General features: G+C 42.9%; 4 protein-coding genes, 2 long non-coding RNA genes and 1 pseudogene across 7 annotated transcripts; 3 read left to right on the top strand and 4 right to left on the bottom strand.

The window, feature by feature from the left end:
* Positions 1-69,718: 69,718 nt before the first annotated feature.
* phtf1 (putative homeodomain transcription factor 1) lies at positions 69,719-80,321 on the bottom strand. Of its 2 annotated transcripts, none has more exons than XM_062458156.1 (17): positions 79,943-80,321; positions 79,258-79,354; positions 79,095-79,151; positions 78,932-79,001; positions 78,291-78,449; positions 76,963-77,143; positions 76,581-76,680; positions 76,214-76,390; positions 75,515-75,772; positions 74,867-74,995; positions 74,005-74,274; positions 73,503-73,634; positions 73,073-73,159; positions 72,345-72,500; positions 71,763-71,858; positions 70,985-71,110; positions 69,719-70,760 (listed from the first exon to the last, which is right to left on the bottom strand). In XM_062458156.1, exons 2-17 carry the CDS (start codon positions 79,285-79,287, stop codon positions 70,740-70,742), a joined length of 2,049 nt encoding a protein of 682 aa, XP_062314140.1. In that variant the 5' UTR covers positions 79,288-79,354; positions 79,943-80,321; the 3' UTR covers positions 69,719-70,739. The 2 variants fall into 2 exon arrangements, with proteins under 2 accessions (XP_062314140.1, XP_062314146.1); XM_062458162.1 differs by lacking the exon at positions 79,943-80,321 and adding an exon at positions 79,660-79,821.
* A 6,088-nt stretch (positions 80,322-86,409) lies between these two features.
* Positions 86,410-87,753, top strand: LOC134024667 (uncharacterized). The gene is made up of 2 exons (XR_009930913.1): positions 86,410-86,545; positions 87,269-87,753. It is a non-coding gene; the product is annotated as an uncharacterized LOC134024667 (long non-coding RNA).
* Positions 87,754-92,160: 4,407 nt separating this feature from the next.
* On the bottom strand, positions 92,161-93,217 carry LOC134024595 (olfactory receptor class A-like protein 1). The gene has a single exon (XM_062467180.1). It carries the CDS (start codon positions 93,109-93,111, stop codon positions 92,161-92,163), a length of 951 nt encoding a protein of 316 aa, XP_062323164.1. The 5' UTR covers positions 93,112-93,217.
* Positions 93,218-98,440: 5,223 nt separating this feature from the next.
* On the bottom strand, positions 98,441-99,520 carry LOC134024532 (olfactory receptor class A-like protein 1). The gene has a single exon (XM_062467050.1). The coding sequence runs from the start codon at positions 99,515-99,517 to the stop codon at positions 98,567-98,569; it is 951 nt and encodes a 316-aa protein (XP_062323034.1). The 5' UTR covers positions 99,518-99,520; the 3' UTR covers positions 98,441-98,566.
* A 3,388-nt stretch (positions 99,521-102,908) lies between these two features.
* LOC134038615 (olfactory receptor class A-like protein 1) lies at positions 102,909-103,936 on the top strand. The gene has a single exon (XM_062484492.1). It carries the CDS (start codon positions 102,909-102,911, stop codon positions 103,854-103,856), a length of 948 nt encoding a protein of 315 aa, XP_062340476.1. The 3' UTR covers positions 103,857-103,936.
* A 1,664-nt stretch (positions 103,937-105,600) lies between these two features.
* LOC134024483 (uncharacterized) lies at positions 105,601-106,738 on the bottom strand. Its single transcript, XR_009930890.1, has 2 exons — positions 106,472-106,738; positions 105,601-105,992 (listed from the first exon to the last, which is right to left on the bottom strand). It is a non-coding gene; the product is annotated as an uncharacterized LOC134024483 (long non-coding RNA).
* Positions 106,739-122,640: 15,902 nt separating this feature from the next.
* On the top strand, positions 122,641-129,632 carry LOC134037683 (piggyBac transposable element-derived protein 4-like; annotated as a pseudogene).
* The last annotated feature ends 14,547 nt before the right edge of the window (positions 129,633-144,179 follow it).

Raw genomic sequence — 144,179 nt, 5'->3', positions numbered from 1 at the left:
AGGGCAAGACAGTCCATGCTGCCCCAGTAAGAGACACAAACATAATAGTGTAATCTTATTGGCTGGTCCAACCCACCATTCTGTAGTCCTATTGTTATGTTGACTGTGTCTCATCTCTCATGTCTCTCTACTGCTACTCCAGAGGCCCAATGGATTCCTCCATCTGCTCTTTGGGGTCATTCTGTCCATCAGACCACCAGGACAGAGCTGGAGCCAGAGATCTGAGAACTTTTTATTAAGAATCAAGGTGCAGTCTCTTTCTCTCTGTCTCACACTCTTTCTTTCTCTCCCCTTTACACACTCTACCTGGACAGTGTTCACTGTGTCTTTGTAGATTTACAGTACTGAATGTTTTGGATGTCTCAATGTGTTCTCAGAGCCAGATGCAGTCATGGATGGACGCCATCTTTGATTTTGAGCACCATCTATATGGCTGTCCTGAGATTATGTCTGGAGAAGTCCTTGGGAACCTAGAAATGCAGGTGGAGTTCCTTTTGTCCTCCTTGGACTAGCAAGGTCTCACATTCTACAGCTCCAGAGCAGAACAGACGAGTCTACAGCCAATACCATCGTGGTCTGCATGAAGAAAACATACGCAGAACACTTGATCTGTGCCTTTTTGTGGATAGTATCTATCAAAGTAAAGAACTCAGATCAGACCGATAGAATCTTTCCAAATAGATGGTGTCTTTTAGGTACCTCAGCGATGTCTATGATTGTTTAATGCCTGCAACAACAGTGTGTATGGAGGACTCAATTGTTCAATGAAAGATGGCAGATTAAACTATATGTGCAAAAGTGTGGACACCAAAACATTGAGTGCTTTGCTTCATTCTTGGAAAGAGGAAAATGGCCAGATATGAAAAAAATCAGTTCCCATTCTCATTGTTTTTCATATCACATTGACAGAGAGTATGTTCTGGAAATCCTCAGTCAAAGTGTCCCCTGAACCTTAAAAAACAAGGATATAGAAACTTGTTGAATACAGTCTTTGATGAAACCCCCAGAACTGTGCAGGTATCATCATCAGATTATTCAGAGATGACAAGCCGTCCTTTTTCAAGGGTTGATGTACATTTTCCAGAAGGGTACAAATATTTTCGGTTTATTATGAAACTATTGCGTGACAAATTACACTATGGTGGGATGCCCCAGTCTGGGTAATTAATGACTGAAAAACTCACTGCCCCCAACATCCCTCTTGTGTTTACTCACTTCTCCATCTTTAGTGGAAGTCACTAAATAAACAGCTTCTAAATGTATATTACACATCTTCCCAGAGCCTGCTGGGATATTATTGCAGAGGCAAATAAAACATGAACTAAACACAGACACGTCAGCTGTTCTTAAAAAAAGGACAATTTATTTATCTTCCAAAAGATTGAGGCAAACATTCCTATTATGTTGCACGTACAAAATCATCTCGCCTGTGCATAGTATCTTTGATGAATATTGGTCTTCAATACAAAAGCAATCGATTTCGCCCCAAGAATGTAGTTCTGTAGATACCACTCGGCAAGTAATTGCAACGCTGAAACAGCAAATAAATAAAGCGCTCTGGTTCCCCTTAAATAAAAAGAAGCATCAATGCAGTTAATAACATCTTGTTAATCCGTGTAGTGTTTCGCTGACATCGCTTTCACATTTTAGCAGATGGAGCACAGTGACCTAGTCTACATACCGTCGCGTAACCTCGATGACGCCTAAAACGTCACACATGGTCACGCCATAACCGTGACGTTTTGCTTTCACTACCGGTAATATGCCACTGCAGAATTCCACCACCACCGCCTATTTTGGATCTAGAACACATTCATTTGTCTTAACCAAACAATCACACAACCCATTTTTTGGGGAAAGGCACCCATTGGCAACTAGTTTGACAGACAAGAAGCCAGAGAAGGAAGACTGGTAAGAGTGATGTTCAGGCGTCTTGGCGCTGGTCTGGCCAGCCAGCGGCTGCTGTGACATGCTAGGGACGAAGGGGACACCGAGGTACGGTAGTCATGACAACCCGAGTAGCATCCATCCCAACAAGAGATAACAGGGACAGCCAGCGTTGTCCAGGACATCCATCAGGGACAGCTAACAGAGTGTCCAGGGAGAGCTAGCAGCATCCAGGGACAGGGAGAAGGGATTTGTCACAGAGGGGCCGAAGCGAGCGGTGGTCCAGGGAGATCTGGTGCTCCGAGGGGCCAGGGAAGCTACGGAGAAGCAGGGGTGGAGGGTCAGTAGGTACGCACACTCTCAGAACAGACAGGCCAAAAGGTCAAAGGTCGGCTGGCCCCGTCTGGACAGGCATCAGGGGCTGGTCCAGTTTTCCAGTGTCCAACACTCAGTGGTTTGGTTTGGCACGTTCCCATCAAGGCTTGATCTTCCACAGCTGGGGGAACGGACGAGAAAGAGAGGAAGCAACACCAGCTCAAAGATTCCCTCTCGAAGAACGCTGTATGGTGAATGTTGACGCGCTCTACAGGGAGGTGCTAGGGCCTGTTTCCTGGGGAGCATTGCAACCTAGTTCTAGACTAACTCCTGCATTGGAGGTTGTACATTCGACATGCTCACTAATTGTAGACCAGTGGGGGGGAGGGAAGGGGGAGGAGCTCACCCTGATATTGAAGCCCAGCAGGTCGCTGACCACGGCGGACAGGGCTGACAGGATGACCACCCGGGTGATGTTGTACACCAGGGGGTTCACCGTCAGACCCAGCAGCCGGAAGGGGATGTCCAACTCCTGGGGGGAGGAGGGGAGTAAGGGGAGCGGGGATTGGGTTAGGGGAGGGGTTAGGAGGGTGGGTTGAGGGAGATGGGAATGGAGGGGGAGAGGGCAGACATGATAAAGCACGGAACGTATTGGAATCACAGACATAAAATACATTTAAGAAAATACAAGCTCTTTGGATCTTAAGTTGAATTCTGACTTGTTTTTGACAAAGTGAAAAAAGTATGTTAAATATTTGTTTATAGATTTGCAAACATTTAAAAAAAGCTTGTTTCACGTTATTATTATGGGTATTGTGTGTAGAATTTTGAGGAAAAAAATACATGTAATCCATTTTGGAATACACCTGTAACGTGGAAAAAGTGAAGCGCCTTGAAAACCTTCCGGATGCACTTTAACTATCACACCTACCATGCATCAGTTAATTGAAAATGACAGTTACAGTAGTTACAGTACTAACTTTGTAACAAATGAGTCAGTCCCTGGTGAAAGATGAAGACCAGTGATACAGGGGATGGGGATACAGTAGCTCAGTGGTAGTGACTGCTACTAGACCATAGGTTGCAGGTTCAAATCCCCCTCTGTACATTGCATGGATAAACCCGTCTGCAAACGGAATACATCTTAATATTTTAACAAGACGATTGCTGAGGGTTACTTACGTTCATGAGTTTAGTTGCGAGCTTCAGAACATTGTTCACTATGTTCAGTTCTTCTTTCTTGTTGGGCTTCTTTTCCATCTTGAGATACATGTTTATCTGGGGGAAGGAGCAGGAAACTAGCTGTGAGTAAGGGAGCGTGTGTGACCGAGTACATGTGTTTACATTTACATTTAGTCATTTAGCAGACGCTCTTATCCAGAGCGACTTACAGTAAGTACAGGGACATTCCCCCGAGGCAAGTAAGGTGAAGTGCCAACATCATTTGGCGCGGCCGGGGAATCGAACCAGCAACCTTCTGATTACTAGCCCGATTCCCTAACCGCTCAGCCACCTGACTCCCAGTTTTTGTTTACTGAGTGTGCATGTGTGAGTGTGTGTGTCTGCATACAGAAGAATGCATCTGTGTGTGTGCATGAGTGACTCAGCGAACGAGTGTTGTGTGGTCACTGTGTGTGTGCACGCGAGTTTGTAAATATGACTGTATGTGTGTGTGTGTGTGTGAGAGAGAGAATGTTTGTAAATATGTGATTGTACATACTTTACGTCGCTGTAGGTGTGTGTAACACTTTTCTTAGCCATATGGGACATTTAATCAATATAAAGATAAACTAGAACCTGGGTTCCCAGCAGCTGAATTGTGAGCTGGCTGAAATATATAAACGCTTACCAATGAAGTGTAAATATGGCAATATCCAGTTACCGGTACTATTATTTTCAAGCCTCCACTAGAGAAACTTTACGATCAGTTTAAATCACCTATGACATTTCTCTAGAAACACATGAATGATGACAAAAGGAAATAATTGAAATACAACAAATATAAATATCAGTCCTCTTAAAGGTAGGCCTACTTCACTACCAAATTTGTAAATGCACCTTTCACTCAAAAATCACTTATGGTACTACCAATCACATCACAATAATATCAGAATATTAAACGTTCTTGTTTTGTTCAAACCATGCACAGAAGAGAACATTACACTATCCTTTCAGTCCTTGCAGAGTGCTCACAGTTCAGTCCCACACGTGTTACCCAAAAGAAAATACCAGAGCACAGGCTTATGTTGGAGCTCGTTCCGTAGGTGCACTTGAAACATGCCATAAATCATAGTAACAAAAATACAATATAAATGTTTACAAAATATTTTTTACATGCTTCACTAACTGTTTCTCTCACAGTGTGACAAGATACATTCAAATTAAAATACTTAAAATTAAAAAATGTTATACATTATTTATGAATGCTCCATAGCCAGGTCAGCTTCACTGAAATATTACTGTCAGCCTGAGGGTGGCACTGTTGTTTGGTGGAAACGCTAAAACAGCCAATACCTAAAGCATCACATCAGTGTCGTGCAGTCTGGGTAGGCAAGGTAGGCACTGCCACACGTAAAAATGTTTATTAAATCATTTTATTTAATAAACTTGTATTTATATTTTTACAGTTTAGTCTTGCGATTTATATATGCAATATGTGTGTTATTCCAATTGTTTAGATGTTACGATGACAAATGTAGCAGTTGCATAATCTTTATACAACAAAAATTGTAGAATAAACAGCCATTCACTGCGGACGACAAGCGAAAAACTGATACTGTATTCTTCCAAATGTACGTAGAAAAGCACAACTCTGCTGTGCCTTTGCACGTAAATATGTTATGCCAGTAATCACCTACGTTACGTATCAAACATGGACCAATTAAAATCGAGATATTACTGGACATTTGCGCAGCTGGCGTCATTACACCAGCTACATTGTAAACGTAATTCCCGCGAAATTCAAGTCAAAATGACAGCAGCGGTGTCTGCCGATATCACAGAGTTGAGGAATTACTCCAAGATCGATTTTATTCAAAAAAGGAGTTAACAGCAAGAGGGAGGTCTACGCCAGACTTAAATGGACTACTGCAGCAAAAGGGACACATTTTTTTCGATCGTTTCAAACTGACTGGTATGGAATAAAAGATTGGCTATGTGGCTGTGCTAATAGTCAGCGGCTGTAGGCTACTGCTTGTACTGTTTACTGCGTTTACTGTTTTTTACATATTAGCCTAACAGTAGTGTGACCAGACGTCCTCTTTTACCCGGACATGTCCTCTTTTTGAGACCTAAAAAAATGCTAAAAAATTCCAAAATTGTCCGGGATTTTGCCTCGTCGGATATGTGTTTCTCTGGGTCTTTCACAAACTACAAGTTTTGGATTTGAGATTCGAGTTTTTCACAAACTCAAATCTGGTCACCCTACCTAACAGTAAATTAGGTAATCTGGCTTTCATAACTCAGTGCCTAGCCTCTTACTGACATCACCGCACGTCAGTGGATCACATGAGGACGCTATCATCTTCATTTACATTTATTCATTTAGCAGACGCTTTTATCTAAAGCGACTTCCAAGAGAGAGCTTTACAAAGTGCATAGGTCACTGATAATAACAACAAGATAGCCCTAAAAACATTGCGGGTAGCCAAAACATGAAGCACATATTGTGAACAACCAAAATAAGTGCCAAAGGGAAGAACCATAAGAGCATGTGGATGTGAGCCCGTCGAGGCAACGCCTCATGGTATGTCGAGGCAAACGCCTCAGTTGGTACGTCGAGCAAAGCCTCAGTTGGTATGTCGATACAGTGCCTCAGTTGGTATGTCGAGGCAACGCCTCAGTTGGTATGTCGATACAGTGCCTCACTTGGTATGTCGAGGCAACGCCTCCGTTTATGTTTATGTTTATTAAGGATCCCCAGTCTACACCGTAGTGGAGACTATTATTCCTGGGATTCAGGCAGAAAACATTACAATATAAATCATAACATGCAGTACAACATGATCAATGTTGGTGAACAAAAACACAAACTTAGAAAACAACATTTACAGTAAAAATAAAATAACAAACAAAAACAGACTTAAAACATCATTGTTGTCTGTCCTAAAATAATAACCTAATCTACTCTAATTTCCTTTCTGATTATTGCTGCCTTAAGTTTCCTTTTGAAATCACATGTATTTCTTGTTAGAGTCAAATATGAGGGGAGCACATTCCAGTATGCAATAGCTCTGTTTATTACCGTTTTCTTAAGTGCATTGGTTCTGGGTAGAGGAAGAGTAAAGTGACCACTTAGTGCCTGTCGAGTATTAAAACTATGTATCTCATTTACATGTGATAGCTGTAGAGACAAACTGACGGGTTTCTGTGAGAAATATACATTATTTAAGAACAGAATAAGACTGCATGCCAGTCTTTCATCCACCCTCATCCATGACAGCCTGGCATGCATATCCTCCACACTACTCCTGACAGAGCAGTCAAGTGTTAGTCTTGCCGCTCTGTTCGGAGCAAGCTGAAGTTTATTAAGTTGTCCTGAGAGAATATTTAGAACCTATTACCATGCATTTAGTTTTTAAAACATTCAACTTCATCTTATTTTCCAAGATCCATTCAGAAACCAGCTTTAACTCTAGTTGAAGCACCTCATTACAGTTTTTCACAATTGTTAACACACAAAAAGCAAAACTTTGGTACAATTTTCACAACCTTGATGGGAACATCACTTTGTGTGCTGCAATGGGTTGAGCAGGCCCGTTGACAGTACTGTACTGTTCAGAAATAAAACTTTTTTTGCCGCATATGTGTGCTGTTTTATGTTTGAAAAAATTAGGCCTACACTGAGACTTTTTACAAAAGTTGAAATGGCTGATTCCCCAGAGTCATTCGTATGGTGTGTTCCATTTCTAGAATTGTGTTTTCAATTTTGCACTACTGTGTGCTGTGAATGCTTGGTAGTGCATTTTGTGAACAGGTAAGAGATTTGATGGCAAAGAGTCATCTTGCAAAGGAGTGTCAGGTTTAGCATTTTGTGTGTGAGGTTTTCAGTTTTGTGTGTGCAGTTTTGAGAAAGCCGTTATTGTTTTGAGAAACGTGTGTTAACAATTGTGAAAAACTGTAATGTGTTACTGTAATTTATTATGTTCCTTTGATATCACATTGGAATACTTGAAAGCGGACTAGTTTAATTTGTAAACAACAACTTGATTTTTTTTTCACACATGATGGACATTATGTCACAATGAGCCTTGCAATTATGATGTCATCTACAACTTGAGCTTTAAGTCAAAGTTTCAGAGTTTTCAGTTAGATCATGAAATAGCAGAGTTAGTTTCTCATTACAGATAGCAATAGTTATTTGATTATTTACATTTGAGATCAAAACAATTTATTGGCTTAATGGGTCAGGCCCAAAGTGACCCAGGGGTCTCTACGAAGAGACCTCAAAAAGAAAAAGTGAAAAAAAAGAGAAGTGGAGAGTCACTTACAAGATTTCTTCACCTATTCTCCCTTCTGACTTGTTGTGTGTCTATGAAAAGAAAGTCTGCCTCCTCAGCGAAGACAAACGATGATACAGATTATGGTAAGTGTTTAAGGAGCCCTTGGACAACTAGTTGCCGGATAACAAACACAATTCACGATACATCGCTAATTCCATTCTTTTTTGTGTTCAAACTATCAGAAAGTTCCCTCTCAGCTGATGGCGATAGACACCGTCTGATGAAGGTAGAGAAAGTCACGAAGAAGGCCAAGTCAAACAAACGTAAACTAAAGCCTCTGAAACAGATCTTTGGGCAGTGGAGAAAGAGCCCTCAGTCCCCCACAGGAAAGGACAAAGACTGTACAGTTGAGCAACAAAACCTACTACATCACATCCTATCTCTGGTTACAGTTTATACCTGTTTGATTTAAATAATTCTCCTAAAGGCCTAAACATTTTGACCTTTTCAGTCGAGGCAAAGATCTTCAGACCAGGGCCAAACTCCAGACCACTCACCAAGATCAAGGTTTAATTCTTCAGAGAATGGCCAATGCAGAAGAACCAGCACTGTAAGACAACACAACCTACTAGATTGTATCTCACCATTAATGGATGCTTTTTCATACCAATTCCTTTATCCCCCATCACAATGGAATCGGGAGGACAGTATGGATCGGTCTCCATGTGTGCATCAGGTTGTCACACAGTAATGTGCACTTTAATCCACTAGGGGGCGGTCTGGTCACTGACTGACCCAAGGGTGGAACTACAGTACATCACTGGCGGGGGGACAACATGATTACTGTTTGCTTGTTTCATGCTGGACTGTCATTAAAAACCTCCTCCACCTACTGTCCTCTTCCTCCTCAGGTCATTGAGGAGGAGCTGCTGCTCCCTCTGTTCAGCCCTCTGTCTGGACCACTGGTCCTTTACAGGCCAGTGTGGCTTCCTGTAAGTCTCCTCTGTTTGGGGTTAGCGGTTTGAGAGGGTGCATAGACGTATCACTAAGAACATGGGCAAATAGCAATAGCTAGTTATGTCATCGTAACACACTGATAATATACTCGACACAAATAACGATTTTCCATACAAGTCCTAAGATTCTCTAACTTTTCTCTCTGCCATGAAGGCTCCTTCACCCATGCCGGTTCTCAAACTGACTCATGCTGGGAAGCTGGTACTGAGCATATTAATATCTCTGGACAATCTGGTAACTATTTCACTCCACATTCCATATTCTTAGTCCATTATTTACTGTCTGGAGATTTAAAAATAATAATAAACTGGCTTAAATCATTAAGTCACCCTCAACCAAGATGATGTACTTGACTTAATATCTTCCCTGCCACAGACTTTCTTCAAGGCCCCTGTTTGGCCCAAACAGTTTCCCAAAGTGTACCTCACCGTAGCTGGGAAAATGACTTTGGAGGCTTTGACCCTTTCCAGAGGACAGGTAATCTTAGTAACATCGAAATAAACTGAATGATAAGCCCAAACTATTAGCATCTACACTTATTTGTATGCCACGGCAGTACAATGAAAACCAAAACAGACAGGATTGAAAGGATTGTTTCAAAGGACAGTGTGTTAAATTGCAAGTTAGGGTGACTGTTTGGCTCTTGTTGTGCAGCCTGTCTTGCCTGAGCCGGAGAAGGACGCCTCTTCCCTGAGTGAGGAGAAATCTAAGAGGTTCCACAAGGAGGAACTCTTTGAGGAGGACCTACCCCTCATGGATACTTGGAACGGCTCAGTTTTCACGAACACCAGGCGCAATACTGGACGACTGCAGGTAATTCAGACAACTCTGTCATGTGGACTTCTCTGATTCTGTATTGACCACTACACACACACACACACACACACACACACACAACGGTAACGTGGTAGTGTGGAAACGCACTTAATGAGTCAGCCCTGTCTGCGAGTTACAAGCTCTAATCTCAACCTTGGAACAAAGGATGTCTTTTCGGTCTGTTGGTATGTTTGGCTTAGCAATTAGGAGACTGAAGTTCAATCCCCAACATGTTGCATTTATATTAAGGGAACCCTCTCTTTACAGACCCTGGAGGAGGTTGAGCAGAAGATCAGTGTAGTCATGGACCAACGGACCCAGCTGTGGTGGAAGAGACAGCTCCACATTGACTTTCTGACCCCTGAGGTGAGAGAATACTGAGGACTGAACAGGCCACCAACCAGAGCATCTGGCTGATCCTACGGTTCCTGGAGGAAACTGAATGTATTCCTGTGTGTCTTTTTCAGGGATTGGTGGCTGTGTCTACCATCAAACAGGAGGTCACAGGGGTGCAGGTCAGTCGAACACCTAATGTTCACAAGCGGACATCAACGCTGCTTCAGTGTTGACAGCTTGACACAGATTTGATATCAGTTAGTAATAAACTGATGAGTTCTGCTTTGTCCTCCCTAGTTACTCGATAGAGAGATGAGTCATGTGACGTCCTACTGCATCAACACAAGAAAGGAGTTCTTGTACTTTGAGGATGGCCAGGTGCACGACACTATCCTTGTCGAAACGTCTTGTTCGGTTGAGAGTCGTCACTGTAACGGTGTACTAAACGTCTAAAGATGTTCTGTGTTTCCTAACCACAGGAGGTGGACGTGAAGACCACTTTCGAGGGCTTCGCCGAGGCAGCAGGTGAGACACGGACGGCGAGCTGGTCTCGCTCCAACACAGAGTCCACCTTCAGTGACCCTCCTCCACCTCGCTCTCCTCACGGCTCTCCTCCTCCCCCGGCTCCTTCTCCCCACTTTGACGACACTCCTCAGGTAAAATGTCTTTCCATTTACATGGGCTTGTACCTCTGCCAGTGACTCCACTGGCCACTGAGTGAAAGGTGCCTTGAGATTGAGACAAATGTTGCTTTTGTGTTGCAGGATATTGAGGAGGACATTGTGGAGGAACCAATTGTGGAGGTGCCCCTGATGCAGTAAGTTCTATAGGAATACTGGATGAAAATAGTCCTGCTACTCTCCTGTGTACAGAATGAAACCTAAAGTGCTTCTTCAGTACATCTCACGATATCAATGAGTATTTCATTTTCTTGATACAGAAGCTATTTTGCCTACAAAGGGACCACAGATTTTGAGGGTAAACTGGCTGCCCTCCGCAATACCTTTAAGGTAACGAGAAACAGTATTTGCCATGAGTCTCTACATTTTACTTCATGTAGATACAGTGTCCCGATGGTTCTCCAATATTTTCCAGGATCTGACCAACACCAACAAGTCCCTTAACTACATCAGCCATGCTGGGCGGATGGTTCTTGGTCTACTGGTTCAGCTCAATAACCAGGTAACTACAGAATTCACAATACCGCGAGAGAAAGAGAGAGGGCAATGAGTCTTAGTGTTTTGTACTCAATAAGAAGTTTGAGGTGTGAGTTTTATTACGTTTCTGTTTTGAGGATGTGAGGGACTTTCAGCAAGCCTATGACCGCCTGGTCTCCTTCCTCAATGAGCCAGGAAACAGACAGGCTATGATGGAGGAAATTAGCCAATCAGGAGTAGGTGTAGCCAGACAGCAGATCAGATTCCAGTCATTCCATAGCAATGAATGAGGTTATGATGTAGGTTTTTGATCTTTTTGTCATTTTGTGTCACACTGTTCTTTAAAATATGTACTTGTTTGATTTCAGATCACCCAAATCAATTTCCTTGATTTGTTCTTTGAAATGATCCTGCTCGGCCTTTTGGAGGGCAAGACAGTCCATGCTGCCCCAGTAAGAGACACAAACATAATAGTGTAATCTTATTGGCTGGTCCAACCCACCATTCTGTAGTCCTATTGTTATGTTGACTGTGTCTCATCTCTCATGTCTCTCTACTGCTACTCCAGAGGCCCAATGGATTCCTCCATCTGCTCTTTGGGGTCATTCTGTCCATCAGACCACCAGGACAGAGCTGGAGCCAGAGATCTGAGAACTTTTTATTAAGAATCAAGGTGCAGTCTCTTTCTCTCTGTCTCACACTCTTTCTTTCTCTCCCCTTTACACACTCTACCTGGACAGTGTTCACTGTGTCTTTGTAGATTTACAGTACTGAATGTTTTGGATGTCTCAATGTGTTCTCAGAGCCAGATGCAGTCATGGATGGACGCCATCTTTGATTTTGAGCACCATCTATATGGCTGTCCTGAGATTATGTCTGGAGAAGTCCTTGGGAACCTAGAAATGCAGGTGGAGTTCCTTTTGTCCTCCTTGGACTAGCAAGGTCTCACATTCTACAGCTCCAGAGCAGAACAGACGAGTCTACAGCCAATACCATCGTGGTCTGCATGAAGAAAACATACGCAGAACACTTGATCTGTGCCTTTTTGTGGATAGTATCTATCAAAGTAAAGAACTCAGATCAGACCGATAGAATCTTTCCAAATAGATGTCTTTTAGGTACCTCAGCGATGTCTATGATTGTTTAATGCCTGCAACAACAGTGTGTATGGAGGACTCAATTGTTCAATGAAAGATGGCAGATTAAACTATATGTGCAAAAGTGTGGACACCAAAACATTGAGTGCTTTGCTTCATTCTTGGAAAGAGGAAAATGGCCAGATATGAAAAAAATCAGTTCCCATTCTCATTGTTTTTCATATCACATTGACAGAGAGTATGTTCTGGAAATCCTCAGTCAAAGTGTCCCCTGAACCTTAAAAAACAAGGATATAGAAACTTGTTGAATACAGTCTTTGATGAAACCCCCAGAACTGTGCAGGTATCATCATCAGATTATTCAGAGATGACAAGCCGTCCTTTTTCAAGGGTTGATGTACATTTTCCAGAAGGGTACAAATATTTTCGGTTTATTATGAAACTATTGCGTGACAAATTACACTATGGTGGGATGCCCCAGTCTGGGTAATTAATGACTGAAAAACTCACTGCCCCCAACATCCCTCTTGTGTTTACTCACTTCTCCATCTTTAGTGGAAGTCACTAAATAAACAGCTTCTAAATGTATATTACACATCTTCCCAGAGCCTGCTGGGATATTATTGCAGAGGCAAATAAAACATGAACTAAACACAGACACGTCAGCTGTTCTTAAAAAAAGGACAATTTATTTATCTTCCAAAAGATTGAGGCAAACATTCCTATTATGTTGCACGTACAAAATCATCTCGCCTGTGCATAGTATCTTTGATGAATATTGGTCTTCAATACAAAAGCAATCGATTTCGCCCCAAGAATGTAGTTCTGTAGATACCACTCGGCAAGTAATTGCAACGCTGAAACAGCAAATAAATAAAGCGCTCTGGTTCCCCTTAAATAAAAAGAAGCATCAATGCAGTTAATAACATCTTGTTAATCCGTGTAGTGTTTCGCTGACATCGCTTTCACATTTTAGCAGATGGAGCACAGTGACCTAGTCTACATACCGTCGCGTAACCTCGATGACGCCTAAAACGTCACACATGGTCACGCCATAACCGTGACGTTTTGCTTTCACTACCGGTAATATGCCACTGCAGAATTCCACCACCACCGCCTATTTTGGATCTAGAACACATTCATTTGTCTTAACCAAACAATCACACAACCCATTTTTTGGGGAAAGGCACCCATTGGCAACTAGTTTGACAGACAAGAAGCCAGAGAAGGAAGACTGGTAAGAGTGATGTTCAGGCGTCTTGGCGCTGGTCTGGCCAGCCAGCGGCTGCTGTGACATGCTAGGGACGAAGGGGACACCGAGGTACGGTAGTCATGACAACCCGAGTAGCATCCATCCCAACAAGAGATAACAGGGACAGCCAGCGTTGTCCAGGACATCCATCAGGGACAGCTAACAGAGTGTCCAGGGAGAGCTAGCAGCATCCAGGGACAGGGAGAAGGGATTTGTCACAGAGGGGCCGAAGCGAGCGGTGGTCCAGGGAGATCTGGTGCTCCGAGGGGCCAGGGAAGCTACGGAGAAGCAGGGGTGGAGGGTCAGTAGGTACGCACACTCTCAGAACAGACAGGCCAAAAGGTCAAAGGTCGGCTGGCCCCGTCTGGACAGGCATCAGGGGCTGGTCCAGTTTTCCAGTGTCCAACACTCAGTGGTTTGGTTTGGCACGTTCCCATCAAGGCTTGATCTTCCACAGCTGGGGGAACGGACGAGAAAGAGAGGAAGCAACACCAGCTCAAAGATTCCCTCTCGAAGAACGCTGTATGGTGAATGTTGACGCGCTCTACAGGGAGGTGCTAGGGCCTGTTTCCTGGGGAGCATTGCAACCTAGTTCTAGACTAACTCCTGCATTGGAGGTTGTACATTCGACATGCTCACTAATTGTAGACCAGTGGGGGGGAGGGAAGGGGGAGGAGCTCACCCTGATATTGAAGCCCAGCAGGTCGCTGACCACGGCGGACAGGGCTGACAGGATGACCACCCGGGTGATGTTGTACACCAGGGGGTTCACCGTCAGACCCAGCAGCCGGAAGGGGATGTCCAACTCCTGGGGGGAGGAGGGGAGTAAGGGGAGCGGGGATTGGGTTAGGGGAGGGGTTAGGAGGGTGGGTTGAGGGAGATGGGAATGGAGGGGGAGAGGGCAGACATGATAAAGCACGGAACGTATTGGAATCACAGACATAAAATACATTTAAGAAAATACAAGCTCTTTGGATCTTAAGTTGAATTCTGACTTGTTTTTGACAAAGTGAAAAAAGTATGTTAAATATTTTTTTATAGATTTGCAAACATTTAAAAAAAGCTTGTTTCACGTTATTATTATGGGTATTGTGTGTAGAATTTTGAGGAAAAAAATACATGTAATCCATTTTGGAATACACCTGTAACGTGGAAAAAGTGAAGCGCCTTGAAAACCTTCCGGATGCACTTTAACTATCACACCTACCATGCATCAGTTAATTGAAAATGACAGTTACAGTAGTTACAGTACTAACTTTGTAACAAATGAGTCAGTCCCTGGTGAAAGATGAAGACCAGTGATACAGGGGATGGGGATACAGTAGCTCAGTGGTAGTGACTGCTACTAGACCATAGGTTGCAGGTTCAAATCCCCCTCTGTACATTGCATGGATAAACCCGTCTGCAAACGGAATACATCTTAATATTTTAACAAGACGATTGCTGAGGGTTACTTACGTTCATGAGTTTAGTTGCGAGCTTCAGAACATTGTTCACTATGTTCAGTTCTTCTTTCTTGTTGGGCTTCTTTTCCATCTTGAGATACATGTTTATCTGGGGGAAGGAGCAGGAAACTAGCTGTGAGTAAGGGAGCGTGTGTGACCGAGTACATGTGTTTACATTTACATTTAGTCATTTAGCAGACGCTCTTATCCAGAGCGACTTACAGTAAGTACAGGGACATTCCCCCGAGGCAAGTAAGGTGAAGTGCCAACATCATTTGGCGCGGCCGGGGAATCGAACCAGCAACCTTCTGATTACTAGCCCGATTCCCTAACCGCTCAGCCACCTGACTCCCAGTTTTTGTTTACTGAGTGTGCATGTGTGAGTGTGTGTGTCTGCATACAGAAGAATGCATCTGTGTGTGTGCATGAGTGACTCAGCGAACGAGTGTTGTGTGGTCACTGTGTGTGTGCACGCGAGTTTGTAAATATGACTGTATGTGTGTGTATGTGTGTGTGTGTGAGAGAGAGAATGTTTGTAAATATGTGATTGTACATACTTTACGTCGCTGTAGGTGTGTGTAACACTTTTCTTAGCCATATGGGACATTTAATCAATATAAAGATAAACTAGAACCTGGGTTCCCAGCAGCTGAATTGTGAGCTGGCTGAAATATATAAACGCTTACCAATGAAGTGTAAATATGGCAATATCCAGTTACCGGTACTATTATTTTCAAGCCTCCACTAGAGAAACTTTACGATCAGTTTAAATCACCTATGACATTTCTCTAGAAACACATGAATGATGACAAAAGGAAATAATTGAAATACAACGAATATAAATATCAGTCCTCTTAAAGGTAGGCCTACTTCACTACCAAATTTGTAAATGCACCTTTCACTCAAAAATCACTTATGGTACTACCAATCACATCACAATAATATCAGAATATTAAACGTTCTTGTTTTGTTCAAACCATGCACAGAAGAGAACATTACACTATCCTTTCAGTCCTTGCAGAGTGCTCACAGTTCAGTCCCACACGTGTTACCCAAAAGAAAATACCAGAGCACAGGCTTATGTTGGAGCTCGTTCCGTAGGTGCACTTGAAACATGCCATAAATCATAGTAACAAAAATACAATATAAATGTTTACAAAATATTTTTTACATGCTTCACTAACTGTTTCTCTCACAGTGTGACAAGATACATTCAAATTAAAATACTTAAAATTAAAAAATGTTATACATTATTTATGAATGCTCCATAGCCAGGTCAGCTTCACTGAAATATTACTGTCAGCCTGAGGGTGGCACTGTTGTTTGGTGGAAACGCTAAAACAGCCAATACCTAAAGCATCACATCAGTGTCGTGCAGTCTGGGTAGGCAAGGTAGGCACTGCCAAACGTAAAAATGTTTATTAAATCATTTTATTTAATAAACTTGTATTTATATTTTTACAGTTTAGTCTTGCGATTTATATATGCAATATGTGTGTTATTCCAATTGTTTAGATGTTACGATGACAAATGTAGCAGTTGCATAATCTTTATACAACAAAAATTGTAGAATAAACAGCCATTCACTGCGGACGACAAGCGAAAAACTGATACTGTATTCTTCCAAATGTACGTAGAAAAGCACAACTCTGCTGTGCCTTTGCACGTAAATATGTTATGCCAGTAATCACCTACGTTACGTATCAAACATGGACCAATTAAAATCGAGATATTACTGGACATTTGCGCAGCTGGCGTCATTACACCAGCTACATTGTAAACGTAATTCCCGCGAAATTCAAGTCAAAATGACAGCAGCGGTGTCTGCCGATATCACAGAGTTGAGGAATTACTCCAAGATCGATTTTATTCAAAAAAGGAGTTAACAGCAAGAGGGAGGTCTACGCCAGACTTAAATGGACTACTGCAGCAAAAGGGACACATTTTTTTCGATCGTTTCAAACTGACTGGTATGGAATAAAAGATTGGCTATGTGGCTGTGCTAATAGTCAGCGGCTGTAGGCTACTGCTTGTACTGTTTACTGCGTTTACTGTTTTTTACATATTAGCCTAACAGTAGTGTGACCAGACGTCCTCTTTTACCCGGACATGTCCTCTTTTTGAGACCTAAAAAAATGCTAAAAAATTCCAAAATTGTCCGGGATTTTGCCTCGTCGGATATGTGTTTCTCTGGGTCTTTCACAAACTACAAGTTTTGGATTTGAGATTCGAGTTTTTCACAAACTCAAATCTGGTCACCCTACCTAACAGTAAATTAGGTAATCTGGCTTTCATAACTCAGTGCCTAGCCTCTTACTGACATCACCGCACGTCAGTGGATCACATGAGGACGCTATCATCTTCATTTACATTTATTCATTTAGCAGACGCTTTTATCTAAAGCGACTTCCAAGAGAGAGCTTTACAAAGTGCATAGGTCACTGATAATAACAACAAGATAGCCCTAAAAACATTGCGGGTAGCCAAAACATGAAGCACATATTGTGAACAACCAAAATAAGTGCCAAAGGGAAGAACCATAAGAGCATGTGGATGTGAGCCCGTCGAGGCAACGCCTCATGGTATGTCGAGGCAAACGCCTCAGTTGGTACGTCGAGCAAAGCCTCAGTTGGTATGTCGATACAGTGCCTCAGTTGGTATGTCGAGGCAACGCCTCAGTTGGTATGTCGATACAGTGCCTCACTTGGTATGTCGAGGCAACGCCTCCGTTTATGTTTATGTTTATTAAGGATCCCCAGTCTACACCGTAGTGGAGACTATTATTCCTGGGATTCAGGCAGAAAACATTACAATATAAATCATAACATGCAGTACAACATGATCAATGTTGGTGAACAAAAACACAAACTTAGAAAACAACATTTACAGTAAAAATAAAATAACAAACAAAAACAGACTTAAAACATCATTGTTGTCTGTCCTAAAATAATAACCTAATCTACTCTAATTTCCTTTCTGATTATTGCTGCCTTAAGTTTCCTTTTGAAATCACATGTATTTCTTGTTAGAGTCAAATATGAGGGGAGCACATTCCAGTATGCAATAGCTCTGTTTATTACCGTTTTCTTAAGTGCATTGGTTCTGGGTAGAGGAAGAGTAAAGTGACCACTTAGTGCCTGTCGAGTATTAAAACTATGTATCTCATTTACATGTGATAGCTGTAGAGACAAACTGACGGGTTTCTGTGAGAAATATACATTATTTAAGAACAGAATAAGACTGCATGCCAGTCTTTCATCCACCCTCATCCATGACAGCCTGGCATGCATATCCTCCACACTACTCCTGACAGAGCAGTCAAGTGTTAGTCTTGCCGCTCTGTTCGGAGCAAGCTGAAGTTTATTAAGTTGTCCTGAGAGAATATTTAGAACCTATTACCATGCATTTAGTTTTTAAAACATTCAACTTCATCTTATTTTCCAAGATCCATTCAGAAACCAGCTTTAACTCTAGTTGAAGCACCTCATTACAGTTTTTCACAATTGTTAACACACAAAAAGCAAAACTTTGGTACAATTTTCACAACCTTGATGGGAACATCACTTTGTGTGCTGCAATGGGTTGAGCAGGCCCGTTGACAGTACTGTACTGTTCAGAAATAAAACTTTTTTTGCCGCATATGTGTGCTGTTTTATGTTTGAAAAAATTAGGCCTACACTGAGACTTTTTACAAAAGTTGAAATGGCTGATTCCCCAGAGTCATTCGTATGGTGTGTTCCATTTCTAGAATTGTGTTTTCAATTTTGCACTACTGTGTGCTGTGAATGCTTGGTAGTGCATTTTGTGAACAGGTAAGAGATTTGATGGCAAAGAGTCATCTTGCAAAGGAGTGTCAGGTTTAGCATTTTGTGTGTGAGGTTTTCAGTTTTGTGTGTGCAGTTTTGAGAAAGCCGTTATTGTTTTGAGAAACGTGTGTTAACAATTGTGAAAAACTGTAATGTGTTACTGTAATTTATTATGTTCCTTTGATATCACATTGGAATTCTTGAAAGCGGACTAGTTTAATTTGTAAACAACAACTTGATTTTTTTTTCACACATGATGGACATTATGTCACAATGAGCCTTGCAATTATGATGTCATCTACAACTTGAGCTTTAAGTCGAAGTTTCAGAGTTTTCAGTTAGATCATGAAATAGCAGAGTTAGTTTCTCATTACAGATAGCAATAGTTATTTGATTATTTACATTTGAGATCAAAACAATTTATTGGCTTAATGGGTCAGGCCCAAAGTGACCCAGGGGTCTCTACGAAGAGACCTCAAAAAGAAAAAGTGAAAAAAAAGAGAAGTGGAGAGTCACTTACAAGATTTCTTCACCTATTCTCCCTTCTGACTTGTTGTGTGTCTATGAAAAGAAAGTCTGCCTCCTCAGCGAAGACAAACGATGATACAGATTATGGTAAGTGTTTAAGGAGCCCTTGGACAACTAGTTGCCGGATAACAAACACAATTCACGATACATCGCTAATTCCATTCTTTTTTGTGTTCAAACTATCAGAAAGTTCCCTCTCAGCTGATGGCGATAGACACCGTCTGATGAAGGTAGAGAAAGTCACGAAGAAGGCCAAGTCAAACAAACGTAAACTAAAGCCTCTGAAACAGATCTTTGGGCAGTGGAGAAAGAGCCCTCAGTCCCCCACAGGAAAGGACAAAGACTGTACAGTTGAGCAACAAAACCTACTACATCACATCCTATCTCTGGTTACAGTTTATACCTGTTTGATTTAAATAATTCCCCCAAAGGCCTAAACATTTTGACCTTTTCAGTCGAGGCAAAGATCTTCAGACCAGGGCCAAACTCCAGACCACTCACCAAGATCAAGGTTTAATTCTTCAGAGAATGGCCAATGCAGAAGAACCAGCACTGTAAGACAACACAACCTACTAGATTGTATCTCACCATTAATGGATGCTTGTTCATACCAATTCCTTTATCCCCCATCACAATGGAATCGGGAGGACAGTATGGATCGGTCTCCATGTGTGCATCAGGTTGTCACACAGTAATGTGCACTTTAATCCACTAGGGGGCGGTCTGGTCACTGACTGACCCAAGGGTGGAACTACAGTACATCACTGGCGGGGGGACAACATGATTACTGTTTGCTTGTTTCATGCTGGACTGTCATTAAAAACCTCCTCCACCTACTGTCCTCTTCCTCCTCAGGTCATTGAGGAGGAGCTGCTGCTCCCTCTGTTCAGCCCTCTGTCTGGACCACTGGTCCTTTACAGGCCAGTGTGGCTTCCTGTAAGTCTCCTCTGTTTGGGGTTAGCGGTTTGAGAGGGTGCATAGACGTATCACTAAGAACATGGGCAAATAGCAATAGCTAGTTATGTCATCGTAACACACTGATAATATACTCGACACAAATAACGATTTTCCATACAAGTCCTAAGATTCTCTAACTTTTCTCTCTGCCATGAAGGCTCCTTCACCCATGCCGGTTCTCAAACTGACTCATGCTGGGAAGCTGGTACTGAGCATATTAATATCTCTGGACAATCTGGTAACTATTTCACTCCACATTCCATATTCTTAGTCCATTATTTACTGTCTGGAGATTTAAAAATAATAATAAACTGGCTTAAATCATTAAGTCACCCTCAACCAAGATGATGTACTTGACTTAATATCTTCCCTGCCACAGACTTTCTTCAAGGCCCCTGTTTGGCCCAAACAGTTTCCCAAAGTGTACCTCACCGTAGCTGGGAAAATGACTTTGGAGGCTTTGACCCTTTCCAGAGGACAGGTAATCTTAGTAACATCGAAATAAACTGAATGATAAGCCCAAACTATTAGCATCTACACTTATTTGTATGCCACGGCAGTACAATGAAAACCAAAACAGACAGGATTGAAAGGATTGTTTCAAAGGACAGTGTGTTAAATTGCAAGTTAGGGTGACTGTTTGGCTCTTGTTGTGCAGCCTGTCTTGCCTGAGCCGGAGAAGGACGCCTCTTCCCTGAGTGAGGAGAAATCTAAGAGGTTCCACAAGGAGGAACTCTTTGAGGAGGACCTACCCCTCATGGATACTTGGAACGGCTCAGTTTTCACGAACACCAGGCGCAATACTGGACGACTGCAGGTAATTCAGACAACTCTGTCATGTGGACTTCTCTGATTCTGTATTGACCACTACACACACACACACACACACACACACACACACACACACAACGGTAACGTGGTAGTGTGGAAACGCACTTAATGAGTCAGCCCTGTCTGCGAGTTACAAGCTCTAATCTCAACCTTGGAACAAAGGATGTCTTTTCGGTCTGTTGGTATGTTTGGCTTAGCAATTAGGAGACTGAAGTTCAATCCCCAACATGTTGCATTTATATTAAGGGAACCCTCTCTTTACAGACCCTGGAGGAGGTTGAGCAGAAGATCAGTGTAGTCATGGACCAACGGACCCAGCTGTGGTGGAAGAGACAGCTCCACATTGACTTTCTGACCCCTGAGGTGAGAGAATACTGAGGACTGAACAGGCCACCAACCAGAGCATCTGGCTGATCCTACGGTTCCTGGAGGAAACTGAATGTATTCCTGTGTGTCTTTTTCAGGGATTGGTGGCTGTGTCTACCATCAAACAGGAGGTCACAGGGGTGCAGGTCAGTCGAACACCTAATGTTCACAAGCGGACATCAACGCTGCTTCAGTGTTGACAGCTTGACACAGATTTGATATCAGTTAGTAATAAACTGATGAGTTCTGCTTTGTCCTCCCTAGTTACTCGATAGAGAGATGAGTCATGTGACGTCCTACTGCATCAACACAAGAAAGGAGTTCTTGTACTTTGAGGATGGCCAGGTGCACGACACTATCCTTGTCGAAACGTCTTGTTCGGTTGAGAGTCGTCACTGTAACGGTGTACTAAACGTCTAAAGATGTTCTGTGTTTCCTAACCACAGGAGGTGGACGTGAAGACCACTTTCGAGGGCTTCGCCGAGGCAGCAGGTGAGACACGGACGGCGAGCTGGTCTCGCTCCAACACAGAGTCCACCTTCAGTGACCCTCCTCCACCTCGCTCTCCTCACGGCTCTCCTCCTCCCCCGGCTCCTTCTCCCCACTTTGACGACACTCCTCAGGTAAAATGTCTTTCCATTTACATGGGCTTGTACCTCTGCCAGTGACTCCACTGGCCACTGAGTGAAAGGTGCCTTGAGATTGAGACAAATGTTGCTTTTGTGTTGCAGGATATTGAGGAGGACATTGTGGAGGAACCAATTGTGGAGGTGCCCCTGATGCAGTAAGTTCTATAGGAATACTGGATGAAAATAGTCCTGCTACTCTCCTGTGTACAGAATGAAACCTAAAGTGCTTCTTCAGTACATCTCACGATATCAATGAGTATTTCATTTTCTTGATACAGAAGCTATTTTGCCTACAAAGGGACCACAGATTTTGAGGGTAAACTGGCTGCCCTCCGCAATACCTTTAAGGTAACGAGAAACAGTATTTGCCATGAGTCTCTACATTTTACTTCATGTAGATACAGTGTCCCGATGGTTCTCCAATATTTTCCAGGATCTGACCAACACCAACAAGTCCCTTAACTACATCAGCCATGCTGGGCGGATGGTTCTTGGTCTACTGGTTCAGCTCAATAACCAGGTAACTACAGAATTCACAATACCGCGAGAGAAAGAGAGAGGGCAATGAGTCTTAGTGTTTTGTACTCAATAAGAAGTTTGAGGTGTGAGTTTTATTACGTTTCTGTTTTGAGGATGTGAGGGACTTTCAGCAAGCCTATGACCGCCTGGTCTCCTTCATCAATGAGCCAGGAAACAGACAGGCTATGATGGAGGAAATTAGCCAATCAGGAGTAGGTGTAGCCAGACAGCAGATCAGATTCCAGTCATTCCATAGCAATGAATGAGGTTATGATGTAGGTTTTTGATCTTTGTGTCATTTTGTGTCACACTGTTCTTTAAAATATGTACTTGTTTGATTTCAGATCACCCAAATCAATTTCCTTGATTTGTTCTTTGAAATGATCCTGCTCGGCCTTTTGGAGGGCAAGACAGTCCATGCTGCCCCAGTAAGAGACACAAACATAATAGTGTAATCTTATTGGCTGGTCCAACCCACCATTCTGTAGTCCTATTGTTATGTTGACTGTGTCTCATCTCTCATGTCTCTCTACTGCTACTCCAGAGGCCCAATGGATTCCTCCATCTGCTCTTTGGGGTCATTCTGTCCATCAGACCACCAGGACAGAGCTGGAGCCAGAGATCTGAGAACTTTTTATTAAGAATCAAGGTGCAGTCTCTTTCTCTCTGTCTCACACTCTTTCTTTCTCTCCCCTTTACACACTCTACCTGGACAGTGTTCACTGTGTCTTTGTAGATTTACAGTACTGAATGTTTTGGATGTCTCAATGTGTTCTCAGAGCCAGATGCAGTCATGGATGGACGCCATCTTTGATTTTGAGCACCATCTATATGGCTGTCCTGAGATTATGTCTGGAGAAGTCCTTGGGAACCTAGAAATGCAGGTGGAGTTCCTTTTGTCCTCCTTGGACTAGCAAGGTCTCACATTCTACAGCTCCAGAGCAGAACAGACGAGTCTACAGCCAATACCATCGTGGTCTGCATGAAGAAAACATACGCAGAACACTTGATCTGTGCCTTTTTGTGGATAGTATCTATCAAAGTAAAGAACTCAGATCAGACCGATAGAATCTTTCCAAATAGATGTCTTTTAGGTACCTCAGCGATGTCTATGATTGTTTAATGCCTGCAACAACAGTGTGTATGGAGGACTCAATTGTTCAATGAAAGATGGCAGATTAAACTATATGTGCAAAAGTGTGGACACCAAAACATTGAGTGCTTTGCTTCATTCTTGGAAAGAGGAAAATGGCCAGATATGAAAAAAATCAGTTCCCATTCTCATTGTTTTTCATATCACATTGACAGAGAGTATGTTCTGGAAATCCTCAGTCAAAGTGTCCCCTGAACCTTAAAAAACAAGGATATAGAAACTTGTTGAATACAGTCTTTGATGAAACCCCCAGAACTGTGCAGGTATCATCATCAGATTATTCAGAGATGACAAGCCGTCCTTTTTCAAGGGTTGATGTACATTTTCCAGAAGGGTACAAATATTTTCGGTTTATTATGAAACTATTGCGTGACAAATTACACTATGGTGGGATGCCCCAGTCTGGGTAATTAATGACTGAAAAACTCACTGCCCCCAACATCCCTCTTGTGTTTACTCACTTCTCCATCTTTAGTGGAAGTCACTAAATAAACAGCTTCTAAATGTATATTACACATCTTCCCAGAGCCTGCTGGGATATTATTGCAGAGGCAAATAAAACATGAACTAAACACAGACACGTCAGCTGTTCTTAAAAAAAGGACAATTTATTTATCTTCCAAAAGATTGAGGCAAACATTCCTATTATGTTGCACGTACAAAATCATCTCGCCTGTGCATAGTATCTTTGATGAATATTGGTCTTCAATACAAAAGCAATCGATTTCGCCCCAAGAATGTAGTTCTGTAGATACCACTCGGCAAGTAATTGCAACGCTGAAACAGCAAATAAATAAAGCGCTCTGGTTCCCCTTAAATAAAAAGAAGCATCAATGCAGTTAATAACATCTTGTTAATCCGTGTAGTGTTTCGCTGACATCGCTTTCACATTTTAGCAGATGGAGCACAGTGACCTAGTCTACATACCGTCGCGTAACCTCGATGACGCCTAAAACGTCACACATGGTCACGCCATAACCGTGACGTTTTGCTTTCACTACCGGTAATATGCCACTGCAGAATTCCACCACCACCGCCTATTTTGGATCTAGAACACATTCATTTGTCTTAACCAAACAATCACACAACCCATTTTTTGGGGAAAGGCACCCATTGGCAACTAGTTTGACAGACAAGAAGCCAGAGAAGGAAGACTGGTAAGAGTGATGTTCAGGCGTCTTGGCGCTGGTCTGGCCAGCCAGCGGCTGCTGTGACATGCTAGGGACGAAGGGGACACCGAGGTACGGTAGTCATGACAACCCGAGTAGCATCCATCCCAACAAGAGATAACAGGGACAGCCAGCGTTGTCCAGGACATCCATCAGGGACAGCTAACAGAGTGTCCAGGGAGAGCTAGCAGCATCCAGGGACAGGGAGAAGGGATTTGTCACAGAGGGGCCGAAGCGAGCGGTGGTCCAGGGAGATCTGGTGCTCCGAGGGGCCAGGGAAGCTACGGAGAAGCAGGGGTGGAGGGTCAGTAGGTACGCACACTCTCAGAACAGACAGGCCAAAAGGTCAAAGGTCGGCTGGCCCCGTCTGGACAGGCATCAGGGGCTGGTCCAGTTTTCCAGTGTCCAACACTCAGTGGTTTGGTTTGGCACGTTCCCATCAAGGCTTGATCTTCCACAGCTGGGGGAACGGACGAGAAAGAGAGGAAGCAACACCAGCTCAAAGATTCCCTCTCGAAGAACGCTGTATGGTGAATGTTGACGCGCTCTACAGGGAGGTGCTAGGGCCTGTTTCCTGGGGAGCATTGCAACCTAGTTCTAGACTAACTCCTGCATTGGAGGTTGTACATTCGACATGCTCACTAATTGTAGACCAGTGGGGGGGAGGGAAGGGGGAGGAGCTCACCCTGATATTGAAGCCCAGCAGGTCGCTGACCACGGCGGACAGGGCTGACAGGATGACCACCCGGGTGATGTTGTACACCAGGGGGTTCACCGTCAGACCCAGCAGCCGGAAGGGGATGTCCAACTCCTGGGGGGAGGAGGGGAGTAAGGGGAGCGGGGATTGGGTTAGGGGAGGGGTTAGGAGGGTGGGTTGAGGGAGATGGGAATGGAGGGGGAGAGGGCAGACATGATAAAGCACGGAACGTATTGGAATCACAGACATAAAATACATTTAAGAAAATACAAGCTCTTTGGATCTTAAGTTGAATTCTGACTTGTTTTTGACAAAGTGAAAAAAGTATGTTAAATATTTGTTTATAGATTTGCAAACATTTAAAAAAAGCTTGTTTCACGTTATTATTATGGGTATTGTGTGTAGAATTTTGAGGAAAAAAATACATGTAATCCATTTTGGAATACACCTGTAACGTGGAAAAAGTGAAGCGCCTTGAAAACCTTCCGGATGCACTTTAACTATCACACCTACCATGCATCAGTTAATTGAAAATGACAGTTACAGTAGTTACAGTACTAACTTTGTAACAAATGAGTCAGTCCCTGGTGAAAGATGAAGACCAGTGATACAGGGGATGGGGATACAGTAGCTCAGTGGTAGTGACTGCTACTAGACCATAGGTTGCAGGTTCAAATCCCCCTCTGTACATTGCATGGATAAACCCGTCTGCAAACGGAATACATCTTAATATTTTAACAAGACGATTGCTGAGGGTTACTTACGTTCATGAGTTTAGTTGCGAGCTTCAGAACATTGTTCACTATGTTCAGTTCTTCTTTCTTGTTGGGCTTCTTTTCCATCTTGAGATACATGTTTATCTGGGGGAAGGAGCAGGAAACTAGCTGTGAGTAAGGGAGCGTGTGTGACCGAGTACATGTGTTTACATTTACATTTAGTCATTTAGCAGACGCTCTTATCCAGAGCGACTTACAGTAAGTACAGGGACATTCCCCCGAGGCAAGTAAGGTGAAGTGCCAACATCATTTGGCGCGGCCGGGGAATCGAACCAGCAACCTTCTGATTACTAGCCCGATTCCCTAACCGCTCAGCCACCTGACTCCCAGTTTTTGTTTACTGAGTGTGCATGTGTGAGTGTGTGTGTCTGCATACAGAAGAATGCATCTGTGTGTGTGCATGAGTGACTCAGCGAACGAGTGTTGTGTGGTCACTGTGTGTGTGCACGCGAGTTTGTAAATATGACTGTATGTGTGTGTATGTGTGTGTGTGTGAGAGAGAGAATGTTTGTAAATATGTGATTGTACATACTTTACGTCGCTGTAGGTGTGTGTAACACTTTTCTTAGCCATATGGGACATTTAATCAATATAAAGATAAACTAGAACCTGGGTTCCCAGCAGCTGAATTGTGAGCTGGCTGAAATATATAAACGCTTACCAATGAAGTGTAAATATGGCAATATCCAGTTACCGGTACTATTATTTTCAAGCCTCCACTAGAGAAACTTTACGATCAGTTTAAATCACCTATGACATTTCTCTAGAAACACATGAATGATGACAAAAGGAAATAATTGAAATACAACGAATATAAATATCAGTCCTCTTAAAGGTAGGCCTACTTCACTACCAAATTTGTAAATGCACCTTTCACTCAAAAATCACTTATGGTACTACCAATCACATCACAATAATATCAGAATATTAAACGTTCTTGTTTTGTTCAAACCATGCACAGAAGAGAACATTACACTATCCTTTCAGTCCTTGCAGAGTGCTCACAGTTCAGTCCCACACGTGTTACCCAAAAGAAAATACCAGAGCACAGGCTTATGTTGGAGCTCGTTCCGTAGGTGCACTTGAAACATGCCATAAATCATAGTAACAAAAATACAATATAAATGTTTACAAAATATTTTTTACATGCTTCACTAACTGTTTCTCTCACAGTGTGACAAGATACATTCAAATTAAAATACTTAAAATTAAAAAATGTTATACATTATTTATGAATGCTCCATAGCCAGGTCAGCTTCACTGAAATATTACTGTCAGCCTGAGGGTGGCACTGTTGTTTGGTGGAAACGCTAAAACAGCCAATACCTAAAGCATCACATCAGTGTCGTGCAGTCTGGGTAGGCAAGGTAGGCACTGCCAAACGTAAAAATGTTTATTAAATCATTTTATTTAATAAACTTGTATTTATATTTTTACAGTTTAGTCTTGCGATTTATATATGCAATATGTGTGTTATTCCAATTGTTTAGATGTTACGATGACAAATGTAGCAGTTGCATAATCTTTATACAACAAAAATTGTAGAATAAACAGCCATTCACTGCGGACGACAAGCGAAAAACTGATACTGTATTCTTCCAAATGTACGTAGAAAAGCACAACTCTGCTGTGCCTTTGCACGTAAATATGTTATGCCAGTAATCACCTACGTTACGTATCAAACATGGACCAATTAAAATCGAGATATTACTGGACATTTGCGCAGCTGGCGTCATTACACCAGCTACATTGTAAACGTAATTCCCGCGAAATTCAAGTCAAAATGACAGCAGCGGTGTCTGCCGATATCACAGAGTTGAGGAATTACTCCAAGATCGATTTTATTCAAAAAAGGAGTTAACAGCAAGAGGGAGGTCTACGCCAGACTTAAATGGACTACTGCAGCAAAAGGGACACATTTTTTTCGATCGTTTCAAACTGACTGGTATGGAATAAAAGATTGGCTATGTGGCTGTGCTAATAGTCAGCGGCTGTAGGCTACTGCTTGTACTGTTTACTGCGTTTACTGTTTTTTACATATTAGCCTAACAGTAGTGTGACCAGACGTCCTCTTTTACCCGGACATGTCCTCTTTTTGAGACCTAAAAAAATGCTAAAAAATTCCAAAATTGTCCGGGATTTTGCCTCGTCGGATATGTGTTTCTCTGGGTCTTTCACAAACTACAAGTTTTGGATTTGAGATTCGAGTTTTTCACAAACTCAAATCTGGTCACCCTACCTAACAGTAAATTAGGTAATCTGGCTTTCATAACTCAGTGCCTAGCCTCTTACTGACATCACCGCACGTCAGTGGATCACATGAGGACGCTATCATCTTCATTTACATTTATTCATTTAGCAGACGCTTTTATCTAAAGCGACTTCCAAGAGAGAGCTTTACAAAGTGCATAGGTCACTGATAATAACAACAAGATAGCCCTAAAAACATTGCGGGTAGCCAAAACATGAAGCACATATTGTGAACAACCAAAATAAGTGCCAAAGGGAAGAACCATAAGAGCATGTGGATGTGAGCCCGTCGAGGCAACGCCTCATGGTATGTCGAGGCAAACGCCTCAGTTGGTACTTCGAGCAAAGCCTCAGTTGGTATGTCGATACAGTGCCTCAGTTGGTATGTCGAGGCAACGCCTCAGTTGGTATGTCGATACAGTGCCTCACTTGGTATGTCGAGGCAACGCCTCCGTTTATGTTTATGTTTATTAAGGATCCCCAGTCTACACCGTAGTGGAGACTATTATTCCTGGGATTCAGGCAGAAAACATTACAATATAAATCATAACATGCAGTACAACATGATCAATGTTGGTGAACAAAAACACAAACTTAGAAAACAACATTTACAGTAAAAATAAAATAACAAACAAAAACAGACTTAAAACATCATTGTTGTCTGTCCTAAAATAATAACCTAATCTACTCTAATTTCCTTTCTGATTATTGCTGCCTTAAGTTTCCTTTTGAAATCACATGTATTTCTTGTTAGAGTCAAATATGAGGGGAGCACATTCCAGTATGCAATAGCTCTGTTTATTACCGTTTTCTTAAGTGCATTGGTTCTGGGTAGAGGAAGAGTAAAGTGACCACTTAGTGCCTGTCGAGTATTAAAACTATGTATCTCATTTACATGTGATAGCTGTAGAGACAAACTGACGGGTTTCTGTGAGAAATATACATTATTTAAGAACAGAATAAGACTGCATGCCAGTCTTTCATCCACCCTCATCCATGACAGCCTGGCATGCATATCCTCCACACTACTCCTGACAGAGCAGTCAAGTGTTAGTCTTGCCGCTCTGTTCGGAGCAAGCTGAAGTTTATTAAGTTGTCCTGAGAGAATATTTAGAACCTATTACCATGCATTTAGTTTTTAAAACATTCAACTTCATCTTATTTTCCAAGATCCATTCAGAAACCAGCTTTAACTCTAGTTGAAGCACCTCATTACAGTTTTTCACAATTGTTAACACACAAAAAGCAAAACTTTGGTACAATTTTCACAACCTTGATGGGAACATCACTTTGTGTGCTGCAATGGGTTGAGCAGGCCCGTTGACAGTACTGTACTGTTCAGAAATAAAACTTTTTTTGCCGCATATGTGTGCTGTTTTATGTTTGAAAAAATTAGGCCTACACTGAGACTTTTTACAAAAGTTGAAATGGCTGATTCCCCAGAGTCATTCGTATGGTGTGTTCCATTTCTAGAATTGTGTTTTCAATTTTGCACTACTGTGTGCTGTGAATGCTTGGTAGTGCATTTTGTGAACAGGTAAGAGATTTGATGGCAAAGAGTCATCTTGCAAAGGAGTGTCAGGTTTAGCATTTTGTGTGTGAGGTTTTCAGTTTTGTGTGTGCAGTTTTGAGAAAGCCGTTATTGTTTTGAGAAACGTGTGTTAACAATTGTGAAAAACTGTAATGTGTTACTGTAATTTATTATGTTCCTTTGATATCACATTGGAATACTTGAAAGCGGACTAGTTTAATTTGTAAACAACAACTTGATTTTTTTTTCACACATGATGGACATTATGTCACAATGAGCCTTGCAATTATGATGTCATCTACAACTTGAGCTTTAAGTCGAAGTTTCAGAGTTTTCAGTTAGATCATGAAATAGCAGAGTTAGTTTCTCATTACAGATAGCAATAGTTATTTGATTATTTACATTTGAGATCAAAACAATTTATTGGCTTAATGGGTCAGGCCCAAAGTGACCCAGGGGTCTCTACGAAGAGACCTCAAAAAGAAAAAGTTAAAAAAAAGAGAAGTGGAGAGTCACTTACAAGATTTCTTCACCTATTCTCCCTTCTGACTTGTTGTGTGTCTATGAAAAGAAAGTCTGCCTCCTCAGCGAAGACAAACGATGATACAGATTATGGTAAGTGTTTAAGGAGCCCTTGGACAACTAGTTGCCGGATAACAAACACAATTCACGATACATCGCTAATTCCATTCTTTTTTGTGTTCAAACTATCAGAAAGTTCCCTCTCAGCTGATGGCGATAGACACCGTCTGATGAAGGTAGAGAAAGTCACGAAGAAGGCCAAGTCAAACAAACGTAAACTAAAGCCTCTGAAACAGATCTTTGGGCAGTGGAGAAAGAGCCCTCAGTCCCCCACAGGAAAGGACAAAGACTGTACAGTTGAGCAACAAAACCTACTACATCACATCCTATCTCTGGTTACAGTTTATACCTGTTTGATTTAAATAATTCCCCCAAAGGCCTAAACATTTTGACCTTTTCAGTCGAGGCAAAGATCTTCAGACCAGGGCCAAACTCCAGACCACTCACCAAGATCAAGGTTTAATTCTTCAGAGAATGGCCAATGCAGAAGAACCAGCACTGTAAGACAACACAACCTACTAGATTGTATCTCACCATTAATGGATGCTTTTTCATACCAATTCCTTTATCCCCCATCACAATGGAATCGGGAGGACAGTATGGATCGGTCTCCATGTGTGCATCAGGTTGTCACACAGTAATGTGCACTTTAATCCACTAGGGGGCGGTCTGGTCACTGACTGACCCAAGGGTGGAACTACAGTACATCACTGGCGGGGGGACAACATGATTACTGTTTGCTTGTTTCATGCTGGACTGTCATTAAAAACCTCCTCCACCTACTGTCCTCTTCCTCCTCAGGTCATTGAGGAGGAGCTGCTGCTCCCTCTGTTCAGCCCTCTGTCTGGACCACTGGTCCTTTACAGGCCAGTGTGGCTTCCTGTAAGTCTCCTCTGTTTGGGGTTAGCGGTTTGAGAGGGTGCATAGACGTATCACTAAGAACATGGGCAAATAGCAATAGCTAGTTATGTCATCGTAACACACTGATAATATACTCGACACAAATAACGATTTTCCATACAAGTCCTAAGATTCTCTAACTTTTCTCTCTGCCATGAAGGCTCCTTCACCCATGCCGGTTCTCAAACTGACTCATGCTGGGAAGCTGGTACTGAGCATATTAATATCTCTGGACAATCTGGTAACTATTTCACTCCACATTCCATATTCTTAGTCCATTATTTACTGTCTGGAGATTTAAAAATAATAATAAACTGGCTTAAATCATTAAGTCACCCTCAACCAAGATGATGTACTTGACTTAATATCTTCCCTGCCACAGACTTTCTTCAAGGCCCCTGTTTGGCCCAAACAGTTTCCCAAAGTGTACCTCACCGTAGCTGGGAAAATGACTTTGGAGGCTTTGACCCTTTCCAGAGGACAGGTAATCTTAGTAACATCGAAATAAACTGAATGATAAGCCCAAACTATTAGCATCTACACTTATTTGTATGCCACGGCAGTACAATGAAAACCAAAACAGACAGGATTGAAAGGATTGTTTCAAAGGACAGTGTGTTAAATTGCAAGTTAGGGTGACTGTTTGGCTCTTGTTGTGCAGCCTGTCTTGCCTGAGCCGGAGAAGGACGCCTCTTCCCTGAGTGAGGAGAAATCTAAGAGGTTCCACAAGGAGGAACTCTTTGAGGAGGACCTACCCCTCATGGATACTTGGAACGGCTCAGTTTTCACGAACACCAGGCGCAATACTGGACGACTGCAGGTAATTCAGACAACTCTGTCATGTGGACTTCTCTGATTCTGTATTGACCACTACACACACACACACACACACACACACACACACACACAACGGTAACGTGGTAGTGTGGAAACGCACTTAATGAGTCAGCCCTGTCTGCGAGTTACAAGCTCTAATCTCAACCTTGGAACAAAGGATGTCTTTTCGGTCTGTTGGTATGTTTGGCTTAGCAATTAGGAGACTGAAGTTCAATCCCCAACATGTTGCATTTATATTAAGGGAACCCTCTCTTTACAGACCCTGGAGGAGGTTGAGCAGAAGATCAGTGTAGTCATGGACCAACGGACCCAGCTGTGGTGGAAGAGACAGCTCCACATTGACTTTCTGACCCCTGAGGTGAGAGAATACTGAGGACTGAACAGGCCACCAACCAGAGCATCTGGCTGATCCTACGGTTCCTGGAGGAAACTGAATGTATTCCTGTGTGTCTTTTTCAGGGATTGGTGGCTGTGTCTACCATCAAACAGGAGGTCACAGGGGTGCAGGTCAGTCGAACACCTAATGTTCACAAGCGGACATCAACGCTGCTTCAGTGTTGACAGCTTGACACAGATTTGATATCAGTTAGTAATAAACTGATGAGTTCTGCTTTGTCCTCCCTAGTTACTCGATAGAGAGATGAGTCATGTGACGTCCTACTGCATCAACACAAGAAAGGAGTTCTTGTACTTTGAGGATGGCCAGGTGCACGACACTATCCTTGTCGAAACGTCTTGTTCGGTTGAGAGTCGTCACTGTTTAACGGTGTACTAAACGTCTAAAGATGTTCTGTGTTTCCTAACCACAGGAGGTGGACGTGAAGACCACTTTCGAGGGCTTCGCCGAGGCAGCAGGTGAGACACGGACGGCGAGCTGGTCTCGCTCCAACACAGAGTCCACCTTCAGTGACCCTCCTCCACCTCGCTCTCCTCACGGCTCTCCTCCTCCCCCGGCTCCTTCTCCCCACTTTGACGACACTCCTCAGGTAAAATGTCTTTCCATTTACATGGGCTTGTACCTCTGCCAGTGACTCCACTGGCCACTGAGTGAAAGGTGCCTTGAGATTGAGACAAATGTTGCTTTTGTGTTGCAGGATATTGAGGAGGACATTGTGGAGGAACCAATTGTGGAGGTGCCCCTGATGCAGTAAGTTCTATAGGAATACTGGATGAAAATAGTCCTGCTACTCTCCTGTGTACAGAATGAAACCTAAAGTGCTTCTTCAGTACATCTCACGATATCAATGAGTATTTCATTTTCTTGATACAGAAGCTATTTTGCCTACAAAGGGACCACAGATTTTGAGGGTAAACTGGCTGCCCTCCGCAATACCTTTAAGGTAACGAGAAACAGTATTTGCCATGAGTCTCTACATTTTACTTCATGTAGATACAGTGTCCCGATGGTTCTCCAATATTTTCCAGGATCTGACCAACACCAACAAGTCCCTTAACTACATCAGCCATGCTGGGCGGATGGTTCTTGGTCTACTGGTTCAGCTCAATAACCAGGTAACTACAGAATTCACAATACCGCGAGAGAAAGAGAGAGGGCAATGAGTCTTAGTGTTTTGTACTCAATAAGAAGTTTGAGGTGTGAGTTTTATTACGTTTCTGTTTTGAGGATGTGAGGGACTTTCAGCAAGCCTATGACCGCCTGGTCTCCTTCATCAATGAGCCAGGAAACAGACAGGCTATGATGGAGGAAATTAGCCAATCAGGAGTAGGTGTAGCCAGACAGCAGATCAGATTCCAGTCATTCCATAGCAATGAATGAGGTTATGATGTAGGTTTTTGATCTTTTTGTCATTTTGTGTCACACTGTTCTTTAAAATATGTACTTGTTTGATTTCAGATCACCCAAATCAATTTCCTTGATTTGTTCTTTGAAATGATCCTGCTCGGCCTTTTGGAGGGCAAGACAGTCCATGCTGCCCCAGTAAGAGACACAAACATAATAGTGTAATCTTATTGGCTGGTCCAACCCACCATTCTGTAGTCCTATTGTTATGTTGACTGTGTCTCATCTCTCATGTCTCTCTACTGCTACTCCAGAGGCCCAATGGATTCCTCCATCTGCTCTTTGGGGTCATTCTGTCCATCAGACCACCAGGACAGAGCTGGAGCCAGAGATCTGAGAACTTTTTATTAAGAATCAAGGTGCAGTCTCTTTCTCTCTGTCTCACACTCTTTCTTTCTCTCCCCTTTACACACTCTACCTGGACAGTGTTCACTGTGTCTTTGTAGATTTACAGTACTGAATGTTTTGGATGTCTCAATGTGTTCTCAGAGCCAGATGCAGTCATGGATGGACGCCATCTTTGATTTTGAGCACCATCTATATGGCTGTCCTGAGATTATGTCTGGAGAAGTCCTTGGGAACCTAGAAATGCAGGTGGAGTTCCTTTTGTCCTCCTTGGACTAGCAAGGTCTCACATTCTACAGCTCCAGAGCAGAACAGACGAGTCTACAGCCAATACCATCGTGGTCTGCATGAAGAAAACATACGCAGAACACTTGATCTGTGCCTTTTTGTGGATAGTATCTATCAAAGTAAAGAACTCAGATCAGACCGATAGAATCTTTCCAAATAGATGTCTTTTAGGTACCTCAGCGATGTCTATGATTGTTTAATGCCTGCAACAACAGTGTGTATGGAGGACTCAATTGTTCAATGAAAGATGGCAGATTAAACTATATGTGCAAAAGTGTGGACACCAAAACATTGAGTGCTTTGCTTCATTCTTGGAAAGAGGAAAATGGCCAGATATGAAAAAAATCAGTTCCCATTCTCATTGTTTTTCATATCACATTGACAGAGAGTATGTTCTGGAAATCCTCAGTCAAAGTGTCCCCTGAACCTTAAAAAACAAGGATATAGAAACTTGTTGAATACAGTCTTTGATGAAACCCCCAGAACTGTGCAGGTATCATCATCAGATTATTCAGAGATGACAAGCCGTCCTTTTTCAAGGGTTGATGTACATTTTCCAGAAGGGTACAAATATTTTCGGTTTATTATGAAACTATTGCGTGACAAATTACACTATGGTGGGATGCCCCAGTCTGGGTAATTAATGACTGAAAAACTCACTGCCCCCAACATCCCTCTTGTGTTTACTCACTTCTCCATCTTTAGTGGAAGTCACTAAATAAACAGCTTCTAAATGTATATTACACATCTTCCCAGAGCCTGCTGGGATATTATTGCAGAGGCAAATAAAACATGAACTAAACACAGACACGTCAGCTGTTCTTAAAAAAGGACAATTTATTTATCTTCCAAAAGATTGAGGCAAACATTCCTATTATGTTGCACGTACAAAATCATCTCGCCTGTGCATAGTATCTTTGATGAATATTGGTCTTCAATACAAAAGCAATCGATTTCGCCCCAAGAATGTAGTTCTGTAGATACCACTCGGCAAGTAATTGCAACGCTGAAACAGCAAATAAATAAAGCGCTCTGGTTCCCCTTAAATAAAAAGAAGCATCAATGCAGTTAATAACATCTTGTTAATCCGTGTAGTGTTTCGCTGACATCGCTTTCACATTTTAGCAGATGGAGCACAGTGACCTAGTCTACATACCGTCGCGTAACCTCGATGACGCCTAAAACGTCACACATGGTCACGCCATAACCGTGACGTTTTGCTTTCACTACCGGTAATATGCCACTGCAGAATTCCACCACCACCGCCTATTTTGGATCTAGAACACATTCATTTGTCTTAACCAAACAATCACACAACCCATTTTTTGGGGAAAGGCACCCATTGGCAACTAGTTTGACAGACAAGAAGCCAGAGAAGGAAGACTGGTAAGAGTGATGTTCAGGCGTCTTGGCGCTGGTCTGGCCAGCCAGCGGCTGCTGTGACATGCTAGGGACGAAGGGGACACCGAGGTACGGTAGTCATGACAACCCGAGTAGCATCCATCCCAACAAGAGATAACAGGGACAGCCAGCGTTGTCCAGGACATCCATCAGGGACAGCTAACAGAGTGTCCAGGGAGAGCTAGCAGCATCCAGGGACAGGGAGAAGGGATTTGTCACAGAGGGGCCGAAGCGAGCGGTGGTCCAGGGAGATCTGGTGCTCCGAGGGGCCAGGGAAGCTACGGAGAAGCAGGGGTGGAGGGTCAGTAGGTACGCACACTCTCAGAACAGACAGGCCAAAAGGTCAAAGGTCGGCTGGCCCCGTCTGGACAGGCATCAGGGGCTGGTCCAGTTTTCCAGTGTCCAACACTCAGTGGTTTGGTTTGGCACGTTCCCATCAAGGCTTGATCTTCCACAGCTGGGGGAACGGACGAGAAAGAGAGGAAGCAACACCAGCTCAAAGATTCCCTCTCGAAGAACGCTGTATGGTGAATGTTGACGCGCTCTACAGGGAGGTGCTAGGGCCTGTTTCCTGGGGAGCATTGCAACCTAGTTCTAGACTAACTCCTGCATTGGAGGTTGTACATTCGACATGCTCACTAATTGTAGACCAGTGGGGGGGAGGGAAGGGGGAGGAGCTCACCCTGATATTGAAGCCCAGCAGGTCGCTGACCACGGCGGACAGGGCTGACAGGATGACCACCCGGGTGATGTTGTACACCAGGGGGTTCACCGTCAGACCCAGCAGCCGGAAGGGGATGTCCAACTCCTGGGGGGAGGAGGGGAGTAAGGGGAGCGGGGATTGGGTTAGGGGAGGGGTTAGGAGGGTGGGTTGAGGGAGATGGGAATGGAGGGGGAGAGGGCAGACATGATAAAGCACGGAACGTATTGGAATCACAGACATAAAATACATTTAAGAAAATACAAGCTCTTTGGATCTTAAGTTGAATTCTGACTTGTTTTTGACAAAGTGAAAAAAGTATGTTAAATATTTGTTTATAGATTTGCAAACATTTAAAAAAAGCTTGTTTCACGTTATTATTATGGGTATTGTGTGTAGAATTTTGAGGAAAAAAATACATGTAATCCATTTTGGAATACACCTGTAACGTGGAAAAAGTGAAGCGCCTTGAAAACCTTCCGGATGCACTTTAACTATCACACCTACCATGCATCAGTTAATTGAAAATGACAGTTACAGTAGTTACAGTACTAACTTTGTAACAAATGAGTCAGTCCCTGGTGAAAGATGAAGACCAGTGATACAGGGGATGGGGATACAGTAGCTCAGTGGTAGTGACTGCTACTAGACCATAGGTTGCAGGTTCAAATCCCCCTCTGTACATTGCATGGATAAACCCGTCTGCAAACGGAATACATCTTAATATTTTAACAAGACGATTGCTGAGGGTTACTTACGTTCATGAGTTTAGTTGCGAGCTTCAGAACATTGTTCACTATGTTCAGTTCTTCTTTCTTGTTGGGCTTCTTTTCCATCTTGAGATACATGTTTATCTGGGGGAAGGAGCAGGAAACTAGCTGTGAGTAAGGGAGCGTGTGTGACCGAGTACATGTGTTTACATTTACATTTAGTCATTTAGCAGACGCTCTTATCCAGAGCGACTTACAGTAAGTACAGGGACATTCCCCCGAGGCAAGTAAGGTGAAGTGCCAACATCATTTGGCGCGGCCGGGGAATCGAACCAGCAACCTTCTGATTACTAGCCCGATTCCCTAACCGCTCAGCCACCTGACTCCCAGTTTTTGTTTACTGAGTGTGCATGTGTGAGTGTGTGTGTCTGCATACAGAAGAATGCATCTGTGTGTGTGCATGAGTGACTCAGCGAACGAGTGTTGTGTGGTCACTGTGTGTGTGCACGCGAGTTTGTAAATATGACTGTATGTGTGTGTATGTGTGTGTGTGTGAGAGAGAGAATGTTTGTAAATATGTGATTGTACATACTTTACGTCGCTGTAGGTGTGTGTAACACTTTTCTTAGCCATATGGGACATTTAATCAATATAAAGATAAACTAGAACCTGGGTTCCCAGCAGCTGAATTGTGAGCTGGCTGAAATATATAAACGCTTACCAATGAAGTGTAAATATGGCAATATCCAGTTACCGGTACTATTATTTTCAAGCCTCCACTAGAGAAACTTTACGATCAGTTTAAATCACCTATGACATTTCTCTAGAAACACATGAATGATGACAAAAGGAAATAATTGAAATACAACGAATATAAATATCAGTCCTCTTAAAGGTAGGCCTACTTCACTACCAAATTTGTAAATGCACCTTTCACTCAAAAATCACTTATGGTACTACCAATCACATCACAATAATATCAGAATATTAAACGTTCTTGTTTTGTTCAAACCATGCACAGAAGAGAACATTACACTATCCTTTCAGTCCTTGCAGAGTGCTCACAGTTCAGTCCCACACGTGTTACCCAAAAGAAAATACCAGAGCACAGGCTTATGTTGGAGCTCGTTCCGTAGGTGCACTTGAAACATGCCATAAATCATAGTAACAAAAATACAATATAAATGTTTACAAAATATTTTTTACATGCTTCACTAACTGTTTCTCTCACAGTGTGACAAGATACATTCAAATTAAAATACTTAAAATTAAAAAATGTTATACATTATTTATGAATGCTCCATAGCCAGGTCAGCTTCACTGAAATATTACTGTCAGCCTGAGGGTGGCACTGTTGTTTGGTGGAAACGCTAAAACAGCCAATACCTAAAGCATCACATCAGTGTCGTGCAGTCTGGGTAGGCAAGGTAGGCACTGCCAAACGTAAAAATGTTTATTAAATCATTTTATTTAATAAACTTGTATTTATATTTTTACAGTTTAGTCTTGCGATTTATATATGCAATATGTGTGTTATTCCAATTGTTTAGATGTTACGATGACAAATGTAGCAGTTGCATAATCTTTATACAACAAAAATTGTAGAATAAACAGCCATTCACTGCGGACGACAAGCGAAAAACTGATACTGTATTCTTCCAAATGTACGTAGAAAAGCACAACTCTGCTGTGCCTTTGCACGTAAATATGTTATGCCAGTAATCACCTACGTTACGTATCAAACATGGACCAATTAAAATCGAGATATTACTGGACATTTGCGCAGCTGGCGTCATTACACCAGCTACATTGTAAACGTAATTCCCGCGAAATTCAAGTCAAAATGACAGCAGCGGTGTCTGCCGATATCACAGAGTTGAGGAATTACTCCAAGATCGATTTTATTCAAAAAAGGAGTTAACAGCAAGAGGGAGGTCTACGCCAGACTTAAATGGACTACTGCAGCAAAAGGGACACATTTTTTTCGATCGTTTCAAACTGACTGGTATGGAATAAAAGATTGGCTATGTGGCTGTGCTAATAGTCAGCGGCTGTAGGCTACTGCTTGTACTGTTTACTGCGTTTACTGTTTTTTACATATTAGCCTAACAGTAGTGTGACCAGACGTCCTCTTTTACCCGGACATGTCCTCTTTTTGAGACCTAAAAAAATGCTAAAAAATTCCAAAATTGTCCGGGATTTTGCCTCGTCGGATATGTGTTTCTCTGGGTCTTTCACAAACTACAAGTTTTGGATTTGAGATTCGAGTTTTTCACAAACTCAAATCTGGTCACCCTACCTAACAGTAAATTAGGTAATCTGGCTTTCATAACTCAGTGCCTAGCCTCTTACTGACATCACCGCACGTCAGTGGATCACATGAGGACGCTATCATCTTCATTTACATGTATTCATTTAGCAGACGCTTTTATCTAAAGCGACTTCCAAGAGAGAGCTTTACAAAGTGCATAGGTCACTGATAATAACAACAAGATAGCCCTAAAAACATTGCGGGTAGCCAAAACATGAAGCACATATTGTGAACAACCAAAATAAGTGCCAAAGGGAAGAACCATAAGAGCATGTGGATGTGAGCCCGTCGAGGCAACGCCTCATGGTATGTCGAGGCAAACGCCTCAGTTGGTACTTCGAGCAAAGCCTCAGTTGGTATGTCGATACAGTGCCTCAGTTGGTATGTCGAGGCAACGCCTCAGTTGGTATGTCGATACAGTGCCTCACTTGGTATGTCGAGGCAACGCCTCCGTTTATGTTTATGTTTATTAAGGATCCCCAGTCTACACCGTAGTGGAGACTATTATTCCTGGGATTCAGGCAGAAAACATTACAATATAAATCATAACATGCAGTACAACATGATCAATGTTGGTGAACAAAAACACAAACTTAGAAAACAACATTTACAGTAAAAATAAAATAACAAACAAAAACAGACTTAAAACATCATTGTTGTCTGTCCTAAAATAATAACCTAATCTACTCTAATTTCCTTTCTGATTATTGCTGCCTTAAGTTTCCTTTTGAAATCACATGTTTTTCTTGTTAGAGTCAAATATGAGGGGAGCACATTCCAGTATGCAATAGCTCTGTTTATTACCGTTTTCTTAAGTGCATTGGTTCTGGGTAGAGGAAGAGTAAAGTGACCACTTAGTGCCTGTCGAGTATTAAAACTATGTATCTCATTTACATGTGATAGCTGTAGAGACAAACTGACGGGTTTCTGTGAGAAATATACATTATTTAAGAACAGAATAAGACTGCATGCCAGTCTTTCATCCACCCTCATCCATGACAGCCTGGCATGCATATCCTCCACACTACTCCTGACAGAGCAGTCAAGTGTTAGTCTTGCCGCTCTGTTCGGAGCAAGCTGAAGTTTATTAAGTTGTCCTGAGAGAATATTTAGAACCTATTACCATGCATTTAGTTTTTAAAACATTCAACTTCATCTTATTTTCCAAGATCCATTCAGAAACCAGCTTTAACTCTAGTTGAAGCACCTCATTACAGTTTTTCACAATTGTTAACACACAAAAAGCAAAACTTTGGTACAATTTTCACAACCTTGATGGGAACATCACTTTGTGTGCTGCAATGGGTTGAGCAGGCCCGTTGACAGTACTGTACTGTTCAGAAATAAAACTTTTTTTGCCGCATATGTGTGCTGTTTTATGTTTGAAAAAATTAGGCCTACACTGAGACTTTTTACAAAAGTTGAAATGGCTGATTCCCCAGAGTCATTCGTATGGTGTGTTCCATTTCTAGAATTGTGTTTTCAATTTTGCACTACTGTGTGCTGTGAATGCTTGGTAGTGCATTTTGTGAACAGGTAAGAGATTTGATGGCAAAGAGTCATCTTGCAAAGGAGTGTCAGGTTTAGCATTTTGTGTGTGAGGTTTTCAGTTTTGTGTGTGCAGTTTTGAGAAAGCCGTTATTGTTTTGAGAAACGTGTGTTAACAATTGTGAAAAACTGTAATGTGTTACTGTAATTTATTATGTTCCTTTGATATCACATTGGAATACTTGAAAGCGGACTAGTTTAATTTGTAAACAACAACTTGATTTTTTTTTCACACATGATGGACATTATGTCACAATGAGCCTTGCAATTATGATGTCATCTACAACTTGAGCTTTAAGTCGAAGTTTCAGAGTTTTCAGTTAGATCATGAAATAGCAGAGTTAGTTTCTCATTACAGATAGCAATAGTTATTTGATTATTTACATTTGAGATCAAAACAATTTATTGGCTTAATGGGTCAGGCCCAAAGTGACCCAGGGGTCTCTACGAAGAGACCTCAAAAAGAAAAAGTTAAAAAAAAGAGAAGTGGAGAGTCACTTACAAGATTTCTTCACCTATTCTCCCTTCTGACTTGTTGTGTGTCTATGAAAAGAAAGTCTGCCTCCTCAGCGAAGACAAACGATGATACAGATTATGGTAAGTGTTTAAGGAGCCCTTGGACAACTAGTTGCCGGATAACAAACACAATTCACGATACATCGCTAATTCCATTCTTTTTTGTGTTCAAACTATCAGAAAGTTCCCTCTCAGCTGATGGCGATAGACACCGTCTGATGAAGGTAGAGAAAGTCACGAAGAAGGCCAAGTCAAACAAACGTAAACTAAAGCCTCTGAAACAGATCTTTGGGCAGTGGAGAAAGAGCCCTCAGTCCCCCACAGGAAAGGACAAAGACTGTACAGTTGAGCAACAAAACCTACTACATCACATCCTATCTCTGGTTACAGTTTATACCTGTTTGATTTAAATAATTCCCCCAAAGGCCTAAACATTTTGACCTTTTCAGTCGAGGCAAAGATCTTCAGACCAGGGCCAAACTCCAGACCACTCACCAAGATCAAGGTTTAATTCTTCAGAGAATGGCCAATGCAGAAGAACCAGCACTGTAAGACAACACAACCTACTAGATTGTATCTCACCATTAATGGATGCTTTTTCATACCAATTCCTTTATCCCCCATCACAATGGAATCGGGAGGACAGTATGGATCGGTCTCCATGTGTGCATCAGGTTGTCACACAGTAATGTGCACTTTAATCCACTAGGGGGCGGTCTGGTCACTGACTGACCCAAGGGTGGAACTACAGTACATCACTGGCGGGGGGACAACATGATTACTGTTTGCTTGTTTCATGCTGGACTGTCATTAAAAACCTCCTCCACCTACTGTCCTCTTCCTCCTCAGGTCATTGAGGAGGAGCTGCTGCTCCCTCTGTTCAGCCCTCTGTCTGGACCACTGGTCCTTTACAGGCCAGTGTGGCTTCCTGTAAGTCTCCTCTGTTTGGGGTTAGCGGTTTGAGAGGGTGCATAGACGTATCACTAAGAACATGGGCAAATAGCAATAGCTAGTTATGTCATCGTAACACACTGATAATATACTCGACACAAATAACGATTTTCCATACAAGTCCTAAGATTCTCTAACTTTTCTCTCTGCCATGAAGGCTCCTTCACCCATGCCGGTTCTCAAACTGACTCATGCTGGGAAGCTGGTACTGAGCATATTAATATCTCTGGACAATCTGGTAACTATTTCACTCCACATTCCATATTCTTAGTCCATTATTTACTGTCTGGAGATTTAAAAATAATAATAAACTGGCTTAAATCATTAAGTCACCCTCAACCAAGATGATGTACTTGACTTAATATCTTCCCTGCCACAGACTTTCTTCAAGGCCCCTGTTTGGCCCAAACAGTTTCCCAAAGTGTACCTCACCGTAGCTGGGAAAATGACTTTGGAGGCTTTGACCCTTTCCAGAGGACAGGTAATCTTAGTAACATCGAAATAAACTGAATGATAAGCCCAAACTATTAGCATCTACACTTATTTGTATGCCACGGCAGTACAATGAAAACCAAAACAGACAGGATTGAAAGGATTGTTTCAAAGGACAGTGTGTTAAATTGCAAGTTAGGGTGACTGTTTGGCTCTTGTTGTGCAGCCTGTCTTGCCTGAGCCGGAGAAGGACGCCTCTTCCCTGAGTGAGGAGAAATCTAAGAGGTTCCACAAGGAGGAACTCTTTGAGGAGGACCTACCCCTCATGGATACTTGGAACGGCTCAGTTTTCACGAACACCAGGCGCAATACTGGACGACTGCAGGTAATTCAGACAACTCTGTCATGTGGACTTCTCTGATTCTGTATTGACCACTACACACACACACACACACACACACACACACAACGGTAACGTGGTAGTGTGGAAACGCACTTAATGAGTCAGCCCTGTCTGCGAGTTACAAGCTCTAATCTCAACCTTGGAACAAAGGATGTCTTTTCGGTCTGTTGGTATGTTTGGCTTAGCAATTAGGAGACTGAAGTTCAATCCCCAACATGTTGCATTTATATTAAGGGAACCCTCTCTTTACAGACCCTGGAGGAGGTTGAGCAGAAGATCAGTGTAGTCATGGACCAACGGACCCAGCTGTGGTGGAAGAGACAGCTCCACATTGACTTTCTGACCCCTGAGGTGAGAGAATACTGAGGACTGAACAGGCCACCAACCAGAGCATCTGGCTGATCCTACGGTTCCTGGAGGAAACTGAATGTATTCCTGTGTGTCTTTTTCAGGGATTGGTGGCTGTGTCTACCATCAAACAGGAGGTCACAGGGGTGCAGGTCAGTCGAACACCTAATGTTCACAAGCGGACATCAACGCTGCTTCAGTGTTGACAGCTTGACACAGATTTGATATCAGTTAGTAATAAACTGATGAGTTCTGCTTTGTCCTCCCTAGTTACTCGATAGAGAGATGAGTCATGTGACGTCCTACTGCATCAACACAAGAAAGGAGTTCTTGTACTTTGAGGATGGCCAGGTGCACGACACTATCCTTGTCGAAACGTCTTGTTCGGTTGAGAGTCGTCACTGTTTAACGGTGTACTAAACGTCTAAAGATGTTCTGTGTTTCCTAACCACAGGAGGTGGACGTGAAGACCACTTTCGAGGGCTTCGCCGAGGCAGCAGGTGAGACACGGACGGCGAGCTGGTCTCGCTCCAACACAGAGTCCACCTTCAGTGACCCTCCTCCACCTCGCTCTCCTCACGGCTCTCCTCCTCCCCCGGCTCCTTCTCCCCACTTTGACGACACTCCTCAGGTAAAATGTCTTTCCATTTACATGGGCTTGTACCTCTGCCAGTGACTCCACTGGCCACTGAGTGAAAGGTGCCTTGAGATTGAGACAAATGTTGCTTTTGTGTTGCAGGATATTGAGGAGGACATTGTGGAGGAACCAATTGTGGAGGTGCCCCTGATGCAGTAAGTTCTATAGGAATACTGGATGAAAATAGTCCTGCTACTCTCCTGTGTACAGAATGAAACCTAAAGTGCTTCTTCAGTACATCTCACGATATCAATGAGTATTTCATTTTCTTGATACAGAAGCTATTTTGCCTACAAAGGGACCACAGATTTTGAGGGTAAACTGGCTGCCCTCCGCAATACCTTTAAGGTAACGAGAAACAGTATTTGCCATGAGTCTCTACATTTTACTTCATGTAGATACAGTGTCCCGATGGTTCTCCAATATTTTCCAGGATCTGACCAACACCAACAAGTCCCTTAACTACATCAGCCATGCTGGGCGGATGGTTCTTGGTCTACTGGTTCAGCTCAATAACCAGGTAACTACAGAATTCACAATACCGCGAGAGAAAGAGAGAGGGCAATGAGTCTTAGTGTTTTGTACTCAATAAGAAGTTTGAGGTGTGAGTTTTATTACGTTTCTGTTTTGAGGATGTGAGGGACTTTCAGCAAGCCTATGACCGCCTGGTCTCCTTCCTCAATGAGCCAGGAAACAGACAGGCTATGATGGAGGAAATTAGCCAATCAGGAGTAGGTGTAGCCAGACAGCAGATCAGATTCCAGTCATTCCATAGCAATGAATGAGGTTATGATGTAGGTTTTTGATCTTTTTGTCATTTTGTGTCACACTGTTCTTTAAAATATGTACTTGTTTGATTTCAGATCACCCAAATCAATTTCCTTGATTTGTTCTTTGAAATGATCCTGCTCGGCCTTTTGGAGGGCAAGACAGTCCATGCTGCCCCAGTAAGAGACACAAACATAATAGTGTAATCTTATTGGCTGGTCCAACCCACCATTCTGTAGTCCTATTGTTATGTTGACTGTGTCTCATCTCTCATGTCTCTCTACTGCTACTCCAGAGGCCCAATGGATTCCTCCATCTGCTCTTTGGGGTCATTCTGTCCATCAGACCACCAGGACAGAGCTGGAGCCAGAGATCTGAGAACTTTTTATTAAGAATCAAGGTGCAGTCTCTTTCTCTCTGTCTCACACTCTTTCTTTCTCTCCCCTTTACACACTCTACCTGGACAGTGTTCACTGTGTCTTTGTAGATTTACAGTACTGAATGTTTTGGATGTCTCAATGTGTTCTCAGAGCCAGATGCAGTCATGGATGGACGCCATCTTTGATTTTGAGCACCATCTATATGGCTGTCCTGAGATTATGTCTGGAGAAGTCCTTGGGAACCTAGAAATGCAGGTGGAGTTCCTTTTGTCCTCCTTGGACTAGCAAGGTCTCACATTCTACAGCTCCAGAGCAGAACAGACGAGTCTACAGCCAATACCATCGTGGTCTGCATGAAGAAAACATACGCAGAACACTTGATCTGTGCCTTTTTGTGGATAGTATCTATCAAAGTAAAGAACTCAGATCAGACCGATAGAATCTTTCCAAATAGATGTCTTTTAGGTACCTCAGCGATGTCTATGATTGTTTAATGCCTGCAACAACAGTGTGTATGGAGGACTCAATTGTTCAATGAAAGATGGCAGATTAAACTATATGTGCAAAAGTGTGGACACCAAAACATTGAGTGCTTTGCTTCATTCTTGGAAAGAGGAAAATGGCCAGATATGAAAAAAATCAGTTCCCATTCTCATTGTTTTTCATATCACATTGACAGAGAGTATGTTCTGGAAATCCTCAGTCAAAGTGTCCCCTGAACCTTAAAAAACAAGGATATAGAAACTTGTTGAATACAGTCTTTGATGAAACCCCCAGAACTGTGCAGGTATCATCATCAGATTATTCAGAGATGACAAGCCGTCCTTTTTCAAGGGTTGATGTACATTTTCCAGAAGGGTACAAATATTTTCGGTTTATTATGAAACTATTGCGTGACAAATTACACTATGGTGGGATGCCCCAGTCTGGGTAATTAATGACTGAAAAACTCACTGCCCCCAACATCCCTCTTGTGTTTACTCACTTCTCCATCTTTAGTGGAAGTCACTAAATAAACAGCTTCTAAATGTATATTACACATCTTCCCAGAGCCTGCTGGGATATTATTGCAGAGGCAAATAAAACATGAACTAAACACAGACACGTCAGCTGTTCTTAAAAAAAGGACAATTTATTTATCTTCCAAAAGATTGAGGCAAACATTCCTATTATGTTGCACGTACAAAATCATCTCGCCTGTGCATAGTATCTTTGATGAATATTGGTCTTCAATACAAAAGCAATCGATTTCGCCCCAAGAATGTAGTTCTGTAGATACCACTCGGCAAGTAATTGCAATGCTGAAACAGCAAATAAATAAAGCGCTCTGGTTCCCCTTAAATAAAAAGAAGCATCAATGCAGTTAATAACATCTTGTTAATCCGTGTAGTGTTTCGCTGACATCGCTTTCACATTTTAGCAGATGGAGCACAGTGACCTAGTCTACATACCGTCGCGTAACCTCGATGACGCCTAAAACGTCACACATGGTCACGCCATAACCGTGACGTTTTGCTTTCACTACCGGTAATATGCCACTGCAGAATTCCACCACCACCGCCTATTTTGGATCTAGAACACATTCATTTGTCTTAACCAAACAATCACACAACCCATTTTTTGGGGAAAGGCACCCATTGGCAACTAGTTTGACAGACAAGAAGCCAGAGAAGGAAGACTGGTAAGAGTGATGTTCAGGCGTCTTGGCGCTGGTCTGGCCAGCCAGCGGCTGCTGTGACATGCTAGGGACGAAGGGGACACCGAGGTACGGTAGTCATGACAACCCGAGTAGCATCCATCCCAACAAGAGATAACAGGGACAGCCAGCGTTGTCCAGGACATCCATCAGGGACAGCTAACAGAGTGTCCAGGGAGAGCTAGCAGCATCCAGGGACAGGGAGAAGGGATTTGTCACAGAGGGGCCGAAGCGAGCGGTGGTCCAGGGAGATCTGGTGCTCCGAGGGGCCAGGGAAGCTACGGAGAAGCAGGGGTGGAGGGTCAGTAGGTACGCACACTCTCAGAACAGACAGGCCAAAAGGTCAAAGGTCGGCTGGCCCCGTCTGGACAGGCATCAGGGGCTGGTCCAGTTTTCCAGTGTCCAACACTCAGTGGTTTGGTTTGGCACGTTCCCATCAAGGCTTGATCTTCCACAGCTGGGGGAACGGACGAGAAAGAGAGGAAGCAACACCAGCTCAAAGATTCCCTCTCGAAGAACGCTGTATGGTGAATGTTGACGCGCTCTACAGGGAGGTGCTAGGGCCTGTTTCCTGGGGAGCATTGCAACCTAGTTCTAGACTAACTCCTGCATTGGAGGTTGTACATTCGACATGCTCACTAATTGTAGACCAGTGGGGGGGAGGGAAGGGGGAGGAGCTCACCCTGATATTGAAGCCCAGCAGGTCGCTGACCACGGCGGACAGGGCTGACAGGATGACCACCCGGGTGATGTTGTACACCAGGGGGTTCACCGTCAGACCCAGCAGCCGGAAGGGGATGTCCAACTCCTGGGGGGAGGAGGGGAGTAAGGGGAGCGGGGATTGGGTTAGGGGAGGGGTTAGGAGGGTGGGTTGAGGGAGATGGGAATGGAGGGGGAGAGGGCAGACATGATAAAGCACGGAACGTATTGGAATCACAGACATAAAATACATTTAAGAAAATACAAGCTCTTTGGATCTTAAGTTGAATTCTGACTTGTTTTTGACAAAGTGAAAAAAGTATGTTAAATATTTGTTTATAGATTTGCAAACATTTAAAAAAAGCTTGTTTCACGTTATTATTATGGGTATTGTGTGTAGAATTTTGAGGAAAAAAATACATGTAATCCATTTTGGAATACACCTGTAACGTGGAAAAAGTGAAGCGCCTTGAAAACCTTCCGGATGCACTTTAACTATCACACCTACCATGCATCAGTTAATTGAAAATGACAGTTACAGTAGTTACAGTACTAACTTTGTAACAAATGAGTCAGTCCCTGGTGAAAGATGAAGACCAGTGATACAGGGGATGGGGATACAGTAGCTCAGTGGTAGTGACTGCTACTAGACCATAGGTTGCAGGTTCAAATCCCCCTCTGTACATTGCATGGATAAACCCGTCTGCAAACGGAATACATCTTAATATTTTAACAAGACGATTGCTGAGGGTTACTTACGTTCATGAGTTTAGTTGCGAGCTTCAGAACATTGTTCACTATGTTCAGTTCTTCTTTCTTGTTGGGCTTCTTTTCCATCTTGAGATACATGTTTATCTGGGGGAAGGAGCAGGAAACTAGCTGTGAGTAAGGGAGCGTGTGTGACCGAGTACATGTGTTTACATTTACATTTAGTCATTTAGCAGACGCTCTTATCCAGAGCGACTTACAGTAAGTACAGGGACATTCCCCCGAGGCAAGTAAGGTGAAGTGCCAACATCATTTGGCGCGGCCGGGGAATCGAACCAGCAACCTTCTGATTACTAGCCCGATTCCCTAACCGCTCAGCCACCTGACTCCCAGTTTTTGTTTACTGAGTGTGCATGTGTGAGTGTGTGTGTCTGCATACAGAAGAATGCATCTGTGTGTGTGCATGAGTGACTCAGCGAACGAGTGTTGTGTGGTCACTGTGTGTGTGCACGCGAGTTTGTAAATATGACTGTATGTGTGTGTATGTGTGTGAGAGAGAGAATGTTTGTAAATATGTGATTGTACATACTTTACGTCGCTGTAGGTCTGTGTAACACTTTTCTTAGCCATATGGGACATTTAATCAATATAAAGATAAACTAGAACCTGGGTTCCCAGCAGCTGAATTGTGAGCTGGCTGAAATATATAAACGCTTACCAATGAAGTGTAAATATGGCAATATCCAGTTACCGGTACTATTATTTTCAAGCCTCCACTAGAGAAACTTTACGATCAGTTTAAATCACCTATGACATTTCTCTAGAAACACATGAATGATGACAAAAGGAAATAATTGAAATACAACGAATATAAATATCAGTCCTCTTAAAGGTAGGCCTACTTCACTACCAAATTTGTAAATGCACCTTTCACTCAAAAATCACTTATGGTACTACCAATCACATCACAATAATATCAGAATATTAAACGTTCTTGTTTTGTTCAAACCATGCACAGAAGAGAACATTACACTATCCTTTCAGTCCTTGCAGAGTGCTCACAGTTCAGTCCCACACGTGTTACCCAAAAGAAAATACCAGAGCACAGGCTTATGTTGGAGCTCGTTCCGTAGGTGCACTTGAAACATGCCATAAATCATAGTAACAAAAATACAATATAAATGTTTACAAAATATTTTTTACATGCTTCACTAACTGTTTCTCTCACAGTGTGACAAGATACATTCAAATTAAAATACTTAAAATTAAAAAATGTTATACATTATTTATGAATGCTCCATAGCCAGGTCAGCTTCACTGAAATATTACTGTCAGCCTGAGGGTGGCACTGTTGTTTGGTGGAAACGCTAAAACAGCCAATACCTAAAGCATCACATCAGTGTCGTGCAGTCTGGGTAGGCAAGGTAGGCACTGCCAAACGTAAAAATGTTTATTAAATCATTTTATTTAATAAACTTGTATTTATATTTTTACAGTTTAGTCTTGCGATTTATATATGCAATATGTGTGTTATTCCAATTGTTTAGATGTTACGATGACAAATGTAGCAGTTGCATAATCTTTATACAACAAAAATTGTAGAATAAACAGCCATTCACTGCGGACGACAAGCGAAAAACTGATACTGTATTCTTCCAAATGTACGTAGAAAAGCACAACTCTGCTGTGCCTTTGCACGTAAATATGTTATGCCAGTAATCATCAAACATGGACCAATTAAAATCGAGATATTACTGGACATTTGCGCAGCTGGCGTCATTACACCAGCTACATTGTAAACGTAATTCCCGCGAAATTCAAGTCAAAATGACAGCAGCGGTGTCTGCCGATATCACAGAGTTGAGGAATTACTCCAAGATCGATTTTATTCAAAAAAGGAGTTAACAGCAAGAGGGAGGTCTACGCCAGACTTAAATGGACTACTGCAGCAAAAGGGACACATTTTTTTCGATCGTTTCAAACTGACTGGTATGGAATAAAAGATTGGCTATGTGGCTGTGCTAATAGTCAGCGGCTGTAGGCTACTGCTTGTACTGTTTACTGCGTTTACTGTTTTTTACATATTAGCCTAACAGTAGTGTGACCAGACGTCCTCTTTTACCCGGACATGTCCTCTTTTTGAGACCTAAAAAAATGCTAAAAAATTCCAAAATTGTCCGGGATTTTGCCTCGTCGGATATGTGTTTCTCTGGGTCTTTCACAAACTACAAGTTTTGGATTTGAGATTCGAGTTTTTCACAAACTCAAATCTGGTCACCCTACCTAACAGTAAATTAGGTAATCTGGCTTTCATAACTCAGTGCCTAGCCTCTTACTGACATCACCGCACGTCAGTGGATCACATGAGGACGCTATCATCTTCATTTACATTTATTCATTTAGCAGACGCTTTTATCTAAAGCGACTTCCAAGAGAGAGCTTTACAAAGTGCATAGGTCACTGATAATAACAACAAGATAGCCCTAAAAACATTGCGGGTAGCCAAAACATGAAGCACATATTGTGAACAACCAAAATAAGTGCCAAAGGGAAGAACCATAAGAGCATGTGGATGTGAGCCCGTCGAGGCAACGCCTCATGGTATGTCGAGGCAAACGCCTCAGTTGGTACTTCGAGCAAAGCCTCAGTTGGTATGTCGATACAGTGCCTCAGTTGGTATGTCGAGGCAACGCCTCAGTTGGTATGTCGATACAGTGCCTCACTTGGTATGTCGAGGCAACGCCTCCGTTTATGTTTATGTTTATTAAGGATCCCCAGTCTACACCGTAGTGGAGACTATTATTCCTGGGATTCAGGCAGAAAACATTACAATATAAATCATAACATGCAGTACAACATGATCAATGTTGGTGAACAAAAACACAAACTTAGAAAACAACATTTACAGTAAAAATAAAATAACAAACAAAAACAGACTTAAAACATCATTGTTGTCTGTCCTAAAATAATAACCTAATCTACTCTAATTTCCTTTCTGATTATTGCTGCCTTAAGTTTCCTTTTGAAATCACATGTATTTCTTGTTAGAGTCAAATATGAGGGGAGCACATTCCAGTATGCAATAGCTCTGTTTATTACCGTTTTCTTAAGTGCATTGGTTCTGGGTAGAGGAAGAGTAAAGTGACCACTTAGTGCCTGTCGAGTATTAAAACTATGTATCTCATTTACATGTGATAGCTGTAGAGACAAACTGACGGGTTTCTGTGAGAAATATACATTATTTAAGAACAGAATAAGACTGCATGCCAGTCTTTCATCCACCCTCATCCATGACAGCCTGGCATGCATATCCTCCACACTACTCCTGACAGAGCAGTCAAGTGTTAGTCTTGCCGCTCTGTTCGGAGCAAGCTGAAGTTTATTAAGTTGTCCTGAGAGAATATTTAGAACCTATTACCATGCATTTAGTTTTTAAAACATTCAACTTCATCTTATTTTCCAAGATCCATTCAGAAACCAGCTTTAACTCTAGTTGAAGCACCTCATTACAGTTTTTCACAATTGTTAACACACAAAAAGCAAAACTTTGGTACAATTTTCACAACCTTGATGGGAACATCACTTTGTGTGCTGCAATGGGTTGAGCAGGCCCGTTGACAGTACTGTACTGTTCAGAAATAAAACTTTTTTTGCCGCATATGTGTGCTGTTTTATGTTTGAAAAAATTAGGCCTACACTGAGACTTTTTACAAAAGTTGAAATGGCTGATTCCCCAGAGTCATTCGTATGGTGTGTTCCATTTCTAGAATTGTGTTTTCAATTTTGCACTACTGTGTGCTGTGAATGCTTGGTAGTGCATTTTGTGAACAGGTAAGAGATTTGATGGCAAAGAGTCATCTTGCAAAGGAGTGTCAGGTTTAGCATTTTGTGTGTGAGGTTTTCAGTTTTGTGTGTGCAGTTTTGAGAAAGCCGTTATTGTTTTGAGAAACGTGTGTTAACAATTGTGAAAAACTGTAATGTGTTACTGTAATTTATTATGTTCCTTTGATATCACATTGGAATACTTGAAAGCGGACTAGTTTAATTTGTAAACAACAACTTGATTTTTTTTTCACACATGATGGACATTATGTCACAATGAGCCTTGCAATTATGATGTCATCTACAACTTGAGCTTTAAGTCGAAGTTTCAGAGTTTTCAGTTAGATCATGAAATAGCAGAGTTAGTTTCTCATTACAGATAGCAATAGTTATTTGATTATTTACATTTGAGATCAAAACAATTTATTGGCTTAATGGGTCAGGCCCAAAGTGACCCAGGGGTCTCTACGAAGAGACCTCAAAAAGAAAAAGTGAAAAAAAAGAGAAGTGGAGAGTCACTTACAAGATTTCTTCACCTATTCTCCCTTCTGACTTGTTGTGTGTCTATGAAAAGAAAGTCTGCCTCCTCAGCGAAGACAAACGATGATACAGATTATGGTAAGTGTTTAAGGAGCCCTTGGACAACTAGTTGCCGGATAACAAACACAATTCACGATACATCGCTAATTCCATTCTTTTTTGTGTTCAAACTATCAGAAAGTTCCCTCTCAGCTGATGGCGATAGACACCGTCTGATGAAGGTAGAGAAAGTCACGAAGAAGGCCAAGTCAAACAAACGTAAACTAAAGCCTCTGAAACAGATCTTTGGGCAGTGGAGAAAGAGCCCTCAGTCCCCCACAGGAAAGGACAAAGACTGTACAGTTGAGCAACAAAACCTACTACATCACATCCTATCTCTGGTTACAGTTTATACCTGTTTGATTTAAATAATTCCCCCAAAGGCCTAAACATTTTGACCTTTTCAGTCGAGGCAAAGATCTTCAGACCAGGGCCAAACTCCAGACCACTCACCAAGATCAAGGTTTAATTCTTCAGAGAATGGCCAATGCAGAAGAACCAGCACTGTAAGACAACACAACCTACTAGATTGTATCTCACCATTAATGGATGCTTGTTCATACCAATTCCTTTATCCCCCATCACAATGGAATCGGGAGGACAGTATGGATCGGTCTCCATGTGTGCATCAGGTTGTCACACAGTAATGTGCACTTTAATCCACTAGGGGGCGGTCTGGTCACTGACTGACCCAAGGGTGGAACTACAGTACATCACTGGCGGGGGGACAACATGATTACTGTTTGCTTGTTTCATGCTGGACTGTCATTAAAAACCTCCTCCACCTACTGTCCTCTTCCTCCTCAGGTCATTGAGGAGGAGCTGCTGCTCCCTCTGTTCAGCCCTCTGTCTGGACCACTGGTCCTTTACAGGCCAGTGTGGCTTCCTGTAAGTCTCCTCTGTTTGGGGTTAGCGGTTTGAGAGGGTGCATAGACGTATCACTAAGAACATGGGCAAATAGCAATAGCTAGTTATGTCATCGTAACACACTGATAATATACTCGACACAAATAACGATTTTCCATACAAGTCCTAAGATTCTCTAACTTTTCTCTCTGCCATGAAGGCTCCTTCACCCATGCCGGTTCTCAAACTGACTCATGCTGGGAAGCTGGTACTGAGCATCTTAATATCTCTGGACAATCTGGTAACTATTTCACTCCACATTCCATATTCTTAGTCCATTATTTACTGTCTGGAGATTTAAAAATAATAATAAACTGGCTTAAATCATTAAGTCACCCTCAACCAAGATGATGTACTTGACTTAATATCTTCCCTGCCACAGACTTTCTTCAAGGCCCCTGTTTGGCCCAAACAGTTTCCCAAAGTGTACCTCACCGTAGCTGGGAAAATGACTTTGGAGGCTTTGACCCTTTCCAGAGGACAGGTAATCTTAGTAACATCGAAATAAACTGAATGAGAAGCCCAAACTATTAGCATCTACACTTATTTGTATGCCACGGCAGTACAATGAAAACCAAAACAGACAGGATTGAAAGGATTGTTTCAAAGGACAGTGTGTTAAATTGCAAGTTAGGGTGACTGTTTGGCTCTTGTTGTGCAGCCTGTCTTGCCTGAGCCGGAGAAGGACGCCTCTTCCCTGAGTGAGGAGAAATCTAAGAGGTTCCACAAGGAGGAACTCTTTGAGGAGGACCTACCCCTCATGGATACTTGGAACGGCTCAGTTTTCACGAACACCAGGCGCAATACTGGACGACTGCAGGTAATTCAGACAACTCTGTCATGTGGACTTCTCTGATTCTGTATTGACCACTACACACACACACACACACACACACACACACACACACACACAACGGTAACGTGGTAGTGTGGAAACGCACTTAATGAGTCAGCCCTGTCTGCGAGTTACAAGCTCTAATCTCAACCTTGGAACAAAGGATGTCTTTTCGGTCTGTTGGTATGTTTGGCTTAGCAATTAGGAGACTGAAGTTCAATCCCCAACATGTTGCATTTATATTAAGGGAACCCTCTCTTTACAGACCCTGGAGGAGGTTGAGCAGAAGATCAGTGTAGTCATGGACCAACGGACCCAGCTGTGGTGGAAGAGACAGCTCCACATTGACTTTCTGACCCCTGAGGTGAGAGAATACTGAGGACTGAACAGGCCACCAACCAGAGCATCTGGCTGATCCTACGGTTCCTGGAGGAAACTGAATGTATTCCTGTGTGTCTTTTTCAGGGATTGGTGGCTGTGTCTACCATCAAACAGGAGGTCACAGGGGTGCAGGTCAGTCGAACACCTAATGTTCACAAGCGGACATCAACGCTGCTTCAGTGTTGACAGCTTGACACAGATTTGATATCAGTTAGTAATAAACTGATGAGTTCTGCTTTGTCCTCCCTAGTTACTCGATAGAGAGATGAGTCATGTGACGTCCTACTGCATCAACACAAGAAAGGAGTTCTTGTACTTTGAGGATGGCCAGGTGCACGACACTATCCTTGTCGAAACGTCTTGTTCGGTTGAGAGTCGTCACTGTTTAACGGTGTACTAAACGTCTAAAGATGTTCTGTGTTTCCTAACCACAGGAGGTGGACGTGAAGACCACTTTCGAGGGCTTCGCCGAGGCAGCAGGTGAGACACGGACGGCGAGCTGGTCTCGCTCCAACACAGAGTCCACCTTCAGTGACCCTCCTCCACCTCGCTCTCCTCACGGCTCTCCTCCTCCCCCGGCTCCTTCTCCCCACTTTGACGACACTCCTCAGGTAAAATGTCTTTCCATTTACATGGGCTTGTACCTCTGCCAGTGACTCCACTGGCCACTGAGTGAAAGGTGCCTTGAGATTGAGACAAATGTTGCTTTTGTGTTGCAGGATATTGAGGAGGACATTGTGGAGGAACCAATTGTGGAGGTGCCCCTGATGCAGTAAGTTCTATAGGAATACTGGATGAAAATAGTCCTGCTACTCTCCTGTGTACAGAATGAAACCTAAAGTGCTTCTTCAGTACATCTCACGATATCAATGAGTATTTCATTTTCTTGATACAGAAGCTATTTTGCCTACAAAGGGACCACAGATTTTGAGGGTAAACTGGCTGCCCTCCGCAATACCTTTAAGGTAACGAGAAACAGTATTTGCCATGAGTCTCTACATTTTACTTCATGTAGATACAGTGTCCCGATGGTTCTCCAATATTTTCCAGGATCTGACCAACACCAACAAGTCCCTTAACTACATCAGCCATGCTGGGCGGATGGTTCTTGGTCTACTGGTTCAGCTCAATAACCAGGTAACTACAGAATTCACAATACCGCGAGAGAAAGAGAGAGGGCAATGAGTCTTAGTGTTTTGTACTCAATAAGAAGTTTGAGGTGTGAGTTTTATTACGTTTCTGTTTTGAGGATGTGAGGGACTTTCAGCAAGCCTATGACCGCCTGGTCTCCTTCCTCAATGAGCCAGGAAACAGACAGGCTATGATGGAGGAAATTAGCCAATCAGGAGTAGGTGTAGCCAGACAGCAGATCAGATTCCAGTCATTCCATAGCAATGAATGAGGTTATGATGTAGGTTTTTGATCTTTTTGTCATTTTGTGTCACACTGTTCTTTAAAATATGTACTTGTTTGATTTCAGATCACCCAAATCAATTTCCTTGATTTGTTCTTTGAAATGATCCTGCTCGGCCTTTTGGAGGGCAAGACAGTCCATGCTGCCCCAGTAAGAGACACAAACATAATAGTGTAATCTTATTGGCTGGTCCAACCCACCATTCTGTAGTCCTATTGTTATGTTGACTGTGTCTCATCTCTCATGTCTCTCTACTGCTACTCCAGAGGCCCAATGGATTCCTCCATCTGCTCTTTGGGGTCATTCTGTCCATCAGACCACCAGGACAGAGCTGGAGCCAGAGATCTGAGAACTTTTTATTAAGAATCAAGGTGCAGTCTCTTTCTCTCTGTCTCACACTCTTTCTTTCTCTCCCCTTTACACACTCTACCTGGACAGTGTTCACTGTGTCTTTGTAGATTTACAGTACTGAATGTTTTGGATGTCTCAATGTGTTCTCAGAGCCAGATGCAGTCATGGATGGACGCCATCTTTGATTTTGAGCACCATCTATATGGCTGTCCTGAGATTATGTCTGGAGAAGTCCTTGGGAACCTAGAAATGCAGGTGGAGTTCCTTTTGTCCTCCTTGGACTAGCAAGGTCTCACATTCTACAGCTCCAGAGCAGAACAGACGAGTCTACAGCCAATACCATCGTGGTCTGCATGAAGAAAACATACGCAGAACACTTGATCTGTGCCTTTTTGTGGATAGTATCTATCAAAGTAAAGAACTCAGATCAGACCGATAGAATCTTTCCAAATAGATGGTGTCTTTTAGGTACCTCAGCGATGTCTATGATTGTTTAATGCCTGCAACAACAGTGTGTATGGAGGACTCAATTGTTCAATGAAAGATGGCAGATTAAACTATATGTGCAAAAGTGTGGACACCAAAACATTGAGTGCTTTGCTTCATTCTTGGAAAGAGGAAAATGGCCAGATATGAAAAAAATCAGTTCCCATTCTCATTGTTTTTCATATCACATTGACAGAGAGTATGTTCTGGAAATCCTCAGTCAAAGTGTCCCCTGAACCTTAAAAAACAAGGATATAGAAACTTGTTGAATACAGTCTTTGATGAAACCCCCAGAACTGTGCAGGTATCATCATCAGATTATTCAGAGATGACAAGCCGTCCTTTTTCAAGGGTTGATGTACATTTTCCAGAAGGGTACAAATATTTTCGGTTTATTATGAAACTATTGCGTGACAAATTACACTATGGTGGGATGCCCCAGTCTGGGTAATTAATGACTGAAAAACTCACTGCCCCCAACATCCCTCTTGTGTTTACTCACTTCTCCATCTTTAGTGGAAGTCACTAAATAAACAGCTTCTAAATGTATATTACACATCTTCCCAGAGCCTGCTGGGATATTATTGCAGAGGCAAATAAAACATGAACTAAACACAGACACGTCAGCTGTTCTTAAAAAAAGGACAATTTATTTATCTTCCAAAAGATTGAGGCAAACATTCCTATTATGTTGCACGTACAAAATCATCTCGCCTGTGCATAGTATCTTTGATGAATATTGGTCTTCAATACAAAAGCAATCGATTTCGCCCCAAGAATGTAGTTCTGTAGATACCACTCGGCAAGTAATTGCAACGCTGAAACAGCAAATAAATAAAGCGCTCTGGTTCCCCTTAAATAAAAAGAAGCATCAATGCAGTTAATAACATCTTGTTAATCCGTGTAGTGTTTCGCTGACATCGCTTTCACATTTTAGCAGATGGAGCACAGTGACCTAGTCTACATACCGTCGCGTAACCTCGATGACGCCTAAAACGTCACACATGGTCACGCCATAACCGTGACGTTTTGCTTTCACTACCGGTAATATGCCACTGCAGAATTCCACCACCACCGCCTATTTTGGATCTAGAACACATTCATTTGTCTTAACCAAACAATCACACAACCCATTTTTTGGGGAAAGGCACCCATTGGCAACTAGTTTGACAGACAAGAAGCCAGAGAAGGAAGACTGGTAAGAGTGATGTTCAGGCGTCTTGGCGCTGGTCTGGCCAGCCAGCGGCTGCTGTGACATGCTAGGGACGAAGGGGACACCGAGGTACGGTAGTCATGACAACCCGAGTAGCATCCATCCCAACAAGAGATAACAGGGACAGCCAGCGTTGTCCAGGACATCCATCAGGGACAGCTAACAGAGTGTCCAGGGAGAGCTAGCAGCATCCAGGGACAGGGAGAAGGGATTTGTCACAGAGGGGCCGAAGCGAGCGGTGGTCCAGGGAGATCTGGTGCTCCGAGGGGCCAGGGAAGCTACGGAGAAGCAGGGGTGGAGGGTCAGTAGGTACGCACACTCTCAGAACAGACAGGCCAAAAGGTCAAAGGTCGGCTGGCCCCGTCTGGACAGGCATCAGGGGCTGGTCCAGTTTTCCAGTGTCCAACACTCAGTGGTTTGGTTTGGCACGTTCCCATCAAGGCTTGATCTTCCACAGCTGGGGGAACGGACGAGAAAGAGAGGAAGCAACACCAGCTCAAAGATTCCCTCTCGAAGAACGCTGTATGGTGAATGTTGACGCGCTCTACAGGGAGGTGCTAGGGCCTGTTTCCTGGGGAGCATTGCAACCTAGTTCTAGACTAACTCCTGCATTGGAGGTTGTACATTCGACATGCTCACTAATTGTAGACCAGTGGGGGGGAGGGAAGGGGGAGGAGCTCACCCTGATATTGAAGCCCAGCAGGTCGCTGACCACGGCGGACAGGGCTGACAGGATGACCACCCGGGTGATGTTGTACACCAGGGGGTTCACCGTCAGACCCAGCAGCCGGAAGGGGATGTCCAACTCCTGGGGGGAGGAGGGGAGTAAGGGGAGCGGGGATTGGGTTAGGGGAGGGGTTAGGAGGGTGGGTTGAGGGAGATGGGAATGGAGGGGGAGAGGGCAGACATGATAAAGCACGGAACGTATTGGAATCACAGACATAAAATACATTTAAGAAAATACAAGCTCTTTGGATCTTAAGTTGAATTCTGACTTGTTTTTGACAAAGTGAAAAAAGTATGTTAAATATTTTTTTATAGATTTGCAAACATTTAAAAAAAGCTTGTTTCACGTTATTATTATGGGTATTGTGTGTAGAATTTTGAGGAAAAAAATACATGTAATCCATTTTGGAATACACCTGTAACGTGGAAAAAGTGAAGCACCTTGAAAACCTTCCGGATGCACTTTAACTATCACACCTACCATGCATCAGTTAATTGAAAATGACAGTTACAGTAGTTACAGTACTAACTTTGTAACAAATGAGTCAGTCCCTGGTGAAAGATGAAGACCAGTGATACAGGGGATGGGGATACAGTAGCTCAGTGGTAGTGACTGCTACTAGACCATAGGTTGCAGGTTCAAATCCCCCTCTGTACATTGCATGGATAAACCCGTCTGCAAACGGAATACATCTTAATATTTTAACAAGACGATTGCTGAGGGTTACTTACGTTCATGAGTTTAGTTGCGAGCTTCAGAACATTGTTCACTATGTTCAGTTCTTCTTTCTTGTTGGGCTTCTTTTCCATCTTGAGATACATGTTTATCTGGGGGAAGGAGCAGGAAACTAGCTGTGAGTAAGGGAGCGTGTGTGACCGAGTACATGTGTTTACATTTACATTTAGTCATTTAGCAGACGCTCTTATCCAGAGCGACTTACAGTAAGTACAGGGACATTCCCCCGAGGCAAGTAAGGTGAAGTGCCAACATCATTTGGCGCGGCCGGGGAATCGAACCAGCAACCTTCTGATTACTAGCCCGATTCCCTAACCGCTCAGCCACCTGACTCCCAGTTTTTGTTTACTGAGTGTGCATGTGTGAGTGTGTGTGTCTGCATACAGAAGAATGCATCTGTGTGTGTGCATGAGTGACTCAGCGAACGAGTGTTGTGTGGTCACTGTGTGTGTGCACGCGAGTTTGTAAATATGACTGTATGTGTGTGTGTGTGAGAGAGAGAATGTTTGTAAATATGTGATTGTACATACTTTACGTCGCTGTAGGTGTGTGTAACACTTTTCTTAGCCATATGGGACATTTAATCAATATAAAGATAAACTAGAACCTGGGTTCCCAGCAGCTGAATTGTGAGCTGGCTGAAATATATAAACGCTTACCAATGAAGTGTAAATATGGCAATATCCAGTTACCGGTACTATTATTTTCAAGCCTCCACTAGAGAAACTTTACGATCAGTTTAAATCACCTATGACATTTCTCTAGAAACACATGAATGATGACAAAAGGAAATAATTGAAATACAACAAATATAAATATCAGTCCTCTTAAAGGTAGGCCTACTTCACTACCAAATTTGTAAATGCACCTTTCACTCAAAAATCACTTATGGTACTACCAATCACATCACAATAATATCAGAATATTAAACGTTCTTGTTTTGTTCAAACCATGCACAGAAGAGAACATTACACTATCCTTTCAGTCCTTGCAGAGTGCTCACAGTTCAGTCCCACACGTGTTACCCAAAAGAAAATACCAGAGCACAGGCTTATGTTGGAGCTCGTTCCGTAGGTGCACTTGAAACATGCCATAAATCATAGTAACAAAAATACAATATAAATGTTTACAAAATATTTTTTACATGCTTCACTAACTGTTTCTCTCACAGTGTGACAAGATACATTCAAATTAAAATACTTAAAATTAAAAAATGTTATACATTATTTATGAATGCTCCATAGCCAGGTCAGCTTCACTGAAATATTACTGTCAGCCTGAGGGTGGCACTGTTGTTTGGTGGAAACGCTAAAACAGCCAATACCTAAAGCATCACATCAGTGTCGTGCAGTCTGGGTAGGCAAGGTAGGCACTGCCAAACGTAAAAATGTTTATTAAATCATTTTATTTAATAAACTTGTATTTATATTTTTACAGTTTAGTCTTGCGATTTATATATGCAATATGTGTGTTATTCCAATTGTTTAGATGTTACGATGACAAATGTAGCAGTTGCATAATCTTTATACAACAAAAATTGTAGAATAAACAGCCATTCACTGCGGACGACAAGCGAAAAACTGATACTGTATTCTTCCAAATGTACGTAGAAAAGCACAACTCTGCTGTGCCTTTGCACGTAAATATGTTATGCCAGTAATCATCAAACATGGACCAATTAAAATCGAGATATTACTGGACATTTGCGCAGCTGGCGTCATTACACCAGCTACATTGTAAACGTAATTCCCGCGAAATTCAAGTCAAAATGACAGCAGCGGTGTCTGCCGATATCACAGAGTTGAGGAATTACTCCAAGATCGATTTTATTCAAAAAAGGAGTTAACAGCAAGAGGGAGGTCTACGCCAGACTTAAATGGACTACTGCAGCAAAAGGGACACATTTTTTTCGATCGTTTCAAACTGACTGGTATGGAATAAAAGATTGGCTATGTGGCTGTGCTAATAGTCAGCGGCTGTAGGCTACTGCTTGTACTGTTTACTGCGTTTACTGTTTTTTACATATTAGCCTAACAGTAGTGTGACCAGACGTCCTCTTTTACCCGGACATGTCCTCTTTTTGAGACCTAAAAAAATGCTAAAAAATTCCAAAATTGTCCGGGATTTTGCCTCGTCGGATATGTGTTTCTCTGGGTCTTTCACAAACTACAAGTTTTGGATTTGAGATTCGAGTTTTTCACAAACTCAAATCTGGTCACCCTACCTAACAGTAAATTAGGTAATCTGGCTTTCATAACTCAGTGCCTAGCCTCTTACTGACATCACCGCACGTCAGTGGATCACATGAGGACGCTATCATCTTCATTTACATTTATTCATTTAGCAGACGCTTTTATCTAAAGCGACTTCCAAGAGAGAGCTTTACAAAGTGCATAGGTCACTGATAATAACAACAAGATAGCCCTAAAAACATTGCGGGTAGCCAAAACATGAAGCACATATTGTGAACAACCAAAATAAGTGCCAAAGGGAAGAACCATAAGAGCATGTGGATGTGAGCCCGTCGAGGCAACGCCTCATGGTATGTCGAGGCAAACGCCTCAGTTGGTACTTCGAGCAAAGCCTCAGTTGGTATGTCGATACAGTGCCTCAGTTGGTATGTCGAGGCAACGCCTCAGTTGGTATGTCGATACAGTGCCTCACTTGGTATGTCGAGGCAACGCCTCCGTTTATGTTTATGTTTATTAAGGATCCCCAGTCTACACCGTAGTGGAGACTATTATTCCTGGGATTCAGGCAGAAAACATTACAATATAAATCATAACATGCAGTACAACATGATCAATGTTGGTGAACAAAAACACAAACTTAGAAAACAACATTTACAGTAAAAAATAAAATAACAAACAAAAACAGACTTAAAACATCATTGTTGTCTGTCCTAAAATAATAACCTAATCTACTCTAATTTCCTTTCTGATTATTGCTGCCTTAAGTTTCCTTTTGAAATCACATGTATTTCTTGTTAGAGTCAAATATGAGGGGAGCACATTCCAGTATGCAATAGCTCTGTTTATTACCGTTTTCTTAAGTGCATTGGTTCTGGGTAGAGGAAGAGTAAAGTGACCACTTAGTGCCTGTCGAGTATTAAAACTATGTATCTCATTTACATGTGATAGCTGTAGAGACAAACTGACGGGTTTCTGTGAGAAATATACATTATTTAAGAACAGAATAAGACTGCATGCCAGTCTTTCATCCACCCTCATCCATGACAGCCTGGCATGCATATCCTCCACACTACTCCTGACAGAGCAGTCAAGTGTTAGTCTTGCCGCTCTGTTCGGAGCAAGCTGAAGTTTATTAAGTTGTCCTGAGAGAATATTTAGAACCTATTACCATGCATTTAGTTTTTAAAACATTCAACTTCATCTTATTTTCCAAGATCCATTCAGAAACCAGCTTTAACTCTAGTTGAAGCACCTCATTACAGTTTTTCACAATTGTTAACACACAAAAAGCAAAACTTTGGTACAATTTTCACAACCTTGATGGGAACATCACTTTGTGTGCTGCAATGGGTTGAGCAGGCCCGTTGACAGTACTGTACTGTTCAGAAATAAAACTTTTTTTGCCGCATATGTGTGCTGTTTTATGTTTGAAAAAATTAGGCCTACACTGAGACTTTTTACAAAAGTTGAAATGGCTGATTCCCCAGAGTCATTCGTATGGTGTGTTCCATTTCTAGAATTGTGTTTTCAATTTTGCACTACTGTGTGCTGTGAATGCTTGGTAGTGCATTTTGTGAACAGGTAAGAGATTTGATGGCAAAGAGTCATCTTGCAAAGGAGTGTCAGGTTTAGCATTTTGTGTGTGAGGTTTTCAGTTTTGTGTGTGCAGTTTTGAGAAAGCCGTTATTGTTTTGAGAAACGTGTGTTAACAATTGTGAAAAACTGTAATGTGTTACTGTAATTTATTATGTTCCTTTGATATCACATTGGAATACTTGAAAGCGGACTAGTTTAATTTGTAAACAACAACTTGATTTTTTTTTCACACATGATGGACATTATGTCACAATGAGCCTTGCAATTATGATGTCATCTACAACTTGAGCTTTAAGTCGAAGTTTCAGAGTTTTCAGTTAGATCATGAAATAGCAGAGTTAGTTTCTCATTACAGATAGCAATAGTTATTTGATTATTTACATTTGAGATCAAAACAATTTATTGGCTTAATGGGTCAGGCCCAAAGTGACCCAGGGGTCTCTACGAAGAGACCTCAAAAAGAAAAAGTGAAAAAAAAGAGAAGTGGAGAGTCACTTACAAGATTTCTTCACCTATTCTCCCTTCTGACTTGTTGTGTGTCTATGAAAAGAAAGTCTGCCTCCTCAGCGAAGACAAACGATGATACAGATTATGGTAAGTGTTTAAGGAGCCCTTGGACAACTAGTTGCCGGATAACAAACACAATTCACGATACATCGCTAATTCCATTCTTTTTTGTGTTCAAACTATCAGAAAGTTCCCTCTCAGCTGATGGCGATAGACACCGTCTGATGAAGGTAGAGAAAGTCACGAAGAAGGCCAAGTCAAACAAACGTAAACTAAAGCCTCTGAAACAGATCTTTGGGCAGTGGAGAAAGAGCCCTCAGTCCCCCACAGGAAAGGACAAAGACTGTACAGTTGAGCAACAAAACCTACTACATCACATCCTATCTCTGGTTACAGTTTATACCTGTTTGATTTAAATAATTCCCCCAAAGGCCTAAACATTTTGACCTTTTCAGTCGAGGCAAAGATCTTCAGACCAGGGCCAAACTCCAGACCACTCACCAAGATCAAGGTTTAATTCTTCAGAGAATGGCCAATGCAGAAGAACCAGCACTGTAAGACAACACAACCTACTAGATTGTATCTCACCATTAATGGATGCTTGTTCATACCAATTCCTTTATCCCCCATCACAATGGAATCGGGAGGACAGTATGGATCGGTCTCCATGTGTGCATCAGGTTGTCACACAGTAATGTGCACTTTAATCCACTAGGGGGCGGTCTGGTCACTGACTGACCCAAGGGTGGAACTACAGTACATCACTGGCGGGGGGACAACATGATTACTGTTTGCTTGTTTCATGCTGGACTGTCATTAAAAACCTCCTCCACCTACTGTCCTCTTCCTCCTCAGGTCATTGAGGAGGAGCTGCTGCTCCCTCTGTTCAGCCCTCTGTCTGGACCACTGGTCCTTTACAGGCCAGTGTGGCTTCCTGTAAGTCTCCTCTGTTTGGGGTTAGCGGTTTGAGAGGGTGCATAGACGTATCACTAAGAACATGGGCAAATAGCAATAGCTAGTTATGTCATCGTAACACACTGATAATATACTCGACACAAATAACGATTTTCCATACAAGTCCTAAGATTCTCTAACTTTTCTCTCTGCCATGAAGGCTCCTTCACCCATGCCGGTTCTCAAACTGACTCATGCTGGGAAGCTGGTACTGAGCATATTAATATCTCTGGACAATCTGGTAACTATTTCACTCCACATTCCATATTCTTAGTCCATTATTTACTGTCTGGAGATTTAAAAATAATAATAAACTGGCTTAAATCATTAAGTCACCCTCAACCAAGATGATGTACTTGACTTAATATCTTCCCTGCCACAGACTTTCTTCAAGGCCCCTGTTTGGCCCAAACAGTTTCCCAAAGTGTACCTCACCGTAGCTGGGAAAATGACTTTGGAGGCTTTGACCCTTTCCAGAGGACAGGTAATCTTAGTAACATCGAAATAAACTGAATGATAAGCCCAAACTATTAGCATCTACACTTATTTGTATGCCACGGCAGTACAATGAAAACCAAAACAGACAGGATTGAAAGGATTGTTTCAAAGGACAGTGTGTTAAATTGCAAGTTAGGGTGACTGTTTGGCTCTTGTTGTGCAGCCTGTCTTGCCTGAGCCGGAGAAGGACGCCTCTTCCCTGAGTGAGGAGAAATCTAAGAGGTTCCACAAGGAGGAACTCTTTGAGGAGGACCTACCCCTCATGGATACTTGGAACGGCTCAGTTTTCACGAACACCAGGCGCAATACTGGACGACTGCAGGTAATTCAGACAACTCTGTCATGTGGACTTCTCTGATTCTGTATTGACCACTACACACACACACACACACACACACACACACACAACGGTAACGTGGTAGTGTGGAAACGCACTTAATGAGTCAGCCCTGTCTGCGAGTTACAAGCTCTAATCTCAACCTTGGAACAAAGGATGTCTTTTCGGTCTGTTGGTATGTTTGGCTTAGCAATTAGGAGACTGAAGTTCAATCCCCAACATGTTGCATTTATATTAAGGGAACCCTCTCTTTACAGACCCTGGAGGAGGTTGAGCAGAAGATCAGTGTAGTCATGGACCAACGGACCCAGCTGTGGTGGAAGAGACAGCTCCACATTGACTTTCTGACCCCTGAGGTGAGAGAATACTGAGGACTGAACAGGCCACCAACCAGAGCATCTGGCTGATCCTACGGTTCCTGGAGGAAACTGAATGTATTCCTGTGTGTCTTTTTCAGGGATTGGTGGCTGTGTCTACCATCAAACAGGAGGTCACAGGGGTGCAGGTCAGTCGAACACCTAATGTTCACAAGCGGACATCAACGCTGCTTCAGTGTTGACAGCTTGACACAGATTTGATATCAGTTAGTAATAAACTGATGAGTTCTGCTTTGTCCTCCCTAGTTACTCGATAGAGAGATGAGTCATGTGACGTCCTACTGCATCAACACAAGAAAGGAGTTCTTGTACTTTGAGGATGGCCAGGTGCACGACACTATCCTTGTCGAAACGTCTTGTTCGGTTGAGAGTCGTCACTGTTTAACGGTGTACTAAACGTCTAAAGATGTTCTGTGTTTCCTAACCACAGGAGGTGGACGTGAAGACCACTTTCGAGGGCTTCGCCGAGGCAGCAGGTGAGACACGGACGGCGAGCTGGTCTCGCTCCAACACAGAGTCCACCTTCAGTGACCCTCCTCCACCTCGCTCTCCTCACGGCTCTCCTCCTCCCCCGGCTCCTTCTCCCCACTTTGACGACACTCCTCAGGTAAAATGTCTTTCCATTTACATGGGCTTGTACCTCTGCCAGTGACTCCACTGGCCACTGAGTGAAAGGTGCCTTGAGATTGAGACAAATGTTGCTTTTGTGTTGCAGGATATTGAGGAGGACATTGTGGAGGAACCAATTGTGGAGGTGCCCCTGATGCAGTAAGTTCTATAGGAATACTGGATGAAAATAGTCCTGCTACTCTCCTGTGTACAGAATGAAACCTAAAGTGCTTCTTCAGTACATCTCACGATATCAATGAGTATTTCATTTTCTTGATACAGAAGCTATTTTGCCTACAAAGGGACCACAGATTTTGAGGGTAAACTGGCTGCCCTCCGCAATACCTTTAAGGTAACGAGAAACAGTATTTGCCATGAGTCTCTACATTTTACTTCATGTAGATACAGTGTCCCGATGGTTCTCCAATATTTTCCAGGATCTGACCAACACCAACAAGTCCCTTAACTACATCAGCCATGCTGGGCGGATGGTTCTTGGTCTACTGGTTCAGCTCAATAACCAGGTAACTACAGAATTCACAATACCGCGAGAGAAAGAGAGAGGGCAATGAGTCTTAGTGTTTTGTACTCAATAAGAAGTTTGAGGTGTGAGTTTTATTACGTTTCTGTTTTGAGGATGTGAGGGACTTTCAGCAAGCCTATGACCGCCTGGTCTCCTTCCTCAATGAGCCAGGAAACAGACAGGCTATGATGGAGGAAATTAGCCAATCAGGAGTAGGTGTAGCCAGACAGCAGATCAGATTCCAGTCATTCCATAGCAATGAATGAGGTTATGATGTAGGTTTTTGATCTTTTTGTCATTTTGTGTCACACTGTTCTTTAAAATATGTACTTGTTTGATTTCAGATCACCCAAATCAATTTCCTTGATTTGTTCTTTGAAATGATCCTGCTCGGCCTTTTGGAGGGCAAGACAGTCCATGCTGCCCCAGTAAGAGACACAAACATAATAGTGTAATCTTATTGGCTGGTCCAACCCACCATTCTGTAGTCCTATTGTTATGTTGACTGTGTCTCATCTCTCATGTCTCTCTACTGCTACTCCAGAGGCCCAATGGATTCCTCCATCTGCTCTTTGGGGTCATTCTGTCCATCAGACCACCAGGACAGAGCTGGAGCCAGAGATCTGAGAACTTTTTATTAAGAATCAAGGTGCAGTCTCTTTCTCTCTGTCTCACACTCTTTCTTTCTCTCCCCTTTACACACTCTACCTGGACAGTGTTCACTGTGTCTTTGTAGATTTACAGTACTGAATGTTTTGGATGTCTCAATGTGTTCTCAGAGCCAGATGCAGTCATGGATGGACGCCATCTTTGATTTTGAGCACCATCTATATGGCTGTCCTGAGATTATGTCTGGAGAAGTCCTTGGGAACCTAGAAATGCAGGTGGAGTTCCTTTTGTCCTCCTTGGACTAGCAAGGTCTCACATTCTACAGCTCCAGAGCAGAACAGACGAGTCTACAGCCAATACCATCGTGGTCTGCATGAAGAAAACATACGCAGAACACTTGATCTGTGCCTTTTTGTGGATAGTATCTATCAAAGTAAAGAACTCAGATCAGACCGATAGAATCTTTCCAAATAGATGTCTTTTAGGTACCTCAGCGATGTCTATGATTGTTTAATGCCTGCAACAACAGTGTGTATGGAGGACTCAATTGTTCAATGAAAGATGGCAGATTAAACTATATGTGCAAAAGTGTGGACACCAAAACATTGAGTGCTTTGCTTCATTCTTGGAAAGAGGAAAATGGCCAGATATGAAAAAAATCAGTTCCCATTCTCATTGTTTTTCATATCACATTGACAGAGAGTATGTTCTGGAAATCCTCAGTCAAAGTGTCCCCTGAACCTTAAAAAACAAGGATATAGAAACTTGTTGAATACAGTCTTTGATGAAACCCCCAGAACTGTGCAGGTATCATCATCAGATTATTCAGAGATGACAAGCCGTCCTTTTTCAAGGGTTGATGTACATTTTCCAGAAGGGTACAAATATTTTCGGTTTATTATGAAACTATTGCGTGACAAATTACACTATGGTGGGATGCCCCAGTCTGGGTAATTAATGACTGAAAAACTCACTGCCCCCAACATCCCTCTTGTGTTTACTCACTTCTCCATCTTTAGTGGAAGTCACTAAATAAACAGATTCTAAATGTATATTACACATCTTCCCAGAGCCTGCTGGGATATTATTGCAGAGGCAAATAAAACATGAACTAAACACAGACAAGTCAGCTGTTCTTAAAAAAAGGACAATTTATTTATCTTCCAAAAGATTGAGGCAAACATTCCTATTATGTTGCACGTACAAAATCATCTCGCCTGTGCATAGTATCTTTGATGAATATTGGTCTTCAATACAAAAGCAATCGATTTCGCCCCAAGAATGTAGTTCTGTAGATACCACTCGGCAAGTAATTGCAACGCTGAAACTGCAAATAAATAAAGCGCTCTGGTTCCCCTTAAATAAAAAGAAGCATCAATGCAGTTAATAACATCTTGTTAATCCGTGTAGTGTTTCGCTGACATCGCTTTCACATTTTAGCACATGGAGCACAGTGACCTAGTCTACATACCGTCGCGTAACCTCGATGACGCCTAAAAGGTCACACATGGTCACGCCATAACCGTGACGTTTTGCTTTCACTACCGGTAATATGCCACTGCAGAATTCCACCACCACCGCCTATTTCGGATCTAGAACACATTCATTTGTCTTAACCACACAATCACACAACCCATTTTTTTGGGAAAGGCACCCATTGGCAACTAGTTTGACAGACGAGAAGCCAGAGAAGGAAGACTGGTAAGAGTGATGTTCAGGCGTCTTGGCGCTGGTCTGGCCAGCCAGCGGCTGCTGTGACATGCTAGGGACGAAGGGGACACCGAGGTACGGTAGTCATGGCAACCCGAGTAGTATCCATCCCAACAAGAGATAACAGGGACAGCCAGCGTTGTCCAGGACATCCATCAGGGACAGCTAACAGAGTGTCCAGGGAGAGCTAGCAGCATCCAGGGACAGGGAGAAGGGATTTGTCACAGAGGGGCCGAAGCGAGCGGTGGTCCAGGGAGATCTGGTGCTCCGAGGGGCCAGGGAAGCTACGGAGAAGCAAGGGTGGAGGGTCAGTAGGTACGCACACTCTCAGAACAGACAGGCCAAAAGGTCAAAGGTCGGCTGGCCCCGTCTGGACAGGCATCAGGGGCTGGTCCAGTTTTCCAGTGTCCAACACTCAGTGGTTTGGTTTGGCACGTTCCCATCAAGGCTTGATCTTCCACAGCTGGGGGAACGGACGAGAAAGAGAGGAACAACACCAGCTCAAAGATTCCCTCTCGAAGAACGCTGTATGGTGAATGTTGACGCGCTCTACAGGGAGGTGCTAGGGCCTGTTTCCTGGGGAGCATCGCAACCTAGTTCTAGACTAACTCCTGCATTGGAGGTTGTACATTCGACATGCTCACTAATTGTAGACCAGTGGGGGGGAGGGAAGGGGGAGGAGCTCACCCTGATATTGAAGCCCAGCAGGTCGCTGACCACGGCGGACAGGGCTGACAGGATGACCACCCGGGTGATGTTGTACACCAGGGGGTTCACCGTCAGACCCAGCAGCCGGAAGGGGATGTCCAACTCCTGGGGGGAGGAGGGGAGTAAGGGGAGCGGGGATTGGGTTAGGGGAGGGGTTAGGAGGGTGGGTTGAGGGAGATGGGAATGGAGGGGGAGAGGGCAGACATGATAAAGCACAGAACGTATTGGAATCACAGACATAAAATACATTTAAGAAAATACAAGCTCTTTGGATCTTAAGTTGAATTCTGACTTGTTTTTGACAAAGTGAAAAAAGTATGTTAAATAATTTTTTATAGATTTGCAAACATTTAAAAAAAGCTTGTTTCACGTTATTATTATGGGTATTGTGTGTAGAATTTTGAGGAAAAGAATACATGTAATCCATTTTGGAATACACCTGTAACGTGGAAAAAGTGAAGCGCCTTGAAAACCTTCCGGATGCACTTTAACTATCACACCTACCATGCATCAGTTAATTGAAAATGACACAGTTACAGTAGTTACAGTACTAACTTTGTAACAAATGAGTCAGTCCCTGGTGAAAGATGAAGACCAGTGATACAGGGGATGGGGATACAGTAGCTCAGTGGTAGTGACTGCTACTAGACCATAGGTTGCAGGTTCAAATCCCCCTCTGTACATTGCATGGATAAACCCGTCTGCGAACTGAATACATCTTAATATTTTAACAAGACGATTGCTGAGGGTTACTTACTTTCATGAGTTTAGTTGCGAGCTTCAGAACATTGTTCACTATGTTCAGTTCTTCTTTCTTGTTGGGCTTCTTTTCCATCTTGAGATACAGGTTTATCTGGGGGAAGGAGCAGGAAACTAGCTGTGAGTAAGGGAGCGTGTGTGACAGAGTACATGTGTTTACATTTAGTCATTTAGCAGACGCTCTTATCCAGAGCGACTTACAGTAAGTACAGGGACATTCCCCCGAGGCAAGTAAGGTGAAGTGCCTTGCCCAAGGACACAACATCATTTTGCACGGCCGGGGAATCGAACCAGCAACCTTCTGATTACTAGCCCGATTCCCTAACCGCTCAGCCACCTGACTCCCAGTTTTTGTTTACTGAGTGTGCATGTGTGAGTGTGTGTGTCTGCATACAGAAGAATGCATCTGTGTGTGTGCGTGAGTGACTCAGCGAACGAGTGTTGTGTGGTCACTGTGTGTGTGCACGCGAGTTTGTAAATATGACCGTATGTGTGTGTGTGTGAGAGAGAGAATGTTTGTAAATATGTGAGTGTACATACTTTATATGTGTGTGTGTGTGTGAGAGAGAGAGAGCCTCACCTGCTCGGTAAGCAGCACCGAGGCGTTGCTGTATTTGCAGTTGGTCTCGGTGCCCAGCGTGGCCAGACGCAGCAGGAACAGGAACAGGGAGGAGCACCACAACATCAGCTCCCAGTTGGTCAGAGAGTCCAGGAATGTGTGGTGACTGTGCAGGAGCTGAGGGAGGGCAGACAGACAGGCAGACAGGCAGACAACCATTTATGAAAAGGAACATGAATAAATAACAGAGCCTATTGAGGGAGATTTACAGAAAATCTTCACTCAATCCCTGAATGATATTAAACCTACTGCACATACAGCCCACAGGGCCAGAGCACGACCCCTGCCACAACGAGGGTCAATCAGTGGCGGTCCTAGCACATTTGGCTCCCCGGGCAAGGGGCAAGGATTACCCCCACCACCACCACAACACGGACATATGACGTGTCGCGGTTGGCGCCCTCTGCTGGTAGTGCGTTTGAATCTCAAGGATAGCGGGAGGGTTCATTTAATTTGATGCACTTGGGAAATTGCCGCCCCCCTTTTCATGCCGCCCCGGGCGGCTGCCCGGTTCGCCCGTGCCCAAAAAAAGCCACTGGGTCAATATATGATATGTTCAACCTGGCACCAACCAAAACTGAAACCCATCCACAAGACTGGATGAAGCATAACAAGGTAATGCTCAGCAGCTAAATATATTACTTGTCCTAATCAACCCTTTTAATGACTCTTCAGCACAGTAAACCAACCTGAGCACAGATGATGAAGGCAATGGAGAGAGCCAGGAGGAAGATGGACGACACAATGACATCGACCGAACGCTGGGGCCCTCGCCTCTGTAGAGGACAGGAAGTGAGGACAGGAAGTGAGGACGGTTTGAGGATTTTTAGCAGTATCTTTAAGCAGCGGTCTTCAACCCTACTCCTTGGAGGTCCACTCTCCTGTATGTTCTAGATGTTCCCCTGCCCCAACACAGCCGATTCAAGTGAATGGTTTGTCGTCAGGCTTCTGCAGAGCTTCGACGACCCTTTCGTTTGAGTCAGGTGTGTTGGAGCACGGAAACATCTAGAACATAGAAACATCTAGAACAAGCAGGAGAGTGGGCCCTGAGGACCAGGGCTTGAAGACCACTGCTGTAGCGGTCACAGCGGCGTAGAGTGCAGAAGGCTGCATGCAGACCTTGAGGAACGAGCGGAGAGACAGCCACATCTTGATGTTCTGCACCTTCTTCAGACGGAAGTGAGGGATTTCCGACTTCTTGGCTTTCCGCGCGGACGTGAGGTGGCTGAACAGCTTGGCAAACAGGAGCCGCTGTCAGAAGGGAACCGGGTGAGGTTTACGAGTCGAAACAGCCATTCATTCAAGCTGCTCTCGGAGCAGCTCTCCATGAACATCACAGGGGTGACCATCACTGCAGGTCAGAGGAGACGGCTCTACTTTGCTCCACTTGTGCAGTGTGTCACTTTTAATGACTTGCCTTCAAGGGGAAAGAAGGAACTTCTTGTTTTTCTTATCTATATATCTTTCTATCCATCCATCCGTCCATCCATCCATCCTTCCATGCATCCGAAAAAGATCTGTCAGTCTATCTATCCATCCTTCTATCTATCTATCTGACTATGTGTCTAATTACCTATCAGAAAACAGATGGCTCTATCGATCAAAAGAAAGATCCATCCACCTGTTTGTAGGTCCTCTCCGCCACGCACATCATGAAGAAGAAGAGTCCGGTGAGGCAGAACCTCTCCACGGTGGAGATGAGGAAGAAGGCGTAGGCCTGGGCGTCGGGCGGGCCCAGGGCCATCTGGGCCAGCTGGCCCAGGCTCAGGGAGCCCAGCTGGGACAGCTCCAGCTGCTGGGACAGGCGGAAGCCGTACGGCAGCAGGGCCAGCGTGGCCGTCACCAGGCCGCCCAGCATCAGGTAGCCCATGCCCTGCTCCACCAGCTTCACCTGGAAGGGGGGGGGGGGGGAGAGAGGAGAGGAGGAGTAGAAGGAGGGGAGGAAAGGAGGGGGGAGGAGGACAAGGAAAGGAATAGAAGAAGAGGGAGGGAGGGGGTGAACGGAGGAGGAGGGGGAAGAGGTGGAGTAGAAACGAGGAAAAGAGGGAGGGGGGGAGGATTAGAATAACGCGTGGGGGGAGAAAGGAGGGGGAGGAGAAGGGTAGGGAGGCCAAGAGAAGAGGAGGAGGAGGCGGCGGAGAAAGAAGAGCTTGTTACTTTGCTCCTTCTTTGTCTAAGGATCAACAAGCACCAGCATGTGTGTTCCTGGGTGAGTGGACACAGTACGTGTCTGCTTGTGTTCCTAAATAGGCGTGTGCTCCAGACAGCGTGTATGTGTGTTCTTCGTGTGTGGGTGACGCTACCCGCGTTTTCCTCTGTGTGGCTGCCTGCTTCTGTGTGTGACTGTGTTTGTGTGTGTTCCTGTGTGTGCGTGTATACCGGTGTGTGTGGGTGCGTGTTCGTGTGTGTGTGGGTGCGTGTTCATGTGTGTGTGTGTGTGTGTGGGTGCGTGTTCCTGCGTGTGTCATGAAGGGTTAGCGTACCCGTGTCAGAATGATGCCACTGATCTCCAGAACGGACATGTCCGCCTTCTTGCAGTCCCCCTGCTCCCAGATGATGGCACTCACACGGTCCCTAGACGGGTGGCACGCCTGGAGCCACGACAAATGACCCTGCACACACACACAATGGCATCCACACACACTTACTTTAGTCTCTCTTCACATACACTGTAACTACAGTGTGTCCTGGGTCCAAGTCCATGGCTGCTACTACATTATGTAACGTAAAATATTTAGTAAGCAAGATGTTAAAAGATTTTGAATGGCCCAAATACATGGCATGTCTAATGCAGTACAGCGAATATATTAGGGTGTCCGGCTACATCTGGTAGCATTTTTCAGTATACCAGCCAGCATGCTTTTCTCATTATTCTGACCCACAACCCTTTGCAGTAGTGGTGTGAAATTCAACGGTTCAATAGCGGACTGATCCAAACTCGTCCTCGCCAGTCCAAGGCGTGGTTATATGAGTAAGTAGTATCTTAAAATTGGATGCAACAGTACGAACTATGTACGGGGAAACTGTGGAAACGACTAAAAACTAAGGATGCCCACAAAGGATGTGATTGGGGACATAGTCCAGTGTCTGCACTGAAGCTCTGCAGTGACCCTGTGACCCGACCCACTGACCTGCTGCAGTTTCTCGTCGTCGCTGCTGACCGTAGCGGTGGGGGGGGCGTTGACCCCGGCGCGGTACCGCCAGGCCTCCCCCTCGGTGTCGCTGCTGCCCGTGGAGGCGGAGTCGGGGCCCTGCAGAAGCTCCTCCCACATGGTGTCGTCGGTGTCGGAGGCGGGCCGTTCGGCGTGGTCGAGTCGGAGGCGCTCGGCGCCGCGAGCTTTCTTGCCGTCCATGGAGGATGCGGGGCTAGCCGGCCGGGCACACTCCGCCTAGGGGGGGGGAGGGCACTGGTCACCACAGGGCTGGTTCTCAAACTGGGAGGGGGAGGCGCATGGGACAGAAGACTATTGCTACAGAAAGAGGATTTAATTATAGTGTGTGTGTGTGTGTGTGTGTGTGGGGTGAGGGTAGGGGTGAGTGAGTAACACTGCGTGTCCACTGCAGCGGAGCGGGCGGCACATCGGCTTCCAATTCATTTTCAATGAAACCGGGCGTCGACGCTCCCACAAGGCCCTACGCGAGCGTAGTTTCATTGAAAATGAATTGGAAGCCGATGCGCCGCCCGCTCCGCTGTAGTGGACACGCAGCCTGAGCTTTTTCTATTTTCAAAGAGGGTGAGAGGGAGGGCAGAGTGAAACTGGTTCAGAACTGGTCCAGCTATAACGTGCTCTCTGATTGGCTGGTTGGAGTAGCTGTGGACAGAGGGTTACCTGGGGGCCTGGGGTCTGGGACAGGAGCTGGAGGTGTCTCTTCCTGAGGTAGGCAGTGACAGTTTTCCTTCCTGCGTGTCTCTCCTGAGGGGCTGGCGGGGGCACGCTAGCTCCGTCCTCCTCCTCTTCCTCACTGGACAGTTCGTCAGACGCCCCGAACCCTGATCTCTGATTGGTCTGCAGCATTAGAACCAGGAAGATATGAGAACCGACTGGGGCTTATGTTTGAATGGCTGAAGGTTTTCAGCAGGTGTGCGCCTGGGAGAGCCGAGAGCCTCTTCTCTGTTCTCTCCCCCCCTCTTCTCTCCCATCCCCTCCCCCTCCCCCAGTCTTATCCTCCCCTCTCTTCCTCCTCCTCCAGTCTTACCCTCTCCTCAGATCTGTAAAGTCTCTGGTTGTCGTGCAGCTCGGTGTCTTCGTTGCTCCCTGGCTCCTCTGTCCGCTTCACCCCCCGCCCCTTCCTGGGTCTGAACCACGGACAGAAACACGCACGAGTAAAACTGTGTTTTATATATTGTGTGTGTTACAGAGTTCCGTGTGTGTGTGTGTGTCAGTGTGCCCCCACTTTCTCCTGCATGTGTGTGTGTGCACGTGCGACAGTGTGACCGCACCTCCTCCTAATGTGTGTATGACAGTGTGCCCCACACCTCCTCCTAGTGTGTGTGTGTGTGTGTGTGTGTGTGTGTGTGTATGTGTGTGTGTGTGCATGCACTGCACCTCCTCCTCGTATGTGTGTGTTTGTGCCCCACCTCCTCCTACGCGTGGGGCTGGCAGAGCTGCTGGTCACAGGGCTGATGGAGGGGCTGCGGCTGGTCTCCGTGGAGACGATCTGACAGTGCACGGTGCCCAGCAGCAGCATCAGACACATGGGCCCAAACAGCTCACTGGGGCTGGCCGCAGGAACCTCCACATACATGAGGAGCGCTGCCACTGTGGACGACACCGATCACCATTACAGGACACAGACATATAAGCGCTGCGGGTTAGGATTAGGGCTTGGACAGGTGTAGCACAGTGGTAGAGCATTTGACTGCAGATCAAGATGTCCTCGGGTTCAAATCCAACCCCCATACGTCACTTGGATAAAAAAAAAAACATCTGCTTTATTGTAGAAGTTAGAGCTTCATTTAGCCTTTGGTTCAAGAGACAGCCCAGGACTCCTCATGAGCCAAGTATTGTGAGAAAGAAGCAGGGGAATGTGGAAGAGAAGAGATCAAACTAAGTGAGCACAGCAACCTGAATGAACGGTCTCTCTCTAAGGCCCAGCTTTTCTAGGCTGTTATACGTTTGCTGTCAGTCGTTGTAAAAAGAAGTCTCTCCATAATAGGATTCCACAGGGCCTCATTTGCATACAAAGATTTTAAAACCTCACTTGCCGTTTTAAACCTAATTCATGCATAGTTCATCCCTCATCGGCACACCTGGGGGCTACTGAGTAGACATACTGTCGTAGCTGCTGTATAATCTGGCTTGATATGCATGCATGATCAAATCAAAATGTAATATATGTATGTGCTTTGTGAAAAGCCTCAAAAGAAAATACATTTCAGTGACCACCATACATGGGCATACCAACACAATCCTATATGTGTCAAGAGAAACTGAATTTGGATAATTGGAATTTGAATTGCTCAACTTGAATAATTGCATTAAATGACTGAATGTGAATCCCATTAATTGAATTTGTATCTTTTAACTTGAATTATTGTGTCGAAAAATGAATCCGAATAGCATCATTTGAAATGGAATTTTCCATTTTGGAAGTGAATTCCAATACACTTGAAACTCAAAATAAAATTATGAAATTGAATAAATTTTCTCTTGAACAGTCTTGTAAGTCGCTCTGGATAAGAGCGTCTGCTAAACGACTAAATGTAATGTAAATGAATTCTCACAGAAAAGTCAACGCACCTACATACTTCCACATTCCGTTCTCACAATTCAAATTCAGTTCTCGTAACACAAATTCAGTTCCTGCAACTGAGGGGTGAGGGACAACATGGGATCGGACTAGTAATAGTCATATTAATAGTAAGTGGTATGGCAGTAGGCTAAGCAGTAGAGGAGTGTCCGGCACCTTGCAGGAGGTAGAGCAGCAGGATGCAGAGGGAGATCCTCTGGGAGGTGACCTGGATCCACCAGTGGAAGAAGAAGGGGAACAGAAGCACCCTGACCAGACCTTTACGGGTCAGTGCTGTCCATGGACTCTCTGGCTTAGTCTTGCTGAATGTTGAGCCTGGGACCAGCGAGAGCAACGGTGTTTGTATGTAGTGCACATACTTGAACACAAAGGTTACCGTATAATCCCCCCTGATACGATTCTAAAGGCCTTAGCTGTAGGAGCTATGTACATTTACTGTAAGGAGACAAATACTGGAGAGATCTTGAAAGGCTACAGGCTACAAGATTAAAGTGGAAATTGCTAGATTACTGGAAACAAACAGACTTGACCATGTCTGCGTATGCCATGAACTGTTTCTTAAATCACAATAAGGACCTTTTATTTTGCGTTTTGATCACAATTCTTTTGGATTTCTTATTTTTGATGAATTTACATACAAAGAAATATTCTTTCACTGGAATTCAAACTCTAGACATTAAACTTTGCATGCGTAAACTTTAATTTGACTTCTTTCCACTGTGGCTAAAATGAAAGGGTGATTGTATTGGGACAATATTATACGTCATTTAAAGCCACAACTATAGACGATAACTTACCTCTTACTAGGTCAACATCAATTAGGTCCGGCTTGATGTGTCCAGTCTTCTTTGGCTTGCTGCCAATTCCCTGAAAGAAAAGTGAAGATTTTCTCAGGATCGGTGACAATTCTTTATGTAGCCTATGTTGTATACTGAAGTGATGTGCAATAGGATGTCTTACATTTAACTCCGTTTGTTCAAGGGATTTCTCCCAAATCTGCTGGTCATATGCTCCAATCTGTTGACACATGGCCATACCTCAGTTAACTGAAGTTTCCACTCACAGTGGTAATCTAGATCAACACGACCATCCCAACTCGGACAACGAGTCCAACAGGTCCTACCTTTTCTTGATACCAGGCTATTCTCGCCATTGCGACTTTTTGCTGAAATTGACTCTATGTCGGATCATTTCACAGAGGACACCGGGATAGATAGAATCTGGCAAAAACACAGACTTCTTTGTCACTAAACAACCACACAATGATCATGTGTGTGACAGAGAAAACACAGAGCTGACCAAACAGTAATGACATCTGCTAGGCTAGTTAGCCATCTACTTACTAGCTAAGTACTGTAGTTAGCATGAAAGCTATGACCATTATCTGCAGTTACGTTGATAAACTAATTTAGCCCAAATGACAGCTAAATCGCTAACACAGTCGTTCAAATGTTAATTTCGGTCTCACACGTTACATATATCACAACTCCAAAGTTTACAGTACTTCCTAGTGTTGCTAGCTTACGTCATTGCTAAGAGGGTTGTCTAACTGCATTCGCGTGAAAACCTGAGATCAGTTCACATTCCAGTGACAGTGAATTATTAATAAATATTTAGCTCTAGCTGGCAAAGTAAAATCAATCAAGGTTCAGCGGTACAGTAGCCTAAGTGTAGCACTACTACGATGGCTAGCCAGTTATCATGCGTAAATTAATGCTACATAGACTATTGCTACTGTAGCAGGCTCTCGGAGTCGGGAAATAACAGGTTTCGTCAATTAAAATATTGAGAATGAATTTAAAGTTTACCCATTGGCCGTAGGAGATGTACATCTTAATTGTCTCATATTTACGAAATGAAAGTGGTGCGCCTTTGCTACACTCGCACTTCCCTTTTCCGGGTTCTGCAGCTTCTGTTTTAGTAACAAATCTCGTAACTCAGATGTTCAATTCAGAAATGGGTTGGTCGATGGGTCCGTGTACCTGGTGGTGGCCATTCGTTTTTCTATTTAGCAACCCGTGTTGACAAACGCAAAATAGAGCCGTAATATCGTTTCGTCACATTAGGAAGTCAAACCCACATTTAAGTATAACGGCTTGTTTTTGGTAGTTACGTTTATTTTGGAATGATGAAATAACCATATAACATCAATGGTATAACGAGCGATTTACTCGTTTGATCGTCCGTACATTGCATGCTGGCACAGGTTAAAAAGAGAGAGAGAGAGAGGTGGGGAGAGATGTGCAATGATTGGAGGTGTGATTACTTCTGAACACCAGAGGGCAGCAATGACTAGCTTTTTTTTTATACCTATAGCCAATAGGCCTACTTACATTTTCTTGACGACACAGCAGGTTCTTTCCTAGAAGACACACACACGCTAGTGTGTATTAATGAAAATAGTCTGTACTGTATTGTTTAGTCAAAAAAGTGGTTTGACAAGCTTGAAACCTAGTTGCATATTGGGTCAGCAGACCCAGGGTTTAAACCTCCTCTGGGCTTTTCTAAAGCAGAGGGATTAAAAGTAGGCTATTAGTTGTGTGTCTGTACACTGCAAGGTAGCCCACATTTGACCTCAACTTGCTCACTATGATTGCTTCAATGCCCTTCATGAAAGCATACAACAGAGCTGAAAGCGATAATTTAGGTGGGGCGAGAGAGGGTGGAGGAAGTTTCTAATGTATATTAAAGAAACTTGGGTTCATCAAATATTATTTATTAACTAAGTAGCAACTAGCAAACTCGGTCGACATGTAGGCCTACATCCAGCGTGGTGTGTGTGTCTCCTATTAAAGAACCTGCTGTGTAGTCCAGATAATAAAGTATAGGTAAAAAAGCTAGTCGTTGCTGCCCTCAGGCGTTCGGAAGTAATAACACCTCCAATCATTACACATCTCCCCCTCTATCTCTTTTTTCACCTGTTCCAGGCAGCGTAATGGACGATCAAACAAACGAGTAGCCTATATGGCTCGTTATACCATTTGTGTTATATGGTTCAATTATTAGGGAGTCAGGTGGCTGAGCGGTGAGGGAGTCGGGCTAATAATCTGAAGGTTGCCAGTTCGATTCCCCGGCTGTGCCAAATGATGTTGTGTCCTTGGACAAGGCACTTCACCCTACTTGCCCCAGGGAGAATGTCCCTGTACTTACTGCGTCTGCTAAATGACTAAATGTAAATGTAAATTATTCCGAAATAAAACAAAACAATGGAAACCAAGCATTTTGGTCACGAAATGGACAAAACGATATTTTTCAGATTTTGCACCAGCATAAATTATATGGAATAATCAAACCAACGATTACTGTCTCGTTATACCATTTGTGTGATATGGTTATCACAGTAGCCTATAAAAAAACACAACGAAACAACAAAAAACAAGCCGTAATACTTACATGTGGGCTTCAATTCCTAAATTGACGAAACGATATTACTGTATTTTGCGTTTGTCAACACGGGTTGCAAAATTGAAAAACAAATGGCCACCAAGAACACGGACCAACTACCTGTATATAACATAAAAACGTACTTTTTATTGTCATTTATTTTCACACACCAATGTTTTTTTACTCAGTAGGCCTAATTTCCATTCAGAATGTCACAAAACGACTTCTACTCATTCAACTCATATAACAAGAAGCATGGGCGGCGCTAGGGAGGGGCTAGCAGGTGCAAAATTCGAATTTTTGATATCAAGAATTCAATTTTGGATATCAAGAATTCCAATTTTGGATATCAAGAATTGCATTTGGGATATCAAGAATTCGAATTTTGGATATCAAGAATTGCATTTTGGATATCAACAATCCAAATTTTGGATATCAAGAATTGCATTTTGGATATCAACAATTCGAATTTTGGATATCAAGAATTGCATTTTGGATATCAACAATTCGAATTTTGGATATCCAGAATTGCATTTTGGATATCAACAATGTATGTTAATGACCTTAATGGGGGCGGGATTATATTTGCATGTTCTATGTTATATCTTGGCAAGCCGTTTTATCATTTAAACAATGCTAGTTAACATGGCTGCGCGTGTACTGAATGGTCCGTGTACCTTGTGGCCATTGGTTTTTATATTTTGCAACCCGTGTTGACAAACGCAAAATAGGGCCGTAATATTGTTTTGTCACTTTAGTAAGTCGAACACACATTTAAGTACAACGGCTTGTTTTTGGTTGTTTCGTTTTTTTTTTGAATAATGAAATAACCATATAACACAAATGGTATAACGAGCCATTAATCGTTGTTTTGATTATTCCATATCCTTTATGATGATATCTGCAAAAGATAAAAAATAGGCTCGTAATATCGATTTGTCCATTTCGGAAGTCAGAACCAGATTATGGGGAAAGGCTTGGTTTCCGTTGTTTTTTTTCATTTTGGAATTACGGAATATCCATATAACACAAACGGTATAACGAGCCATTTACTCATTTGTTTGATCTGCCGTATTATGCATACTGGCACAAGTGAAAAAGAGAGAGAGAGGGGGGAAAATGTGAAACTATTGGGGGTGTTATTACTTGCAAACACCAGAGGGCAGCAACGACTAGCTTTTAAAAAAATGTTCCTGTGATCTGCAGGCCTACAATCTTGAAGACATGGCAGCAGGTTCTTTAGTAGAAGACACACACACCAAACTGAAGGCACATGTTGACCGCGTTTGCTAGTTGCTACTTAGTTAATAAATCTTTGATGAACCCACGTTTCTTTAATATATATTAAGTTTCTTTAATATATATTAGAAACATTACAAGACGGGGCTCCAGTGTGTGTTCAAACAAGGCCAAAAGTGCCAGACGGTATCAATCACACCCGTGCAAGTAACACTCCACGCCCCAACCCTCCCTCCCCCCACCTAAATGACGCTTTCAGTTCTGTTGTAGTCTTAATGAAGTGCATTGAGGCAATCATAGTAAGAAAGTTGAGGTCATGTGGGATACCTTTGCAGTTTACATAGAAACACAACTGACAGAGGCACTGTTGTGGATACTTTTTTCAAAGTTCTGATCATATTCCAAATTCAACTTCTTCAAAGTCCAAAAACAGCACGGAGCAGCAACGAGAGGGTTCCCAGGAAAATCTGATTTCCCTTTTGTCTGTGCTTCACCTTTTATATCCAATAAATTACACCCCTGAACTTTTAAAACAGATCTATTGGCCTACTACAATTGTAAATATCCTATGACTTCTGCTCCAATTGGGCCTTGATGCAATGCCATCTAATATTTTCTGCTGTTTCTGCCACGATTTTGGGGACTAACCAGGGACCAAACCAGTACCTTGTGCCCAGTTCCTCTATTCTGCCCTACTACATGTGTTTTCCAACACCAGTTGCAATCAACCCTGGGTTATAGCCCTTCACCATTGCATGGTGCCATTCATTCTTCACAGGTCACACCCATCAAGTCAAAGTGAAAAGTAACTGGTCCAACTCCATGTCCAAGCCCATGGTATCTGTGGAGGAATACAGTCATCACATTTGTCAAACCCTCCCCACACAAGTCCAATGACTTAATAACTTTCGTGTAGGCCCATACTATAGCAGTTTGCAGACATACAACACAGATGAGACTCAGGAGAGTGAATTAGAGATAATGGTAATGGGAGGGTGTTGCACTTTTCTGCTTCTCTTTTCTCCACTCACTTCTTTACCTTCTCACGCTTTCCAATTGTTTAAACAAGTCTCTATACTCTATTCTCTCTGTATCCTGCACAAAAGATGACTGTGTACTGTATATAAAACATTCCGGCATATAAATCCACGTATCTCCACACTCAGATCCTGTCACCCTTCCCCAGTCCGCTGCTGTTTTCAACTAACCTAAATACTACAACAGCATAATACAATTGCTGAAATTCAGTTATGACTTGTGATTTTGGAAAGCCACCCGAGGATTTCAGTGGCCCCATCTGGCCACTCCTATAAAACATTTCTGGGGGTGCCACTGCATTTGCCTGTTAATGCCTGCACTGCAGTGAAGAAAACTATATGACAACAATAATGTTTAATGTAACTGGCCCCTCTAACAGAACCTCTGGCCCCAATGTAACTGCTATGCCCCCCCCCCCTCCCCCTAAAGCTAGTATACTAACTTTAAGCACAGAAGTGTAGGCTGATATACAAATCATCACAAGCAGAACAGAAATTTTCTTTCAAAGGACATTTTTAAATTGTGTGTCACAGGGTATGAATGCATTGATGTAGGCTAAAACGTGTTGTACATTGATGGATGTAAGGACAACAATTGTATTGTCCCTACAATGGCCTTTTGCAAAATTGAATAGATTTAAATGTAATGTTTTGGGTCAAGTTAACTCTACATTTAATCCAAACTGAATAAAAGTTACATGAGAAAATAATATTGTTTTTTTATAAATAAAAAGGGAAGATTTGCTCAATGATTGCCTCGATGCACTTCATTAAAGTTCTTCATTAAGCTGTTTTTGGATTTTTAAGAAGTTGAATTTGGACATAGAATATGATCAGAACAGAAAAGTATCCACAACAGTGTCAGTTGTGTGTCTATGTAAACTGCAAAGGTAGCCCACATGACCTCAACTTGCTCACTATGATTGCCTCAATGCACTTCATTAAGACGTACAACAGAACTGAAAGCATCATTTAGGTGGGGGGAGGGAGGGTTGGGGCGTGGGGTGTTACTTGCACGCGTGTGATTGATACCGTCTGGCACTTTTGGCCTTGTTTGAACACACACTGGAGCCCCATCTTGTAATGTTTCTAATATATATTAAAGAAACTTAATATATATTAAAGAAACTTGGGTTCATCAAAGATTTATTAACTAAGTAGCAACTAGCAAACGCGGTCAACATGTGCCTTCAGTTTGGTGTGTGTGTCTTCTACTAAAGAACCTGCTGCCATGTCGTCAAGATTGTAGGCCTGCAGATCACAGGAACATTTTTTTAAAAGCTAGTCGTTGCTGCCCTCTGGTGTTTGCAAGTAATAACACCCCCAATAGTTTCACATTTTTCCCCCTCTCTCTCTTTTTCACTTGTGCCAGTATGCATAATACGGCCGATCAAACAAATGAGTAAATGGCTCGTTATACCGTTTGTGTTATATGGATATTCCGTAATTCCAAAATGAAACAAAACAACGGAAACCAAGCCTTTCCCCATAATCTGGTTCTGACATCCAAAATGGACAAAACGATATTACGAGGCTATTTTTCATTTTTTGCAGATACCAGCATAAAGGATATGGAATAATCAAACAAACGAGTAAATGGCTCTTAATAACATTTGTGTTATATGGTTGTTCCGTTATTCCAAAATAAAACAAAACAACGGATACCACGCATTTCCCCATCATCTGGTTCTGACTTCCGAAATGGACAAATCGATATTACGAGCCTATTTTTTATCTTTTGCAGATATCAGCATAAAGGATATGGAATAATCAAAACAACGATTAATGGCTCGTTATACCATTTGTGTTATATGGTTATTTCATTATTCCAAAAAAAACGAAACAACCAAAAACAAGCCGTTATACTTAAATGTGTGTTCGACTTACTAAAGTGACAATACGATATTACGGCCCTATTTTGCGTTTGTCAACACGGGTTGCAAAATAGAAAAACCAATGGCCACAAGGTACACGGACCCATGTTAATAAACCTGCTTATTACAAAAAATTCCTGTACAAATCGCCCTTGCAGTAGCCTTGCTATCCCATCTCTTGCAACATGGAAAGAACTCAAAGATTTTCACTGTCGGCGTTTGCGCATATGTTCAATCTTCAACTCCATTGGTTTAGTTTTAAGTACGCAAATTTGATGCAAATGTATGCTAACTTGATATCCAGAATTGCATTTTGGATATCAAGAATTCGAATTTTGGATATCCAGAATTGAATTGTTGATATCAAGAATTCCAATTTTGGATATCCAGAATTGCATTTTGGATATCAACAATTCGAATTTTGGATATCAAGAATTCCATTTTGGATATCAACAATTCCAATTTTGGATATCAAAAATACAATTCTGGATATCAAGAATTGAATTGTTGATATCCAAAATGATTATGCAAAATTCGAATTGTTGATATCCAAAATGCAATTCTTGATATCCAAAATTCGAATTGTTGATATCCAAAATGCAATTCTGGATATCCAAAATTCGAATTCTTGATATCCAAAATGCAATTCTGGATATCAAGTTAGCATACATTTGCGTAATTAAAGCTGTAAACCAATGGGTAGGGGAGTGGGGGGAGTTTAAAAAAACGTTGCGTACACTACGCAAAAGTTGGGATTCTGTTGGGTTTAGTCTGCTCGTACCGTAGCAGACGGGTTGGAAGATGTCTGTGCAAGTGTTTGTAATGAAAAAGTCTCATAATCTCATAAGAAACCTACGTGGACCACCCAACAAAAGAGGTACTGTACTAGTTTTGGCTTTTATACTTTGTTTTGTTCGATAACTAGCACTACAGTCGAGCTAGCAAGCACACGTTAATGCTACTGTACTCTAGCTAGCTAGGCTAGCTCATCATGAAACGTGAAAAGATATGAATATAATAGACTATACGAGTCTCCAATCCTGTTTCTGAAGAGCTACCTGCCAGTAGGTTTAAGGTCCAACACTAGTACGCCTGATTCTAATTATTATCTGGTTGATCAGGTAACTCGTATCAGGTCAAATGAGTGTTGTTGGATCAAAAACCTACAGGCAAGTAGCTCTTCAGAAACAGGTTTGGAGACTGCTGGACTATATAGACTAGTAGCTTGCGAAAAGTAATGCCAGAGCCTGTCTAAGGAGACATACTCTGGTAGCCTATGGTGTATGGTGACACAACGTCCTAATTTCCCCAGACATGTCGTCTTGATGTGTGGGATGTGGAACTAGGGTCAGTCACAATTCTGATGATGGTATTGTTTTTAATCTAAGTCCTTTAATATGTAACTCTGGACAAGCTAGTTTTTTTATTCATTTGAAGGCTCCAATCAGGGCATACATTTTATCTGTGACACTGCTGGGAGGGTGAGTGACGGTGATGAGGTAAAACAGAAAGACTGCAGACTCAAGACTGCATAGAAGTTGAATACCCCGGATCTAAAAAATGTTCCCTCTTATTTATTTCTCCTATTTATTTATTGTAGGTGGCCCAGTCCTTGGATCATGACCACCTGGCCTGACAACACCAAGCTGACCTTGTCCAAAGCCGCTGTCCACAGCCCACATGGTGGACCTTGTCTACCTGGTTGAACAGCTCATCTGGATTCAGTCTGAAGAAAGTACACAGTTCACTTATGTTTATTGAGCTGCTGGTCTTCTGAATATGCACACATATGAATGTGACTTTAAAGGTAATCCAATCTGATCTCACCAGCAAAAGCAGAAGACAACACCTCATACTCCGACTACTATTTGATTGATATTTGATATGTCAGCAACGTTAGATCAGAGGAATGTGCCCATATTGTGTACAAACTTTTACCTTTACATCTCATGTGCTAGGGATAAGTAGTTATTAGAGGGGGCATGTATCAATGTAATGTTTTATGTGAAGCTATTAAATAAATCCAAAGTCACATTTATATTGTACGAATTATAATCACTTTCTTTTAATAAAGTTTGTTTGCAATACACCATCTCCATTGTGTTTATTTCATTGTATTCATAAAATTGATCATATCTGCATTTATCTTACTAGCTAATGAATTGTAGTGTGGCCTCTAATTATTGTGGCTGTCTATTCTGTTGCTGCGGGTTCTCCATTGCATCATCACTGTGGGGATGAGATGGGTTGTCCATGATGGCCATCAGCTACTCTCAGCCTCCTTCTCCAAGCTGTCCAGCATGATCCCCAGCAGAGAACTCACCTTTGATGAAGAAAGTGTCTTGTTCGTCTTCATTAACGGAGACTTAAGTTCAGTTCTGTATTTTTGTATTCTTATAAGTGACTAGATGTATTATTGATCTGCAGATTGGGAGAGAAAACAGACCTCTGACAATAAATGACGGCACAACACCAGGCTTAGGTCTCAATCATGTTTCCCAGCTTCATAAGTCGGGGGAACGTGTTTTATAGGGTCAAATAAATTCAACATGGATATTGATAGTCAGGTATTAATGGTGTTACAACAGTCACAGAGAAAGATTCCCAGCTCCCAGCCCATGACCACTCAGGGCAGAGAGAGATCATAGGTGGAGCTCTCCCCGCCATCACAAGGGACGTTCACCCAGTACTTTCTCGTGACCCTGAACATCTATTCAACCTGACTACACACAATCTACTCTTATCAATAACAAACTCACATGACAACATACTAAGTATCCAATGACTAGTTCTATTGATTTGTGAAAGTTGTATTGATTAGTGTATAACTTAAGTACATGGGAAATCCCATACATGCATGTACAGTGAGACAGACACAGTGATGCAATGTGTGTCCAAGTTAGGACTGTAATTGGAATGCTTCAAGTTCAAGTCTTTTATTTGTCAGGTACACAGAACAACACAAGGTCAGACTGGGCACTGAAATTCTTAAGACAAGACAACGCAAGCACCTGGCATAACATAACATATAAGTACACAGATCATAATTTACATCTATGCTGAGCTTAAATAAGTGAAACTTTCTAAATATGCAGATAGCAATAAATAATCGACTATACTAACCCTAATACTAAAACTTCCTAAATATACAGATAACAATAAATAATACACCATACTAACCCTAAATGCACATAATACCTATTACAACCCTATAACCTATTCTAACCTAGGTGGAGTACAGTACAATAGTGCAAAATTGCAGATCAGTGACTATGTCAATGACCATACAGGAGCCTGATGGCAAAGTACAGTGAGGTACAGTAGTGCAGTGTTACTGATAGTGCAACCAGTACTGAAAGTGACAGTGTATAAGTGACTAGTCTGCAGTGAATCAATGTCCATATCAGTGTCCATTCAGAAGCCTGATGGCCCTTGGGTAGAAACTATTGTCCAGTCTGCGTGTGCGCGACAGGATGCTGCGGTAACGCCTGCCAGAAGGCCACGGGGTAAAGAGACTGAAGGATGGGTGGGAACAGTCTCTTAGAATCCTGCCAGCTTTCCTGAAGCAACGTGGTAGGTGTCCTGTAGGGCTGGGAGCTTCCTGCCGATGATGAACTCAGCAGAACGGACCGCACTTCGTAGGACCTTGCGGTCCCTGTCTGTGCAGCTCCCATACCACACTGTAATGCAACCAGTCAGAATGCTCTCTATAGTGCATCTGTAAAAGTTAGTGAGAATGACTGAGTCCATACCAAACTTCTTCAGTCTCCTCAGGAAGAAGAGGCGTTTACGGGCCGCTTTGACCACCTTGTCCGTGTGAACAGACCAGGTGAGGTCGTTGCTGATGTTCACCCCGAGGAACTTGAAGAAGTTGACCTTCTCCACTTCAGATCCGTTGATGAGTAGGGGTGCATGCTCCTCCTCCTGCCGCCTCCTATAGTCCACAATCATCTCCTTGGTCTTGCTGATGTTGAGAGAGAGGTTATTGTCCTGGTACCATGATGTCAGGGTGTCAACCTCCTCTCTGTAGGCTGACTCGTCACTGTCAGAGATGAGGCCCACGATGGTTGTGTCGTCAGCAAACTTAACAAGGAGGTTGGAGCTGTGCGTTGCCACACAGTCGTGAGTGAACAAGGAGAACAGGAGAGGGCTGAGCACACAGCCCTGGGGGGTGCCTGTGTTGGTGATCAGTACGGATGAGGTGCGGTCACCGATTCTCACCACCTGTGGCCTCCCCGTCAGGAAGTGGAAGATCCACTTGCAGAGGGAGGTGCTCAGTCCCAGGTCCACAAGCTTGGAGACCAGTCTGGAGGGGATGATGGTGTTGAATGCTGAGCTGTAGTCAATGAACAGCATCCTCACATACGTATTCCCTTTGTCCAGGTGGGAGAGAGCGGTGTGCATAGTCAGAGCGATGGCATCGTCTGTAGACCTGTTGGACCAGGGTGGGGGGCAGCGAGGAGCAGATGAATGATTTGACTAGCCGCTCAAAGCACTTAATAACACCCATTGGAAATGCCAGTCCTAGGAATTAATGACTGCATCTTTTGTTATGAACTGCATCATTTCAACATATTTGTGAAATAATAAAACACAATGCCTGCTTTTTCCCTCCCACATGAACAACATAGGCCATACTTATGTAAAATGAGCTGGTTTTGGATTGTGTTGGACGGTTTAGCATCTATAGCTCCAAGAGGAAAGTTTAGTAGTTTTATTACAAATAATTGAAAGCTTAATGTATGCCAGTAGTGCTTCAAATTATTGGGTGGTATAGTCTCATAAATTTTCGTGCGTATGTTACTCGTGTGTACCTGCTACTCGGAGCAGGTACACATTTGAACAGTAGATGGCATAGTTCTGCCAATTTAGTGGAATTTAATCTGAACCCAGATAACGATGTTACACATACAATACATTCATAAAAATAAAAAAAGGACAATGATTACGTTTTTTTGGGTCTCAAAACATCCAACTTCATCCATTTTCAAAATCAATGTTGAACTAAACCAAACGCCAACGGATGGCAAAGTCTACAATGGCCGCAGTGGGCAACGCTCTTAGCGTAGAAAATGTTACGCCTTTGCAAACAGAATTTACGTAGCCTGCCTACTCCCGCCCACATGAAAGTCATTAGCATACATTGTTGATATCCAGAATTCAATTCTGGATATCAAGAATTCGAATTTTTGATATCCAAAATGCATTTCTTGATATCCAAAGTTCGAATTGTTGATATCCAAAATGCAATTCTTGATATCCAAAATTCGAATTGATGATATCCAATATGCAATTCTTGATATCCAAAATTCGAATTGTTGATATCCAAAATGCAATTCTTGATATCCAAAATTCGAATTCTTGATATCCAAAATGCAATTCTTTATATCCAAAATTGGAATTCTTGATATCCAAAATTGAATTCTTGATATCAAAAATTCGAATTTTGGATATCAACAATTCATTGGTTAAATGATAAAACGGCTTGCCATACGAGAAAGACCAAAGCACCCAGATAGACCGACCGACCACACCCCCTAAAATATTGCTCATTTAGTAATAGTATTCAGGCCCGGAGTGGCCATCCGGAGAATGGGGAAAATTCCCGGTGGGCCGCTCTGCCCGCTCATAAATTGGGCCAGCAGATCGCCTGCTTTCTCTTTGTTTTTTCACACACCGAATACAACGATGTGTTAAGTTTGTTAAGTTACTGTGTGACTGATAGGCTACACTAGGTTCTAATCTAAATAAGCGCATGATCAGAGCGTGCATTAAAAAGTGCCGTTTTCAGTTGTCGCGCATGCTCTCTTTCTCAAACACAAGTGCGTGTACAGGTTGTTTTCATGGAGACAACCCTAAACCATCATTTATTGTTGTGGAGGGAGTTAGCATCATTAAACTGATGCGAAAATAATAAAATGGATGGGGGGAAAAGATGCCAGGAGGAACTGAAAAAGCCAGGTAAAAAAAGAAAGATGTGTCACTTCATAAATCTAGGTTCCTGCAAGGGTGGGAAAAATATGTTTTCTCAAAAGCACTGAATCTTTCAGGTAAAAATGTGGGTTGTAATTTCCGGAAAATATAACAATGAGTCCAACGTAATGTTTATATAACATAAAGCTCAAAAAACGATTTTGCACTGAAATTTATGCAAAAAATCTCGCTATGCGCGCTCGCATTAATGTGAAGTTCTGATTGCAGCTCACATAAAAACCTTGACTAGCTAGGTCCTAGGTTCGGGTTAGCCCCCGAATGTTCAATGTATGGCTCGTATGTCAGTCATCCTGGTGGGGATGGGCTGGTTTTGGCCATTACACTCCCGCGGATGATAATGGGTCCTCTGGCCCTGATAGATTTATATAATATATCGCAGCTCCCCTTGTCAATGATCTAGCACACCCTCAGCACCTGCATTAAAAATTATCTGGCGCCGCCCCTGACAAGAAGACATGAACAGATTAATACCCAAATGACAACGACCTGTTAGACACTTTAAACCTTGTCATTAGATTCTTGAGTGTCCACTGACTGTTGCTCTTGGTCCGATGCAGTGCACGTGATCCTACTTTTCACCTTCTTATTGGAGGAGATAATGAAGTAAGGACTGAGGAAGGCATAGCTGGAGGAGAAGAATATCTTCATGTCCGCCACATCCGGAGACACCTTGGCCACGGTCAGCATGTAGATCCAGATCACATTGTCTATGCCGAAGAACACGACGTACAGGACCACTAGGGTGATAACCATCTTTGCCGCCCTGGACTCCATCCCTCCCCCCTGGGCCCTCCGGATGTTCCGCACCTTGCGGCTGTGCCGGTGGAGCACCAGGAGGATGTAGCTGCTGGACCACAACATCAGCCCCACGAAGGCAAAGTCGCGCACCGTGAGGCTGGCGCCGTTAATCACGTACGACAGGCTGTCCCGGAAGTCCACGTGGCAGTAGCCGAGGTTGAGGGTGAAGGCCGGGACGGTGCCGTTGCGTGGCGCGGTGGTGAACATCGGTGCCGCGATGCATACGGCCATGTTGAGGCACCAGAGGCCTACGAAGGTGGGCAGGAGGAGGGAGGGCAGCCGGGCCTTCAGGCTGGACCAGCGGGGGCCCGCGGCGGGGGAGAGGGTCACCGCCTGGAACACGCTCAGCATGCAGGTGATGCAGACGGAGAGGGAGCGGGATACGCGATAGGCGTAGATGACCACCTTGCAGCCGGGGTCGTTGAGCAAATCCTTCAGGCCGAAGACGGTCATGGTCAGGGGCACGCAGCGGGTGAGGAGCAGCAGGAGGTTGACGAAGGCCAGGTGGCAGAGGATGATGTCCACCGGCTGGAGACGGCGGTCTGAGAAGAGGATGTGGGCGTAGGCGAGAATAACCACCACGTTCCCCAGGATCCCCATACCGGTCTGCAAGAGGAAGGACACTCCTTTGATGGTCACACACAGATCCATGACTCCAAGCCTGTGCAGTTGCAGACGAGAGGCAGAAAATCAAAGATGTTACACAACAAGGAAGTCAATAAAGCAAAGAAGCAACTAATGCCACCTAGTGTACTTTTATGTGTTATCTTATCTCTCTTTAAGATAATAAATATCCTAGCATGAGAATATCCTCACCTGAGATTATCGATAAATAATTATGAACAGGGCAATGAACATTCTGTGTGGCTAATTGCCCGTGTAATTTCAATTTATAGCTTCTTGTGCCCCATTGGGATAAGGAAAGAACATTGCAGTTTTTACTCCACCCCCCACCCAAAATGTAGGACTCCCATGAGACAACAAGAGCATGTTTTCAAAACTGAACTCCAAGAAGTTACTTTAAAAACTCGTAGCTTTCAAGTCTACACACTCAAACAATAGTGAAGAAGGGTATTTGAGATTGTACACAGTCTCAAGGACTCAATGTTTTTGGATGTAGTCTATTTGTCCCGCAGTGGGGAAATTGCAGTTTGCAACAGCAGCAGGGTACAGAACAGCACTCAGAGTACAATTAAATATATATATATAAAATATAAAATATACGAGATACAAGATACAGGGAGTCATATAAAATATGAAGATAAGGATCTAAGGGTATAAAATAGTAAAATAATATAATAATATATAATGTAAGTGAGAGTTAAGTGTGAGTTAAGTGCTGGCTGCCGCTATGAATAAGTAATGAGTTATTGCACGTAAGAAAAAATATTTCACGTAATATTATTGCACGTAATTGCATAAATAAATATTGCACATAGTAGTGGTTATAGACATGGTTCAGCAGCAGTGGACCACAACTGTGATACAGTGGACACTGCATGTCTATATTCTAACTCATTCATATGTATCTGAACTGGGCCAGTTCTCCAGAGTGTTCTCTCCCTGTGAAGGTGTGGAGTTATTGTTGTTGATGTAAACTGAGACTGATGGAGCTATTAAGGTAGTGTCTAGAGACCCTAACACACAGCTGGTCCCCTGTTCTAATCGTTCCTTTCTTTTACTGTTCTGGGAATTTGCCACACAGGAGCTAAGCAATAGGGTTTAAAAACACTTGATGTTGAGCATAGATTTCTAGGAAAATACCACTTTATCTCCTGTACCAAACACATATTTCAGAATAGACACTTCAGTATTCCTATACAATAACATTTGGGGAGATTTGCGATATGCTTATCAGTTCATTATTTAGATCCAAATGACTGAGATTCCATGCTAGAAATATTTAATAGTCTCATTACCTAATCTTATTCCCTATGCATCACAACATGAAATAGATGTTTTATTTCCCCATGAGTGTATTGATATGTTTACATGAGAAAAGGCCTAATTAAAAGGGCAAGTTCATGCTTGTTTCCCCCAAGGGATTCTATCATATATTCTGCGTCAGAGAAACCATGTTTCCCCTCACGTTTTCTCCCCAAGAATGGACCACTTTTCACGCCTTTGGCGAGCACAACCATTGTTCTCTCACCTATATCTTATTTTTATTATTTTTGCCCCCCTAAGGATCCGTCAATATTTGGACTACATAGACGTCGGTGTCAAAAGTTTCGATTGAGTTGCTTGAGTTGCCACAGCCTAAACTTTATGTCAAAAGAAACATAATACAACAAACAAACAATTACTATTTGCCATAATGAAGAGAAGAGGTGAGGCTGGGCACCCCTGCCTAATTACCCTCCTCACCTAAAATCCTTTGCATGCGCCCACTGTTAATAGTACTGAACTATTTATATCATCATACAACATTCCTATCACCTTCTGAAAATGTTCACCAAAACCAAAATGTTCCAATGTTTTCAAAATAAAAGGATGTTCCACCCTGTCAACATTAAGTAAGGTTATAGGTCTTAGATTATCTATGCATCTTTTATCCTTACCAGGTTTAGGAAGTAATGTTATTAATCCTTGTCTCATTGTAGGCATCAGAGTCTTATATTCAATACATTCCTTGAGAGCATAAAACAATAAATCCTTTATATCCTCCCAAAAGAATTTATAAAAATTTGAGGTTAACCTTGACCTTACAAAAGCTCCATGCGCTCTATTCAGATATAGCTCATCCAATTTAGATTGCAGATTTATACTTTTTTTTTTCTCTACTTCCGACATTGACATCTTCTTACAGCATTCGTCAATGTCTCGAATCAGTTTGAGTTGTGGACTTGTGTTGGGAGGATTTGACAAGTGTGATGACTGTATTCCTCCACAGATACCATGGGCTTGGACATGGAGTTGGACCAGTTACTATTCACTTTGACTTGATGGGCGTGACCTGTGAAGAATGAAAGGCACCGTGCAATGGTGAAGGGCTATAACCCAGGGTTGATTGCAACTGGTGTTGGAAAACACATGTAGTAGGGCAGAATAGAGGAACTGGGCACAAGGTACTGTTTTGGTCCCTGGTTAGTCCCCAAAAATGTTGCAGAAACAGCAGAAAATATTAGATGGCATTGCATCAAGGCCCAATTGGAGCAGAAGTCATAGGATATTTACAATCATAGTAGGCCAATAGATCTGTTTTAAAAGTTCAGGGGTGTAATTCGTTGGATATAAAAGGTGTAACACAGACAAAGGAAATCAGATTTTCCTGGGAACCCTCTCATTGCTGCTCCGTGCTGTTTTAGGACTTTGAAGAAGTTGAATTTGGACATAGAATATTATCAGAACTTTGAAAAAAGTATCCACAACAGTGCCTCTGACAGTGTGTCTATGTAAACTGCAAAGGTAGTCTGCATTTACATTTAGTCATTGGGTTGCATGACCTCAACTTGCTCACTATGATTGCCTCAATGCACTTCATTAAAATGTACAACAGAGCTGAAAGAGGTAATAGGTGGGGGGAGGGAGGGAGGGTTGGGGAGTGTTTCTTGCACGGGTGTGATTGTCTTTTTCAACTGATACCGTCTGGCACTTTTGGCCTTGTTTGAACACACACTGGAGCCCCGTCTTGTAATGTTTCTAATATATATTAAAGAAACTTGGGTTCATCAAAGATTTATTAACTAAGTAGCAACTAGCAAACTCGGTCAACATGTGCCTCCAGTTTGGTGTGTGTGTCTTCTACTCAAGAACCTGCTGCTATGTCGTCAAGATTGTAGGCCTGCAGATCACAGGAAAAAAAAAAAGCTAGTCGTTGCTGCCCTCTGGTGTTCGGAAGTAATAATACCCTCAATCATTACACGTCTCTCCCTCTCTCCCTCTTTTTCACTTGTGCCAGTATGCATAATACTATGGAACGCCGAGTTAGTCACAATTAAATAAATAAATAGATCGGTAAATAAATAGATAAATACATAAATATGGCTATGAAATAAACCCTGAAATTTAAAAAGATGGCAATAAATATATTAATATAGCATCATATAATTATATAGCTGAATCCATTTACCTACATCAATAAATACATACATTTATTTATTTCAAAATGACGTTTTTGAAAAAACAACATTTATTTATTTCATGGGACTTTTATTTCCTAATGCCACATTTATTTATTTTTTGAGACTTTTATTTCCTAACGCCACATATATTTCCCAGCACCACATTTATTTCTGTGCTGTATTTATTTCCAGTCTCACATGCAAACGACAGTTTTATTTATTATTTGAGATTCCCCGCAAAACCGACCAGCTAACATTGTTAACAGTAGAACGTTACATTTACATTTAGCAGACGCCCTTATCCAGAGCGACTTACAGTAAGTACAGGGACATTCCCCCCGAGGCAAGTAGGGTGAAGTGCCTTGCCCAAGGACACAACGTCATTTTTACAGCCAGGAATCGAACCGGTAACCTTCAGATTACTAGCCCGACTCCCTAACCGCTCAGCTATCTGACTCCGTTAGCTTTAGCTTCTTGTTTATCTACTTGAGGCTCTAGTTTTTACATCAGGTCTCTGCTATTAGCCATAAACTGCAAATGTATGAGTGACAAATTACACAAATTGTGCTGTAATAATAAATAGTAACAACTTTTTCATCGAGGGTCTTTGGTACAAGCTTTATGCAACGTGTTAAGTGTAAAGATTTACATTACATTTAGAGGCACTGCAGCAGTTGTTTTGCTCACAGCCATGCCCATACATTTGGTTATAATCTTGTATCTACTAATATCATAAATTGAGAACACTAAAACATACTACAATATAGCTAGTTTTTCTCTGATTACACACTTTATGTTGCAAGTGATACGAGCAGACAATGCAATGACTAGCTTTTTTTTTTTACCTGAAGCCAATAGGCCTACTTATATTTTCTTGACGACACAGCAGGTTCTTTACTAGAAGACACACACACGCTAGTGTGTAATAATCAACATAGTCTGTACTGTATTGTTTAGTCAAAAAAGTGGTTTGACAAGCTTGAAACCTAGTTGCATATTGGGTCAGCAGACCCAGGGTTTAAACCTCCTCTGGGCTTTTCTAAAGCAGAGGGATTAAAAGTAGGCTATTAGTTGTGTGTCTGTACACTGCAAGGTAGCCCACATCTGACCTCAACTTGCTCACTATGATTGTTTCAATGCCCTTCAAGAAGCATACAACAGAGCTGAAAGCGATAATTTAGGTGGGGGAGAGAGGGTGGAGGAAGTTTCTCATATATATTAAAGAAACTTGGGTTCATCAAATATCATTATTTTATAACTAAGTAGCAACTAGCAAACTCGGTCGACATGTAGGCCTACATCCAGCGTGGTGTGTGTGTCTTCTACTAAAGAACCTGCTGTGTAGTCCAGATAATAAAGTAGGCCTATAGATTACAGGTAAAAAAGCTAGTCATTGCTGCCCTCGGGTGTTCGGAAGTAATAACACCTCCAATCATTACACGTCTCTCCCGCTCTCTCTCTTTTTCACCTGTTCCAGCATGCATAATAATAGACGATCAAACAAACGAGTATATGGCTCGTTATACCATTTGTGTTATTTTATTCCATTATTCCGAAATAAAACAAAACAATGGAAACCAAGCATTTTGGTCACAAAATGGACAAAACAAAATTACGACCCTATTTTTCAGATTTTGCATCAGCATAGATTATATGGAATAATCAAACCAACGATTAATGTCTCGTTATACCATTTGTGTGATATGGTTATTACAGTAGCCTATAAAAATAAAAAAAACAACAAAAAACAAGCCGTTATACTTCAATGTGGGTTTGAGTTCCTAAATTGACGAAACGATATTACTCTATTTTGCGTTTGTCAACACAGGTTGCAAAATAGAAAAACAAATGGCCACCAAGTACACAGACCAAGTATCTGTATAAAACATCAAAACATACTTTTTGTTATTTATTTCCACACACCAACGTATTTTTACTCAGTAGGCCTAAGTTCCATTCAGAATGTCACAAACTACTTCTACTCATACAACAAGAAGACATGAACAGATTATTACCCAAATGACAACGACCTGTTCGACACTTTAAACCTTGTCATTAGATTCTTGAGTGTCCACTGACTGTTGCTCTTGGTCCGATGCAGCGCACGTGATCCTACTTTTCACCTTCTTGTTGGAGGAGATAATGAAGTAAGGACTGAGGAAGGCATAGCTGGAGGAGAAGAACACCCTCATGTCCGCCACAACCGGAGACACCTTGGCCACGGTCAGCATGTAGATCCAGATCACATTGTCTATGCCGAAGAACACGACGTACAGGACCACTAGGGTGATAACCGTCTTTGCCGCCCTGGACTCCATCCCTCCCCCCTGGGCCCTCCGGATGTTCCGCACCTTGCGGCTGTGCCGGTGGAGCACCAGGAGGATGTAGCTGCTGGACCACAACATCAGCCCCACGAAGGCAAAGTCACGCACCGTGAGGATGGCGCCGTTAATCACGTACGACAGGCTGTCTCGGAAGTCCACGTGGCAGAAGCCGAGGTTGAGGGTGAAGGCCGGGACGGTGCCGTTGCGTGGCGCGGTGGTGAACATCGGCGCCGCGATGCATACGGCCATGTTGAGGCACCAGAGGCCTACGAAGGTGGGCAGGAGGAGGGAGGGCAGCCGGGCCTTCAGGCTGGACCAGCGGGGGCCCGCAGCGGGGGAGAGGGTCACCGCCTGGAACACGCTCAGCATGCAGGTGATGCAGACGGAGAGGGCGCGGGATACGCGATAGGCGTAGATGACCACCTTGCAGCCGGGGTCATCGAGCAAATCCTTCAGGCCGAAGACAGTCATGGTCTGGGGCACGCAGCGGGTGAGGAGCAGCAGGAGGTTGACGAAGGCCAGGTGGCAGAGGATGATGTCCACCGGCTGGAGACGGCGGTCTGAGAAGAGGATGTGGGCGTAGGCGAGAATAACCACCACGTTCCCCAGGATCCCCATACCGGTCTGCAAGAGGAAGGACACTCCTTTGATGGTCACACACAGATCCATGACTCCAAGCCTGTGCAGTTGCAGACGAGAGGCAGAAAATCAAAGATGTTACACAACAAGGAAGTCAATAAAGCAAAGAAGCAATTAATGCCAACTAGTGTACTTTTATGTGTTAGCTCATCTCTCTTTAATTACAGATAATAAATATCCTAGCATGTGAATATCCTCACCTGAGATTATCGATAAATAATTATGAACGGGGCAATGAACATGTGTGGCTAATTGCCTGTGTAATTTCAATTTATAGCTTCTTGTGCCCCATTGGGAAAAGGAAAAAACATTGCAGTTTTTACTCCACCCCCCACCCAAAATGTAGGACTCCCACTAGACAACAAGAGCATGTTTTCAAAACTCAACTCCAACTAGAGAGGGTACAATTTCTGGGGAAATTGTAGGGTGTGCTTGCTTGCATCGGTTGCAGATGGGTCCGTCCCCTTAAGTTTTTCCCTTCTAGTGATATTTTCAAGCCTACTCATATTGCATAATTCATTAAGAATCCCCTTTGAAACAAGCTGAACCCCCTTTGAAACAAGCTAATGTAACAACGTTGTCACCGGCAGTATTTCAGATGGAATCACGATTCAAACAGTACCATCTGCTAACTGAAAATATGCCCCCAAAAAAGCTTGACATTTAGTTAGGGGGAAATGGCTAAAGCGCCGGAAATTAGTAAAGTTTAGGCTGTGGCATTGAAGACAGCATATTGATTGAATTTTACATATTTTCTGCTGTATATTGGGGGGGACAGATTGGTGTTTTCTCAATATTGGGGGACACACGACCCTGTCTATGTAGTCCAAATATTGACGGCTCCTAGGGGGGCAAAAATAATAAAAATTAGATATATGTGAGAGAACAATGGTTGTCCTCGCCGAAGGCGTGAGCACACCCAATAAGTTCCATGCTTTGAAAACTCGTAGCTCTCAAGTCTACACACTCAAATACTAGTGAAGAAGGGTATTTGAGATTGTACACAGTCTCAAGGACTCAAGGACAGTCCACAACTGTGATAATGGACACTGCATGTCTATATTGGGCTATATTTGAACTCATTCATATGTATCTGAACTGGGCCAGTTCTCCAGAGTGTTCTCTCCCTGTGGAGGTGTGGAGTTATTGTTGTTGATGTAAACTCAGACTATTAAACTCAGTAATTCAGCTATTAAGGTAGCGTCTAGGTAGCGTCTAGAGACCATAACACACACAGCTGGTCCCCTGTTCCAATCTTTCCTTTCTTTTACTGTTCTGGGAATTTGTCACACAGGAGTTAAGCAATAGGGTGTAAAAACACACGCGATGTTGAGCAGAGATTTCTGGGAAAATGCCACTTTATCTGCTGTACTAAACACATATTTAGAATAGACAATTCAGTATTCCTATACAGTAACATTTAGGGAGATTTGCTATATGCTTATCAGTTCATTATTTAGCTCCAAATGAATGAGATTGAGTTTCCATGATAGAAAGATTTAATAGTCTCATTACCTAATCTTATTCCCTATGCATCACAACATGAAATATATGTTTTATTTCCCCATGAGTGTATTGATATGTTTACATGAGAAAAGGCGTAATTAAAAGGGCAAGTTCATGCTTGTTTCCCCCAAGGGATTCTATCATATATTCTGCGTCAGAGAAACCATGTTTCCCCTCACGTTTTCTCCCCAAGAATGGACCACTTTTCTCATATTCATCCTCCATTTTTGATTCAACATTTAATGCAATGCCTCTGAAGTCATAAGAGATTAAGCACCCCAATAAAGTTACTAATTTTCCAGATGGATGCACATTATTTAATTGAGGTTTATTTTCTCTCTCTCTCTCTCTCTCTCTCTCTCTCTCTCTCTCTCTCTCTCTCTCTCTCTCTCTCTCTCTCTCTCTCTCTCTCTCTCTCTCTCTCTCTCTCTCTGTCTCTCTCTGTCTCTCTCTCTCACACACACACTCTTTTTCTCTCTCTCTGTGGAGGATATTATGTCTTATCAAGCCCTAATGAGGCATTTTCATTACAGTAATAATGTATTTACTCTCATGAGTAAGTTACCATGAGTCAATGTACAGAATTAGATAAGATTTCTAAAACTGTGCTCCAGACTAATAACTTTGCTTCACTTTCAGCTCAATAATTATATAGCGCTCCACGTCACTATTGAACACCAATGCTACTTGTACACTTTCCAGTGTTCATTTTGTTCAATTCTTCTCCAATGGGTGGCGCTGAAGCCTCACCATCGATTTGATCCTCTCTACACGGATCACAGTTGATAAAAGAGAAGTCATCTAATCACAGGGAACACAAAGGCTCGGAGCCTGGTAGACACTCTGTAGGAGAGCTCAATACCCAGGAGTCATCATTAAGCTGTCACCTGTAAGGTACAGGCAGAGATTGACACCTGCTGTGGAGAAGAGCTGGCAACTGGAAATGGAATAAGGGGATGTGGACTCACAGAAAGGAGTGACGTGGAACGCCTCAGGGCTTTCCATATGTTCCAAAGCAACTCTTACTATAAAACACAGAACATGTTACTTCTTGTAGTTTCTGCAAAATGTACCTTTTTGGGATGTTGTACTTGAGGTATAATCTTGGTGCACTGTGTCTTATAAACACAGACTGTTTCTTGGCCTTTGCCTTAGAGCACTTCTGGTCATGAACATATGCTTGCTGCATTTACTGTGTGCACTTTTGTCGTTCTGGATAAAATTGTCTGCTAAATTAATAAATGTCAATGTAACTCTGACACAGATGAGGAGGTGGATGAGTCTGTTTATGGATTCCAAAGTGACATTTCTGACTGAACGGAACAATCTAGCCTGGAACACTGTCTCTGATCAGCATTCTGTGCATTCCAACTCTCTCCCTAAAGCTCTCTGGAAGTCAGCATGCCTTTAGGCGTCAGTGTTTTAGTGTTCTATACGTTAGGTGGTGTTTCCCTGGTAATAGCTTCTGTGTGTGCATGCCACATACAGAGACCCTGGGCAGGAGTGACACCGGGATTCCAGGGGGTGCCCATTAGCCGGAACAGATGCAGTCATCTGCATTGATTTCAGGTAATTGTCAGCAACGGAGGAGGCTAAGTTCACTGGAGCATGTTGATCTCATCTCACTGGGGCTATAAGAGGAGTGTGACTCTGACTTGTCCTGGGGAGTCTGATCAGGACTAAGTGGGGGTTTAGTTATCAGTTAACCTGCTCCACGTCCTCTCAGGTAAGACAGACAGAACCGTCAGTGGTATTTGGTGGTACTCTGTTGGAGCGCAGGGTCGATTCTGTGTGTGTACTCCAGCTTCCCAATGTTTTCATTTTCCTTTTGTTTATATCACAGTATCTCATACACGCAGGATATTTCTGTGTGTTCGTGTGTCACGTGTCTATCAACTCTCCCCTCGCAGGCAGGATGTCTGGTTTGATGGTCAGAGGGCTGCTCTACTTGTCTCTGACGGCGATCGGGCTGCCGGGGAACGTGGCCGTGATTGCCGCCTTCCTGCTGGCGTACCACCAGGAGCGCCGTCTCCTCCCCGCCGACGCCATCGTGCTCCACCTGGCCTGCGCCAACCTGCTGGTGGTGGGGGTCCGCTGCCTGCTGGAGGTCCTCGCCTCCTTCAGCCTGGCCAACGTCTTCAGCGACACGGGCTGCAAGGCGGTCATCTACGTGTATCGCACGTCCCGCTCGCTCTCCATCTGGCTCACCTTCATCCTGAGCGCCTACCAGTGCCTCAGCATCGCCCCGCCGGGCTCCCGCTGGGCGTCGGCCCGCGACCTCTTCGCCCGCCACCTGGCGCTGACCTTCGTCACCGTGTGGGTCATCAACACGGTCATGAGCTCGCCCTCCGTCATGTTCGCCCTGGGCTCCAACAAGAACTCCACCGCCATGCAGTACAGCATCAACGTGGAGTTCTGCTTTGTGCGTTTCCCCTCCATCGACGCCCGCGACGCCAACGGCGCCGCCCAGGTGACCAGGGACGCCGTGCCCATGATCCTCATGACCCTGGCCAGCCTCATCATCCTGGTGTTCCTCTACCGCCACAGCCAGCAGGTCAAAGGGCTCCGCGGCGGTGGCGGGGGAGGGGCGGAGCAGCGAGCCGCCAAGGCCGTGGTCACCTTGGTTACCGTGTACGTGCTGTTCTACGGGGTGGACAATGGGCTGTGGGTGTACACTCTGACGGTGAGGCAGACCATGACCTCCTCAGTCATCTCCGACCTGCGCATCTTCTTCTCCTCGCTGTACGCGGCGCTCAGCCCCATGGTCATCATCGCCTCCAACAGGAAGGTGAAGAACCAGCTGAGCTGCCGGGCCCAGGAGAAGGCCACACTGGAGAAAGCCACCACGCTCTCCACCATGTGAAGGCCCAGTCGGAGTGTTCTTGCTTCCCGCAGATGTAGGTGGGTGTAGCTGAGTGGTAGTGAATTTGACTGTAGATCAAGAGGTTGCAGGTTCCAATCTGCCTCTCTGCAAGTTGCATCAGATTAAAAGCTTCTTCTAAATCAATACATTACATTGTTGAGGCCAGAGACACTGCTTTCTTTACCACGTCAAAGTCAGCGTTGACTTGACCATCACAAACTTGACAGTGGCTACTGAGGTAATATATGTGCAGCGTCTGGGATAACTGGATGCAGTATAACCGCTTCTGCCTCATGGTATGAATCAGTGTGAGAGTTTAAACATAGCTAAGTTTGAAGCTTAGCAGTGCAGGAAAAAGAGCCATTGTTATCTCAGACTGGGAATATTGTCAATTGTAAAAGAAAACATGCCATGTAATCTGACTTTTAAATGAGAACACCAACAATGTGGACGGGCTTGCACTGCCAGGGTTCGTGTGATGATAATTGTAGGAGTGTTAATTCTTGAGGTATTGTAATAACTTCTTCAAGGTGTTTTTCTCTCTTTAGACTCAAAGAAGACAGAATGTGTGGCTACCTTAATGATGATGGATGTCAGAAGGGCACAGCGTGAAATACATTCCTGGGCCTGTTTTGCGATTCATGCGGTGTGGCTAGGGAACACAATATATATTGCACACTTGATATTGTTGAGATGTTATTGTTGCTCTGTGCCTGGTAGCTGAGATGTGTTTTTTTTCACTCTGTGTCTGAAACCTTGCACTTACATCTTCTGCTGTACTTTCTATATATACAATTTGTCACTTTGGATAAAAGCGTCTGCTAAATGAGCAACATGTCAAATGTTGAATGTATTCAGACATATTAGAGAAGGCTGTCAGACTTGAATCATGAGAGATACCGTAAAGACACGTATGTCTTTGATAATAACTTTTGTTCATTATTCTCCATCTTAATTGTGCGGAAAGGTTATAATTGGATGACTGAACTGCTTGCTGCATCTGTCAGATGACTTAAGAGTCGTCTCTGGTTATAATTAATGCTTTGACTAGAGAATGTGAAATGTCTTGTTGCTAATGAGGACGGTTAATTGCTCTTTAGAGAGTGAGGTAGGTAGGGGTGGAAAACTCTTCTTTCATCTGAGAAGAAAGTCAAAAGCTGTTCCAGAGATTTCTCTCCTCTGGTGCAGAGAGCGGCATCAGTGGAAACACTGTGGTATCAATACCATGTCTGGAGTTTGGCTGAAGAAATTATACTGGATTTGAAACATGTTCAAATATCAGGTCTGAGGAAAGGATGGTGGGAATACTGTTAATAGTGATGACTTCTGTGTGGAGAAAACCGTGTCAAGAAGCTCATCGCTAACAATGGATAAGAAAGAAGCAGTTATAGGAAGTGATTGTTCACTCAGATTTAGTTGTGCCTCTGGAAAGCGAGACATGGGTAGGATGATGGGGGGGGGATGTTGGAGATGTGTGTGTGTGTGTAGAGGGGGGTTCTTAACATGGAAGGGAAGTGTGTTGGGTCTGTTGGGGTTAAAAGGTCAACTTGTCAGTTGATAATCAGTGGAGGTCAATGTTTGAGGCGGTTGTGAGTGGGGGAATCAGTCAATCAATCAATCAATCAATAAATGAATCAGTCTGTCTGTCAGTCTGTCTGTATCTGTCTATCTGACACTCAGCCCTTCCTCCATGTTTCTTTAAGACAGTACAAGAGCCCTGGCAGCCATAAATAAAACTAAAATAAACTTAAATAAACATTTATATTTGCATATCTGCAACTGTTTCCACAAATCTCTCATGAAATAGTAACAAATGTGGATATTGCATTATAGATGAACACTGAACTGTATAACTTGATTTGTGATTTATGTTCATGAATTCTTACATAAAGCTGAATATTCTACATATGGTGAACACAACAGAGTTAACTGAATCATAGATTTCTTGAATAACTGATGCTGCTGTGTTTTTGCCTCCTGATGATGAATTCCATGCTTCTTACTCTTCACACCACTGAAATCTGATTGGCTCATGACACAGACTCCGGTGGAATGAAGGATAGAACGCATGGATGAGCCAATCAGGCTGTAGATGACATCATCTTCTGCCATTCCCACCTCAGGCTCCTTGGCTACCTGTCAGGAAACCCCCCAAAAAACATAAAAGTCAGAATGGAGCAAAATGTCAAAACACTCAAGTTAAACACACAGCATAAGACTGGGCGTAGGTCAATGTGTCTCTACACCTTTATGTGTGTGTGTGTTTGTTCCTATGTAAAGGGTGTGTCAGCCTCTCCCCTGTACAAGTCAGGACCTGCTCCAGCTGTGTCAGGTCCCTCCAGGGACCTCCTGTCCCAGGTGACTGCCTCGGCCTAGGCAGGCGTGCAGGGGCCAGATCCCCCATCTCAGTCGCCTCCCCCTCGGGCTACCACTACAGCTTCACTACCCTCTCCCTCTCCTCCCCCCCCCCTCCCCTGCCATCTACCCTAACCTCACCTCAAAACCTTCCTCAGAAACACCCGTACATTGAACTACTGTACCTTACACATACATGAAAGTATGTAAAAAAAAAACACTTTTGAGGTTTAACTGATCTTTTGAAGTGAAATACATACCCTCTTCTGGAGATGTCCCTCCACAGTCCTGTTTCTGCCTGGATCCACACCTGCGAACACAACAATGCAAAACTTACGAAACAGACAAACAAAACAAAAAACGGAAACAGCTAAGAACTCAGAACTACAGCAGTTTAACACTGATGAAGGTGGATTAGCTCCACACCTAACAGCTCCATGAACCACAAAAGATAAGACAAAGCACAAAAACAAATGAAAGATGACAAGCTTTTCTCTGATATAAAGGAGTAATCCAGACAAGTTGTTCTCTGCTGTGTCTGCTGTCACTCTATAGACCTGCCCCAGGTACACGCAATTTAGCCTCTCCCATTGACCAATGACAACGCAGTGTTGAAGAAGCCCCACCCACATCCACCCTGGAGAAGGTTTACGCCCAAATATAGTCCTCCAGCCCAAGAACATGGTGACACATCAAAACTCATGAACAAACCCCTAAACATGGCCCAACCAGTCCTTCCCACACACACCACCATTAACTCACCTAGAGAAGAACTGATGAGTACTGATTTGAAAAATTTGAAGTCAGCCTAGTGTGCACTTGTTTGTTGGTTTATTTTTCAGATGTTTCCAAGAGCTCAGCTATGGGTGTCTGTGATGTCCCTTTATAAGGCAGGTTTTTCCATGGTGAATGTAAAGGTTGGACATAATGACCCCTCTCCTGCTGAACCTCCCTCTTCCGTCTTACTGAGCCGAGTCTGACTCGACACGTTAGTCGAATAACTTGTTCTCTCTATGGGCAAATGCCAAAACTGGAGGATGAAACCTGCAGTTTTTTGCAGATACAAGACTGCCTTTCGCCAAATAATGCAATGAAGCAGCCCTGTTCTTACAGCTTAGCTAATTTACAAAAGTTTGTTCATTCGCTTTCTTTCTGTGTAACATGGGCATGTGATACACTGGTACAGAAGATGTCAACTTTATTGCTGTTTGCAGAAAGTAGTTTCAAGTTTTATTGTCAGGTACACAGAACAACACAAGTTCAGACATTATTGGGACAAACACAACTCAAGCAACCTAGCATAACATAACATATAAGTACTAAGAACATAAATTCCATCTATGATAGTATCCACTAAATCCAGATTTGTGCTACAAACCAATGTAAAGATCTACATGGGGTGAAATACATTGATTGGTGCAATGAGTAAACAAACAAGGTGTAAGTCAGACAAATGCCAGTTCTGCATTCATCCACCCAGTTTCGCAGAAGAGGAGGACATTGTTCCAACCTGCCCGGAATGTTGCTGTGCTGTCTGGAGCTGGACACAGCTAGAGCTAGAGCCTCCTTTAGCAGCCATAAAGAGCCCTGTGACAAACACATTTAGTCTTCAGCAAACAGCTCATGAGACACCGGATCGAAACGTCACATGAATCCACTGCTTCCATCTTGGAAGTTGGAACACTGATTAGAGAGAGACCGAGAGAGGGGAGAGAGATTGGAGACAGAGCGAGACCGAGAGAGGGGGAGAGATATTGGAGACAGAGAGAGATTGAGAGAGGGGGAGAGATTGGAGACAGAGAGAGGCCGAGAGAGGGGGAGAGAGAGATTGGAGACAGAGAGACCGAGAGAGAGAGATCAGAGACAGAGAGAGTCCGCGAGAGGGGAGAGAGAGATTGGAGACAGAGAGAGACCGAGAGAGGGGGAGAGAGATATTGGAGACGGAGAGACCGAGAGAGGGGGAGAGAGAGATTGGAGACAGAGAGAGGGGGAGAGAGAGATTAGAGACAGACCGAGAGAGGGGAGAGAGAGAGAGATTGGAGACAGACCGAGAGAGGGGGAGAGAGAGATTAGAGACACAGAGACCGAGAGAGGGGGAGAGAGACCGAGAGAGGGGGAGAGAGAGATTGGAGACAGAGACTGAAATTACAGCGTGTTTCTTTGTGCATCTGCGAGTGTGGTTATGTGGTCATGTGATGTGTGTTTGTCTGTCGATATCATGTGTGTACGTGCGTCTGTACGTGTGGATGTATGCAGGTCTATCAGCGTGTGTGTGTGCATATGGGTTTGTGTGTGGCAACGGGCAACGGTATATTGCCGGCCGCCTCCCTGCCTGCACCAGTTCTTTCTGGAGAAATATGTGCTGCTGTGTCTGGGCATGTAGCACATTCAAGCCTACCTGCCTACAATCCTCCCAGCAGAGCGTAACACCTGAGCAGAGCATGGAGGTTTCACTCCTAGACCGTAAATTGCTCAATGTATTATACACACAGGGACAAAATAGGTGGAATGCTGTGATAGGCAGCGTGGAATCACACCGTCACCATTGCTCGTCTCACTTGTAACTCACCATGAGCCTTCATCCGGTCTGAGCCCCTCTCGCGTACAAATAAGATGGGTGGTTGCGAGCATGACGCTGCCACTGTATCACTAGTTCTGTCGGGTGTCGATGTGAAGCTTGGAATTTGTGAGCGGAAAGAGAAATCAATATCTGGGAGGGGTGATCTACACTGGGATGTCGGTTGGAGGAGATGAATTCCATGGATGAGCCAATCCACTCTTTACCCAGGGGACATCTGCACCTTTCACTGAGATTGAAGATGTTAATCTGGGTTAATGATCCTGTTTAAGGGCTGGGGGGCAGGAGTTGGGAGGGTCTGCAGCAAGAACCAGTACTAAAGGAATGGTTTCAATTAGCATTTTAGCATCTTCTCCCCAACAATATTTTGACAAAATGTAAAAGCGAACAAAAGCCTGGTTTAGACAGTAGAAGAGTGACACATTTCTAAAACCTTACCCTGTATGTGATCCACAACATGGAACAGCTTTGACATCAGACATGGCAAGGGAAAAAAGTATGTACCATCTGTTCATATTACTCTCAATGAATTGGCTCAAGCATGACCTCACTGTTATTTGACAGCGTTACATTTCTTCCACAACTGCAGAACTGCAGCTTCTGTATGTTGGACAATGGTACTTAAAACCACACGTTCACTAATCAAATCAGTGAGGCAAGGTCAGGTTGTCTTCTATCCTTCCCTCTCTTCTCTCTGTTAATACACCACCCAGGTGGAATTTTCCACCCTTCAGTTCCTCAAACTGCTGAGGAATGCAGGCATGTCAGAGCACGAGACGCTACGAGATTCCTGCGTTGCGGCACTACTCCGGGTGCTTCTCCCGTGCGCTAGAGGATAACATCATTCTCATGTTCACCATCGTCTTCACCATCAGAGTCTCTAGTTTCCTGGGAAGCGTGTAATTCCCGCTCTGTTCCTAAGGGAACCAACAAAGCACTCGTACACTAAAAGAGTTTAGACAGTTAGGCCGTGTCAAAAACTCTAGCGTGCTAAAAGGAATGTCAAAAGCATTGGTACACTCAAAGAGTTCCGAATAGTACATGAAAAGCGCTAGTGCACTAAAAGAGTTGAAAAGAGCGGGCCATGTTCAACAAATCATCATAGCCTTTCTGGTCTCAATTCACTGTGTCCCACCAGGAAGTCAACAAACACTATACTCTAATTAAACTACATCCACTCTGCTGCTCTGCTCCTCATTTGCATGCGATTTTAAGTCTGGGAATTAAAAGGACGTGCTTCGTGTTTTATGTTCTCCCCAGTAATCTCCCGAAGAAACACTGCTCTGAAATTGAACGAGAGGAAAGCTGTTGAAAAGGAAAGCTCGACTTGTAAAGTTATACAACGCACACAGACGTGTGCAGACACAACATGCCCTGGTTGGAAGCAGAGGTAGCACCACAGGTCCAAAAGTGGTGGGGCAAAATTTGGGACATATCGGGGGCCTTTCTTCGGGACCAGTCTATATTTAAATGAACAAGTCAACTTCTGTGTCCTATTTATATTCTTTGTTGCATTCACATACATTTTAGTAACTTAGTAGACACTTACACACAAGGCATGTAAAAATTTGTTACAGTACATGATTGTACAGTACATGCTTATGATTGGATTTTTTCTCTTTGGGTCATGTGATTCAAAAACCTATTCAAAGTACCACAAACCTTTGTCATAATTCTAAATAATCACAGCCAAAAACAGCAACTGCAAAAAAAAACGCTGTACTTTAAAACAGTAAACTATAAAAACCGCACCACTGATATGTAAATACAAATTTCTGTATCGAAAGCAGAGGACTTAAAAAATCATTGAAAGACAAAGACATGAATAACATAGAAACTTGCTTTAATTTCATAACACTTAATGTAAAGATTTAATGTATATATACATTTCATACAGTTCTCTTCTACAAAATAGGTGGTTGTTTGAAAGAGAGCCATTTAACAAAGTCTCTTAATTGTGCTTTTTGTATGTAACATGTAAGATAGCAGTGATATATGAGAGGCCGTATATGCCATAATTAATACTTACATTTATGCATTTTGCAGACGCTTTTATCCAAAGCGACTTCCAAGAGAGAGCTTTACAAAAGTGCATAGGTCACTTATCATAACAACGAGATATCCCCAAACATTGAGAGCAGCCAAAACATGAAGCATACATTGTGAAAAACCAAATAAGTGCCAAAGGGAAGAACCATAAGAGCATGCAGTTAGTAAACAAGTTACAATTAAACAACATGAAACTCAAAAAGTGCAAGTGTACCTGTAGAAAAACAATCAACAGTAAAAACAGTAAAACATACTTGGTCTCACATACACGCCATGACCTCACATATATACCATTATACTCTCACATACAACACCATAACCTCACATATATACCAGTTTGATTGAAACAGAAGGCAGTTTGATTGAAAAGGAAATAGTCTCAGTTCCTGATTGGCTTACAGCCTTAAAAACAAGCCTGTATCTGCCCAGAGCACTGCTCGGTAAACTGGAGCAAAAAGGCACAATTAAAACAAGCAGTAGAACTTAACAACACTTAAAAGATAACTTTTACAGTTTTTTGTTAGCAAGTTTAGCAGGGTAGACATGATTTTTCATTTTATTTACCTTCTTTTGCAAGGCCCCAGTACAGCATACTACATGATCAAATTACCCACTGTTTATCTCTTGGAATGAGTTGGCAAAGAATAGCTGTATGCTTTGGACTCAAAAGGAGGGCAATGTACAGACAGAGAGCAACTTGAAATTGGACCACTGACCTATACAGAAATGTCTGACGAGTTCTTGACTGACATTACTAGAGATCCTTCAAACCACCCCAAATGCAGGGGAAAGGTATGTGTTAGGAGGCCTGCGCTCATTCCACATTAGAATACAATGCTGGCGCGTGAGACGCTGCCTGTTGGACGGGCCCTCCGGCGACGCCGTGCAATTCGACGAAGAATTTACAATGTTCAAACGCCCAATCAGACATGGTTATTATTTTTTCTGTTCTGAAATAGTTCTTTGAATACACAAACTGGTCAAGTAATAATTTAATATTTTTTTACTTTTACTATTGCAACAGTACACTACAGTATAGAAGTCCATATACCATATACCTGTTACCATATAACAGAAGATGTTTGTAGTTACATTAAAGATCCTGTAAAGTGGAATTAAAAACGAGTTTCAAGTTCACCACACCACAGAATAATGTGTTAGTAACTACCCATCCAAATTCGAATGAAAAAAAAAACAACGACAAGTATGTTAAATTAGGCTTTGACATCGTAAGAAAATCAGCAGTCTTCTCCGTTCGAGAATGGGGGGGCGTGTCGCCTGAAGGAGCTGAAGCTCGGCCCCCTCGCTGGAAGGCGCCGCCTCTCTCAAGTAAGCTACCTACGACCCAGATAATGGACGCTACGTCAAGCCGAACAAAACAGTATAGAATTAGAATGTATTTGTTCAATGACTGAAACATACAGATGCATTTAAATGCATCTGTATGTTTCAGATGCACTGAGCTGTAACATAGGAGTAAACATTTACAGCAGAGACAGCAGACAGTGAGCTCTCCAACTACTTCCATACCATCATTCTACACCGAGTAGCCTAATATCAATACCCTTTGGCTCTTCACAAAATCTATCCACCTATTTTTCCTTTCATTATCAATAGGGAACTTAAATGGCGTTGCAGCGCAGCTGGAGTTCTTGCATCCAGGGAAGGTGCAGTTGCGGGTGGTGGGAGACATCCTGAAGCTAGCTAGCTAGCTGATGTAGGCTACAGTACAGCAGGAGGAGCCATTCAGTGATCTGACGTAGATAGGGCGAAATGACGTAGATAGGGCATTTTTTGGCTCCGCCCATTAAAACTTGATCTGAAAATGGAAGAGAAACTGTTCTTCGGTCTAACTCCACATTTCAGTGCGACAAAGTTTTAGCGCTTTGCACATGCTTTCAGGAACTCATTTCACACGTATATAATGTACTTAGAAGCAAAACATGGAATTTACTTTACAGGATCTTTAAATACAAATGTTGGAACTACTCTTATGTTTCAGATGGTTCTTTTTTTTTCTTACTTAGGGCCTCATGTATTAAAGTTTTTGCGCCCACTTCAGGCGTATTTGTTTAGCTCAGACTGCTTGTCGCGGGAACTGAAAATGGCAAATTGCGCTTTTTCATGTCATGCATATGCATTCACGGGAGGGTCAAGGGGAAAGTGGGAGTTTCCCATAAAGAGATGGGAGGGGATGCGTGAAGTGCGCCTAATTATGTATTCCGCGATATGTACAAAAACCGCCTGTGAAAGCGCACCTCTATTTCGCGGTGAAAATTCTCCGCTTTTTAAAAGCAGGCGTAAACCAGGATGCGCATATGCCTCCTGGTGAAATGGCAGCCGTAACCCGAGCAAGACGAATACATAGGCCAAAGGATTTTTGCCACAAGGATCACACTTTTTGAGTTGAGTGAATACGAAATCATTACGCGTTACAGATTAAGCAGTCATGCAATATTACAGTTACTGGAAGAAATCAAAAATTACAACGAATCACGACTCAGCGTTCACATTCCATTCCAGCAGTTGTACACTGGAATGCATTTACCACGTCATATGATTATACATAAAGGCAAAAGTATTGGATGGAATATTATTCATCCTGAGGAGAGCCTTCATGCCCACAACAAATTTCATCTGCCCAATATTTTATTATATTTTTTATTTAGTATTAGAGGTCTTACGCTGTTGTTTAATTTCATGTTAATTTAATAGTTCACCTAGCCTGGGTGCCAGCCGAATTTAGCCCCGCCCACAGCATTTTAGGTCGGGAAGTTCGGTCTGGCATTGCTCCGTTGGGGAAGAACTATGCCCGGACGAGCTGTTCGTACCAATCAAATTGTCAGGGCCGACTTTATACGATGGACAGATGATGGTCTATCCAATTGAGCGAAGAGGCATTTTTTTCCGGGTTTGGTTGAAACACGCCCCATAATCACAGCCCAATGGAGCAGTATCAGACTCATATTCTGACTAGAATTATGAGTATGACAACGTCAGGCTATAGTTCACCCTTTGTTTTAAACAATTTATGTAAATGAGTTGACATACCACATACATTTACTTTATTATTTGTCTGGCAATTGACCTTCTCAATTAAACACTTTTTGGAATGTTTTTTGCCATAGGGTTGTAGAAATGTATCTACAAACACATGAAGGTCTTTTGACTTGAAGCACATCAACAGCAGTAAAGGGGGTTAAGGTTACATTAAATGCCATATCACAGGCTTCAGATATGTCGTAAACCATGAGAGTTGAGGAAAAATTAACAACAAATAGGTTAAGCAAGTTAGTAACACATTCTGGTTCTGTACAAATATTTACTATGGTTGCAGTTCTTTTTTTCATTGTTGACATTTCAATTTTCCCACAGTCATATCGATAGAAACCATAAACTGGTGAGGTGGAGGATGGTCTTTCATGGATGTGTTGACTGCTTGAGTCGGACCATCATATATTTGCAGTGCCTCAATAATAACAGAGCATCAAGTGTATTGAAACTATTTTGCACTGGTGTACAGAGCTTTGGCCTTCCCTTAAGACTACGCTGTGACCATGGCATGGAGAACACAGCGGTGGCTCGGTATATGCTGGAGAGAAGAGGAATAAACAGACGCAGTGTCATTACTGGCCTCAGTGTCCACAATCAGAGGATAGAGCGGTTGTGGGCAGAGCTAAATAGAGTCGTGTCGTTTCACTTTAGTAACCTGTTTGCCTACATGGAAAATTAGGGCATACTGGATTCTACAGATGAACTCCATTTGTTTTGTCTTCACTACATCTACTTGCCAAGACTTCAGGGAGCTCAGAGAGTTGAGAGCTGCAGAATTCCGAAATCAGTGGAACAACCATGGATTATCAACACAGGGAGGGCAAACTCCTCTACAACTTTGGCAGAGAAGGGTTCTTAACAGTGCTGCTTCTGGTAACTTTTATGACATTTTTACAGGAAATTAGACCTTTGGAATCCACAGAATTTTTAGGTCTAGTGAAAATAAAACGCTAACAAAACTGATTATTGAAAATGCAGCCGACACTTACAGTGACTAATGTAACAGTAACAACATTTGGATTTGCTTTATATCACTGTGCCTTGAACCTTTAAAGAAAAAACACAGGTGTGTTTTATAATAATATGATTCTCCAAAGACTCATGCCTCCATTTGTGTAGCTATTGTTTTCTTACTTCAGTTCTTTTCGACCAGTGATACCTTGCTTTAACAATTTAGCCATCACACATGGAATGAAATATACACTCAATATTTACATTTTACTATATATTTAAAGTACATCCAATTACCTTTTTAACCTTCTCATACAGGTCAGGATGAGCAATGTCTTCCAAGACACGCATTTCAACCATTTCACACGCTCTCACGCCACACCTTGTAAATCTCACGCTGAAAAGGCAACGCCAACCATGTAGCCCTGCTAACGTTGCAAACCAGCGGGACCGCGGTCCGGATCCGGACCCTGACGCAATACAATTCGGGCCGAAGCCAAAATCAACATTCTAATTTAGTCATGATCCAAGCGAGTTTTCATTGGTGCTTGATTTCACGCCTATATTGTTTTCCTACTAGATGTGGTTTCTATCTTCTGTGTCCAATCCAAAGATCCAATCAGGAGCTGTAATAGCAATCACCATGACAACTCACTCACTCAACGTTGGCCGCAACCTCTGTGGGTCACGCAGGTTGTGTGTGTCATTTGCAACAACGCAGGCTAAACGATTTTCTAACGGTAGCTAGCCTACCTGTTTCTTCCTTAGCAAAAATAATGGCGGGACAAAACCCAGCGAAAAGTTGATTCCAAAAATCGCAAATTTCAGACAGAATTGACTGACAAGAACGCATTTGTGTTGCCGGTGGGGAGCACAAAACCGATGTTTAATCTGCAATGAGACGGTTGCCCTTGTCAAAAGTGGTAGAGCTAACGTGAAACTTCACTATGACACAAAGCATAGACACTAAACAAAATGACCCCCAGAACTCTGGTCTATGGGAGAAAGATGCCCAGGGGCACGGGCACTGTGCCCTCCTAAACCTCAAAAGTCAATTTTGAATGGGAGTCAATGGGAGAGGTAAGGGCCAGAATAAACCATGGTCCGTTCCGGACCCTCGACTGAATGGAAATTTGGTGAGTGGAACTTTTGAGTTTCTAATTGAGTACCCCTGTGTAAACAGTAACGGACGAGGCAACATAGATGCGCTAACAGCCCTGAAAACTCCGCTGGGGGGGGGGGAATTGTGGTTGGCCCCTCAAAATACCAAATCTCACTCCAAGGTTTTTGGAAAAGTTGGCAGCCCTGATACAGTGTTGGTGATTGGAATCCTGGAGGAGGACCACCATGAACAAGCAATGGCCCGACCAGCAATTAAATAGTATTTTTCAGAAAATAAGCCGCATTTTCTAAAAGCCGCACCCCACCAGAATGGAAGCTTCGTGTTTGTAAATCGGAGTACAGGCCGCACTGGAATATAGGCCGCACTTTAAATGGGATCAAAAATACCATAGCGCCGGCTAGCATTGAGCGTAACAATGCTCACGTTTATTTGCCCAGAAGCACTTTTCCATTGGACAGCTTGGATAGCCATCTAACTAGACAACATTCCCAATCAGGATGAACACTCAAATTATCTAAACTACAGACCATATCATTACACATATCAAAACAGAACGAACACAATTCGGTCTTTGTCAGGTGACATCACAGTTGCGAGAACTGAAGGGCATTATGGGAGTAGCCGCTATCTTCCAGGTATCAATGCAGTGGTGTTCTGTTGTTGGAGTTTGTTATTGATTCATTTTGTTAACCCTTGTGTTATCTTCGGGTCATTCTGACCCATCAGTCATTGTGACCCACCGTCGTATTGTGACAAATTTACCTCATACAAAAACAAAGTGAAGCATTTTCTTTTAACTGTCGGGCTGTCTCAGACCCCCCACATTGGAATGGTTAAAAGAAAATAATTTGTATTTGTTTTTGTATTGGGTAAAATTGGGTAAACACAACGATGGTTCGTTATGAACCTTTGGGTCATGTGACCCGAAGGCAGCACGAGGGTTAAGCTAGCTAGCATGATTCTAGCAATGACTAGCAGTAACTAGCTACACGTGTTCACTCACCGGAGTTTCCAGTATGGGATTATTATATTGTATCACTTCAGTTGACACTCTCAAATTGGATGTCTAATTGGAAAATAATCTTATTAGTATAATTACATGTAAATTATGATAATATTTTGAGTGTTTTATGTTACTTCATACCGAAATCCGGGAGCTTTTTCCTTATCACGTCTCATGGGAAAATCTTGGGAGGAAAAATGGGTTTCTTATTCGTGGGGAGTTCCCTTGAACTGAACGCATACTGCGCCCTCTTTAGGCAATAAGTTGTACTACTCCTGATATTAGTAGCCCTAATTTCATGAGGGTTACAACACCCCCCCTCCCCCTTGACTCTGCATGAGTCCCTTCATGCTTCATTAGGTTTCAGCCTAAACGACACTAAGAGGGGAAATATCACAATCATTAATAGTGTCAAGGGTTTGACTGAAGCTTTCAAAGAGACTCTTAACCCTTGTGTTCTCTTCGGGTCATTCTGACCCATCAGTCATTGTTACCCACCGTCGTATTGTGACAACTTTACCGCATACAAAAACAAAGTGAAGCATTTTCTTTTAACCGTCGGGCTGTCTCAGACCCTCCACATTGCGAAGGTTAAAAGAAAATGATTTTTATTTGTTTTTGTATTGGGTAAAATTGGGTAAACACAATGATGGTTCGTTATGAACCTTTGGGTCATGTGACCCGAAGGCAGCACAAGGGTTAACAAAGGAGATTAAGGTTTTTCCTAATTCAGGGTAATAAAAACGACCAGGGGGTCGACGTGACCGCTCAGGTCTGCGTCTAATGTCACTTGTTTCTTCATGTGTCACATGATCACTCTCTGGTTGTGGATCAGGGTGAGTATTTCCTTTATATTTGTCAGTGATATGACTCATTTCCATGTCAGTTTTATTTGTCAGTGATATGACTCATTTCCATGTCAGTTTCTTCTATCTCTTGGATTTCCAAAGAAGCATCCTTTTCATCAGCAGCATCAGCTAGACTGTCATTTCTCTCATCCAGTAGATCCCTTTCATTAGTAAGTAAGTAAGACTTTATTTATATAGCACATTTCATACAAGAATTGTAGCTCAAGGTGCTTTACATAAAATCAATAAAAACGATAATACAAGTGATAAAAGTAATAATTAAAATAGCAAATTATAAAAACAATAATATAACTAATAAAAGTAGTAAAACCCTTCTGAGATAAAATTACTTAAATGCTTCGGTAAAAAGGTAGGTTTTAAGCTGTCTTTTAAAAATGTCTAGCGTATTTGCTTCCCTAATATTTATGGGTAATTTGTTCCATAGTTTTGGGGCGTAATTGACAAAGGCCGAATCACCAATCTTCTTATGACTGCTTCTGGTGACCTCTAATAGGCCTGCATTTGATGATCGCAGTGTTCTAGCTGGTGTGTAGTTTATAAGGGAGTTAGCAATGTAGCTAGGTCCTTGTCCGTGTAGAGCTTTGTATGTGAGGAAAAGGACCTTAAAGTCAATTCGGAAGGTAACGGGGAGCCAGTGTAAAGTAGCTAGGACAGGACTAATGTGTTCTCTCCTTTTAGTTTTGGTTAATAATCTAGCTGCAGAATTTTGAATGAGCTGTAGTCTTTCAGTGTTTTAGAAGGTTAATCTGTGACATCCAGTGGAGGTATATCCACTTCAGTAGGTTCAGAGTTCATATCCGGAGGTTCCTCCGCTTCAGGCACTACAGGAGGCATCTCAGCAGGTTCTACTGGCAGGGTCTCGTCTGCAGTGGGCACACCCTGAAGTTGGGGCCTCGACGGTTCGACTCGAGTCACAGTAGTGTGCTGTGGCTTTGGGACTTCGAACACCTGAACAACCCTTTCCTCTTGACTGATATGCGGCTGTATGGGGTAGACCAGAAAGTCATCCTCAGAGTCAGAGGTTTCTCCAAAGTGTTGAGATGGACTACATCTTGTTCTAGGCCGTTGGACTTTCGACTTGTCAGCTTCAATGTCCTAAGGTTCAACCAGGTCACTACAGGGGAGTAGGAGATCCCTATGTAGGGTTCTGACAGGACCTTCTCTATCTATGGGCTGTATTTTGTAGACAGGTAGGTCTCCTATCTGTTTCAGAACTTTGTAAATAGTGGACTCACACTTATCCGCGAGCTTGTGTTTGTTCCGTAGGCGCACATTTCTTACAAGGACTTGGTCGCCTTCTTGCAGTGTTGACTCTCTGACATTCATGTCAAAGCGGCGTTTGTTCTGATCAGCAACCTTCTGTGAATTCCTCTTGGCTATCTGGTAGCTTTCTTCAAGCCGTGCCTTCAGGTTTCTCACATACTGGGAGTGAGTCTTAGGAGTATTATTCCCTATGGGCAAACCGAAAGCAAGGTCAACGGGGAGCCGAGGCATGAGTTCCTACGGGCTAAACCCTGTGACCTCATTTTTACTGCAATTATAGGCATGTGTTAGGGGCTTCACATAGTCACGCCAGTGGCTTTTCTTCTTGTCAGTTAACGTCCCTAGCATGCCAAGCAATGTCCGATTGACACTCTCAACAGGGTTTCCCCTGGGGTGATAGGGACTGGTGCGCACCTTGGTGATGCCGGCTAGGTTACAGAGTTCTTTAACCCTCGTGCTGCCTTCGGGTCACATGACCCAAAGGTTCATAATGAACCATCGTTGTGTTTACCCAATTTTACCCAATACAAAAACAAATTAAAATAATTTTCTTTTAACCTTTGCAATGTGGGGGGTCTGAGACAGCCTAGCTGTTAAAAGAAAATGCTTCACTTTGTCTTTGTATGCAGTAAATCTGTCGCAATACGACGGTGGGTCACAATGACTGATGGGTCAGAATGACCCGAAGATAACACAAGGGTTAATGAGCTGAGACTCAAAATCCCTACCTTGGTCACTTCGTAGGCGCTCTGGAAAGCCATAATGAACTAAGTACTGCTCCCACAGGTGTTTGCGACTGTCGTAGCCTTCTGATCTTTTGTGGGTATGACAATGGCGTACTTAGTAAAATGGTCAGTGATAACTAAGATATCCTTAGTATCGTGACTGTCGGGCTCCAAGGATAGATAGTCCATGCATACCAGTTCCATAGGACGAGTTGTTTGGATATTCACGAGATGTGCTGACTTTTCAGGCGGCGTTTTCCTTCTGACACAACGTCCGCATGTCTTTTACTTGTGCTCTACATATACAGCGATCTTCGGCCAATAAATTACTCCTTTAACTATCACTGCCAACTAATTTCTTAACAATACCTATATAACCACAAGAAAAAGGCAATTCATTAAAAAAAGAGACCAGTTGGACAGCTTGATCGTACAGCAACATAATGACCCAAACCATGGCAATTATTATCTTTTTCTTGCCATCATATAGTACTACCTCATTATAGCTTGAGAGGGTTATCTGTACCAGCACTATATAGACAAAACTTAATTTACTTAAATTGCTGCAGAATAGCTTTAAGTTGTTAACTCATAACATCTACTCATTTAACAATGTCATACTACCCAGTTATTTACACATGACTCTCGAGACTTGCCATGATAGCTTGGCTTAATTCCTCGTCCTCAGAAGAAAAATCTGAGATGGAACCCATGATCGAAAGGTAGGTTGCATAGTCGTCATTGCTGTCTGATTGAATCTGGTTAACTGAGGCAACATTTTCCACGTGCTGGTTCGCTCTGGTCATGGTGTCACTGGACCCCTGCTGTGATGCAGAGGGCTGGTTCGCTCTGGTCATGACGTCACTGGACCCCTGCTGTGATGCAGAGGGCTGGTTCGCTCTGGTCATGGTGTCACTGGACCCTTGCTGTGATGCAGAGGGCTGGTTCGCTCTGGCTCTCCTTGTGAAAGGATACCTAGAAACCTGCTCTGTTGATGCAAGTTGGGCTCCCCTAGCCCTTGTAGTCATAAAGTTGTTGGTGTAATTGGCAGTGGTAGCTGTGTGGTCATTCGCTGATGACGTGTCAACTTTTACACAATTGTCCTCTGAATCTGAACTGTTAACTAAAACAAAACAAACACAAAAAGGGAAAATTAAATTACAAAAATGTAATCATAAAATCAATCAAAAAATAAAGGGTTTAAACAAATTGACCAAACCATGAAAACTGTGTGCTCCAAACCGGGCAAAAAGCTCTGCTTTACAATTATTTGTTTAAAGCTCACAGGAACTGGAAGGATGGTTGATGGTCTAATGTACACAGCCTTTGATCTGAATACTTTGTGAATCATAAAGCCATTCAGTTCCTGTCCTTGGCGCAACTTTGGTGAAATCAATTTGTTTCCACATGGCATCAAAAGTTCAATACTGCAAAGAAAATGGAAAAAAAAGAAAACATTTAAATTAAATTTCAAAACAATGGCACAATTTATCCATGAATATTCAGAATATTTCAACAATACCGGACTTCCTCAGGAATTCTGTCCTTGAAGGCTTCCCTAAACTCTGCAATAACCATCCTGCAGTCCTCTTAATTTTAAAGTTAGTCTCCAAAAGTGTGTCTATCAGTGGGAGAGCCTTTTCCAGTGTTCTGCCCTGTAATCACAGACTATCCATTTGCCCTAGCAGACAATGATATCGCGCCACATCCAGCGTCGTAACTAGCATAACGATAACGTTAGCTTAGAAGCAGGAAAAAGCGGTGGCTTCAATAAAACAATATTTCCTGCTACAGAAATAATTTTACCTTAATGAGTAACATTAAACTCACCTCTTCCTTGCCTTTGAAGCCCATCCACCGAAATACTGCTGTGTTTGATATCGGAGTTGCGCCATCACTTGGCTAGCATTAAGACTAGAGCTAGGTCCTGAAAGAGTGCTGCTGCCGCTACTTCATGGCGCACCTGATCCAGGTCTGAAGAGCCGGCGCATTTCGTCGTCAACGTTAGAGCTGGAGTTATAAATAGCCCCTGTAGAGGGCTGTCATGTTTGATCTAACATGTTTGATAATGACGCCGCAGCATTTGGAGTATTTAAAATAGTGTTAATTAGTCAAATGGCTTCATTCAGCCGCCTACTGTCTGCCATCTTGTCATGTCACTCTTGATAGGGAAGGTGTGCGTTAGTTACATGTACCCGAAATCCTTCTTCATGTTTAAACTTCCTGTTATCTTTGGGGTCAATTTGACCCCATTCAATGTTTAACGTCTGTAATTACATGATTGATTTTTTTTTTTGCTTCAGATTTAATGACTTTTCCTAACGTAATGGGGACAACCCTGTAAACATAAAATTAACCTGCTGATATCTTTTCAATGTCTTTTACACATTTTGTATCATCGGTGTTCCTTGGGGTCAATTTGACCCCAGGCTCTTTTAGCTGTATAAAACATAGGACATATAAAACATTTTACACACATTCATTTTTGTTGTTTTATTGAGGTCACTATAACATGTTATAATTATATAATGTTCATTATAATTCTACATATTCAATATAATATTAAAAAAACTTCCCTGTTTTAGGGCTCTAACTTAACATAACCATATCTGTAGTATTGCGAGAACCACTAGTAGTTCACATGACATGGGACATAATTCTCCTGAGAACTTTGATGTTTCCCGTGCCAGGGGGAGGGGAAAATTCTCATGGTTTACCAAACAAAGGGGAGGAGCAAACATTATAAAGGTGTGAACAGAAGCTATTCTAAACCATTTGTCTTTGTGTGCTCGCCATGTTCTCTCTGAAATGAAAATGACATCCAAGAAAAGATTTTCTGTCAATGAGATTTTGTCACAGGTTTTTGACAGTGACATAGAGGAGAATGTGTCTGAGACAGATTATATTATTGAGGACCCTGATAATGAGGCATCCTCCTCAGATGAGAATGAGTGTCCTGGTGTTGACCCTCCAGTTGCCTCTCAACCACCAGCAGACCCATTACCTTCCAAAAATGGAAAGTTATCATGGTCCCGCTCCCCACTTGAACAACAGGGTAGACTTAGTGCTGCTAATGTCATCAAAATGGTTCCAGGGCCCACTAGATATGCCGTCAGCCATATCCAAGATATCAAATCAGCACTTGAGCTTTTCATTAACACCATCAATTGAAAAGGATATACTTAAAATTACAAACTTAGAGGGTAGGCGTGTGTATGGGGACGGTTGGAAAGACTTTGATGTGACTGACTTGCAAGCTTACATTGGGTTGCTCATTTTGGGTCTACAAGTCAAAAGTAGTCTACAAGTCAAAAGGAGAAGCAACAGCAAGCCTTTGGAATGCTGACACTGGAAGGGAAATATTTCCAGCCACCATGTCTCTGAAGACATTCCATGTTTTCTCCCGTGTCATACGCTTTGATGACAAAGAAACAAGACAGGGCAGACGAGAGCGTGACAAACTCGCAGCAATACGGGATGTATGGGAAAAGTGGGTACAGCGATTACCCTTTCTTTACAATCCAGGCCCCCACATCACTGTGGATGAATGTCTGGTTCCATTTCGTGGGCGCTGTCCCTTCAGACAATACATACCAAGCAAACCAGCCAAATATGGCATATAAATATGGGCCTCATGTGATGCACAGTCCAGCTATGCCTGGAATATGCATCAGGTACACAGGTAAATCCCCAGGAGAAGAACCTGAAAAAAATCAGGGCATGAGGGTGGTACTAGACATGGCCGAGGGACTGAATGGCCATAACATTACATGTGATAATTTGTTCACATCGTATGCCCTGGGTGAAGAACTGCTAAAAAGGAAGGTTACCATGTTGCGGACAGTGATGAAAAATAAGCCAGAACTTCCCTCTGAGCTTCTTGCGATGAAGAACAGGAAGGTAACATCTTCAATGTTTGCCTTCACTGAAAAAGCCACTGTCGTCTCCTATTGCCCCAAGAAAGGGAAAAATGTCCTGCTAATGAGCACTACGCACAAAGATGCTGTTCTGAGCACCAGAGAAGACCGAAAAGCACAAATGGTCCTGGAATATAATGAGACAAAGGGAGGGGTTGATAATTTGGACAAGGTCACAGCCACCTACAGCTGCCGACGCATGACTGCCCGTTGGCCGCTTGTCATTTTCTTCAACATCATTGATGTGAGAGCCTACAATGCCTTTGTGTAATGGTGTGAAATAAACAAGGACTGGAACATCGGAAAACGGAGTCGAAGGAGAATTTTCCTGGAGAAGCTGGGGTACGAGCTAGTGGAACCTCACATCGAGAGAAGACGGTGCCTTCCAAGAGCACAAACCATAGTTGTGGGTGTTAAATTTACCTTGTTTTATTAATGTTGTGTGCATGTTTGAGTTGAGTGTTATGGTTCTGTTTAGGAGGTTTGTCAATGGATGATGTTAGTGACTATAAGTGTTGTTGTTGTTGATACCATAACTGTGAACTGTATGTGATTTAATGACTTGCAGTTGGCATTCACATGTGAGTGGTGGTGTTGTAATAAAGCCTGTAGTCGAGCAGTATATGGGACACAGGACAAAAAGCTATTCTTGTTGTGTTTGACAGGTGGACACAATGATGCTAACGAGAACGAGACACAGGTGAAGACGATGACAGGGAAACACTAGGGCAGGGCAAAACCAAAAACAACAGGGGGGCATGGCTGTGGCCGTGACCAAGCTCAGTGGGGAGTATGAAGATATAAAGGCAGCAGCGCAAACCCTAGCAGTATCATGGGACACCAGCACTTCTTTTAACAAAAATCGTGCACGGCGTGCAAAAGAGGCACTTCGATGAACTCAGTGAAGACCAAGGGCTTCAGAATGCAGAATTCCTTTATTAGTACCTCATTCATTCTTTTCAGCCAATTAGATATGTTGTCTCTCTGCCATCACGTGGGACGCATCCTAGGCTACATTGTTTTTTCCACAACTAGCCTAGCCTGTATGGCTCAGCAGAGGGCCGTCTCTTCTCACTGTGGCTTTCTAATTTAGACATTTGTCTATACGACAGGGCTCTAAATGAGATAAAACATGATCAGAATGGATAATATTATCGTGAATTTACCCAAAGTTGAATGCTAGCAATCTAGAAGGTAATTTACCTAAAGTTTAATGCTAGCAATCTAGAACGGGTCTGCATTACATTGCTAGTAACGTTTATCTCACTGTAACTCCAATTAAACTATACGGCCAACTTGCGTTATAATATATACATTACCTGAAAAATCATTGAGATTTTTTCAGTGGAGAGATCCTCCACCCTGACTCTGAGCCGCCGACTCCCCCGAAAAACAATGAAGCTCGCAGCCATCTTGAACTGTGCATGTACTGATAGAAATACGCCTGCACCTCCACATTTCCGGTCCGTGTACTTTTGCGTTCATTCATTATTCTATTTTTGGAAGTGAAATCAAATTCTGGAAAAGGTGTCAGTTTGGTTTTCTGATTCATATGAAAAAGAAAAATACAGAAATGGCATTATTTTGCTTTCATAATACATTGTAGTTATATAATGTTTAAAACTATAATACAAAATAAATAATAATAATAAAACATTTATTTTAGATTTCTTACTTTTTAATTTTAACTGCTGTCAATACATCTACTTCCAACTGCGCATCAGACATTCCCCGCTTGAGTTTGTGACCATCACAAAATCTTCGCACATTCATCACAGACAGAGCACCCACGTCCCACACCAATGTCTGTAAGGTGCTGTGAAATGTCAGCATGAGTTGCATGCCTTTTCAACATATCACTAATTCTATCAGCGTATGCCTCAAGAGAAGCCATGCTAGTCATTCAAATCACCCCGTCAGATAATTCAAAAAGATTACCCGCCAGGTCATAGCCTAGTTTTTCCAGGTCAACAGCATCACCAGGTGGCCCATCCTTAGGAATTCATTTGAATGACGTTCTCTCATTATTGCATTTTCCCTTTTTATATGAATCCAAATTAATATTCATTTGATACATAGAAACAAGAAAGGGGTCAATATATATATTTTTTATCCTAAATTATATAAAAAAACAATCTACTTTTCATTCAATTAGTGACTACAGATTTTAGGAAAATCAACTTCCAAAAATAGAATAACGAATGAACGCAAAAGTACACAGACCGTAGAATATGATTTCATTTAATAATTTAATTCAAATTGTTTTCACACGTATCATAGTCAAATTCATACTTAAAACATTAATTTTTTAAAGAGCCGTTTGGGAGCCAAAAGAGCCAGCTCTTTTCAGTGAGCCGGCTCACGAAAAAGAGCCGAAGTGCCCAACACACATTCCCCCCTATTTTGACGATCTGAAACGCAAGTACCAAACCGCAAAGCGCAAGTAACTTTGTGGGCGGGACTCCGGCTCGGTTGCTATTTTGCCGGTGGGATAAATGACTTTGCGCCTGGCGCAAATCTAAAATGGGTAGGTCCGAAGTAGCTACATTACTAATGGGTGTGGTTTGGGCGTAACGTGCAATAAACCAATCAGAGCGTCATCTCACATTCCCTTTAAGAGCAGCGCTTGTTCCATGGCGGATTGCTATTATAACGGCGGATTTGCCAGGCTCACGCCAGGAGCGGTTCACAGCCAAGGAGACCGACGTTCTAGTCAGGGCCGTAACAGATAAACAAGTGACATTGTATGGGAAAGGCAGAGCAGTTTTCTCATTGCACTAAATTGCCCGCTCATGCTGCTCATTCAAATTCTTATTCTTATTTTTATATAGCCTACCCTATATTTTATTTTTTAAATTGTTTGGTTCTAGGAGTTAGTTTAACTATTGTACTTTTTAACTTAATTTAAGACCCGTATATGTTTATTGTTTGCACCTTCCTGCCACAGTAAATTCCGTGTTTGTGTAACATAGGCTACATGGCGAATAAACCGAATTCTGATTCTGATGGGAGAAGAAACCCACCCAAATTAGCTTCGGTTAAACAGGCGTGGGAGAAAATTGGCACAATTGTTACAAATCATGTTCACATACAGGGATTTCTCATGAAAATCTTTTTATAATCATTGAAGAAATGTAACACGCCATAAATCAAAACAATGTAACGTAGCTTTGCAGAAAGAAGACCCTGGCCTCGCCAGCAGTGTGCACGGACCAAGCTTGCGCCCTTAAAATAGCATCTGAATAATGCGCCATTGACTTTAGACCACGTTTTTCCTGGTCAGTGGCGGAATTGTTTTTCGGAAACTGCAAAATAGCACCAGGGAACGTTTGCGCCGGAACACGCCTCCTTTTTCGCTGAACCGCCCACGGGAGCGCAAGGTCATTTCGACGTGCGTCTGTGGAGGGAAAAGTCAGCTTTGCGTAGAGTGCAAACTAGGAATGATACTTGCGTCGTTGACAAAGTCAATTGCGCTGGGTGCAAGATCAGGCCCATTATCCGTTAGGTTGCTGTAATTTCTTCAGTAAGGATTTAATAAATTATTTTTAAAGTGTTGACTCTGGCATATGCTCACCATCTTTCAAATATTACTAATGAACAACTTTAGGTCCAGCCAGGTGCCCTATGCTGGCTCGGCCAGTATACTTAAGTAATCTTGTAATTTGTAGGCTAGCTTTACAAATTAAATAGAATTTAACTAACATTATCACATGATGACTAAACAATGTATCATCTAATAACAGTACACAAATTTTCCCACAACTTACCGTATCTATCTCTGGGGAAGTCTGAGGTATCATAAATTGAGCGATTCCACTCTGCATCCTCTGTCCTTGCGTTGCCCTGACGTGGTAGTCCCCTACTGAGTGTTGTTTCAGGTCGGACCGGCCACCATGGGTGACAGAAAATATCCTGTGTCAAACTTTACAGTTTGTTTCCCATGAAGGGACTGACCCACTCGTTCTCCGTCTGCCACTCACTTCTATATTTTGAAACCCTCTTTCGTTTGACAGGCGGACTTGGGCCAAAGCAGGGTGGCCACGGGTCCTTAAAAAGTCTTAAATCACTTTCCCCAAAAATAAGGCCTTATAAAGTATTAAACTGTATTAAATTCAGATTAGATGGGTCATATTTTTTTGTGTGTGTCATGTCACTGCGAAAATACAGTCAATCTGTTCTGCCAGGTCGAATATTTTTTTACAGTAAGCTATGTGCTGCGTTGTCTATGGTTAGGTCAGAGCGTAGCCGACTGCGCAGCTTTTGATGACGTAAAGCATCGGCAATACAGGTAATACAGGTTGATAGCCACTCAACTTAGAAACATGGGGAAATGCAAGTTCAATAACAAAAAAAAGAAGTATTCTTGGTTAAGGTCGGTGCCTGGAAATGCTTATGAAGTGAACTGCGTTATGTTACGTCCCGTATTGAATCAGTAAGGGACAGAGAATTTTATTGTTCTATACGGGACGGACCCGTATTATACGGGACGGGTGGCACAGTGTTGCCAACTCCTCAGTAAGGAAAGTAGGTATTGGCTGTCCTAAAAGTCGCTAAATGACGCAATCGCCTAATTTGCATAATTGTCATGGCTGCTGTCTAGGAGAGAGGAGTAATATTGATGGAGAGACAAAAAGTAAAAACACCCTAAATGTTTAGAACTACAAATGAATTTTCTTTTGTTGATTGTTTTTTTGGGGTGTTTTGGCATGACAAAGGCCATCAAATGCCTTTATGACTTTAATGCTTTTTCTATACCCACATTAGGCTACATCAATTATTTATTTGTGTGACAGTGAAGAAACGTTTACATTTATATATATTTATGTACAGTATTTATTTTGCTCTGCAAGCCAGGGCGGGAACAACGGTGGCTTAGCGCATGCGTGGTTAATTTGCAGTCTGGATGCGGAGTGTATGGGTCTGCTGCTGTCTGCAGCTGGGACTGCTGCGCAAGGCTATTGTGAGACTGACCGCATTTGAGTGGTTTGGGATGGCGGAGGAGCTCACGGCAGCACCCGCTGCTCGCTGAGGACAGTACTGCAAACCGATCCGTGCTTTCATGTCAGTCTCCAAAACACCAGCAAGTCTCCAACAACACTGGAAAAAGTCGCTAGATTTGTCGCTAGTCGCTTTTGACAATAAAAGTCGCCAGGAGGGTTTGGAAAGTCACCAGATCTAGCGTGAAAGTCGCTAAATTGGCAACACTGTACGGGACTGTTTTGCTCTGCGCATCAGTGCAGGTTTATATTGGTGATTTTATGGGTATTTGGGTGGCTTTGAAAAGAACCTTTGTGTTATTTCGCAAGCATTAGCCTACTTGATGCTCCTCGGGCCGACCAGAACATTCCCGTGGAACAACTCCTTCCCCATATGGTTCAGGTGAACCCCGTCCCTTCTAAAATGGTCCTGATCGTGGCGGATGCTGCCGGTGGAGACGCCAACCCTGCCCATGAAGCCGGCCAGTCCGGTGTTCACCAAGCGCCTTGCGCGCTCAATGTCATAGGCACTGTTCTCGCCTGGCTCCGGTACACTCTACACTGGATGATGTCCGAGAAGAGAACCATGGTGTCGGGGAACATCCTGTGGATGCAGTCGAGGTCTCCCCTGATGCTGTGCAAAAGACTACACCCCGACTGCGATCCTAGGTTGTTCCCCCCGAGATGGATGACCATCACAGCAGGTGCCGGACCCAACGTCTTGCGAAGAACCGGCGGAAGCTGCTCCCACCGCATCCTGCTCCGGCCCATCCAGCGGACCTGGCCGTCCAGCCCAAGGGTTCGGGTGAACCCTGCTGGCCGTGTGGCAGTCAGGTGGCGCTCCAACCAGTGCACCAACGAACTTCCGATGATCCATACGGCCATTGTAATAGTTGGTAATGAAGTTAAATGATAGTGATAGGTAATAAAGGGATGGATATGTAAAAAAGTTGGCACACCTCCCAAAATGTTAAGGGACACAGGCGGGAAGATGGTAGGCTACTGTACATTTGACTCCTCCCACCTGTCACTCGCTATGACCAGCTAATCAAATCAAAGATAAAACATGGCAGCCTACATACGTGTACACATCATAACCACATGTTAAACAGTCAATAATCAATAATAGTACTTCGAGTGTGAAATTGCTTAATTAAAAAGGTAGCTTCCTATCTGCTATCTAATGTTAGGTAGCTAATTTGTTCTCAAAGGATGTGATGGCTAAATATCGCCTACCTGTTGTATCGATGACTTCACTGTTGGTGCAGATTGCGAATTAATCAACAGCCAAGTTACCTCTTAGGTAGTTGTCATCAAATCAAAAAAATAGTAGATCAAAACAAGTTGTTTCCATCCTGGAAGCTGATTGGCTGACTCCACGTTCTACATTGACAGTAAAAAGGAAACATTACCATTCACCCACGTTACAATTTTAAACAAATGTTTACAAAACTAGATTGGGTCCACAGGGTCTGCATCTGACCTGTTGTGTAGCCTGCTCTGTTGCTGAATTTGAATGTTTTAGCCAATTTTCATATTGCGAGCAGGTCGCTGCAGTCTATCCCTGTTAGTCAGCCTTCGCATGCTGTTCCTGCAATAGACAAGTCTCACACTCCTTTTCAAGTTTAGTAAAGCTACTATTTTAGACTTTATAGCCTTTACATCCTTTCGATGGTGTAGTTGTTGCCTTTATAGTCGGCATGCATTAGTTTGACACTAATGTCGCTGGGGAGGTAGCGGCGGGCATGGGGCGTGTTCCCTCCGGTAGTGGCTGACAGTTGGGTGAAAGGACTCGATATATGGTCATGCAACGGCTTTTGGTCCATCTTATTGGCTGGTTCATGTCTCCCTCTGGTCCTCCGGAGGAGCAAGAAGATTTGTACTCTTTTTATCCATCACTGAAAGGACCAGGCTGTCATTGGCTGGGTGGTATCCTAAAGTGGCAAGAAAGAAGTGTTTGCAGACTTCCTTTAGATGAAAAGACCTGCCCTGCCGACTGGATTTTCCATCATTTCAACACTTTTGCGGTTGGTACCTGGGTTATACTGTAAAACATGAATAAACGTTTCTCTGAGTGAGGCATGCCCCAGATTTCCGGTACAGTTACAAAAAAAAGACGTAATCAGATTACAGATACTTTTAGGAAAAATTTGGATTACAAACAGGATTACACATATAAAATACACATTTCTGTGGGCAATGTAGAACAGAAGACAAATTAAAATATCATATTTTGATTCAAAGTTATGACCATTATAGTGATTAGTGGAACATTTTGAAAAAACGGAATTCCCCTCCTCCTAAAGTAGCTAGCTAGCGCTATGGCTGGATACTCCTCTTCATAAACTAAAAAACATTCGACTTTCTTCCACAATCGACCAAATTGTCCAAACAAGGCATTTACATTTATCTTAAAGTGTACATAATCTAGCTAGACTTCATGTTTTTCCAAGTTTCACAGAAATCTGCTAAAATCAAGGCTAAACAGTGCTACTACTGTCATAGCTGCCTGTCACAAACGGCCAAACTGGACACGTAATTCTTTCCTGAAATAATTCAGGTCACTCCCACAAACAAATTCTTCGTAAGTAAAACGTTTCGACTTTTAATTGATAATATTGACAACACATATTAAGAAACTTGTCTTTACACATAATATCGTCTCCAATTTCAATTTGAAGCGATAAATCTAACACTATAGGCAATCTCCCATGGTATCCGCTCTGCCTGTGCATTGAAGTAATCCAAAGTAACGGAATGTAATCAGGTTTCATTACTTAAATATTGTGATACTTGGATTAGGTTACTGATTACAATTTTTAACAGGTCATCTGTAATTGTATATGATTACATTTTTTAAGTAATCCCCCCAACCCTGCATATAACATTGTCTCCTGCACTTGGGACCACATGGTTTTAAAATTATTTTCCAAAATCGTTCAGCCCTATTTGGTACTTCTGAGCTTGTGTGTGATTAGGTTATTTAGGGGTGTGTCATGTGGCTGAGCCTTACCCACTCGCACTTCCTACTCCTGCAATGTCAGTGTGAAGCTGTCACAGGCTGGCACTGACTAGTCTTCATGACACGAAAATTACCATTCATGGCATATGATTACGATTACTTATTGATGGAAAGCCATCTATTTGTTGTTTCCAATGCATGTGTGTATTCTGATCGCATATGGGAGCCGCGAGAGGTCATTTACAATAAATAAATAAATAAAACGTTTTCAATTTCAATTTTGAAAAGTTTGAAATTAATATAAAATATTTATGATTTAAATTACGTGTTATTCTTAATTTATCTGACCTATTTTTGATCTGTGACGTGTCTTGTATCTCGTCAATGGCGGGAAATCTTACTTGACGGAATAGGCTACCTCAAAAATCGAACAATGGAGCGGTGGTTATTAGGTCATAAAGGAAATCAAACGCAACAAGCGAGTCCTCAGAAAATGAATCCCTGAAAACTAAAAGAAGGACTCTTAGAAAGTACTCAAGTGAGTACCTATCGCTGGGATTCACAAGTTTGGGACCAGAAAATCCCTTGCCCGTCTGTGTGCTATGCTCGGAGGTGCTAGCAAACGAGGCACTGAAACCATGCAAGCTGCGCCCCAATCTAGAAACCAAACATGGACAGTATTCATCCATGCCTCGAGAATTTTTCGAAAACAAGCTGAAAGAGTATCTGAGCCGTAGAAAAGCAATTGAATCCACGTGTGTCACTGGGAGTGAAAACGCCAAGGCAGTTGAGGTGTCCTACCGAATAGTAAAGCTGATCGCCAAAACCGGGAAGCCACACACCATTGGGGAGGATTTGATTTTACTGCCAAAGAGATGGTTGGAGTCATGATTGGTGAGAAAGCAACTTAATTAGCAACTAAGCAACTAAACAACTTAATTTGATTTCTTTGTCTGATAACACAGTAAAGCGCCATATTGATGATATGGCTGAAGATGTGTTGAAGCAGCTAGTGAGCAGAATACGAGCAAGCCGTTTCTATGCTCTCCAGATTGATGAATCGACAGACATTTCAAGCTTGGCAAATTTGCTTGCTTTTGTCAGATATTTACATTACATTTAGTCATTTAGCAGACGCTCTTATCCAGAGCGACTTACAGTAAGTACAGGGACATTCTCCCCGAGGCAAGTAGGGTGAAGTGCCTTGCCCAAGGACACAACGTAATTTGGCACGGCCGGGAATCGAACTGGCAACCTTCAGATTACTAGCCCGCTTCCCTCACCGCTCAGCCACCTGACGCCCCACGATATGAACATGATGGAGAAATACATGAAGATGTTCTGTTTTGCAAACCTTTACCCTCACATACTACAGCGGAAACCATTTTTGAAACTCTGAATGGATTCATGGTTTCCAATGAAATAGATTGGACAAAGTGTGTGGGACTAAGCACTGACGGAGCTCGGGCCATGGTGGGGAGACTCACTGGAGTTGTGGAAAGGGTCAAAGACGTGGCTCCACCAGTTACAGCTGTCCACTGCAGCATCGACAGAGAGGCACTGGCAACAAAGACGATGCCTGCGGAATTAACGGCGGTTTTGGATGAAGCAGTGAGAACAGTAAATTTCATCAAAAGTCGTCCACTGCAATCACGCCTGTTTGCCATATTATACGCGGAGATGGGAAGCGCCCACCGGCAGCTTCTCCTGCACACTGAAGTCCGGTGGCTTTCACATGGTAAGGTTCTCACCCGACTTTTTGAACTGCGTGACGAAGGTTTGAACTGTCAGATTAATTTCTGTGACTTCAAGTGGCTTTGTAAGTTGGCATATTTGGCCGATATTTTCGGATACTTAAATGGACTCTATCCCTTCATGGAAAAGCAGTGACCATGTTTCATGTCCACAGTAAGATAGAAGCCACAATAAGGAAGCTCGAGTTGTGGAACAGAAGAGTAGTTCAGAACAACTATGAGTCCTTTGACAATCTGTGTGAATTTCTCAATAAAGAGGAGAGGCAGATCCCGACCTCCGTGGCAGGTGCCATCAGAGAGCACCTGCAAACTCTGAGGAGGCAGCTCCGGGAATACTTCCCTGTGCTCAGCGAGCAACACATCTGGATACAGAATCCATTTGCCCCCCATAATGAGGATGCCATCGCAGGTCTCAGTTCCAGGGAGCAGGACAGCCTTGTGGAGTTATCTTGTTCTTTTCTCCCTGGAGCAGGTTGATTGAGTAGGCAAGAGGTTTCAGAATGGCTGTGTACTCTTTTAGAAACATTGTCTCTTGAGAATGCAGTTTGGCCACTTTAAGCTGGTCACAGATTCCCTTAAACTGACTCTCAGTGAGATTCATTAACTTCTCGATTGCATGATACTCTGAGCTCCACCTAGTCACTGAAGGTACCAAACATCTCATTTGGGCAATTTCCTCAATTGCGTCAGCAGCACCTGATGAGAAATGAGCCTTATTCCAGATTGCAGCACATTTTGACATTGCACTTCTGTATCATTTTCGAGAAACACCCTGTGAGGCAACTTTGTTGCAACAAGATTCAAAGTATGCGCGGCACATCAATGGTGAGGTGGCAAAAAAAAGTTTAACTCCTCTTCCTCTTGCTCCTCCTGAAGAACTGCAGAGACATCAGCAAACTGCACATCATCTGTGCTATCCATCCCATCATCCATTTCACACCCTCCATATTCATTGAATGCCTTAACAAAATTGCTACCATTGTCAGTGACTGTGGCGCTGACTTTGCCTTGGATCTGGAATTCTGCATGAATCTGACTAATGTTGGCAGCAATGACATCATAGGTGTGGTGGCCCCTTATCCTTTCACATGCCAAGGCATCAGACTTTCAATCTAATGTCTCTGGCTCAATCCAGTGACACGTGATTCCCATGATACTCCTATGATGAGCCGTCCATATATCTGCTGTTGTGCACATCCTGAAGAGTTTCAGTAAATGCCTCCTTCATATTTTGAGATCCCTTTTCAATGCGCAGCATCAGTGTTTTTCTGCATGTGTGTCCTACCCCCACTAATTCCTTCAATCATCTCACGGAATGAGGCATTCTCCACAAATGAAAAGACCTTAAATGTTCCGAAAAGGACAAATTTTCGACAAAATTGAAGTTACGGTCTTGTCACGAACCTGGCTCGGGGGGTTGAGACAGACAAAGGGGAACACATGCGCGAGGACTAATACTGTGGTAGTTTATTAAAGAATATCAATCTAACTTAACAAAAGTAAGGTATGTAAGTCAGTAAATCAGTGGTGTATGTGTGGATGAGTGTCCCATAATAGTGAGCAGTGTTGGAAGGTGTATTAACAAAAATGTGCTGCGGACAAACATAATGGTCTCCTCCCTCTCCCGGCGTCCTCTTAAAGGAGAAAAGCCCGCCGGGTCCAGGTGTAGCCACTTAACGGCCAGGAGGACGTCACAGTCTTTTGCCTTTGCACGGCAGAACACCAGACATGTTCTGCCCCACTGGAGATCCCTGATCTCAGGCTACCTCCACCCTTTGCCTCCCACATCCTTTGTCAACCAGGATTCTAAGGTAATCTTCCATCAATACTGTAAAATATTGGATATTGCTTGAAGCACTTATCTAATGACTATTATGACCAGGGGCGGTGCCAGAGAATTGTTAATGCAGGTGCTGAGGGGGTGCTAGATCATTGACAGGGGGAGCTGCACATACTATAATGCATGAGGCACCTCTTTTCTGAACTTTTCCTGCACCCCGTTGTTACACCACGACATCACCGCAGCTCCATCATTGCACATCAATGTTGCAATGACAAAGTTATTTTAATACACTGTAGAAGTGAATCCGCATCCAATCCATCAGCTGGCATAAAGTTTAAAAACTCCTCCATAACATTCCCGGCATGCAGGTAGCGAACTACTATCGAAATCTGTTGTTTTTTTGCTTATGTCTTTACTGTCATCTACAATTAAGGCAAAATAACCAGCATCACCCAATTCATCACTGATCTGCTTTCTTACCATATCAGCCATATTAGCGATGATCTCATTTTGCATTTCATGGTGAGTATATTTAGCATTTGACGGATTTTCAGTTATCTTCTTAGCAACAGTTTGGTCAAACATGCTGATGACATTGCTGATGACATTGAGGAGTTCGACAAAGTTTTCCCTGTTCCCTGAGTGCTCATCCATGCTGAGCAATGCCTTGACATGCCGTGTAGCGCACTCTCCACCACAGCCTTCATATAGTGCTGATTTTCTTCAACCACTTTGGAATGTCCCTTATCAATAATGTTAACCCTTGAAATATTTCCCCGTAGTTGTGCCATGCATGGATTTCAATCCCAAAAGTTCCTCTGTAACGCACAGAGTCGAGTCCACTCCACGGATAAATATTGACAGCTGGGCAGTATCAGATGTATCGCTGCTCTCACAGCAAGGGAGTATGCAACAAAATATTTTCCCTTTCCCATCAGCTGTTGTTTTAGATTGGTGGCAAGGTCACAAACACGATCAGTAACAGTGTTCCTGCTAAGGCTCACATTTAAAAATGCTTGCCTTTTTTCAGGGCACACGATGTCACAACTTTATCCATGCAGTCCTTGACAAATTCTCCCTCGCTAAAGGGTCTAAAAGGCTGCTTTAGCTATCTCCGCTGCCACAATATAGCTTGACTTCACAGCAGCCTCACTTTTAGATTTGGCATTTACAAACATAGTCTGCTGTGACAGCAGACTTCTTTTTAACTCCTTTACCTTCTGGTGCTTCTGTGTCATGTCCAGATGTTTGTATTTGTCTTGGTGTTTGGTCTCATAGTGCCGCCTTAAATTATACTCTTTCATGACAGCCACCTCGGCTCTGCACACAAGACTCACAGGTTTCCCCTTTACCTCCATAAACATATATTCTGCCTCCCACCTCTCTTGGAAACCCCTGTTTTCGCGGTCCACCTGTTGTTCGGCCATTTTTTTTTGCTGTTGAATGATGGACAGGTTTCAAGCTAAACTTGATCTCAGGTGATGAGGCTGCAGACAGCGAGCGCTTGCCCGCGTAAATTGACGTATGCTACCAACGCGGGGACAGTGCATTGTGGGACTTGCAGCATTTGTGGTGCGTTCGACATACGCGGCCGAGGCAGACAAGCTCTGATAGATAGATGGGTACTTTAGTAATCCCGAGGGAAAATTAGGCGGGCCAAATGAAATTACACCGTTGTAATCAAATCAATGGAACTTTTTGCAACATTGTGAGGAGGTGGCGGGCCAGATTAAATGGCTTGTTGGTCCTGATCAGGCCTGCAGGCCTTGAGTTTGACACATGTGGATTAAACCATCTGTTTTCCCTACTTTCAGATGACAGTTCCCTTGACACTTCAGGAGCCATTATGTTGAGGATTTCATTCTGAATCTCATGAGAGCAATACATTTTCACATCTCTGCATCCAAGATGCCAGGACTGCATTGTCTCTTCCTCGTACTTCCAACAATTTAAAGAAAAGGCTTTGTTCACCAGCACTATGCCTGAAAGGCTAGCCCTGCTCTGCCAGAAGTTGCATAGTCTCCATTACTTTGATAGGCTTCCCTTGCATGTGCCTGGTCTTCTCTGTTTTGCAGACTGAAGTTGACTTGCTACTGATAAATTATTTGTATAGTGTAGCAACTTGACTGTGGCTTCTCTATGACATGAACTGGCCTCATGTTTTCTAAATCTTTCCGTAGCATTCTTCCAATTTGAAAAACCTTGTTTGATAAAAGCCTCACTTTTCATTTCTCCTTTCCCTTTAACTGGCAATTGTTAACGGCTCAATTCCCAGAGCAGGTGTTTTGTCACTGGCCCTGCACTGTCCACTTTCAGAGCATTATCTCTCCCTATAGAATGAAGATGTTCTTTTATTGTATTTACTGTAGCTTTAACTAATTATAAATAATCCCTATTCAAAGTTTTTTCAGAAAGTGTCTGCTGCCAGACAAACCTTGTTTTAATTCTGTGCTGCTCTCTGTCATCTGGCCCAGCAGATGTTGAGGGAATGTACGCCGTCAGAGTTGATTGCATGAAAGTTGTGCATTCAATTATTAAGGATTTTTTTTTACCCGTGGGGGCAGGTCTGTCCGAACAACAACCCCCCGCAACGAAGTTCACTATATTTTGCAAATACAGTTTTTCACAATTGCTAAAACACATTTCTTGAAACAAGTCACCCACTTTCTCAAAACTGTAAACACAAAACCTCATCTTCAAGCACTATTTACAAAACCTCCTGAATCCTCTTGCAAAATGAAACTTTCGCCTCAAAACAGATCAAAATCAAACACTGCTCTCAAATCATAAACAAAGTGATCAAAATTATATACACTATCAAGCAGTCAGTAAACAATACACCAAAAAATAGATTAGACATTTTTACGTAATCTCAAAACAAATTTCATATTTATCCGTCACAAAAACATGTTTTTACCATAGTAGCTCAAAATTGATCAGAAATTACTACTCTGATTTACATTTAGTCATTTAGCAGACGCTCTTATCCAGAGCGACTTACAGTAAGTACAGGGACATTCTCCCCGAGGCAAGTAGGGTGATGTGCCTTGCCCAAGGACACAACATCATTTGGCACGGCCGGGAATCGAACTGGCAACCTTCAGATTACTAGTCCGCTTCCCTAACCGCTCAGCCACCTGACTCCCATGATTTGCTCTTTGTTTTTTCTCCTCCTTGTAACCCTATACAGTACTGTACACTGCATCTCACTACTCACAACTCACTCTTGTTCTTTGTTGATATGAACCTGCAACCAGTCAAAATTTATTGAGCAGTCAGTACTGTTACTGTAACAAATGGAAAGCACAATGTTCAGGACCATACAATTTGTTCATTGTACAGTATACAGCCTACAATGCACTGTAGGCTACTACAGTATACAATACTAAAAGGGACAAAAATCAAAGAAGTAAACGTGATCAATGTGCTTCTTCTTGTCTTTGGGCTGGGTTAGGCCAGAGCACTTTGTCGACATCACAAGCAATATTTTCCCACCTTCAACAACCTGTTTTCTCTCTGAACTGGCTTATATTGGTTGTGTCACATCATTTGAAACAAGTGAAATTAATTTTGAGTGGTTGTGTTTAGTCAATGACATGTTTTCTCTATTTCTATTTGATTGTTGCCATTTGTGTTTACCAGTGGATGACATGTGCATTAGAGTGCAGAATGTGTTTTAAAAATGAGAATGTGTTTAGAGTTTTGCTGACAATTCTAAGTGAGATATGCAAATTGTGTTTTACCATGTGAAATGGTTTAAGGTATTGACAACAGACAGGCACAATTAGCTACATGAGTTCAGGCAACTGAGAACTTTGTTCAGCCACTGGGTGTTTTAGCAATTGAGAAAAAAACTGTAATAACAATAAACCCACTATTAATTACATTATTTTAATGCAGTGTAACTACTTCAGCATAATAATGCACCTAAAATACAAACGTGAGCAAGGGCGTTCAGCAATCGCTATCGAATCAACAGTCACGTGCAATTTAGCTAGCAGGTGAAGAATACAAACAACGAAAATCACCAGTTAACTTAATTTAAATTTGCAAGAACTATAGACTAATACAATAACAGGCTGAAATGAACATAAGTTATATGACTTACAGTTCTCAAGGACGCACAGTGGCGCGCGTGCCCCCTCGTGGTGTGAAGCACGTGTCCGTGCTATTCTCCAACATGCACTCTAACAATCACGGCTGATAGACGGCCTTTTGTACAGCCCTATTTCTGATACTGTGTTACCGTTACTAGTTGGTAACAACCAGTGGCGTTTTTATATGTAAAAAATTGGTGGGGCAAGAGCCATTTCAAAATATAGGATACATACCAGTAGAGCTACAAAACTCCCTCTTGCTACTGATGTGTTTATTTAACACATCAACAAACAGCGTGGCTCCACAAAACACTTTTAAAGACGTTTCAAGTGTTTCAACACCTGGTAGAAGCAAGACGCTTCTACCAGGTGTTGAAGTACACAAACTGGAGAGAGAGAGACCTTCTTGTGTAATTGCTCTCCTTCTCTCTCACACACATGTACAATTACCACTGTCATATTTACAAACCTAAATTAGAAATGCAACCAAGCTCAGAACCAATGTGCCTACAGAGCCATGCGCGAACAGCAATGTGCTCAACACCAGTTAAGGCCACAACGAAGCGGAAAGACAACTTTTTAGGGATAAAGATCGATCCTTTGACAACAACCTTAATAGATAAGCATGGACACACTGACACTCGTCATTATCTATATCTATTGATCCAGCTCAGAAATATTACCAATGCACGGACCAGCACCACAAAGGCAGGACGATAAAACATGCTTTCACTCACCAAGGCTGAGAGCTCACTTGAAGAAAAAGGTGCTTTATTTTGTATGCTAACCGTTAGCCAGGTTTTTTCAAAAACCACTCCACGTTAAACCTGCGGTTACTTTTACCAGCAGTTTGAGCGATGACAATATTGTGGCTAATGGGCACCACCAAGTCGCTTTACTTCAACTTTCTCCTCCAAATTAAGGGTTTATCGGGTATATACAAGGGTATAACTGGTGCTCGAGTATGAAATCCACTTTATTCATTTTCTCAACTTATCTGGAGTTTGTGAAGCTAACAAGCTAGCTAAGACAATCTACCCTCCTCGCTCTTCTTGCCGACTAATGTTGGCGCTAGACAGACAGACAGCCAATCAGGTCTGAAATACAAAATGACGCTGTGGTGGGGCTACAGTCTGCCTGCCCCACTTGGCATCAAATTTGTGTGATCCACATTACATTACATTCTGAGCATGCGTATTAATACTTTCCCACGTCCAATGTACGTGGCATTGTGAGAGAGGGGCTAGCCCCACCAGAGCCCAACCTTCCAGATTAGCCTATGGCCGACTACTGCGAACTCAAATCGGCAGAACGCAGTCTGAAGCAGCAAGGCAGGGACCAATGAACATGAAATAAAATAATAACACAAATGAATGATATGCAATTTAGGAAGATGCTATATTCATAGATAAGAAATTATACTAAGTAATCTTCGAGAAATAAAAAAGAACATAATTTTGTTGCAGTTCTTTCTGTTGACAACAGGTGGGGCACTGCCCCACCTGTTGTCAATGACCAGTCGCCACTGGTGACAAAGGGGGAGGGGGCATTCTCACCCTTATTCTATAAATATAACTTATTTTAGAGTTCTTTCCCCAGGAACAGATTTCATGTTCCAACCGAGGGGGGCTGGCGCTGTCTTATTGTCTAGGGCTGCATCAAATACCCTTTTTTTGCTCTGCTAAATTGCGGCACTAGTCCACATTTGACCGGTGGGGATTGCATTCTAATATGACTGTAACTGTTAGCTGCTCCTGGCATTCTCTAATCCCTGCTCTCTTTTCTCTGTCCCCCCTCCACACATCCCCTGTGGTGTGGGGGGTTTGAGCTGTCAGCACCTGCCTGGTCGTCGGTTTGCCAACACTGGACCTGGTCGCCAACCGGAAACCAGTCTTCATGCAGGCATCAGCGAGTTTCCCGGTCCCTTCCTACACACAAAAATGGTATGTGTAAGCCATCCCCACAAAACCATTTTGCCAAATCCTAGCAGAAAGACCATGTACCCCAATCTTTATACACAATTTACCCTTTTTGACACATTTCTCAGGTTCATTCACACTTCTTTGCAAAAGTCTAAACACACCTCTTACTTTAAGACACAATTATCACCATTATGTCATTCAGAAAACACTGCCATTTGATAAGTAAACCCAAAACAGAGCAATTCAAACACCCTTAACAACCAATTATCCATGTGTAAGCACTAACAAGCAAATATACTCAACAAGCAATCAGGGGTTTGGAATGAATACAAAGGTAAGCTCATCTGTACTTTGAAATCATGGATGCAAATATCAGAAGAAAAGGAAGAATTGTCCAAATGAGAGGAGGTGGACAAGGGAGAGGAAGAGGCAGAGGAAGAGGAAGAAGAACAACAATCTCAAATGAGATCCATGCCACAATATGACAGAAATCCCTATGACAGAACAACTTTCTCCAAGCCATGGAAGAAGCTTGTGGGCGATGGCTCAGGCATTCAGGGGCATTTTCCCTGCTGTTTGGCTAGAGAAAATATTGCCTGTGAAGTTGAGGAAAATCTCTGGCCTGACCCTGGTCAGAGATAGGATGCTGACCCACAATGAACAGTACTGTACTCAAGCTCTGTTACCCAGGTATTTTTTTGTTTGTTTATTTCCTTGTTTTCTTAGCCTTTGTTCCCCAAATTACAATTTACAGCAATATATTTATGTTGTTGACTAACAGTACTACTATTTGTATACTGTGACCACTACAGTAACAAGAGCTCAAAATGCAATTGCTGTATAATGTAATTAGAAAATAAACAGCCTGTAAGAAGGACAATTACAGTAATTATGAGTTTTATGACATCATGTCAAACTCATGAGGTGGAACATATGTCAAATTCAGGGACACGTTATAGTCAATGGTTCTTGAAAACCTTTTTATAATAGTGTTTTCAATTCCTCCCAGCAGTGTCTAAAGGGTATTCAGAAGGTTGAATTTATTTGAGGGCTTTGTGTGTATTTTGAATGCAAAGTTAGGTTTATACGACAGATAATATGGTTTTGACTACAGTGTTTGATTTTTCGTCAAAAGTCAAGGGTTTGGCCAAAACAGTGTAAGTATGAAGATGTGTGTTTAGAGTTTGGAGAAAACACAGTACACATTCAAGAAATGTGTCTTCGCAATTGAGAAAAACTATGTTTGACGATAAAAAAAGTAAGCTTACACTGAGACATTTTACAAAAGAAGAAATGGCTCATTCTCCAGAGTCATTCTCATTCATATGGTGTGTTCCATTTCTATAATTGTGTTTTAAATTTTGCACTTCAGTGTGCTGTAAATGCTTGGTAGCGTGCAGACAAATGCTTAGTTGTGTGTACTCAATGAATGGTATGTGTGTGTCATTTGAAAATATGGCTGTGTGTACCAAATGAAAACACGAGATCCATTGTGTGAACAGTTAAGAGATTTGATGGCAAAGAGTCATCTTGCAAAGGGAATAACAGGTTTAGCATTTTGTGTGTGAGGTTTTGAGGTGTGTGTGTGTGTGTGCAGTTTTGAGAAAGCCGTTATTGTGATAGGGACACGTTGAGGAGTTTGACATAGTTACCTTGTTTCTTTCCAATACAATCAACGTTTTCGGTAACCATCTGCACCTACTCGTCTATTAGTGATGGGTCGTTCGCGAATGTAGGTGAACGTCGGGAGCTGGCTCGCATATCTGAAGAGCCAACTCTATTTTTCATAGATTAATATAGCCTATACAAATTGAATGATTATGAAATAATGAATTTTTATTGTATTTAAAATAATTGACTAATTCAAAGAACAACAAAAAATACTTGTAGGCCTAAAGGCGCACTAGCCTGGTCCTAACCAGACCCTCGTACATTTCATTTGTACAGAGGGTCTGGGATCGCTCCATTGACAAGCGTTAACTTCCTTGAAGGTGGGTACTCTGTTGAAGTTTAAAACTATTGGATCTGCCCAGAGCCACTCTGATCTGCCATAACCAATCGCTAGCATTCGCCTTAGCCAACTCCTTCACCACGGAGCTAGGTGCTGTAGCTGGAAAATCAAACTTTTCCCGAACCCCGTGGGGAGGAGGGCCACAACATCATGACTACCAACAAAACTCAGCAAGGATTGTTCTTGCTCCGGCTTTAACTTATGGATATTCGGCAGCGTTGTCACAACCGCAGAATAGCTTCGCTCGCATCTTTCTCCGCCGCCATTACTGAACTACAACTCAAACTAGTGCATGACATCAACGTCATCGTTCTCAGCCACTCCCTCTGTTCGCTGATTGGACCTACAAAAACATTGTTTCTGAAATCCGACTGATGCACTGAAATCCCAGACCTAGTACAGAAGCAAAATCCAAATTGAGCGGAAGTACGTAGGAGGGCAGAGGCAGGCTAAAGGCGATCATCCTCACATTCTGTTCCTGTCAATCATAAGCCTACACGCGGTGCCAACAAATTATACTGCATGAGGGAGGGCCGAGAAAACTCACACACACTCAGTTAGACGAGTAGTCGAAACTCGGAGAGCCATAACAAATCAATGCATTTTTAAAGACATTGTGGTTAAGGAAGAGTATGATTTCATTTAATAATTTAATTCAAATTGTTTTCACACCTATCATAGTCAAATTCATAGTTAAAACATTATTTTTGCTGTTCGGGAGCAAAAAGATCCGGAATGCCCATCACTATATTCTATACTGGGGGAGTCAGGTGGCTGAGCGGTTAGAGAATCGGTAATCAGAAGGTCGCTGGTTCGATTCCCGGCCGTGTCAAATGACGTTGTGTCCTTGGGCAAGGCACTTCACCCTACTTGCCTCGGGGGGAATGTCCCTGTACTTACTGTAAGTCGCTCTGGATAAGAGCGTCTGCTA

Source organism: Osmerus eperlanus, chromosome 1 (assembly GCF_963692335.1).
Source record: "Osmerus eperlanus chromosome 1, fOsmEpe2.1, whole genome shotgun sequence".
NCBI lineage: Eukaryota > Metazoa > Chordata > Actinopteri > Osmeriformes > Osmeridae > Osmerus > Osmerus eperlanus.
This window is presented reverse-complemented; position numbering and strand designations above follow the sequence as displayed.

Coding starts and splice junctions, on each gene's coding strand:
- LOC134038615 (XM_062484492.1), top strand. CDS start 102,909: ATGTCTGGTTTGATGGTCAGAGGGCTGCTCTACTTGTCTCTGACGGCG.
- LOC134024595 (XM_062467180.1), bottom strand. CDS start 93,111: ATGGATCTGTGTGTGACCATCAAAGGAGTGTCCTTCCTCTTGCAGACC.
- phtf1 (XM_062458156.1), bottom strand. CDS start 79,287: ATGGCGAGAATAGCCTGGTATCAAGAAAAG. Junction 71,859..72,344: donor CGGTGCTGCTTACCGAGCAG/GTGAGGCTCTCT, acceptor TCCTTCCCCCAG/ATAAACCTGTATCTCAAGAT. Junction 71,111..71,762: donor TCGCAACTAAACTCATGAAA/GTAAGTAACCCT, acceptor TCCTCCCCCCAG/GAGTTGGACATCCCCTTCCG.
- LOC134024532 (XM_062467050.1), bottom strand. CDS start 99,517: ATGGATCTGTGTGTGACCATCAAAGGAGTGTCCTTCCTCTTGCAGACC.